General features: G+C 38.6%; 1 protein-coding gene and 1 pseudogene across 1 annotated transcript; both read right to left on the reverse strand.

Moving 5' to 3' along the window:
* Positions 1-63,223: 63,223 nt before the first annotated feature.
* Positions 63,224-121,492, reverse strand: TMEM38B (transmembrane protein 38B). The gene is made up of 6 exons (XM_059411139.1): positions 121,248-121,492; positions 108,343-108,499; positions 95,565-95,749; positions 94,705-94,792; positions 90,541-90,658; positions 63,224-65,257 (listed from the first exon to the last, which is right to left on the reverse strand). Exons 1-6 carry the CDS (start codon positions 121,357-121,359, stop codon positions 65,042-65,044), a joined length of 876 nt encoding a protein of 291 aa, XP_059267122.1. The 5' UTR covers positions 121,360-121,492; the 3' UTR covers positions 63,224-65,041.
* LOC132025061 (protein S100-A10-like) lies at positions 71,644-72,568 on the reverse strand (annotated as a pseudogene).
* Positions 121,493-128,181: the final 6,689 nt, after the last annotated feature.

A 128,181-nucleotide genomic window follows, 5' to 3' on the forward strand; every position in this document is an offset into this window, starting at 1 on the left:
GTACCTTCCATGAAGCCATCTCGCAAGCATTGAGTGAACTCACTGTATGCCAAGGAGTTGTGTTAGGCACTGAGGACCCAAAGATGAACAAAGTCAGGAGCAACAGGTGAAAAAAGTAAAATTGCATATCACACGTGAGAAGAGCCGAGACGTATGCACGGAGCATCATTCGTGGGCTTCTGTGATATTCGGAGTCAGGTGATAGCTCACCTAGAAAGAAAAGGACAAGAGAATTGCTCCAGATGGAGAAGGTGGCACAAGATGTGACCGGAGCTGATATTTTTAGGGGAAATGACAAAGCTGAGCTTCCCAAGTGGCAGTAGGTGCAGATGCAGAGAAAAGTAAACCTGTATAGGTAGAAAGGCTTCTGATCAAGAAAGATTTTGCATGCCAAGCCTAAGATTTTGAACGTTATCCTGAGAGTCAAGGAGAGCAAGGGGGTTTTCAGGCAAGGATCCAGTGGAATTTGTGATTTTCATTTTGATCTATCTGGAGCAGTGAGAGGATGAACCTGAGGAGAAAGGAACACGACAGGAAATTCGAACTGTTTATAATTTAATCTGTCTCACTGAATTCTGACATCACCACCCTGATTACGCATCCTCACCTGACAGATGATCTATTGTGATGTAGATCTGCTTCTGTAACGGAAGGATTCCATGGTGTGATTGAAAGAACATGAGGTCTAGAAGTGGAAACCCCAGGTTAGAATTAAGGCTTCTTTCCTGACCAGCTGTGTTACCCTGAAAAAGCCACTTTACCTCTCTGATTCCTAGCTCTCTTAACTATGGAGAAGGAACACCTGCCTCCCAGAGATGTTGTGAAGATCCTAGACAAGGATGCGAAAGCTCTTGGTAAATCACAGAGCTCTGGGAAAATGCTAAATCCACTATCCTACTCTACTGGGATATACAGGGGTTATCATTGCCCCCAGCATTAGCTTGCCATGGGAGTCCACCCAGATTTGGACCCCAGTTTTGCGCTGTATTGAGAGGGTCTCAATAATATATCTTTAGATAAAATCGTACTACATAAAAGAGAGGACCCATCTTTCTGTTCCAGTATCCCCAAGAAATTGAGGTTGCACTGAACCATACTCTGCCACAAGAGGGAGCTCATCCTTAAGCATCAAAGTCATTTCAAGAGGTCATCAGCTAGAGGCCGCAGAAAGCTGGGGAGGGTTAGTTGCTTGGTTGTGGACCAAGTTGTGGGGGCAGAATTTTAATCATCATTCATCATTAGTCCGTATCTCCGCAGTTAGGCTAGCATTCCATCCCAGGGCCACCATTTCCTCATGTACAAATATGGACAAGCGACTTCATTTCTCTGAACCTGCTTCTTCATCATTCTTATCCAATGGTGTCCAATATTAGACACAGAGTATCCAGCAAGTACCTAGCACAGAACAGGAACTCCATAAATTCCAGAATCCTCTCCTTTTCACATTCTGCTACAAATAACAATCACTGAGAAATACATTTACATGAAATGGAAAGGCAAACAGGAGAGAACAGAGTGGAAAGAAGCACAAAGGGCTGCTGACTGCTCTTAGCGTCAGATGTGGGCATCCCTCCTTCTCACAGCTGTTAAGCGAAGGCATCCGTAGATGTAGATGCCGTTTTATAAGCCCCATGGCTAGACGAGGCAGTCACAAACAGATGGGCAGCTAGAAGTAGCTGCAAAATGAAGCAGGCATATGGACCACAAACTAGGGCTCCGTCTCCTTCTGTTGGAACCATTCCCCTCAACTCCAGAGTCATTACCCTGAGGTGGGAGAGGGAAAATGTTATTTAATTTATTTCATGTCGTCCTACCTTATATTTCTGAAATCACTGTATTAATCATTAATCACTGCCTTATATTTCCAGAGCCTTCTCTTGGTCTTCTAGCAAGTGACTCTGACAAAGTCTGTGCCAAAACCATGCCAACACAACCGGTGGAAAAAGAAGATTTGAGTTAAACAACCAGGTTCCCTTGACCAAATTCCAAATCTCAGATGGGGTGATTTTTCCTCTCTGCATTAACCCCCTTTTTTTTTTTTTTTACTAAACCAACAGAATCAACTAGATCTTTTGATTTCTTTTAGACAAAGGGAGGAGGGAAGTCACATTTGTACAGCACCTATTGTGTGTCACGCTCTGTGTTAGGCACATTCTAACCACTCCCATGTAATGCTCACAGCCCTACAATGGGGAGGTGCTTGACTCTGCTTTACTGATGAGGCACCTGAGGTTCAGAGAGGTTGAGTAACTTGCTGGAGGTACCCAGCAAAGTGTTTGGGAGAGCTAGGTCTAGAGATCTTCCGCGGGAGACGCCGAAGTCTGTTTTTCCAACAGATGCACACCAAATACGATAAAAATCTGAAATCTCCCTCTTTAAAGTGTCTCTATGTGATGTGTCCCCTTTTTAGATCTCAGCCATCTCAATTTCTAAGTCTTTCTTGAGTTTTCCTTGTTCTAATACAGTTTCCATTTAATCCATCCTCAAATGACCTTACCCCCCCCCCTTTTTTAACCTTACCCTCTTTATTCACTATCACAATGCCCCACAAAAAGTAAGAACAGCCTGTTTCACATGTAGGGTGGGAGTGACTTAACTATCTAAGATCACTCAGTTGGCAAGTGAGGCTTCCACTTGCAGAAAAACAACTTTCTCTCATGCAGGCGTTGCCTCTAGACTGAGCTGGAAGGGAACCACAGTCCTCTGACCCTCCAAATACCGAACTCAGGAGCATCATCCTCAGTGCTTTCCTGAGCTCTCCTCTCAATACTGATTCAACATATCTTAGATTAGTCACCTAATCTCGGTCTCCACTGCCACTGCCCTGGGTCAGGCCCCCATAGGCTCTCAAGAGGATCCTTGCAGAAGTCAGCCACCTGCTGTCCAAATCTCCCAAATCCCCTGCCTCCTCAGCCCAGCTCCTTGCTGTCAACAGAGGGCTCTTTTCAAAAAATTAATTCCATGGACCCACATAGCTGATGAAAATGTTACAGTGACACTCCCATCATCTCCCAGAGAAAACCAGAATCCTTGAACCTGCCAACAGCCTCCTTTATGTGCTGACCCTGGCCATCTCTATAATCTCATCAATGCCACCCCGAGACCACACCCTCCCCTACTCCATTGCTTAACACAGTGATGTAGTATTGGGTCTATAGTGCCGTTAGCTACTTATGGGCTGTAGCACTGACAGGAAGCTTCTTGACCCTGGGTGGCTCAGTTAGTTAAGCGTCCAGCTCTTGATTTCAGCTCAGGTCATGATCTCAAGGTCATGATCTCAAGGTAATGAAGTCAGACTCCATGCTCAGCTGGGAGTTTGTTTAAGATTCTCTCTTTCCCACCCCCTCTGCCCCTCCCCCTGCTCATGTTCTTTCTCTCTCTCTCTCTCTCCCTCTCTCTCTCAAATAAATAAATCTTTTAAAAAAGATAGAAGGAACTTGGGTCTCTGAAGGTTTACAGAGTATGCCACTGTTGTGCTTGGTTTGGTTTCCTTGAAGATAAGGATTTCAGTGAATTTATTTCAGAGATGATGCCAGGAAACACCAGGAGGGAGTGGGGGAGTAAAACAGAGAAGAGAAAGGAACAATAAAGTTTGTACATTACGAAGTCATTACCACCATGGGCTGCTGGCCCTCTATCACAATGGGAATCCTGGGAGAATGTAGAACACGACCCAGAGCTATCCTGCACGAGGGGCAAGGATGCTGAGGGATTTGTGCGGTGACACCTGCAGAAATTGTTGGAAATTTTGAGGAAGGGGGCGTTCCTCTGCTGTCACCTTGGGCCCCCCTCACTGCTGGTGGAGAGTGCTCTGGGGGCAGAGAGGGCCCTCAGGGAGGGGTGGGTGCCAGAAGACAGATGAATGGTCCAAGTGCACACAAATGGTGATGGTGCCTGGGATCTGGCCCCTCAATGGTACCGACATGTGTGCAACACTCACCCACCTCTCCATTTCTTCATTCCAGCTTAGACTTTTATGAAAGAGAAAGGGAAAACTTCCATTTCCTTAATTGAGTATTATTTAGTCTCTTAATGCATGTATTTCTGTTAACCAACAACAGTGTGACATTGCTTGCGTGCAGAGCCCTTGTCCGCCACTTCTTAGATGCAAGGGACTGAACCTCTGTGCCCTCAATTTCTTCTTCTGGAAAATGGGTCTACTCATACTTCCTCCGAGGGCTATTTTTGAAGGGTGCCTGGGATGCTTCCTGCAAAGCACCCAGCACACTGCCTGCCACAGGGTGAAACCCTTGTTATGCTTGTTTCATTTCTACGAGCACTTTTCAAAAGCTACTCTTGAATTTGCCTTCCAAGTCGGCAGAGTCTCCTGGACTGGCCCTTACCGTTGTCCCAGAGCAGGGCTACAGAACACTGTTATCAAAGTCTCCCTCTGCTGCCCCAGAGTAAAAATAAAATGGAACCTGAAGCCAGAGCCAAAGATCAAAGCCAAGAAAAGACAGTGGATCTAGGAAGAAAATGACCGGAAATGAGACCAACCCCTGAGGAAAGCCAGGAGAGGAGGGGAGGAGACACCAGATCCCCATGCTTTCAGCAGAGGTTCCCTACTCACTGAGCTTCTCTGGCCCCAGCATCCAGCCAGGCAGCAGGGAACCAGCACCCCATTGGTGTCTGTGAATGAGCGGGGATAGGTCACCCAGGCAGTGGCCTGGCTCGCTTCCCAGCTCTGCTCAGTTAGCAGCACAGAGAAAAGCACCCTGGGAGAGCAGGCACCCTGGGTGTCTGCAGACTCTTCGCCCTCATCTCCTCCTCCCTCCCCATCCCAGCTCCCCCAAGCACAGTCTGGAGCAGAGAACACACCCCAGAGCCAGAAAGCAGCAGCTCCTCCCTTTCAAAGCCCAGTCTGTGGGAACCTGGAATCATTAAGGATTGCAGGGCTGCCCAAGGTAAATATCAGTTGACTCCTGATGGATAGCAAGTGCTCAGTCATTAAGATTAGTTGAAATTGAACCTAGGGGGTTATTGTTTTAACTGTTACTCTCCCCGGGTGCTATCACACATGCAGAACTGGTCGTTAATATTAATTATTCAGTTGGCTTCTATGGAGTACTTCCTTGAGCCAGGCACTCTTACTAGCCAGGGTCTCCGGAAGTAGGAGATGGGGCTCCATGGCTTGGATTAAATCACATCCAGTGGGGGAAGCCACTGAGCAACGAAGTAACTTTACAAGTGTGATCCGGCGGCCATCTTTAAATGTTGACTGATAGGAATTCATCTGACTCTTACTTAATCTGTGGCTGGCTGGGCCCAACTCTCAGGGACTTAACCCGGGACCTGCATTTTTTTAAGTAGGCTTTATTTGTTAGAACAGTTTTAAATTTACAGAAGAATTGAGAAGACAGTACCCTGAGTCCCCACGTACCCTCTGTCCCAGTCTCCTCAATTATCGACATCTTAGGTCTGTAGGGTTCATTCATTAACATTTATGAAACAAGATTGATATTTTTATGTACCAAAGTCCATCGTTTATTCAAATTTCCTTATTTTTTTTACCTAATGCCTCTTTCTGTTCCAGAATCCCATTCAGGACACCACATCACATTTAATGTGGCCATCCCTGGTTGTGACAGTTCCTTGGAGTTTCCTCGTTTCTCGTGACCTTCACAGTTTTGAGGAGTACTGGTCAGATACTTTGTGGGGTGCCCCTTGACCGCATGTTTTTCTCATGACTGGACTGGAGCCATGGGTCTGGGGAGGGCAACCACAGAGGGAAAGGGTCATTTTCATCCCATCACATCAAGGGTACGTACAATCGGCAGGCAGGACTTACCACTGTTCGTACTGACTTCCGTCACTGACTGAGGTAGTGTTTGCCAGTTTTCTCCACTCTAAAGCTAATTTTCTTTTCTTTTAGGAAGGAAGTCACTATGCGGAACCCTACAGTTAAGAAATGGGAAGCTGCCCTCCCATCCTTGAGGGCAGAGTGTCCACAAATGATCTGGAAAACATCTACATGGGAAATTTGTCTCTTCTCCCTATTGATATATTCAATCATTTTTATGTCAGCATGAACTAGTGGCTACTTATTTTATTTTATTTATTTATTTTGGGCTACTTATTTTATACTTCAGGTTATAATCCGACACTGTTGTATTTGGTTACACAAACTGTTCCGGTGTTGGCCATTGATTGGAAGCTCTTCCAGCTGGCCTCTGTGTCCCTTTGACACATGCCCATCTATTTAGGGCTTATTGTTTGTTTCAGAGCATGTCTTCCCTTTCTAGCACATACTTCAGGCCCATGCATTTTTCGTGTTCCAGTCCTAGGATCATCCATTTCATCCAGGAGCCTGGCCCCTTTGATTGAAGAGTGGTTTTAGTGACAAAGTCTCGGGTGTTGGGTGGAGGACCTGCACTTTACGTAACTTCTTCTTTGAATATAATGACAAACTTACAGGAAAGTTACAATAAAGCATTGTGTTTTGTGCCATTTGCTGGGTCATTTGATCTCTTTCTCTCTGTATAGAATCTCCCTAAACCATGTGGAAAATCATGGCTCTCTACCTGTAAATACGTCAGTGTGTATTTGCTAAAAAGAATAAGGATGTCCTTTTACATAACCACAAAGAGCTACTGATTTGTAAATTTAACATAGATGTAGAATTCTTCTTTCTAAACTACCATCCATTTTCCAAGTTTGTCAATGGACCCAACAATATCCCTTATGGATTTTTTTTTTCTTCTAGTACAGAACTCAGCCTAATAGTAGGTATTGCATTTAGTTGTCATATCCCTTTAAGCCCGCCTGTAATCAGGAATAGTTCCCCAGCCTTGCTTTATCTTTCATGACACTGACATTTTGTGAAGACTATCATCTTCTTTTTTTTTTTTAAAGATTTTATTTATTTATTTAAAACACAGAAATCACAAGTAGGCAGAGAAGCAGGCAAAGAGAGAGGAAAAAGCAGGTTCCCTGCCGAGCCAAGAGCCTGATACGGGGCTCAATCCCAGGACCCTGGGATCATGACCTGAGCCGAAGGCAGAGGCTTAACCCACTAAGCCACCCTCAGATGATAGGCGCCCCATCATCTGCTTTTTTAAACAGAAAGTTCCTCATTGGGGATTTGTCCAACTGCCCAGAGTTGAACAAATTATGAAGTTTGAAGGCAGAGTCCCCAGGTCTATCCTCACATCAGATACCAACTACCAATTCAGGGAATTACCCAGACTACCCTCAGGTTCAATAATTCACTAGAAGGGCTCATGGAAGTCACCGAAGGCTGTTTTACTTACAGTTGTGGTTTATTACAGGGAAAGGACACAGCTTAAAATCAGCCAAAGGAATAGCAGTGTCTTGGAGGGTTCCAAGCAGGAATTTTCTGTTTTCCTCTCCCCAGGCAATTAGCACACACTGGCCTCCCAAGAATCAATCAGTGACAACACTCCCAAGCACTGGGTGAAGGAAGCCCACTCAAGCCTTGAAGCGTAGACTGATATTGGAGTTTCATCCCATGGGCATGAATGACTGACTGATGGCCCACGTGGTTGAACACAGTACCCAGGGCAACCTCTGTCACATGACCCAACTTCCCCATTGTCTTCCCAAGGTTGGTCTTTCTGGTGTAACCAGCCTCCACTCTTATCAGTGATGATGCAGCGCTTAGGGCAACAGCCAGATTTCTTTGGGCAAGCCCACATTCTTTATGTGCACCGGTGTTTTTTCCCAAATAGATCCAGCTTATGCCTTCCCAGCTGTAATAGCACGGAAGCACCACTGTGGCCTTCTCAGAGTGCCATATCTAAAGGCACACGCTGTCACCCTGTCCATCACCTCACATCGATGATGTTAATTATAAATATCCAGTCAAGGAATGTCTGTGGGTATGGTCTTCCTCCTCCATATAGAACTTATATTTTCCTTTGCTTCTAATAACCCATCTATTAAAAGGGGGGATACAATTTCAGATCAAGCAAATATCTGGCACCTCATCAAACTCCCCTAGATTTAGTATCTACTGACGTGTCTTGCCTGAACCAGTCTTAATGATGACGGTTGCAGAAGGTTGCTCTGCCATCTCCACATAGCCTTTTTACCAACTAGTCTCTTGCCCGGAAAGCCCTGGCCCATCCCATAGCACAGCACTTTGAATGCTTGCATCCTAGTCAACCTTCTGGACTCAGCTTAGAATCATTTCCTCCAGTCTCCCCTGATCCCACCAACCAGGTTAGAAGCCCCCGTCATGGACCCTCAACCTCCACTCTCCCAGCTCATTTCCACTGTACAATAAGTACCCATTCTCCTGTCTTTCCCTCCACTGAATACTGCAAGCAGTTTAAGGGCAGTGACTGTGTCTTATTCATTCATTCACGCATTCATTCCCAGAACAAAATGCCTGAGCCCTAATGGGCACTAGTAAAATGTGTTTAATTAAATGATAGATATATGCTTGATTATAGTAATAATTAACATTTATCTCATGTTTACTGTGTGCCTGGCATTGTTCCATGTGAAATACACACACACACACACACACACACACACACACACACACACACACTAATTATGCAGATATAATTACTATGTCCATTTTGTAGATGAGAACACGGAGGCACAGAAAAGTTTGGTATCTGAACCAGGATTACACACTTAGCAATTGCTGGAACTAGGGTTTGAATCCAGACCACCTATAAGTTTCATACATTGTATTTCTTGACACAAAAGTATACTGGCAGTAAAGCAAGCTAGTTTTTCTCTCAAAGTCCTCCATGGATAGGTAAGTTCTAGCAGACCGACCCTCATATGCACAGAACTTAAAGCCCCTTCACCATCCGGGCGATGTGCTGTTACTGTTGTCAAGGTACCTGCAAGATGGGCTCCCACAAGTGAGTGGGAAACCCCAAAAAGGAGAAGAAAGGAATAGGGAAGTTCAAATGAGCCTTTAAGTGAAAAGAATAGGAATCTCATACTCTGGTACAGTCTTTAGGACAGGATAGGCCTTCTGACCATCTGGAAAGGTAAAATACTCAAGAAAGTTTATCACAAAGAAAGGGACACGTTTATGAAAGCTGCTATCTTGAACACACTCGTTCATTCCGTACATGTGCTGTGCCCCTATTGCTATTAGCCAGGCATTGTGCAGGTAGAGATGATGAAACACCAAGGAAAGGAACAGACACCATCTTGCCCTTGAGGGACTTACAGCCCCTGGTGGATTATTACCATATACATGCTGTCTCTGAGTCATAGCTGAAGAGAATAATGTCTCCTTGTAAGGATACAGGTTTCAGGATGATCCAGAGGCAAGAGTCCAGCCTGGCCTTCACTCCTACTGGCTATGTGAGCCTAGAAAAGTCATCTCAGCCTATGCCCTCTTTTGAAGATGCTAATAATCCCTTCCTCATGGGCGGTTGAGCCATTCCTTGATTCTACAAACGTTACTGGATATCTGCTAAGGGCAGGAACTGGGGACAGAAATGGGAAGAATACAGTCCCTGGCCTTCTGGTTGTCATCACAGAGGGGGACAGATATATAACATGCTGAGAAATTCCCCAGTCTGTCCCCAGGGCCCATCTGGCACATAACAGGTGTGTGTAATATGTATAAATGGATACATGTAAATTAAAACACCACAAGGCTATGGGGTAAGCGTATGACAGGCCCGGATAGCCATTCATTTACTCCATTTTCCATTTGAAGTCATTCACTGAGCGTGTACTTCGTGCCAGGCACTCTACTAGACCATAGCAATACGGCAATAGACAAAGTAAAGATTCCACAGAACTTGACCCCAACGCAATGTTCACTGTACTAGAGAAAAGAAGCTGGTAAACAAATCAATCGATCAATGCATAACTTCATACCAGGTAGTATGTAGCGCTATGAAGAACAACAGAGCAGAACAAGGCAATGGAGCAGGGCACTTTCAAGCCCGTGCCCGAGCTTGCACCGTGGAAACAGACAATGCAATATCTCAGGGACTTCGCACAACATAGGTTTACTGTTTGCTCACATGAGGTCCGTGGTGGGTGTGGACTGGGAGGCTAGAATGCTTGGCTCCTGCTCTGCCCTCCAGATGCAGCTGAGAAGTCATTTTCTCTGATCTTCCCTGTGTGTCCATCTGGTTTAGAAGCCCCGGCTGTGCACTTGCCCACCGTGCTGCTTAGGGTCTGCCCATCACAGTGCAGCCACCTGTGCAGCAAGGCTGTCAGAGTGGCAGAGTACTGGGAAGCTCGTAGGCCTCAAACAAAGGATAGTGGATCTGGGCTACAGAGGATGAATACGAGTCCGCCAGACCTAAAACGGGTGTTCCAGACAGAAGGCACAACAGGAGCAAGGATGTAATGTGGACAAAACAAGGCGATATGGGTGAAAGTCCTTTATAAAGTAGAAAGGGCTCCATTCACATGAGTTGTTGTTTTTACCCACCTAAGTAAAGAAGAGGTAGCAAAGGTATTAGAGCAAATGGTGAAGAAAAGTGTAGAGTCTGGGAGGTAACTTTGTCAGAAAAAAGAATCTTTATGAAAGATGATAAGAAATCAGTAAGAAAACATTGGCATTAATAACACAGATGCAGCCTTTTTCTGAGAAGCCCTTTTGGCAATCTGCAAAACACTGGCTACAGTTGTAGAATCTGCAAATCCTTCATCAAAGCCATTCTGTTGCTGGTTCTGCTGCCATTGCTACTACGGCCACTTGGGAAACTCCAAGAAGACTCCAAGAAAAATCATGATAGGAGATTACGCATGATACTAGACATTAGCCTGATTAGATACGTATTAGTCAGGGTCCTCCAAAGACACAGAACCTCCCAACGGAGAGATGGATAGATAATGAAGATCGGCTCATGTGATTATGGAAGCCGGGAAAGCTGGTGGTGTAATGCCTGGCAGATCTGAAGGCGTGAAATCCAGGAGCACTGATGGTACAAATTCCAGCCTGAGAGTACAATACAGATGTCCTTCATCAGTCAGGCAGAGATAGGAGCTCCCCCTTCCTCTGCCTTTTTGTCTTATGCAGGGCCCTCACCGGATTGGCTGATGCCCAAACTAGGGAAGGCAATCTGTTTTACCAAGCCCACTGATTTGAATGCGAATTGCATCCAAGACATCCTCACAGAAATTATTGTTTAATCTAGGCACCCCATGGTCTAGCCAAATTAACCCTCACAAGATGCCAGTTGCCAAAGAAAGATATCACCAAGTCGCCCCATCCTTCTGAACCAAAGTTGGCAATCTTGGTCTCAGGAAAACCCGAGAACCCAGGTTGCCCCTCCAGGAACCCATCTCTCCACACATGGAAAACAAAATGGTAAGTAGTTCTTTTTATGGAAGCAATAGAACATGGTGGTTAAGAACACATGGCAGATCTGGTTTTCATTGCATCTCTACCATGTATAGTAAATATATATAGTATATGTTTGTCCTTGGACAACCACATCCCTCTCTCTGCCTTCTCCTTATCTATAAATTAAAAAATGATAATACTATCTTCCTCAGAAAGTTGTGGTGAGAGTTCAAGGAGAGAATGCTTGTAAAACACACCATAAATGTTAGTTCTTGTCTATACATTTAAGTATGAGAAAGGCTTGGTGGAAAGCTTGAGAAGAAAATGTATAATGACAGGGTTAAATTGTAGATATTCACATTGTGACCAGAAGGAGAAAGGAAGAAAGAATTCAACTTTATTAAGCGTTAACCATGTGACAGACACTCTTAAACTCTAAATCTTTTGTCTCATTCACTTCTCACGACCATCTCTGAAGAGTGAATTGGGCACCATTGTCTTCATTTTTCAGAGACTGAGTTTCAGACAAGTTTAGTATCTTGCTCAAGGTCACTTAGTTCCTAAGTGGTAATTTTTTTTTTTTTTATGGCTGCAAAAACCTGTTCTCTTTCCATTACCGGAAAAATGTTTCTGCATGTTACCAATATCCTTGCTATTATTCTCAATACTAATGTTAATCATTAATCTCCCAAAGAGGCACATCTGAAGTCAACTCTCCAGACTCAAGATCAGTTCGTTTTAGGGATAAAGGTGATTCTTGCTAATGGGGTTTTCAAGAGAGTCACAGCACTTACTGCATTATAGCCTGGGGGAAATTCCCTAAACCCTCAGCCTTTCTTTGCTCACCTGCAAAATGGAGAGAACAATGCCTTGCAAAAAGCGCCATGTAAATTAAATGAGATTATACATGGGAAATCGCCTAGCAAAGTGCCCGGCTTTTAACCTACATCTTCAAATCTCTGTAGAGATAGTCTAGCAATCCCTTACTGTCAGAAACCATTGAAGTGATCATCTAACTTTTAATAGCCATGGTTACTTTTGTAGATGTAAGGAAATATTTCTTTGGGCAAATTCTTTTGTGGAATTAAAAAAGCAAGGGAGTTCATCTTTTTTCTAGGTTAAGAATAAACAGGAAGAGGGGCCCCTGGGTGGCTCAGTGGGTTAAGCCGCTGCCTTCGGCTCAGGTCATGATCTCAGGGTCCTGGGATCGAGTCCCGCATCAGGTTCTCTGCTCCGCGGGGAGCCTGCTTCCCCCTCTCTCTCTTTCTGCCTGCCTCTCTGCCTACTTGTGATCTCTCTGTATCAAATGAATAAATAAAATCTTAAAAAAAAAAAGAATAAACAGGAAGAAAGTAGACACTGAAAGAACTTCATAACCCAATATTATAAGTTTCTTATTTTTACCTACCAGGGAATGTATTTCACTTTTGCTGTATATGAGGGGATATGCAAAAAAAATGTACACACTGGATTTGTTAAAATAATCTATACCTTGAGCTTATCAGCTTTTAAAATTGACTTATTATTTGGGGTTAAGATAGGAATCCTAATATCGTATCAAAAATATCTCCCAGAGGTACAAAATCAGTGCATTCCAAGGTTGCCTACTGATTCATTGGCTCTAGGGTGGGGGAAAGAAAGCTGTGCTTTAACAGATCACTCTGGGTTATTCTTAAAACCGGGCAAATCTGGAAAATACAATTCAAACCCACCTTGCAAATTTCAAGATGTTTCACCTCCCCACGAGGCTACTAATTTTGGCCTCAAGTATTTTTGGCCAACCCAACTACCAAATCATTAAACAATCCCCTAATGTGACTGACAATTAACTTTTAATGAAGTACTGCTATAATTAATTTCAGAAAAGAAAGCATTGCTACATATGAAGCCTGTTGGCTCATCTGAGCAGTGAAGAAAGTATTCGGACTGGATTAGAGCAGAGAAGCCCACTTTGAGTAGGGAAGAGAAGGTGCTCCCAAGGATCTCTTTGACCAAGTAATTAAAATGGGGTCCTACCTGACATCCAGGCAGGTGTTTGCACAGGGAGTCTGCTTCTCCCTCTCCCGCAGTCCCTACCCCCAGTCACACTCACTCTTTCTCAAATAAATAAATAAATAGAAAATCTTAAAAAATTAAATTAGGAAGCTGAAAAACATTTACATAATGCCACCGGATTTACAGAGCCCTTTTACAAACATCTTCTCAGTTACTCTTCAGAACAGCTCTGTGAGGTTAAGTTTTCCTCACTTTACAGTCGAGGACATCAGGGCTCAAGCTAATTATCAAATTATCCTTGGACACTGCATTTCCCAGCTTCTAGGTTCCTGGCTCTTTCGACTCTCGGAGCTGCTCTGACAGACAATAATGAACTTGAGGGAAGGGGCTTCCGGGATGGAACAGAATGAAGAAGGCAACCGTTATAAATCAAGCAGAATAAAATATAAGTGGAAGAAAAGGATGAGGACTCTGTCACAGGCGGCAAGAGGGCATTCGAGAGTTCAGAGAGGAATCGTGACCAATGACAGCAAATCAACCTCATAAATTTCCAAAGCTGCACTAGAGTCAAAGCTTGTCAGGGCAGACCCAACACGGAAAGGTCCTCCGCAAGAGAGAGAAGGTTGCCGTAATTCGTCCCCAGGTGCCAGCCGCAAGAGCACGAGTACAGACAACCTGCAGGGTCACGAGAGTCGCGTCATGCTGGACGTGATACCCTAGGCCTAAGACCACACGCATCAGAGACAGACACCCAAGCCCGCGGAGCCCAAAGTTGTTGAGTCTGAGATGGGATGTCTCCTCCAGGGTCTCCACTCCAAGCGCCTGGCCACTGGCCGGATGCAGATGACTTCATCTCTCCCCTGGTCTCGTGACTGGTTTCCCTGCTTCCAGCCTCCTTCTCTCCCTGCGAAGTGCCATTTCAAAAGGCATGCTGAGGGCGCAGCCTCGTGCCTCTAGCAAAAAGACATTCAGCAACTCCCAGGATGCCCGAGATGCGGTAAGTGCCGCAGGTCGTAATTCCAGCACTACAGTCCTACTGCCTGGGTTCAAATCCCAGCTCCCCTCCCACCGGCTGTGGATCCTTAAGAAGTTACTTCTCAACTCTGAGCTTCCCCAGTCGTACCTGCTTCTCAGACTGTACTGAAGCCCTCGGCACAGTGCCTTCCAAGGGGTGTGACCAGAAAACAAGGGCTGTTTTTGCTTATAAAACACCAACCTGAGGAGATATAATTGGAGTGTTGGACAGCTCATCCTTTGCTAGGAATTGTCTGAGTGTAGGACAGACCCCCAGCCATCACAAAATAACTCTTGGTCTCCGAATACTAGATTTCCATTTGTTCGGCCATCGCTAAGAGCCTACTCTGAGCCAGAAACTGTTGTCAGTGCTGGGGAATCTCTCTCTCTTTTTTTTTTTTTTCTATAAAGGTTGTATATATTTAAGGTGTTAAAAGGTCTGTACCAAATTCCACTGTGTTCATGGGGTCTGGGGCCCAAAAGGCATTGCTCTGACACCAGCCAAGTAGCCCATGATTCGACTCCATTCTGTCTACCTGGAGATAGCATCATATCCCGTAGATTATGGGGTCAGTCCTACAAGATTGCCCCCTCCACAAACACACACACACATCAGATGCCAGTCTCCAGCCCACATTGTCACCGGGAGTTTCAACAACCCCCTCCTTGGATTTGATTAATTTGCTAGAGTGGCTCACAGAACTCAGAGAAACATTTCACCTGCTAGATTACCAGTTAATTGTAAAAAGATGTAACTCAGAAAGAGACAGATGGACGAGAGGCACAGGGCAAAGTGTGGGGAAAGCGCAGAGAGTTTTCATGCCCTCTCAGAACACACTACTCTCCCCAACTTTCCATGTATATTCACCATGGATGAATATCCATGGATGGGATATTGGAATATTCCATGGATGAAATATCCATGGATGGAATATTGACTCCATCTCCAGCCCTTCTCCCCTCTCAAGAGAATGGTGGGTGAGGCTGAAAATTTCCAAGCTTCTAATCATGGCTAGGTCCTCCCAGGAACCAGCCCTCATCCAGCAGCCCAGGAGCCCACCCAAACAAACTGACACAGCTATCACCCAGGAAATTATAAGGTGTTCAGGAACTCTGTGCCAGGAACCGAGGACAGAGAGCAATGTGTATTTCCTATTATATCTAACTGGTGTACAATATGATGTTTTGATATACATCTACTTTGTAAAATGATTATTATTACAGCCAGGTAAATTAACCTTACCTCACACAGTTACCTCTTCTGCGCGCATGTGCGCGCGTGTCGAGGTGTGTGTGTGTATGTGTGTAATGAGAAGACTTAAGGTGGACTCTCCTAACAAGCTTTTAGAGTGCAACATAGTATTATTAGCTATAGTCACCACGCTGTAGCTTAGATCTCTAGAACTTACTCATCTTGCATAAACTGGAACTTTGTACCCTTTGACCAACATCTCCCTGTTTTTCCCACACTCCCTCACTCCGGTAAACACCATTCCACTCTATGCTTCTGTGAATTTGACTTTTTCAGATTCCATGTATAAGTGAGATCATGCAGTATTTTCCTTTCTGTGCTTATTTTGCTTAGCATAATGTCCTCTAGTTTCATCCATGTTGTCCAAAATGGCAAGATTACCTTCTCTTTTCAGGACGAGTTACATATATACTACATACATAATAATAGAATTTTTATATATTTTATATAATAATGTAAAACAATATATTAATATATTACATAAAATATATATTATCCTATATACATATATATGTATATTCTCACAATTTCTTTATCCATTCATCCATTGAAAGACATTTAGTATGTTTCCACAGATTGGCTATTGTGAATAATGCTGCAATGAACATGAAGTGTGGTTCCCTTTTCAGAATATTAATTTTATTTCCTTTGAATATATACTCAGAAGTATATAGGATGGTTGGGTCATATGGTAGTTTTACTTTTAATTTTTAGGAAACTCCTTAGTGTATTTCATTATGGCGGTACCAGTTTACATTCCCACCCACAGTGCACAAAGGTACCCCTTTCTCCACATTCTCGCCAACAATTGTATTCTTTTTTTTTTCTTTGTCATACCATCCCAACAGGTATGAGGGGATATCTTATTGTAGTTTTGATTTGCATTGCCCTGATGATGAGAGATATTGAACACCTTCTCAACTACCTGTTGGCTGTTTGCATGTCTTCTATATGCAGAATGCCTACTTAAGTTCTTTGACTATTTTTCAATTCAGTTACTTGTTTTTATACCATTGAGTTGTATGAGTTTCTCATATATTTTGGATCTTAACCCCTTACCAGATGTATGGTTTGCAAATATTTATCCCCAATCCATAGGTTGCCTTTTCATTTTGTTCATCATTTCCTTTGCTGTGCTGAAGCTTTTTAGTATGATATAGTCCAACTTGTTTGTTTTTGTTTCCTGTACTTTTGGTGTCATATAACAAAAATCATTCACGAAGCCAACGTCAAGGAGATTTTCCCCTTTGTTTTCTTCTAGGAGTTTTATGGTTTCATTCTTATGTTTGTCTTTAATGCATTTTGAGTGGATTTTTGTGTTTAGTATAAGGTAATGGTCCAATTTCATTCTTTTGCATGTGTACATCCATTTCTCCTAGTACCACTTACTGGTACTTGAGTATTCTTAGTGCCCTTGCTGAAAACCGACTCTACATGGGTGGGTTTCTATCTTGGCTCTTGATTCTGCTCCACTGATCTGCTAGTACCATTATGCTAGTACCATACTGTTTGGATTATTGTAGTTTCATGATATAATTTGAAATCAGGAAGTATGGTGCCTCCCATTTTGTTCTTCTTTTTCCAAATTCCTTCAGCTACACTGGGCCCTTTGTAGTTCCATATACATTTTAGAATTGAATTTTTCTATTTCTTTGAGAAATACTGGCATTTTGACAGGTATTGCATTGGATATGTAGATGTAGATCACTTTGAGTGGTATGGACATTTTAACAACATTAATTCTTCCAGTTCATGGCACCAATTTTGTATATCTGGGAGACAGATGCTAAATAATTAAAATGCCATCTCTGTCTTCAGAGCTTCCATTCTAATAAAGTGGACTAAGCCCTGCTCCCCAAGAATTTAGACTTTGGTCTGTGCCAGCTGACCTCTTGGAGAACCTCTAGCAGCAGAAGGAACCAGGGTAAGAAAGCAAAGTAGGGTAGTCTGAAGGATGAGGGAAGAATAAAGCCTGGCCCCATGAGGAGCCATCCAAAAGCACAGAGAGAGGCTCCGGAGGTCTAACTGCACGCTGGCCTCCATGCTCATTAGAAACTTTCGTGCTGTTACAATAGCTTCCTCCCTGGGCATCAGATGGGTCCAATACATTGATGTTTATACAGATCCAACCAGAAGAAAAGTCTATGCAGAAATCATCACAGATAGGGACCAGTCTATATATATTACATTAAGGAACATTCAGATAGCCCTGTAGCTGTGTCAAAATGTCACTTCATTTAATCCTCAAAACAATCATACCAAGAAGGAGTTTTCAGAGCCATTTTACAGATGATGCAACAGATTCACAGAAATGCTAAAACTGCCTGGTTTATCAGTGGCAGAGTGACAATGTGAACTCATGCAAATCTGGCTCCAAACCTGAGCTTTTTTATAGTGTATCGTTTTATATTAAGAATAGCGTTTCATCAGTTCTGCTTCAATGGCCAGAGTATTCATGACTCCTCCCCTTCCTCCATCTAGAGTATGTTTACCTGCTTGTCCTCTGCTCCAGGCCCTGTCTCTAGCCATGGAGGCCATAGAGACAAACTGGACGTCAGTCCCCATCACAAAATTTCCAGTCAATAGTGATGTATTAACCATGATAACAACCCTGGAATCTCAGTGGTGTGTTTCTGACTGCTCTCACAGTCCCACGCGGGTCTGTGAGGGTTTTGTTCATGCCAGGATCTGGGATCTGGAACCCTCCATGTGTCCTTCCACCAAATCTCTGTCCTTCACCTCCAGTTGGTTGGGTAAGAGAAAGAGAGCCAAGAATATAGCAGAGAAACTGTAATGCCCAGGTCCAAATGCAGAAAACATCATTTCCAACCACAGATACCTAGGGAGAACAAACGTAGTTGTAACCATCCAGCCAGGCTCTGCTAGAGAAGTAACTGGAAAACAATGTAGCAGGTGTCCTGTTCTCTAAGACTTCAGTTGAGTATGATACAAGTTGAGAGGAGGGCCAGTTCCCTCCAGGCCAGGTGTGCAGGAGAGGAAGAGGTATTATTTCTATCTCAATGGTCAGGTTATAGCCACTAGGAAGAGGTTGGGCTGGACGAGGTCTTCTTGTGTGTCAAGGTGAAGCCCACCTTGCCCAAAGGATTCTGTTCTTTGGCAGAATCTTTCTCCCACAGGCAGGAGCCCCTGCCTTTAGCAGCAAAAGTGAACAGTTCTCCCATCCTTCCCTGTTCATGCTTTCAGTGCCCCGGACCTCAGGTGCAGGCACTGCAGAGTGGAGCTGTTAATCTTCAGGCTGAGAGCGACAGGAAGAAGGTCAGCCTCCTTGGTGCAAAGGTTCCTGACTCTGATTCACAACCGGGACTAAAAATGATAACTCTAATGCCCAATACTTAAAAAATAAGGCTTCGGCCCTCACCTCTAATAAATTATTGAATGCTTCTCTTTTCTCACTCTCAGCCTCCATTTCTCACTCTTATGGTCTCTACTGGATTCCCATCACCTAAGTCTTACATAACATCCTAGAGCGGATACCCCAAGCCTGACTGCCGATATGAGTTATCTAGACTACTTACTAAATATACAGATCATCAGATCTTACTAAATATACAGATCATCCTCATATCATCATTAGCAGAAATGCTAATTCTGGGACAGAGCCCCCCAGTCTGGATTTTCTAAGAAGAGCTTCAGGTAATTCTCACCTTTAGGAAAAGGCTGGGAAAACACTGATCCAACACATATGCCATAGTAAATGATCTCTGAAAGGTTTTTAGCTTGAAAACACAACTTTATACAGTGCTTACCACCTCATTTCTTTTTTAATTTTTTTATAAACATATAATAATAATAATGTTTTTATAAACATATTTTTTTAAAGATTTTATTTATTTGATAGACAGAGGTTATAAGTAGGCGAGAGAGGCAGGCAGAGAGAGGGGGAAGCAGGCTCCCTGCTGAATAGAGAACCCGATTTGGGGCTTGATCCCAGAACCCTGGGATCACGACCTGAGCCAAAGGCAGAGGCTTTACCCCACTGAGCCACCCAGGCGCCCCAAACATATAATGTATTTTTATCCCCAGGTGTACAGGTTTGTGAATCGCCAGGTTTACACATTTCACAGCACTCATCATAGCACATACCCTCCACAATGTCCATAACCCCACCACCCTCTCCAGACCCCCCCTCCCCCCAGCAACCCTCAGTCTGTTTTGTGAGATTGGGTCTTTTATGGCTTGTCTCCCTCCCGATCCCATCTTCTTTCATTTTTCTTTTCCTCCCCCCAAGCCCCCCCACGTTGCATCTCCACTTCCTCATATCAGGGAGATCATACGATAGTTGTCTTTCTCCGACTAACTTATTTTGCTCAGCATAATACCCTCTAGTTCCATTCATGTTGTTGCAAATGGGAAGATTTCATTTCTTTTGATGGCTGCATAGTATTCCACTGTGTATATATACCACATCTTCTTGATCCATTCATCTGTTGATGGACATCTAGGTTTTTTCCATAGTTTGGCTATTGTGGACATTGCTGCTATAAACATTCATGTGCACATGCCCCTTTGGAGCACCACATTTGTACCTTTAGGGTAAATACCCAGTAGTGCAATCACTGGGTCATAGGGTAGCTCTATTTTCAGCTTTTTGAGGAAACTCCACGCTGTTTTCCAGAGTGGTTGCACCAGCTTGCATTCGCCTTACCACCTTGTTTTAAAGTCTTGTTCACCACTGACATTTGTGCATTACTTACCAGTATACAGGTCTCACAGTCCCCAAGGGGGCTAAGTGGAAACTGGAGGCAGAGCAGGTAAGTGATTTGCCCCAACTCCGCCACAAGGCTATGATAACATTGAGACCAAACCCAGACTTCCCACATCAGAGCTGCAGTCTTGCCGCTTCATTATCCTTTCTTCTATTGTTTGATGTGTCTTCATCCTGGGCCCTCTATCTGCTTGTGGCTCTAACCGGGGTGGGAAGGCAGGCCACGCTCACTAAAAAGCCACGAAGCTTCTCTGACATCTCTTAAAGCCTGTGGCAGGGGCGGTGGGGAGGCAAAGATGCGGCTGGCGGGGGGGGGGGGGGGGGGGGGGGGATGTTGGCTGAGGAGCCAGGCTGAATCGGGAAGCAGGCAGTGATGAGGATAGGATTCCTTTCACTGTAGGAAACCATAGCACTAAGGGAGCACCTCAGGAGGGGTCAGGACCTCGACTCCCACTAAACAGGGTGGCTTGGAAATCATGAACGGTCAGGACAGGCAAGGAACCAAGTCCGAAGTGGTCAGCCAAAGTAGTGGTGAGCGCTGACCCCTTGACCACTCTTGGCCTTGGTCTGGTCTCCTCTCCTGCTGGACCGGAGGGGTTCTATTTCCGGTACAACACCCCTTGGGGTTGCTGTCGCTCCCTCCTCCTGAAACACTTTCTCCAGGCACCACATTTCCTAATGACTTTTCTCGGAGCCCCAGGACAAACACCTGCTCCTCTAGGAAGCCCTTGTCGGTAAGTCCCAGGACCCCCGATCGGCACTTCCTTCGAAGTAACTGGCACTGAACCCCTCATGTTAGTGTTCTTTGGGACGTAGACCGAGTCTCATGTGGTTGGGCAGGAGCCCAGACACAACAAGGCAACTCGGCCTTGCATGACCCACCGACATGGCCCAAATGTACCCTTCACACCCATGGCGAGGCCACCCGGCGCTGGGGGCTGGCCAGCACTCACACGGCTTCAGCTCCTTCCTGCTCTCTTGCTCTGAGTCGCATTCTCTTTCTCCTTCTCTCTCTCTTGCTTTCTCTCTTTCTCTCGATTTCTCTTTCCCTTTCTTTTCCTCTCTCCCTATCCCCCACCACCCCTCCCAGATTCAAATGGCCTTCCGGTGGGGGTTGCCTTTCTGCTTCTCTCCCTCTCTCTTTCCCTCTCTCTGTCTCCCTCTCTCCAGCACTCACACTCACTATCATCGGGTGAGGCTCAGGTGAGAGGAGTCACACCTGCTGTTTCCGCACACTTGAACACCACGCTGTTTCCGGTGGCACATGCGTTGCCAGTCACCGGGGCTAGCTTTTGTCAGTGAGCTTGTTTCCTCTTTGTTAGGTGTCTGTGGCCCACCGTGGGCAGCAGGTGTTGTTCTGATCCGCCTGACAACCTTTCTATTCAGTTCCTGCTCTCTGCTGGCGTCCCTCCAGAGCCTAGGGGTTCAGAATGGGCTGGTGGAGACTCGCAGAGCTTGGGTGAGCAGGGCCCACTATGGCCTCAGCTGCAGCTCCTGGAGCTTCTCTGGAGAGTGAGGAAGTCTCCGCTTACAAATCCATAAAGTTCAACTTGAAGTTCAAGTCCCTCCTAGTCTGGGTGATTCCAGCTGGGACATTTTCTCAGTAGAACACCCCCACAGTGTGTCTCTGTAGAATGGGCATGTCCCTGATATCTTCGAATTTTTGTGGAAGCCCAAAGCTGACAGGTTCTGGCTTTCTTAATTCGCCACCCACCTTCCAAGCTTCTAAGAGTCAGAGTAAGTGTGTCTTTGAAGAGAGTTGCCCTTCTGGCAAGAAGTGTCTGACATTCCCGTCAAAGGAAGGAAGGGGGCATGAGAGAGGGTCCTCAGCCCATCTCAGCCCACAGAGAGCTGCCTGTGACTGCAGCATGGAGAGGGGAAGAGGGCTGAGCTCCCCCTCCTCAGAAGGGGAGAGAAGGGTGACGTGGGTTTTCCCATGGATTGAGTGGGACGTCCCCCAGAGCAGCTAAGCGGGGGCCATCTTAAAAGGAGCCCCACGCAGACGGATGGGACAGGCTGAAGAGATGTCAGCAGGAAGAGTCTGGAGGTATTCCTTCTGAGAAAGAGCTGAGGAGGGGTTATTGGCTGCCAGCCAGAGAGGCGTCGCCCAAGCCAGAGATCCCTGGGAGGGCCAGGACTAGGGCTTCAAGGACTCGCAGAGTCTCTCCTTGAGCATTTGGGCATCTGCCACACAGACAGCCTCAAGGCTAATTATGCCAGCAGCTGTCAAATAAGAATTAAGATTTCCCTCTTATTCCTCCTTCGCACTCATCCAGAAGCAGTAGAAAGGGAGCTAGCTGGGAGGCGAGGTAAAAGAACAGACCACGTCTCTCTTCTCCAAGGCAGCAAGCTGAATCCAACCTAATTTCAATCAAATCGAGCTTTTTAATACTCCAAAAATGAGTCTGTTCTGATAGGTGAAAGGGCCAGAATAGCTAGTATCGCTGAGATATTATCTAGGAATAGGAAAGAGTTTCTCAGCAGAGCTGGTTTAAAGAAAAGTGGTTGACCAAAAATAACTAATTAATTTTTGGATTTTATGCTACCAAGTTCAACCCAGACAACTTATAGGTCAGTTATACTTATAATTCAGATACACTCAGATATAAGGCAGACTAGACTCTTCGAGGAGGCGGGAATTCTGAAATGGAAGGAGAAGCCAGAAGGTGAGGCCAAACTGAAGGGATCTAGGGAAGCTAACCCGGCTCAGGAGCAGGCTGGTGTGGACGGGTGTGTGGGTCCCAGCGAAACCTGCAAAGCCTCATCACCCACATACCTGTTCCGGGGGCTGCTGCAGTAACAGGAGCAAAGTGCGAGGCTCGGAGGGCAAACGCTCAGAAGTCAGGAGGCGGCAGACCTGGCTCTCCAGGATCTCAGAAAATGGATGGGGGACCAGGCACATTCCAGCACCCAGGGGGCAGGGGAGTGTCCAGAAGACTGAAGCAGGATACCTGGATTCCAGCTCAGTTCACTGAGTTTCAGGGAGGGACTCCCACCCAGGGTGGAACTGAAGAATTAGATACAGCACAGAGAACTAAGACAGAAGCAAATCCCACAGAGAGGGAGGCAGAAGTGCTCCTTATATGCAGGGACTCCGTTCCATGTGTTTGCTTCCTAGGGAATGTTCCTTTACAGGCCCCCTCTCCTCTCTGCTCAGCCCTTAACTGGGTTAAAACTTCCTCTTTGTTTTCACAGCATTCTGACCTTCCCTCTGTACTGTACTGTTCTATACTGGACTCAAGTATAATTGTCTCCTTTTCTATTCCCCTCACAGGGCCCAAGGAGAGCCTGCCTAGGAGCAGGGATTCAGTAAATGTTTCCTGAGTGAATGTGTTGGTGAATGAACGCATGAGTGAGGGAATGAATGGGTGAATGCAGGAAAGAAAAGCTACATATGTGCCTTGACCAAGTGCTGGTGGCATATACGTCTAACACCTGGTTAGCACCAAATCGATGTTAGCAGGTAGGTTAGGGTGTGGGTAAAAAGAGACTAAGAGGGGAGCCAGGGTGGCTCAGTGGGTTAAGCCTCTACCTTCAGCTCAGGTCATGATCTCAGGGTCCTGGGATCGAGCCCCGCATCAGGCTCTCTGCTCAGCAGAGAGACTGCTTCCCCCTCTCTCTTGGCCTACTTATGATCTCTCTCTGTGTCAAATAAATAAATAAAATCTTTTTTAAAAATTAAAAATAAAGAAATAAAAAAGAAGAGACGAAGGGTGGTGGCCAACTGGTGGGGCCTGGATCTAGGGTAGGTGTTGAATTCTTTTAAAGGACCATAGTGTTAAGGGGAAGGAGTACAAGAGCTTTCTCAATCATGATGTGTTCAGGACTGGAAGAAGGAGGGATCCTATCAGTGGAAGATATCAGGAGATCCAGAGGGAGGTTGCTGAGGAAGGCAGAGCTCTGGGAAACAAGATGGCAGCTGATATCAAGATGGCAGCTCATACTGTGGTCTTTAGAGTGTTTCACAACCGACCCTGAAGTATTTGCAGCATAGGGACCATAAAAACATGAGTCCATCTTCTGTATTAAAAAACTCAAGGGCAACCATTCATCAGCAGTGCCTGACACTGTGGTACTACAACTTGGAGGCGGAGGAATCCCATCCAAGGGGCAACAATGCAGCTCCTACTGAATGCAGTTCCCACCGAATTACAGCTACGGAAGAATAATATCATTTGGTAACATATGTTCAAAACACCTTCCCAATAAAATTCTTTAAATTAAAAGGCAGTGCTTGAATCAGGGTGAGCATTATCAACGTCAATGAGATCCAACGGACTCCAACTACCAGAGGAATGCATCCCAAGCCATAGTACCACGTGCACCCACAGTACCACAAAAAGTAAAGCTGGACAGACAAGGGGAGAATGGTCAGACATCACACCCAACATAATTTCAGATCTCTGAGCCCCATGCCAAGATTCTGCCAAACCTTATGGCATCCAAGAGATGGGAGTTAGATAGAAAAAGCATATGGCTAGGGTGGGAGGGGGTTGAGGAGGAATTGCACAAGAAACAGACTTGCTTTTCCAGAGGTCTGCTTCAGCATCAGACTGTTGAGACAAAAATATGCTGTTTGAAACACACAAAAAAAGTCCTTAGTATTGCCTTTTAATACCAGGAATTGTATCCTGGGGGTGGGCCACATCCAGCCTCCACACACACGGTACAGACATGTGGAGGGGTGCACACAGGAAATGTAATTCTCAGGAATCGAGACCTTTTGGGGTGCTGTCAAAGGCATCTGGCAGAAGTAACTTGATTACTTGATTCAAGACCCACACTACATGTTTTGCAAGTATAATTTTTTTATTATTTCTTAGGGGGTAAAAAAAAAAAAGTACACACATAAAATTAAGTTTTGGCATATTTTTAGTGTTTTTGCCAACTGTTACATGGGGGAGGGGTGTCAGCTTTGGTTCTTTAAATTATGTATAAAAAAACAAGTGGTCATAAGTAATTTGAAGGGAGAAAAAGGAAAAGAAAGCTACACAGAAAGCCAAAAGGCTATTTCCACTGGCTGAGGAAAAGCTGCTCCAGGAATTTCAAAAGTGGATGGATACGTTGCTTAGAGAAAAATGGGTCAAGCAGAGCACACCCAACCAACAGCCTGTCTTCCCGTATTTAATGTGAGATTAGGCCATAAATCTAACAATAGTTAGACACCGTGCCCAAGGGCATTCCTTGGTTCAATAAGATGTGTGACACCAAGCAAGTCACCCTCTCTCAAAATTAATTAAGAGTTTCGGAGGACCTACGATGTCCGCTCCCACGCTAGTTTTCACAATCGTGTCCCTTCAAAAATTCCCATCGCAACCGTGAGAAGGAAGGAATTAATTATTCCCGACTTCCAAGTGAGGAAACTGGAAGAAAGCAAAGATTTAGAACCTTTCCAATGTTACACAGTGTCCTGGAATACCAAAATGGGCCAGGGGATGGAGTCTCTGAACGAGGGAGAAGAATGCCAAAGCAACAGAGGGAAGAGAGGAACCAGAGCAGATCGACAGCAGGGACCTGTGAAGTTCTGCCCTATCTGGCCTCATTATCATTTCATCCACCTGTTGCACTGACTTCCTCCAAGGTCCCTGAAGGCTCCAAAAAGCTTCTGATGCTCAGGAATGCTGATTCAGGATCCCAACACAGGTAGGGAGGACGATGAGGTTGATGAGAATGGTAATGACCGGTGATGAAGAGGACGAGGAACATGATGGCAGTGGTGATAAAGAAAGCAATACCACCCGGGGAGCTAGACACTCTTAGGTACTTTCAATCCTTTCTCTCATCTTATTCTTACTGTAACCTTGTGAGATAGAGATTACCATTATGTTCCCTGTTACAGATGAAGAAGCTGAGGCTTAGAGAGAAATGTGTTCCCCAAAGTAGCAGAGCTAGTAGTTGAAACCAAGGGCAGCCTGACAGATGGCCAAGGCCATGCTCTACACCAGCACACCTGGGGGTCTTCACATAGCCTGTTAGTCACAGGCCCATTATGTACCTAAGACCCCACCTCGCTAAAGTAATTCCTCAGGTTCCATGCAGATATGAAATTCTATGCCCATGACTTGTCATTATTGTTACAAATACATCCGAAGTACGGTTGCCTTCTAAATTTTGGTTCTTTCTGTTGTTGGATAGAAGCTTTTCATTTTGGGAGTCTGAACTTGGAACCCTATCTCTTATTTTCCTGTGGCTTCAGGGCTTGGTAAGGTATTCTTCATTGGGGAAAAAATATGATAACGACTCCATTTTACATGAGTCTGCTTTCTGACTGTACATTCTTTTAACTCTTGAATCCATCTGGAATTCATTTTGATGTATGGTAGTCATCGGATTTTACGTCCACTGGTCTAGCTGACACTATTTCTGACAAAAGCCTCCTTATTGCCTCTTCCTGCAATTACTATCACAAGACAAGTTGTTCCTTTCTCAAAGTTTAAGTTTCCAAATGATTTTTCCAATTATGTGAACTCCTACCAATAGGAGTCTCCCATCTCCCTAAGCTATGTATGGGTAATTCAACATTCAACGTTTTAGCAAATAAATCGGACCAGAAAGAAGGGAGCACACGCTGCCTGAGCGACCGGGATCCCTAGCCGACCCAAGCAAAAAGGAAGACTTCCAAAGGGTTTACTGATTTTTTTAAAAAATCACCTTTATTTGAAATTTTCAAGTAAACTGAGTATACGCTTAAGAAAATCTTTTTTCTTTTTGACCAGAAAAAGATGGCTAAGATGGTGACTTAGAGCAGACATTTGATGTCTCCACTCCCAAATTTCCATGAAAATGGCAAACACAATTAGTCAGCAATCCATTAACAATTTGTAGACTGACCCCAGTGAAGACTACTAACATTGGCATCACCTCAGCAACAGCTAAATTTATTGTCTGGAGGACCAGCACAGTGCTGAGTCTTGGACATGAGATGTCCCAAGTGAAGAAACAGTAAAATCAACCCCCATCTATGAAATAAGAATTCTGCAGGTCAGAAGAAATAGGAGAAATCCTTTTTTTAAAAAATTGCTTTTATGAAATAGATTTACTCCAAAAAGCAGGAGAAGTTTTGAAGCATTTATGGTCACATGCTCAGCAAGATTCAAGAATATATTGAATCTATGAAACTAAAACAGAGTCATGAAAAAGCAACAATTTGACATCAAGAAAGATTGGATGAACATGCAAATAAAACTGGAATTAAAACTGTAATGGAAGCAGACAGATACTGTGGAAAATTGGATTACCACAGTGGAAGAGACACGAGAAATTTAAAACGCTACGCAGGAAAAATAAACATTTTCTAGATGTAAGAAGATATGGAGGTTACGTTGAGGAGGCTCAGTCTATGTATGACCCCAGTGTCCACAATATTCTAATCTTCATAACAGCTTTATTGAGATATAATTTACATACCATGTAATTCACCCATTAAAGTGCACAATTCAGTGGCTTTTAGTACATGCACAGAAACGTGCAACCATTATCACAATCAATTTGAGAATGTTTGCATCACTTCAAAGAGAACTCTGTACGCATTAGCTCCTAAATTCCTCATTCCCCACAAAGCACTACTGTAGGTAACCACTAGAATATTTCCTATCTCAATGAATTTGGCTGTTCAGGACATTTTATATAACGGAATATTATAATAGGTGATCCTCTGTGACTGGCTTCTTCCACATAGCACAATACTTTTAAGATTTATTCATTTAACATGTATCAGTATTCCTTTTTATGACCAAATAATGAACATTTGGGTTGTTTTCACTTTTTGTCCATGATTAATGCTGCTTTGAACGTTCATGCACAAGTTTGTTTGTTTGGCAGGCATATGTTTTCATTTCTCTTGGACATATACCTAGGAGGGGAATTGTCACTGGGTCATATGGTAATTCTATGTTTAAATTTTTGAGTAATTGACAGACCATTTTCCAAAGCAAACTGTACCATTTTACATTCCCACCAGCAGTATGTGAGTGTTCTACTTTCTCCACATCCTTGTCAATACTTGTTATCTGTCCTTTTAATTAGAGCCACCCTAGTGGGTATAAAGCCGTGCCTCATTGTGGTCTTGATTTGCATTTCTCTGATGACTAATGATGTTGAGCATCTTTTCATGTGCTTATTGGCCATTTGTAGATCTTCTGGGGAGAAATATCTATTCAGATCCTGTGCCCATTTTTAATTTTGTTGTCTTTTTATTATTGAATTGTAAGTGCTCCTTAAATATTCCAGACGTAAATCCTTTATCAGATATATGATTTGCAATATTTACTTCCATTCTGTTAATTAATTTTTCATTTTATTGATGGGGCCCTCTAAAAGTTTTTGAAGCACCAATGTTTTTAAGTCCAATTTATCTATATTTTATTTTGGACACCTAGCTTTTATTGCCATATTTAAGAAACCATTGCCAAATCTGAGATAATGAAGATTCATGCCTGTGTTTACTTTAAGAATCCTTAGTGGGAGAAGAATAAATGAAACAAGATGGGATTGGGAGGGAGACAAACCATAAGTGACTCTTAATCTCACAAAACAAACTGAGGGTTGCTGGGGGGAGGGGGGTTGGGAGAGGGGGGTGGGGTTATGGACATTGGGGAGGGTATGTGCTTTGGTGAGTGCTGTGAAGTGTGTAAACCTGGCGATTCACAGACCTGTACCCCTGGGGATACAAATAGATGTATATAAAAAATAAAAAAATTTAAAAAAAAGAAAAGAAAAAGAATCCTTAGTGGGGGGTGACTGGGTAGCTCAGTGGGTTAAAGCCTCTGCCTTCGGCTCAGGTCATGATCCCAGGGTCCTGGGATCGAGCCCCACATCGGGCTCTCTGCTCAGCAGGGAGTCCCCTCCTCTCTCTCTGCCTGCCTCTCTGCCTACTTTGTGATCTCTATCTGTGAAATAAATAAATAAAATCTTTAAAAACAAACAAAAAAAAGAATCCTTAGGGGAAGCCCATTTCCTTTTAGATCATTAATCCATCTTGATTTTCCTATATTGTGTGCAATAGGGGTTCAAGTTCATTCTTTTGCATTTGGATATCCAGTTGTCCCAGCCCCACTTCTGGCCCTGTGAGTCACTGTGTTCTTTAATATCCAAGAGAAATAATTCAAAACCTCAACTCACAAAAGTTCAGCGCCATTACCAATACTTTTAATGATTCTTTTACCGAGAAAGGCGTCATGTTCCATCATCCTTCCTTCTGAATTCTTTTCTATCACAGATGCATGGCTCAGAAGGTAGATGCCCATGAACTGTCCACACTGCAAAAGAAGTCCTGGGAATGCCTTCCAGGTCACTTTCCTCCTGAGAAGAGGGATCCCAAGCAGGTCTATCCCACAAGCATGCCCCGGCCGGAGTCATATGTGTCATATACATAATCTTGCCACTTGATGCAAAGCAGATGGCACCAGGGAGCAGTCACAAGAGTCTGAGGAAGGCCAGAAACTTATAAGATGATGTGATAAAGACACAAGTTAAGAGGTATATTCCATATAAATGGAGGGAAACCGACCCAACCAAACTCTCTATTTTGAGACCTATAATTGCTCCCACTAATGTCATGAGATTAATGGGAGCTCTAGATCACCATAATTGATCACCACCATAGATGATTTGGGTTTACACTAAGTTTTCCAGTAAGTGGGTGTAATATTTTCTCCTCTTTTAGGGATCTCTATGAATATAGTGTTTTATTGTAATAAATTGCTATAAATAATCCTTTCCTTTATGGGACAAACCTTCCTTGGTTCTATTGCCTCATTTTCCACTCACTTTTTCTCTTAAGACGTCAGATTCTCAGGGCACCTGGGTGGCTCAGTGAGTTAATGCCTCTGCTTTCAGCTCAGGTCATGATCCCAGAGTCCTGTGATCGAGCTCGACATCGGGCTCTCTGCTTGGCGGGGAGCCTGCTTCCCTTCCTCTCTCTCTGCCTACTTGGGATCTCTGTCTGTCAAATTAATTAATTAATTTTTAAAAAAGACTTCAGATTCTCAAGGATGGTCTGTGGTTTCCTTTTCATCCATCTCTATTGAGAATATTTACATCATGCTACTTTTTGATTGACTTTAAACTCACCAGGTTCCTTATTCTAGAACCGTACAAATGATCGGGAAATTTTCCAATTCTCATCAGTTGGGGAAGAATTATCCATAATTACCTCTAGCTTGGATTGTGTTTTCCTTTTTTTTTCTTTTTGAGATTTAATAATTTTATTTCAATTTTTAAAAAATTTTTTCAATTTATTTTCAGAAAAACAGTATTCATTATTTTTGCACCACACCCAGTGCTCCATGCAATCCATGTCCTCTATAATACCCACCACCTGGTTCCCCCAACCTCCCACCCCCCGCCACTTCAAACCCCTCAGATTGTTTTTCAGAGTCCATAGTCTCTCGTGATTCACCTCCCCTTCCAATTTACCCCAACTCCCTTCTCCTCTCTAACTCCCCATGTCCTCCATGCTATTTGTTATGCTCCACAAATAAGTGAAACCATATGATAATTGACTCTCTCTGCTTGACTTATTTCACTCAGCATAATCTCTTCCAGTCTCGTCCATGTTGCTACAAAAGTTGGGTATTCGTCCTTTCTCATGGAGGCATAATACTCCATAGTGTATATGGACCACATCTTCCTTATCCATTCGTCCGTTGAAGGGCATCTTGGTTCTCTCCATAGTTTGGTGACCGTGGCCATTGCTGCCATAAACATTGGGGTACAGATGGCCCTTCTTTTCACGACATCTGTATCCTTGGGGTAAATACCCAGGAGTACAATTGCAGAGTCATAGGGAAGCTCTATTTTTAATTTCTTGAGGAATCTCCACACTGTTTAAAATGTTGAAATTTGTTATTCTCTTGTCTTCCTATATTTCCAATGGTTTTTGCTATGTATATTTTGATGCAATTCCTCAACACATACATTTGCATTACCATTAAATCTCCACTCTCAGTGTTTCTCGGTGACTGGCAACATCAGCCCCACCTGGAAATTTGTTAGCGGTGCAAATCCTCATGCCCCACCACTCCCCCACCAGACTTAATGAACCAGAAACTCTGTGCATGGGGCCCAGAAATCTGTTTGTTGACAGACCCTCCAAGTGATTCTGATGTACCAGTTAGAGAACCACTGATCTATACCAGCACTTCTAGCAGCATAAAATGATTCTAAAATGAGTTATCAGTGATTCCTATAACCATTCTCTTTTTTGTTTCTGTTTCCCCAATAGACCTTTGCCTTTCATTTTATAGTTGAACATAGTAAACCACTGAATTTTATGATCAAACTGCAGAAAGTTTAACTTTTTTTTAATAGGAAATTTTAAACAACATATATTTATTCTCAGACTGGTTATGCTCATCTTTCTAATGTCATTTTATGCTGTTTTTCATTTCTTTGATATTCTTTTCTGTTCCAGTTTTCTTTATAGGGTAATCTTTGTTTCACTCTTCTATAAAAATTTGGAGTTCTGGAGTAATGAATTCCATGGAAAACTTTCAAAAGCACTCTTAAATCTATATTTATCAAATACAGAGACTGTAAGTTTTACTGTAATCTATTGAAAATATGAAAATTAGCACTTACATTTTCTCTTGTCTCAATTCCTTCCATTCTGCTTTTATTTTGAATTCAGATAATATTATTTTCTCTTTAAATATATATATATATAATGTATAATTTCTTTACACATATTCTTTTGCCTTCTATCACCAATACTTAAATTTATTATCTGTGTGTTTAACATATTCAATGCACACTATAGTGTATCACATCTCAAGGATCTGGGGACACCTTGTGAACAATTTGTTGAGCAATATTATGTGGGTGAGATATTTCTCCAGATACCAACCACCTCCGACAGTATCTTCTTATTCCGTTCACATAGGAACCATAGCCTTCTCCACTAAGCATCGCTACATTGTTTCCAGGCATTCCATGTCGCCAAGAATTCTATCAATCTGCTTTTTGCTCATTTGTCAGAAACAGGTGTTTTTTGTTTTTTGTTTTTTGTTTTTTGTTTTTTTACCTTCTTTTCAGGATGCTTGCAGGGTTCTCTCTTTTTCTTTGAAATCCAATTTTTAAAAAACTTTAAAGGATTTTTTTTAAATCAGAAATCCCACTTTTATGTTTTTCTTACATTTATTGCTTCCACTCCATTTGTTCTGGATTCTTTTTCTAGGATGCATATTAATCATGAAGCTAATTTCTGCTTTCTGTTGCTTACAGTTGCCATCCTTTTTGATTTTGCTTTAATATCTCGGTCCTTTTCCTCTGCATTCTGAGAACACCTAAAATTTGTCTTCTACTCACTTAATATTTTTTTTAATAGTATCCAGTCTCCACTCTGATTCCTATGTAGATTCTATTTCAGCTACTATATTTGCTCTGTGTATCCTTTTATTTTCTTATTCCCTTCCTTTTCCAAGAGCCACCCAGTCAGTTTAATAGAAACAAGTATCTTTGCATGTCTTTTTTGAAATTGACATATTTTTAAAGATTATTTTTTAATTTTTTATTTATCTGACAGACAGAGATCACAAGTAGGCAGAGAGGCAGGCAGAGGGAGAGGAGGAAGCAGGCTCCCCGCTGACCTGAGAGCCTGATGCGGGGCTCAATCCCAGGACCCTGGAATCATGACCCGAGCCGAAAGCAGAGGCTTTAACGCACTGAGCCACCCAAGCACCCCAGTTGACATATTTTTAAATGTGTTTCTTATAGGAAATATACCTAGAGGAAAGTGAATTTGCTTAGTCACAGTATATTACCATGCTTCTCTTGGGCAACAGAAATTTCCCATAAACTTTAATTTGATTTTGTTTCATTGAAGGAAGGATACACTCATTTTATGAAGGAGAGATAGACTCATCTAAGACTGAGGCATTACCAAGAAAGAATTGTTTCCGGACTAATCAGAGTTTGGGTGAGGGAGTAGTAGAGAAGAGTGCCCTCCAACCCCTTCACATCCCCAAGTTCAGAGGCAAAGGGGAGAAAAGTTGCAACAGGTTGTAAATGCAGAGATTAAATGACCCTGAAAGGAGCAGGACCACCTGTGGGAATCTCTCAACATCTATAGGAACCAAAGGCAGGAAAAAGCCTCCTGCTGTGCCTTCCTTGAACACATTCCTAATCCCACAATATTTTAGAGGCAGAAGAAAACTAAAGCCCAGAGAAACCAAGCTCTCCTCCCAACTGTGACATGGTTAAGCTGTTTAACATGGTTTACTCTTAAATCCAGGTGCCTGACCTACAAACACAAGCCATTGCATAGGACCAGACAGGCTGTACAAAGCAGCATCTAGAGAACTCCATTCACAGCTTTAATAATCCTTCTAAAGTTTTCTTCTTTTCCCTGAATTATCTGTATATCCTCTGAAGTCAGTTGTGTTAGTTCATTTTCATTTTCTCTTTCTTATTCTCTTCAAGAGTTTAGTGATCACTAGTTATCCAGTCCCTCATGAATATATCATTTGCAAATACCTTCTCCCATTCGGTAGGGACGGCCTTTTTATTTTGTTGATTATTTTCTTCACTGTGCAAATGTTTTTTATCTTGGTGTAGTCCCAACAGTTTATTTTTGTTCTTGTTTCCTTGGCCTGAGGAGATATACCTTAAAAAATGTTGCTATGGGGGCGCCTAAGTGGCTCAGTGGGTTAAAGCCTCTGCCTTCGGCTCAGGTCATGATCCCAGGGTCCTGGGATCAAGCCCCACATCGGGCTCTCTGCTCTGCAGGGAGCCTGCTTCCTCCTCTCTTCTCTGCCTGCCTCTCTGCCTACCTGTGATCTCTGTCTGTCAAATAAATAAATAAAATCTTAAAAAAAAAAATGTTGCTATGATCAGTATCTAAGAAACTATTGCCTATGCTTTTTTTCTAGGATTTTTATGATTTCAGGTCTCACACCTAGGTCTTTAATCCATTTTCAGTTTATTTCTGTGTGTGGTGTAAGAAAGTGGTCCAGTTTCATTCTTTTGCATGCAGCTGACCTGTGTTCCCAGCAACATTTTTTTGTCTTTTCCCCATTGTATAGTCTTGTCTCCTTTGTCCGTTTGTCAGAGATTGATTGACCATGTGAGTGTAGGTTTGTTTCTGGCTCTCTCTTCTGTTATACTGATCCTATAAGTCTATTCTTTGCCAGTACCATACTGTTTTGATTATTATAGCTTTATGGTATCTCTTAAAATCTGGGATTGTGTCACCTGCTGCTTTGTTCTTCTTTCTCAAGATTGCTTTAGCTGTCTGGGGTCTTTTCTGGTTCCATACAAATTTTAGGATTGTTTGTTCTAGTTCTGTGAAATCATGTTGATACTTCTAAGGGTGAAAAGGGTTGAAATGCTTGTGTTCAGTCTGCTCTTGGGCTGAAAGCTAGATAGAAATTTTCCGACAATTAAAATAAAGGTTGAAAGCAGCTGAGAATATTAAGAATATTGTTTTTTTTTAATTTTTTATTTTTTATAAACATATATTTTTATCCCCAGGGGTACAAAGAATATTGTTTTAAGAAACTTTCCTTAAGTGCCCTAAAATGTTCTTATTCTAAAATTTAAAAATTTATATGTGTATGTTCTAATTTTGAATAGTTTATAAAAATTCTATGTGATATATTCTACAAGTTTTATAAAATTTTTAAACATTTTATTTTTAAGCAATTTCAACATCCAACATTGGGCTCAAACCCACAACCCTGAGACCAAGAATTGTATGCTCCACTGACTGAGCCAGCCAGGCACTGCAAACTCTATAAATTTTATAATTTATATTTACATACACTTTATCTAATTATGGTTTATATTTTACATATGCTTTAAAACTATATTTTTAAAGAGTACTATGTATTTTTTTAATAATGATTAAAGGATATTCTAAGAGGGTGTTGGGAAAATAGAAGAACAGTGGTTTAAAACTCTGTCCCTACGGCGCCTTGGTGGCTCAGTAAGTTAAGGGTCTGACCCCTGACTCTTGATTCTGGCTCAGGTCATGATCTCGGGGTTGTGAGATTGAGCCCTTCCTCTCCCTGCATTGGGCTCCATGCTGGGTGTGGAACCTGCTTAAGATTCTCTGACTCCTCTGCTCCCCTCCTCCCCCCCCCATCCCCAGCTGCTCTCTCACTTAAAAAAACAAAACAAACGAAACACCTCTATCCCCCAAATTCTGTAACTATGTATGGCAACAGATGTTCACTAGACTTATTGTAGTGATCATTTTGCAATATATACAAATATTGAGTCATTATGTTGTACACTGATGTAAATATAATGCCGTAGGTCATTATACCCCAATAAGATAAATAAAATCAAAAATATAATAATAAAATAAAACTATGTCCCATGAAGATCTGAGGTTTGGCAGAGGTGGCGCAAGAATAAAAGAGGAGGCTGAAGGGACAGATTCCCAGTGTCCTTGCCATTTTTATCTCTCTTGTATATTTGGGATTTTGTATAAGATTTCATCTGGAAAATGATCACCATTGCCTTAAAAAATGAAACACACTGTATTACACACTTTATATTTGGTTTGCTCAGGTATGCTGTGATTTATAAATAAGCTTTGTTTTTTATTTAACAATCACTGAAGAGTTGTCTGCCTTTAACAATCAGAATTTATTTGATCTCACGGAATAGCGCCTTCCTAGATTGCATCACGGGTTTCTCCTGCCACCTGGTGGCAACATATGTCTATTGCAGGGGCAATTTCTAAACCTAGCTGGTACATGCTCAAGTTGCAAATACAACTCACAAAACAATGATGTGTAGTGGGGTTTTTGGCTTTGTTTTTTTAATTTGAGTATAGTTGACACACAATGTTAATTAGTTTCAGGTGTACAACACAGTGATTCATCTTCTCTTATTCCCCTGACATATTCATTCCATAAGTGGAAGCTTGTATCTCTCCTTCCCCTTCACACTTAGCTCATCCTCCAACCAACAGCTCCTTCCCTTTGGCAACTATCAGTTTGTTCTCTATAGGTCTGATTCTGCTTTTTGTTTTTTATGTATTCATTTGTTTTGTTTTTCAGATTCCACATACAAGTAAAATTATATAGTATTTTTTTTCAATCTGACTTATTTCTCTTAACATAATGCCTCTATGTCCATCCACCTTGCGAATAGCAAGATCTCATCCTTTTTATGACTTTGTAATATTCCACTGTGCATGTCTGTGTGTCCATGTGTCACATCTTCTTTATCCATTTATCGATACAGAGTCACTTAGATGCTTCTATATCTTGGCTATTGTAAATAATGCTGCAATAAACACAGAGATGAATATATTTTTAAAAATCAGTGGTTTTGTTTTCTTTTGGTAAATTCCCAGTAGTGGAATATTGTGTCCTATAGTATTTTTATTTTTAAGCGTGGGGGGAACCACCACACTAATCTCCACTGTAGCTGTGCCAATTTACATTACCAACAACAGTACACAAGAGTTCCTTTTCCTCTACATCATTACCAATACTTATTTCTTGTCTTTTTCATTCCAGCCATTCTCACAGATGTGAGGTGATATCTCATTGTGGTTTGGATTTGCATTTCCTTGATGACTAGTGATGCTGAACTTCTTTTCATGTGTCTGTTGGCCATCTATGCAGAGGGTTTTGTTTTGTTGTTTTGTTTTGACATCCCTTGTAAGTTACAAGAGAACTCTAGATCCGTTATCTCATTTTATCTTCCCACCAGCTTTGACAGGTGAATATTCATATTCTCTCCATTTTCCATAGAAGAAAAAAACAGCTTAAAAGCTAAGGAACTTACCTTAGGGATAATTTAAAAATTATGGGAGTGGGTCTCAACCCCAAAGTTGTAACAGTTAAAAGAAAATGATGTGACTATCTAAAGAGTCTTAAATCTAGACAGGTATGTGGACTGAAAGTACAGAATTGATAGCTATCAGAAAAGAGATAGTAGTTGAAGTTAGAGACGGATAGACTTGGAGCCAGGAAAACGACACAAATGGATTCCAACGCACAAACTAAGATGGCATGGCTTAGTAATGGCAGGTAAAAGAAACATAAGGAAGCTCATCCTATTGGCAGTCTAAAGTCATAATCTGAAGGAAAAAGAGGAGGAGGGAGAGAAGACATAACAGATCTACTCTATACAGTCCAGATCAAACCTAAACTTCAGGTCCCTATTTGCTACAAGAGTCATAGATATGACATAAAAAATAATAAAGTATGGCTATTCAGAGCCTCATTCCCTCCTTACCACTCATTCCCCAAAGGATTCTTTCTTGCCCAATTATCCAATCAGTCCCTAGACATTTCTGTGAATAGTGGGGTATTTAAGAAGAAAGATAATACAAGAAGAGGGAGAGGATATCAGGATTTAAAACAGAAAAGGAGAGAACTAAGGACAAAAGAAAAAGAACTGACACAGAGATGAAAATAGACCTTACAAGCTGGGTTTAGAAGAGACTATTTTGGACTCTGGGACGGGAGAAAAATGAGACTTTGTAATAGCTGCCTTGTATGAGAGAATTAGTCAAGAGGAAGAACAGAACTGGGCACAGCCTCAGATGGGTCATCAGGTAGAGGTGAGCGGTCACAGAAAAAGAGATTAGAGTACAGAGCAATGTACAGATTAGAGTACAGAGTCCTAGCAGATGACAAGAGGTGAGAAAGGGCCACAGGTCAAAACTCCGGAGAAGGAGCCCAAGACCAGCATGATTTTGGCATCACCATGTCTGTCCCATCCATGATTAACCTACCAAGACAGAAACCAGATCCTTAGTACAGATGGGTCCTGACCAGTAAATGCCAGAGAGAAAGGGCTGCATGCCAATGAATAAAGAAGAGAAAGAAAAGATTGAAAAATACCTTCTGGCATACTCCGGTGAAAAAGAGAGAACTTTGCCCACTCGAAAGTCCACTGTGCCATTTTCTAACCGGTAACTTTGGAAAATTTCTCCCCTCTCTGGGCTTCCACACCATCCTCTAGATAGTGAGTGGATACTGACCTCTAGGTGACTGGGTAATTTCTGGGTGCTTTTCTGGCTCTGACGGTCTGCCTCAGTGCCCCAGCCTCCCCTTTGGTTGCAGACACCCTACCTGTCTCCCCAGAGACAGAGCAGGTGGGACTGAAGGACACATATCTTCTTGTACTGCTGTGGCTCTTGCCAAGGGGAGTTCTGGACCTCCAACCCCCAACCCAGCCTGCAGCTTTCTCACCACCGTGCCCCTCACAGTTGCTTCCCACCAACCTTTGGGGCACAGCCTCCAGCCACCCTACCCTGTCTCATACAGCAGGCACCAACCACATTCAGCATCCGCCTTGCTCGGCTATGGGCCTCTGCCCCTGCTCAGTCCGCTGCCCATACAGAACATGTATGGCAACCGCCAGACGCTTGTTGTTTATGTTTGTCAATAGATTCCATCTATGATGGAAAGTTCCGCTTCTCAGTAGATTCTATGACGGAAACATGCAAGTTCCTCCCTCCTCTTGTTCCTTAGACTCTCCCAGAAATCTGGAGCTGGACGGGCTTCTGATGATTAACTATCTGACTTCCGTTTCAGACTGTCATCTCTGTGAGGACTAAGGAAATATTCATTAAGCCATTTATTAAACGATTTATTAAATTAAATAAGTAATGAATAAATAGGGGCATGTGGGTGGCTCGGTGGGGTAAGACTCTGCCTTCAGCTCAGGTCATGATCTCAGGGTCCTGGGATCGAGCCCCACATCGGGTTCTGTGCTCAGCAGGGAGCCTGCTTCCCTTCCTCTGTCTCTGCCTGCCTCTCTGCCTACTTGTGATCTCTGTCTGTCAAATAAATAAATAAAATCTTAATAAATAAACAAATAAATACTGGATGAATGGATGCATAATGCTTATAAATCCACACACATCTCGTGAGCAGGCCTTTGTGCTCACCTACCATGCTCTGCCTCACTCCCTAGGCTATGGTCATAAGGTCTCCTTGCTGTTCCACAAGTATGTCCTGGCACCAAATCTTCTGAGATTTTGCCTCAGATATCTGGCCTGGCTCATGCCTTGCACACCTAAAAGCTTTGCTCCATGTCCCTCTCTCACGGAGGCCTTGCCAGGCCCCAATATTTAAGATTTTCAACATGTTTCCCCCCCACCCACCCTTGAAGCTCCCTATCTCTCTCTCCTCTTTATTTTTTTTAATAGCGTTTACCTCTTCACACTATATGACATAATTTACTTATTTTATTTACTTTCTTCCTCTTCCAATAAGCTCTATGAATAAAGGGCTTGGGTCTGTCTTATTCACTGCTATCTGCCCGGTAGTTGGCGGTGAGTATTTGTTGAATGAAATCCCTGGTTCTCCGGGAGCTGGATTCCAGCATGGTGTCTCACTCAAGTAAATGAATTCAACAGCCAAAAATAATGCAAACCTTTTATTGTGCTCTTAAAATCTGCTGAAAGAGGTGATACCCATAACCCAAAGTGAGCCTTCTCAAGATTGTCTTTTCATCCTTTTGCATTTCTTAGATGCCGGCAGCTGCTTCCTCCAAAACGTCACTTCCATGTCTCTTCCTGAACTTGCCCCAAGTGCCTTGTCCATGAGGGTTCTGCGCTTTTCCTTCCTCACAAGCCACCCCCACCCAGCCTCACCAGACGTCACTTCTGCTTCCACCGTCACTGAGCCACCGCAGATGAGACCCCCCCCTCATGTACCACGGAGGGAAACGGGCCAAATCCCCCAAGAAGCAAGGCTCTCTCACTCTGAGTGCTCTTAATTTTAAGAAAGGGGTTTTGGGTAGGGATTTTGTCCATTTGTTACAAACGTGGCCTCAGAGAGCAAAGAGGTCAAGGGTCCCAGTAGTTTCCCAAAGAGTCATTATATGTGCTCGTTAGTTGAGGCACATGTGTTCATGGTCATTTACCTGTGACCACTTGGGGAGGCGTTAGAGACATCCCTTCCCCGTAGTTTGAGAACCTTGACCTTTCTGCAGAGGAGAGGCTGAAGGACTGGAGCATATGGGTGACTCAAGAAGAGAAACTGGATCTCACCCTGACAGTCTTGCCCCCACACTCATGTACTCAGCTCTGAAAGGGAGAGCTCACTGCTAGAGAAGCATGTTCCAGGGAGCAGTCAGGCTACAAAGCTGTCGCTTCCAAGCATCTGATCCTCTCAGCTGGTGGCCAAGACTCTGGAGTTACAATAGGTGTTTACATGGAGAAAAACTCTAGGGTGACAAGACCTTAGAGGTCCTGCCCTTGAGTCAAGGGAACTAGAGAGCAGAGACCAGAATTACCATCTGAGCCATCGCTGGAAGGAGAGAGAAAAGCCACGCAACCCGGATCTCCCCTAGGAGCAAGTGTTATGCAGCAAAGGAGACCTGGGGAGTAGTGAGTAGATATGAGGAAGTGGTGTTGCAACATGGGGGCTTAAGTGGGTACGAGAAGAATAAATGAAAGAAGATGGGATTGGGAGGGAGACAAACCATAAGTGACTCTTAATCTCACAAAACAAACTGAGGGTTGCTGGGGGGAGGGGGTTTGGGAGAAGGGGGTGGTATTATGGACATTGGGGAGGGTATGTGCTTTGGTGAGTGCTGTGAAGTGTGTAAACCTGGTGATTCACAGACCTGTACCACTGGGGATAAAAATACATGTTTATAAAAAATAAAAAATTATATTAAAATAAAAAAAATTAAAAAAAAAATTAAAAAAAAAAAAAAGACTATCTGAGGACATGGAGCAGCCAGAAAATTCCTTCACTCAACAAATGTTTACTAAGTGTCTGCTACTGTCAGGTGGTCTTCCTCTTGGAGTTGACACCCCAGTCAAATAGGCAAACCTCTATTTGGGACAAGCCACAACCTCAGACGGTCCACAGCAGCCACTGTTGGCTCCTCCATACACACTCGATCCCTATCTGTGGTTCACTCTTACGAACTTCAGGGAGCACAGTTTGTTTGTACTAGATATACATTTTAACCCCTAAAAAAGTTTAATAACCACACCAAAATCTTAGTGCCTTGAAAAATAATTTTTTTAAAAAATGCCCATGCTGATTTTATTACTGGTATTTCCTAGAGCTCTTGTCAGCCTGCTCAGGATTCCAGGATTCCACAGAGCACAATTTAAAGTCTTTGTCCTCAGTCACGCTGACCTTCCAAAAAAGAGGTGGGCACACTCTCTATCCCCCAGGCAGCAGTAGCAGTGAGATATATCAAAGTAGAGTGAGCCAGGCTTCATTACTGGAGCTCTGAGGCTCGAACTGGGCTCCCAGAGGGTCCATGTGGACTTGTAAATAGATGCAGTAAAAGAGTAAATAATGAATTTGTGCGATTGGAAGGAAAAGCTCCCGAGCAGGGCTGGTGATGCAGAGACAACCATTTAAACGAGAGTGCCTGGGCATGCATTTCACCCAGCGGATGTAATGGCTTCATATACATTCATGAGCTTTGGTCTCCCAACTCTGCCTCTTTTTCAATCACAATCATAAAAGACAAAGGAAAAGTGAGAGGGAAGAGAAAGATAGATAAACTTCAAGGGTCCGAATTGCACACACAACCCATAGTTTGTAAATTGCTTGGAGACCTTTGGAGGGAGAATCAAGGAAATGGAAAGTAGAACATACAGGAATATTACTGTTTAGGGGAAAGTCCCTGCTCTGGGCATAAAAATCTTGTCTGGAGAATGGTTGAGAAGCACAATACTGACTAAACTTTGAGATTGCTTTGTATAAAGGACGTGCCTTGTTCTTTACTCTGCATTCTTCTGCCTGTCTCCTGGGGCCACCTCCAAGGTCATTTCCTTGTGGAAACTCCAAGGCTCTATGACTTTAGTTATATTGAAACCAAGAGCCCGGGAGTCCTGGCTATGTTTGTTGGCCTCTGCCACCTGTCACCCCTCCCAGGTGGATCCTCGGAGAGCCGAACCTGCCACAAAAATCATGCAGTCTCACAGCTCAGATACCAGTCAGAGTTTGTGTTTAAACACCAGCTCAGCCACTTTCTGTGTAATCTGCACCCCCTTCCAGGAAGGATTTAAAGTCATCTGCAAAAAAGGCTTTTCAGTTGTGTGCATTCGGGCATGTGTTGCCTAATAATTTGAATAGGGGAGCAGATATTGTTTCTAGAAATAAACATAAACACACCAACACACACACAGATTGAGGGAATCTGTTGCCAGTAACTTGAGGTCAAGCTATTGTTGCATGCTGGGGTCTTGTGTCCTCAAAGGCAAGGGCACATTGCTAACTTCTGCTGGGAGGAATGCAGCAGTGCAGCCCAAAAGAATGAAAGAAAGATCACAGGCCAGCTTCCGTTTCCCACACCAGCCTGTGTTTAGACCAAAGGCAGCGGAGAGCCAAGCAGCCAGCTCAGCTGGGTCATGGGGCTCTGCTGCCCCTTCCCTGTGAGTGAGACTGACCCCAGGCCCCAGCAAGCTGTTAGGGGGCTCCACACTGCCAGAGGAGCAGCTCTTCAGAAGGATGAGAGACGAAGGTCGTACCCATTTGTGTTTAGCCCTGGCCTCGCGGTGGCTCTGAGAATCCTTGGCCCAGGGCCAGCTTGGATAATTACATTTCACCTGCCCAAACCCTTCCCTGGTTTCCCCTGAGAGATGTATTCCTCTTCCACAGCTGCCGTGATCCAGAACATAAATACTCTCTCCAAGGCAGTATTCTGTGCCTGGGCAGCTGAGGTTTTGTTCCTTAAAAGGAAAAGTCTCTGTAGCAATGCACTTCTTTTCATTCCTTCCTTGGATCAGCAAACATTTATTAAGCAACTACTTAATAAGCCCTAAGCACTATACTGAGTGCTGGCGTGCCAAGAGGAATAAGAGATTACATTTGGGGGCCCTTAAGGTCACGCTCTAGTAGGAAAACCATCCATAGGAGTAGTCGATGCTTTTGAAAATGGAGTCGGACTGGTGAAATGAAAAAAGAGAGATTCTGACTCTGAGAAGAGCAAGGAAGGTTCCTGGACCAGGGATGTTGAAGCTGAACTTTTAAAGAGAATCTCAATGAGCAAATAAGGAAGAACAGGCAAGGCAGGGGACGAATACATATGCAGAACAAGAGGGCGTGAAGAGCTTGGAGATGACAGAACAGGTTAGGTGGCTGGAGTATATGATATATGGTATGAGAGTCACGGGCAGGAAGGAGAGGCTGGAAATGTAATCTCTGGTTCGGCTGTGAGGAAACTGGAGTACCATGATAAGGAACTTAATCTAGAGCCTCTGAAGGTTTTTAAGACCTGGAATAAGATCATGCTTTAGTACAGTCCCTCTCTGGAGAGAAGAATTGGGACACTAAAGAAAAAGCGTTGAGAAAGGACAAAAATGTGGCGCTGTCCTCCTCAAACCAATGAGAAATAATGGGAGTTGGATGAAGGCAGGGGTGGTGGGAGACAGCGGCAGACAACAAACTCTCGGGAAGGGAAATCAACAGGTTCTCAGAGCCAGGCCGCATGACAAGTGAGAGGACACAAGAAGAGTGGGGCAGATGGATGGCAGGATTAAGCAAGATGCCACGGGAGGCCGAGAAGGGGCAGGAAGGGTTCAGGTGGAGATCACAGGAGGCAGCTAGAAGTGTAGGCCCGGGCTCATTAACATCCACAGGTTCTCTGCAATGACTGCGGGCTGAATTTTATCCACTGATGTACCTCTGGTGGCTTATGCCATTGGTCCCCAAGTCTGAACTGAAGTATCCCTAGAGGCCTTGTTAAAACACAGATTGCTGGGCCCCACTTCCAGATTTTCAGATTGAGTAGGTCCAGTTTACCTAACCCAAGAATTTATATTTCTAGCAAGTTCCCTGTGATGCTGACATGACAGACCTGGGGCCCACACTTTGAGAATATCTGCTCTAGACTTTTGGGGGGCTATTCTTCTACCTGGTCTGGTATTTCCTCTGAGAGGGTAACTAAAAGAGTTAATGCAGGTGAAGATAATCAAAGATTTCTCTTTTACCAGCAGAATTTCAAGGATTCTAACCATTAAGAACAAGTGTTTAGATTTGGTGGCTGCTTAATCTCCCATTTTTTCTTACTCAAATGATAGGTTTAAAAAAAAAAAAAAAAACTCAGCCTATAATAATAGGTAACCTATTTTTTGAGGGCCTACTCTACGCCAGCCTTCATGATAAGCACTTCCTATGCATTGTCTCATTTAGCTCTATCAATAACTCTACGGAGGTGAGGACAATTATAATCCCCATTTCTCAACTGAGGAAACTGAGGCACTGAGTGGTTAAAATTAGCCCAAGGTCAAGTTGCCATTATATGGTAGACTTACTTGGGTCTCTGCTCAAATACTATCATAGATAGATAGATAGATAGTCTCCTTTACTATCCCATATTTTGTTCCATGTAATAGGCTAGCTTACTCCCAGGCTAGAATCTTCCATATCCTGTCATTAACCTACAGTGGTTTCCTGAGTCTGTTTTCAAAAATCTTCCAGCATAGAGCTGGCAACCATGATGTAGGGTAATAATCATCTTTCAGCTTCTTAATAACCCTTGTGCTTTGAAAAATCAAGAGAATGGAAGGGTCAAGTGGAAGGCAACGCCCTGTCGTGCTATGAATGTGTTTGAGGACTTTCTGTGAAAATGCCTGGGGGATACATAGGCATTCTTAGCATATTACAGTGTAAGAGCCTCACAACATCTGTTCCAACAACATCTCTAGACAGTACATGCAGTATCAATCCTTAAAAGACAATTTTCAGAAAGCCCTAAACAATTGTTAAGAATTTTTTTTGGCTACCTCCAAAGAAGAAAGCGAACAAAGCAAGTAATTCATGCAAGTTTTCCATAAAGAATCTATTGGTTATTTAAAATCTAGTAGTTATTTAGCCTCTAGGTTACATGCCTAAACTGAGACAGAATGTGTCCTATGAGATCAGAGGACATCAGAAATTCTGACCTGTGTCCCAGCATTATTCGAATGTAAATTCCTAAAAGCTAGGGAGTATGAATATGGCTGATTAAAGAAGCCACAAGTAGCAGGTTGACTCTTTGAAGGAAAGGAAGCTCTCTGAAGAGCACAGATGGCACCCACCTGTGAAAAGACAATGTTAGAAGAAAGTTTCAGGAGGACCATCCTCAAACTATCAGAGAGCTTTATGCCTGGCCCACACACTCTCAGGCCCTCCAGCAGGGGTGACCTGGGATTAAGTCTTGTAGTTAAGGGCAAAGAATTTTCAAGGCAAACCATCACATGAAAGCCTTCTCCCAAATCTCTGTCCATACTACTGGGCTTCAATATCACCACTAGGGCTTGGACTTAAAATCTTATTTCTTGGCTCAGGTCCTAGAAACCCTTTTTGGAACCCCTTTCCCCAGGATCTAGCATAATTTGACATTTCCACCAACACAACCATCTCCACACCTGCAGCTAGATAATGTCTTACTTTACATTGGCCAGAATAGTTGAAAGAGAATGCTGCCTTCTGCCTGAATTACAGCAAATTCTTGTCTTTAGCTTCTGCTGTCCTGTTCCAGACACCACATCCCTATCCCCTGGATATAGGAGCTATATATCTGACATTGCTAGTCCTCACCAATTGATTTCCTCTTCTTCCTGGGCTCATAGCCCAGTTTCTCTTGCAGTGAGAAGTGGCCATATGATTCAGTTCTACCGAATGGAAATGAGAAATGATATTCCAGGTCTGGCCCAAATAAACCTTGAATGTGCCTCTTCCCCCTTCCGGTGGCTGGGTATTAATTTCTAGGGCAACCTTGGGAGCCATGTTTTAAAGATGGCAGAGTTTATTAAGCTGGATCTCTGAATGCCTGTGCAGAAGATAGTTCCACACCACCTGGAGGTCTTAGCTCATGTGAGTGAAAATAAACTTGAGTGTATGTGAACCATTTTATATTCTGGGGACTTCAGTTATTGCAGTTGGCCTATCCAACTAATACAAGTGGATCAAGTACCAATCCACTAATACCCTTTAGAGAATCCTCCACAAGAACCTTCCTCATTGATGAGTTAACCTCTCTGGCCATGTGCTCAGTCCCAATTTGCTGGTTTTCCCTACCCTGTATGGCTGAGATCCCAGCATCTTATCTATCAATCCCATCTAAGGAAGCACATGTGGTACCTTATGGGCTCAAGGATGGAAAAAGCTAGATTTATGGCAAGGAAATAGGGGAGTGTGCATATACATGCACAGCCCTGAGTCTGTTTCTCCCAATTTACTCCTCCAGAGATGGTTTGACTGGTATCCCTCAGCAAGGAAGAATCTAAGTATGTAACTTCGGTGTCCCTCTGTGAAAGCTGAGAGGATCCAAAAGAATGTCAATTTATCACTGACTTCCCTTACTTTCCTGGAATAGGTTCTTTTAATTGGTTCTTGTGATAGTAGATGTGAAAAGTGCTTTCTTTAGGGTAATTGGGAACTCCTGAAACCAGATAAAACTTCAGTTAATCCAGTTTAAGAACACTGTTAGCAGTATTCTGAGTTCCTATCTAATAAAATGTTTATGAGAGGCTAAGAACTTCGGCCCCTAAACCAGCACAGGGAAGAGACGAGGCACACAAAACATGGGGAACATGGTAAAACCAGTGAATTATTGTGAGCATGGGTCCATGGCTGCACTTCATTTGCTGTGAGGGGGAATTCCTTGATCAGAAGCAATGCCATACAGGATATTATAATGGTAGACAGACAGACAGACAGATAGATTCTGTAAGCCCAAGAATGACAGCTTTGGCAGAGGCATTGTGTATAGGCAAATCAAATCTGTGTCCAAAGTGTCTATTCCAGTAAGAACAAAGCAATTCCTCTTCCATGTTAGAAGCAATCCAATGTAATCATAATGGTACCATATTGAGGACTCAGTGTTGGTCTCTATTGCTGGTAGATTGGGCATCAGCAGTGGCTGTAGACAGGTTGACCTTGGTGAGTAGATATCCATTTGTTCACAGTAGATTCATAACCTCCATGTAAGTTGAGTCTTTTTTTGCAAAAAGAAATTATTGGAATTTTGATAGCATTTCACTGAATCTGTAGATTGCTTTGGAGTATACTGCCATCTTAACAATATTGTCTTCTAATGCATGAACATGGGAGAGATTTCCATTTATTTAGTTCTCCTTTCATTTCTTTCAACAGTGTTTTGTACTTTCTCGAATTTGCTGAAACTTGTTTTGTGGCCTAACATATGATCTGTCCTGGAGAATATTACATGTGCGCTTGAAAACAATATGTATTCTGCTGCTGTCAGATGGAATATCCTGTATGTCTGTTAGGCCCATTTGGTCTATAATGTTGTTCAGACCCACTGTTTCCTTACTGATTTTCTGTCTGGATCATCTATGCATTGTTGAAAGTGGAAGACTGAAGTCCCCTACTATTATTGTATTGTTGTCTATTTCTCTCTTCAGATCTATTAACATTTGCTTAATGTATTTAGGTGCTCCAATGTTGAGAGCATATGTATTTACAATTGTTATATCTTTTTGATACATTGACCTCTTTATCATTATATGATGATCTTCTTTCTCATTACTGTTTTTGGCTTAAAGTCTATTTTGTCTAGCCTTGCTCTCTCTTGGTTTCAACTTACATGAAATATCTTTCTCTATCTCTTCTAGCCTATGCACATCCTTAACATTTAAGTGAGTCTCCCATAGAAAGGATATAGTTAGATCTTGTTTTTTTAAATCCATCTAGCCATTCCATGACTTTTCACTGGAGAATATAATCCATTTGTATTTAGAATAATTATTGATAGTTAAAGGCTTATTAATGACATATTATATTCTGGCTGTTTTGTAATTCCCTTATTCCTTTCTTCTCTTGTTGCCTTCCTTTGTGATTTTTCTTACTGGAATGCTTTGATTCTCCTCTCTTCATCTTTATCTCTTTATCTGAGGGTTTTTGCTTTGTGGTTACCATAAGTTTACATAAAATATTTTATAGATAAAACAGCCTATTTTTGCTGATAATAACTTACCTTTAATCACCTACAAAAAATGCTACCATTTTACTTCTCACCTTTTATGTTATCAATGTCACAATTTACCTCTTTTTATATTGTGTATTCATAACAAATTATTCTAACTAGTTATTTTTAATACTATTGTTCTTTTAACATCCACACTAGAGTTAAGTGATTAATATATCATAATATTACAGTATCAGAGTACTCTGATTTTGACTACATACTTATCTTTACAAATCCTTCACTCACTTTTCAAAAAAACTGAAGGGGAAGGAACAATTCCTAACTCATTCTATGAGGTCAGGATTACCTAATACCAAAGCTAGACCACAACACTACGGGGGGTGGGGAGGGCGGGGGGGGACCAATAACAGACCAATATCTCTTAGGAACTCTGATGCAAAAAACCTTAACAAAACACTCCCAAACCAAATTCAACAGCATATTAAAATGATTATACAGCATGACCAACTTAGATTTGTTCTCAGAATGCGAAGATGGCCCAACATATGAAAACTGATCAACTTAAAACAATGAATACTGTTAATGCTGAAAAGAAATAATTTTTAAAAAATTGATCAATTTAATACACATTAACAGAAAGAAGGGAGAAAAGCAACATAATTCTGTCAATAGAATGAGGAAAAGCATTTGATAAAATTCAACACCATTTTTTAAAAAAATTATTTGATTAAAGAAAGAGAGTGAGCACTAACGCACACGTGAGCAGGAGGGAAGCAGAGGGAAAGAGAGAGGGACAGTGGGGGTTCAGAGAGGGGCAAACAGACTCTGTGCTGAGATCCCAGGGTCCTGGACCCTGAGATCATGCCTGAACCGAAATCAAGAGTTGGATGCTTAACTGACTGAGCTACCTTGGCACCCCTAACATCTTTTCATGAAAAAAAATTCAATAAACTAGAATTAGAAGGAAACTATATCAAGAAAATAAAAGCCATATATAAAACCCACAGAGATCATGCTCCATGGTGGAAGACTAAAAGCTTTTCCTCAAAGATCAGGAATAAGACAAAGATACCCACTTCTATTCAACATAGTACTGGAAATTCTAGCAAAACCAATTAGGCAAGAAAAATAAATAAAAGGCATTCAAACTGGAAAGAAGGAAGTAAAATTATCTCTCTTCTCAGGTGATCTTCAACGTAGAAAAACATTAAATACTGCGCACACACACAAAAAAGTTAAAAATAATAAATGAATTCATATAAGTAGCAGAATACAAAGTAAACACACAAGAATCAAATAGTATTTCTATACATTAACAATGAATACTCTGAAAAAGAAATTACAAAAACAATTCCATTTACAATAGCATGAAAAAGAGTAAAATACTTAGGAACTAACCATGAAGTTGAAAGACTTCACAATATAAACTATAATATATTGCTGAAAGACATGTAAGAAGGCATAAATAAATAGAAACAGATCTCATGTTCATGGATTGGAAGTCTGGCTATGGTTAAGATGGCAACACTACCCAAAATTATCTAAAGACTAAATGCAATCCCTATCAAAATCCCAATGGCGGGGCGCCTGGGTGGCTCAGTGTGTTAAAGCCTCTGCTTCAGCTCAGGTCATGAACCCAAAGTCCTGGGATCGAGCCCCACATCGGGCTCTCTGCTCCACAGGGAGCCTGCTTCCCCCTTTCTCTCTGCCTGCCTCTCTGCCTACTTGTGATCTCTCTCTCTGTCAAAAAAATCTCAATGGCTTTTTTGCAGAAAAATCCATCCTAATGTTTATATAGAAGCTCAAGCAACACCAAACAGCCAAAAGAATCTTGAAAAAGAAAAAACCCGGGACACACAATTTGTAACTTCAAAATTTCATACAAAGCTACACTAATCAAAAGAGCAGTATTCATTAATAATAGTTTTTTTAAAAGAATAAGAACATATGACCCTCAGGACTCCTGGGTGGCACAGTCAGTTAGGCATCTGCCTTCAGCTCAGGTCATAATCTCAGGTTCCTGTGATTGAGATTCACATTGTGCTCCCTGCTCAGTGAGGAGTATGCTTCTCCCTCTCCCTCTCACCCCTCCTGCTTGTGCTCACTCCCTCTCTCTAAAATAAAAATAAAATCTTTAAAGGAATCATGTGATCCTCTCAGCAGATTTAGAAAAAGCATTTCACAAAGTACAGCATCATTTCTTGATAAAAACCCTCAATAAAGTAGGGATAGAAGGAACATAGCTTAAGATCATAAAGGTCATACATGAAAATCCCACAGCTAATATCATTCTCCACAGAGAAAAACTGAGAGCTTTTCCCCTAAGGTCAAGAATACAACAGGGATGCCCACTCTCACCACTACTGTTCAACATAGCACTGGAAGTTCTAGCCTCAGCAATCAGACAACAAAAAGAAATAAAAGGCAGCCAAATCAGCAAGGAAGAAGTCAAACTTTCACTCACTGCAGATGACATGATACTCTATGTAGAAAACCCAAAAGACTCCACCAAAAAAAAATGCTAGAATACATGAATTCAGCAAAGTCACAGCATACAAAATCCCATACAGAAATCAGTTGCATTTCTATACACCAACAATGAAGCAGTAAAAAACAAAATCAAGGAATCGATCCCATTTACAATTGCACCAAAACCCATAATATACCTAGGAATAAACCTAACCAAAAAGGTAAAAGATCTGTACTCTGGAAACTATTGATCACTTATAAAAGAAACTGAAGACACAAAGAAATGGAAAAGCTTCTAAATGGATTGGAAGAATACTGTTAAAATGTCTATACAACCCAAAGCATTCTACACATTCAATGCAATCTCTATCAAAATACCACCAGCATTTTTCACAAAGCTAGAACAAACAATTCTAAAATTTGAACAGAACCAGAAAAGACCCTAACTGGCCAAAGTAATGTCAAAAAACAAAAGCAAAGTGGGAGGCATCAAAATTCCAGACTCAAGCTCTATTACAAAACTATAATCATCACAACAGTATGTACTAGCACAAAAATAGACACATAGATCGATGGAACAGAACAGAGAACCCAGAAATGGACAACAAAGCTAGAAAGACTATCCAATGGAAAAGAAACAGTTTCTTCAATAAATGGTGTTAGGAAAACTGGACAGCAACATGCAGAAGAATGAAACTGGACCACTTTCTTATACCATACGCAAAAATAAATTCAAAATAGATGAAAGACCTAAATGTAAAACGGGAAACCATCAAAATCCTAGAGGAGAACAAAGGCAGTAACCTCTCTGACCTCAGGTGGAGCAGCTTATTACTAGGCACATCTCTGGAGGCAAGGGAAACAAAAGCAGAAATGAACTACTGGGACTTCATCAAGAAAAAAATCTTCTGCACAGCAAAGGAAGACCATTAACAACACTAAAAGGACCTATGGAATGGAAGAAGATATTTGCAAATGACATATCAGATAAAAGGTTAGTATCCAAAACCTATAAAGAGCCTATGAAACTCAATACCCAAAAAACAAATAATCCAGTTAAGAAATGGGCAGAAGATATGAACAGGCACTTTTCCAAAGACATCCAAATGGCTAACAGACACATGAAAAGATGCTCAACATCACTCCTTATCAGGACAATACAAATCAAAACCATGATGAGATACTACCTCACACCTGTCAGAATGACTAAAATTATCAACACAGAAAACAACAGATGCTGGCAAGGATTTTAGAACAGTATGGAATTTCCTCAAGTTAAAAATAGAACTACCCTACAACCCAGCAATTGCACTACTATGTATTTACCCAAAGGATACAAAAATAAAGATGCAAAGGGAGTACATGCACCCTTATGTTCACAGCAGCATTAATCAACTATTGGCTATTGTTATAGCCAAACTATGGAAAGAGCCCAAACGTCCATTGACAGACGAATGGATAAAGAAAAGGTGGTATAAATATACATACACAAAGAAATTTTACTCACCCATCAAAAAGAATGAAATCCTGCCATTTGCAATGACAGGACAGAACTAGTGTGTATTATACTAAGTGAAATATGTCAGAGAAAGACAAATACCATAAGATTTCACTCACATGTCGAATTTAAGAAAAAAAACAGATGAACATAGGGGAAGGGAAGGAAAAAACTGAAGTAAAATAAAAACAGAGGTAAACCAGAAGAGACTATTAACTATAGAGAACAAACTAAGGGTTGTGGGAGGGGGTAGGCGGGGCATGGACTAAATGGATGATGGTTATTAAGGAGGGCACTTGTGATGAGCACTGGGTGTTGTATGTAAGTGAAGAATCACTAAACTTTACTCCTGGAACTAATACTACACTATATGTTAACTAACTTGAATTTAAATAAAACCTTGGGGAAATAAAAAATAATAATAATAAATAAATACCTCTAAGCACATTTTTTAAAGATTTATTTATCTGAGGGACACCTGGGTGGCTCATTGGGTTGAGCCTCTGCCTTCAGCTCAGGTCATGGTGTCAGGATCCTGGGATCGAGCCCCACATCAGGCTTTCTGCTCAATGAGGAGCCTGCTTCCAGCTCTCTCTCTGCCTGCCTCTCTGCCTACTTGTGATCGCTCTCTCTGTCAAATAAATAAATAAAAATTTAAAAAAAAAAAGATTTATTTATTTGAGAGGAAGACAGAGAGATGGGGAGACAGAGACAGCACAGGAGGGAGGAGCAGAGAGAGTCATAAGCAGACTCTGTGCTAAGCACAGAGCCCAATACAGGACTCGATCACATAACCCTGAGATCATGACCTGGGCTGAAACCAAGAGTTAGATGCCTAAGCAACTGCACCACTCAGTCACCCCACTGTAAGTATTAAAAACAAAACAAAACAAAAAACTTTGCCTACCTCCCCCCACCAAAAAACAACAACAACAACAACAACAAAAAACTACGGTACTGGCATAAAGACAAACATACAGATCAATTGGACAGAACAGAGAGCCCCAAAATAAAACTTCACATACATTTTTGGCAAGGGTGCTAAGACATTAAATGGGAAAAGGACAATCTTTTCAACAAATGACACTGGGAAACTTATATGGCCACATGCAAAAGAAAAAAGTTATACCCTTTCCTAACACTATGTACTCAAAATAGATCAAAGACCTAAATATAACACTTAAAACTGTACCATTCTTAGAAGAAAACAGAGGGCAAAAACTTCGTGACACGGATTTGGCAAAGATTTCTTAGATATGATACCAAAGGCAAAGGCAACAAAAGAAAAAAGAAACAAATTGGGCTTTGTGATTATTTTAAAACTCTGTGCATCAAAGACAACAGCAACAGAGTGGGATAAAATATTTGCAAGTCATATATCAAATAAATGATTAATATCCAGAATATAGAGAAAACTCCTAAAACTCAATGAAGAAAAAATAATTTAATGGACAAAGGACTTGAATAGGTATTTCTCCAAAGAAGGTATTCAAATGGTCATGTGATATATGCACATAATGGAGTGTTATTTAGCCTTAAAAAGGACAGGAATTTTAAAATATGCTGCAACATGAATGAATCTGGAGGACATTACACTAAGTAAAAATAAACCAGTCACAAAAAGATACATACATACATACTGTACAATCATACATACTGTATGATTCCACCCATTATGGTAGAGTAGTCAAATCCATAGAGTCATAAAGTAGACCAGTTGCCAGAGGCTGGGGAAGAGGGAAATAAGGAGTTACTGCTTAATGGATATGGAGTTTTGATTGTGTAAGGTTAAAAGTTATGGATATGGATGGTGGTGACAGTTGTACAACATTTTAGATAGATTGCTTAATGGATATGGAGTTTTGATTGTGTAAGGTTAAAAGTTATGGATATGGATGGTGGTGACAGTTGTACAACATTTTAGATAGATTTAATACCTCTGAACAGTATAATTAAAAATGGTTAAACTGATAAATATCTCACTTATTTTACACAGTAAAAAAAAAATGAGAGTGTTCCAGTTTCTAGTTCCACATGTAAGGAGCATGGAAGTCACCATTCCATTCTGTCCTAACAACAAGTAAAAGCTGAACAGACTGAAAAATTAATGCTTCTTGGATCCATAAGAAAGGAGAAAACAAAGAATAAAATACTGTCCCCAAGATTGCAGAAATAAACAGGCAAATAGAGGGAGTCTCCGTTTACCAGAGTAACTGCCAAAAAATCAGTGCTAGGTAAAAAACCTGAACCGTAATTGATGAATTGCTGAAGGCTCAGTGTGGAAACAACTCTGAGAGTTAACATCTTCGGGGGACCCAGTCATAAGGGGGCTCCCACAATATTGTGAGATTTACCTGCAGAAGCTCAACTAGATTCCCACAGTATATATAGGAGAAAAATCTCCTTGAGCTTCCAGCAGGAGAAAGGAACCATTCTGAAATAAGTCAGAGAACTCTGTTCTTAACAAGACCTGCCCTAAGGAGTATCTAGTTAATCAGAGCCTAAACTGCTGGGGTATTATCAGAGCCTAATGGATCTGGAGAAGGGAAATACCTAACATCAGCCCATGCTAGCCATTCTGTCTCATTTACAGGGACAGAAAAAAACCTGAAACACTTGTGATGGTCACAGTCCAGAGGCACAGGCTCACTGAAAGGTGGAAACCTAATAACAAGACTATAAAATGCCTCACCTCTCCCCACACCTCACCATCATTATTACTAAACGGCTATTTCTAGCAGTTTCTTCCTCCTGATACATCACGTCTGACTCTCAAGAAAAAATGAGAAGGCACACCAAAAGTCAAAACACAATTTGAAGAGACAGAGCAAGCATCAAAAACGGACATGGAAGGGATGTTGGAATTCTAGGCCAGAATTTAAAATAATTGTGATTAATTATGTTGAGGGCTATTATATTGGATAGACAGCAGGCAAGAACAGGTGGACAAGCAATGCCAGCAGAAAGATGGAAATCATAAATGAGAACAAGAAGAAATGCTAGGGATCAAAAACACAGAAATGAAGAATGCCTCTGATGAGCTTTCTTAGTAGAATAGGCATGAAGGAGGAAAGAATCTCTGGGCTAGAGATATCCCTGGGAACCAAAAAGCAAAATGAATAAGGACTGAAAAAAGGAACAGAATATTCAAATGCTATGGGAATACCACAAAAGTATAACATACATGTATGCAAATACCAGGAGAAGAGAGAGGGAGAGAAACAAGAAAAATTTGAAATGATAATGACTGAGAATGTCCCCCCAAGTCAATGTCGGACACCAAACCAGAGATCCAGGAAGGTCAGAGAACACCAAACCATATAAATAACACCCCCCCCAAAGAACCAAACTACAACTAAGCATATCATTTTCAAATTACAGAAAATCAAAGACAAAGAATCCTGAAAGAAATGAAAGTGGAAGAAAAACACCTTACCTGTAAGAGGAACAAAGAATAAGAATTATATCCAAGCAAAAAGTGAATGGAATGAAATATTTAAATGCTAAGAGAAGAAAACCCACCAACCTGGACTTCTCCACCCTGCAAAATTATTTTTCAAAAGTGAGAGAGAAAAAATGTCTCAGATGAATAAATATTGAGGCAATCTGTTGCCAGATTTGCTTTGCAAGAAAAGGTAAAAAGAACTTCTTTAGAGAGAAACAAAGAAAATAGGTCAGGACTCAGATCTCCATGAAGAAATGAAGAGCATTCAAGAAAGAATAAGTGAAAGGGGCACCTGGGTGTCTCAGCTGGCTGAGTAACCAACACTTGGTTTCTGCTCAGAATGTGATCTCAGGGTGATTAGATTGAGCCCCACATCAAGCTCCACATTGGACTCCATGCTGGGGGTGAAGGATTCTCTCTCTCTCTTAAAAAAAAAAAAAAAGGGGGGGGAAGTAAAATAAAAATACTAATAATTTTTTTAAATCCCAATTTTAAAACTCTCAAAAGACTCAAGCAAGTTATTTTTGTGGAAGTTGACAATCTCAAAATGGATACAGAAGCAAAGGGAGCCAAGGACAGACAAGAAAACTTTGAAGAAGGTAAAGATCAAAGTGGGAAGATTTATTCTACTGGATATTAAGACTTACCCAGCTACTGTAGTTAACATAATCAATATATAGTATACATTATAGTATACATGCAATATAGCATAATGATAGACAAAGAGAACAATGCAACAGAGTCCTGAACATTTTAATGCATGTATGTCCAGTTTATGATAATACTTTTTAATAAACGGTGCATAAATTAGATATCCATATAAAGAAAGAATAAAAGGAAAACTGATCCCAAGCTCACACCATACAAAAATAATAAATTCTAGGTGGAAATTTTAGAATCTTTTAGATAAAAGATACAATAATACAGCTTCAAGAAGATAATATAGGAGAATATCTTCATGACTGTGGGATAGGGAAAGATTTCTTAAATAAGACAAAAAAGATCATAAATCAATTATAATGAGAATTTTGTTAAACTGAACATTAAAATGAGTAACTTCTATTCGTGGTACTCAACTTAAGAGTGAAAATGAAAGCTGACAGAATAGAAGAATTTATTTGTAATGCATCAAACTGCCAAAGAGCTCATACACACACACACACACACACACACACACACACACACTACCCTGTACACAAATGAAAGGACAAACAACCCAACTGAAAACAATGGGCAAGTAACTAGAACAGACAGTTCACAAAAGAGGATATCCAAATGGCAAATAAACTTGTCTGAAACATGTTCAACTTCACTAGATTTTTAACTAGTTTTTTTTTTAACTTATTTAAAACACAAACTTTTAAAATCTTATTTGTTTTTAAGATTTTACTTATCTGAGAGAGAAAGAGAAAGATCAACAAGCAGAGGGGCAGAGAAGAGTGAGAAGCGGGCAGCAGGCTCCCCTACTATTTGTTGGGGAAGGAGCCCCAACATTTCCCAAAAGTTGAGCAGGAAGTCCAACTCGGGACTTGATTCCAGGACCCTGGGATCACAACCTGGGCTGAAGGTAGACACTTAACCAACTAAGCCATCCAGGCACCCGAAATACAAATTTTAATACATGAGATACTATTCTAACTTCACCAGAATTATTAAATGTAAAAGATGGAGAATACATAGTATTGGTAAGAAGTGGGGGAATTAGAACTCTCAAACACTGCTCATAGGAGTGCAAATTAAGCCAACTATTTTGTAAAGCTTTTGGGAACTATCTGTAAAAATTGAATATGTTCATATTCCAGGCCCCTAGCACTTTCACTCCTAAGAACATACAGAACAAAAGTATAGATATATGTGCCTCAAAAGATATGCAAAGGAATATTTTCACAGCAGCAATATTTGCAATAGCTCCGAACTAAAGACAATTTAAATTCCTACCAACACAATAGACTCAATACAAATTGAAGTATAGTCATACAATGGAATACTAGCAATGAAACTTAGTGAACCACAAGCTACACAAAGTAACAGATGAATCTGACAAACATATGCAGAAGTCAGACACACTAGGAAAATTCTGGTGTAATTCCATTCATATAAATTCAAGGAGTTAAAACATCTGATATTTAGAAGTCAGGATACTGGTTACCAATGAGAAGGGAAAAGTGGTGATTAGAAAAGAAAACAAAGATATTAATAGTGTTTCATTTATTGACCTGGGATTTAGTTACATGGGTATGTTCTCTTTACGATAATTTAACAAGATAAACACAATTTGTACACTTTTCTGAATGTTATACATCGATCAAAATTTTTAAATGCAAATCTGATAAGTGTCCCTTTGAAGAAATGTTCCTGTTTCTAATGGAGATTACTTGTCTTGCCAGTTTCCTCTCATCCTTGCCTGAATTGTACTCATTTGTCACCTTTAGGTAGTAGGGTGCTTTCTGAGGGGAGTGTCCTGTCAGAACTGAAATATGTGTTTTAATTTCTCTTCCACGGTAAGATGTCAACAGTCTTTGCTACAGTCAAAGACTAAAAGTCACCTTGAAGCAGATCCTCCCTTTCCTGCAAAGAATCTCTTGAGTGGGTTCCTATCCTAAGAGAAAGGCTTAGCAAGACTATTAACAAAACTAACAGTATCTGAATGGCTTTAAGTATGATCTCTTGTGGAGGCAGTCAGTGAAGAAGTAGGAATAAGGGCTCTAGGTTTGTGTACTGCAAGGTAGTGTTTCTAAGGGGTCTATTAGGATATTAAGACCCAGGATAATTATCCTTTAAATAACTGCTCTGAAAGAACTTTACCTCAGCAGCTTTAATAACTGCTAGATCAGAATTTAGCCACTCTGCTACCTTATTTCAGACCTAATATTTGGGGATAACTATGCCAGCACAGAAGTCACTCGCCCTCCCTGAAGCCTTTCCAACGAGTGTCTTATCTTCCTAGGAAATGCTCAACTTTGTTCCTGCTGCCCACAGCTTTTACACATTTATCAACTGCTTCATCTATCACCTACTGACTCAAATCACTACTGCTTGAGGAGCAACCATCAGCTCAATCTGTGCCATTCCCACCGTCCTGGGGTAGCCTAGAATCCCATGGATTTGGCTCAGAGTGGGACCAGAAAGTTTTAAAGCTTTAAAGATGCTGGACAGTTTGGCTTAAGTCTCCTTTAAGAAGAGCAACATTAAATAACATTAATGGGGCCTGGGTGGCTCAGTGGGTTAAGCCGCTGCCTTCGGCTCAGGTCATGATCTCAGGGTCCTGGGATCGAGTCCCGCATCGGGCTCTCTGCTCAGCGGGGAGCCTGCTTCCTCCTCTCTCTCTCTCTCTGCCTGCCTCTCTGCCTACTTGTGATCTCTCTGTCAAATAAATAAATAAAATCTTTAAAAATATTAATTAATTAATTAATTAATTATTTAATAACATTAATAATATTGTTCAAGATAAAGAGTCAGGACCAAACCTGAAGCCACTTGAATGCACACAGAATAAAAAACTAGAGGGAGAGAGAAGGGAATTTTTTTTAAAGACTATATTCAAATGGATTTAATTACCACAAAATTTATCATAATACATAATCTGCAAACATAGAGAAGAATAAGGTAAGCTTTTGAGGACACCTATCCAACTGAGAATATTGAAAGATCAGACAGAATGTGAATGTGGTAATTGACATTGTGGAGCAACAGAGATTTAAATGAATGAGTAAAAATGCCATACAGAGGGACTCAGCTTCTTCATAGTAATATTACATCACCACAGCATCATAACAATAAAACATGGTAAGTGTAATGAGAACAGACTTCTTAAGTTCAAGTTTTACTGACTTGTGAGACTCAAATATTACACATGGGAAATGAATGACTAGGGCACATTATTTGCCCTGCAAACTGTGTAGAACTCTGGTCTTAACTATAAATTAACTAGACTCTTCTCTGTGAAATAATATTTTAGAAACATTTTCACATATATTATTTTCAAGATATTGTTTTTAGGTAAGCAGTCATGGCAAAGACTGCTATTTGCCCTCTAACATGAACTTCTCTCTCTTCCTCAGTAAGGTAACCCTCAAAATGTCAGGCTGCTCAAAACAAAGACTGTAACATGTTAATGTTTCATTAATTTTTGTCAATCACAGTTTATTACAAAACACATGCATATTTCCTTAGGTTTAGGTCTTATATAATTCTTCCCTGCTGCATACTTGTATTTTTTAAGCCAATCATTTCCCAAACATAACTATTAGACCTTTGGGTTTTTCCTGTCATTATGGGCTTTCATGACATCTAATGTCCCTTGCAAATTTAATTAAGATACTATGTACTTCCTCTCACAGCTAAGATGTCAAAATATAAAAATGCTATTTATAAACCACAAACAGAATCATTTAATTTTGTATTATTCTCAAGGGAGGTTTCAGTCTATAGTCTATTTTTATTGATTAGAATGGATTTATAAGTCATGATAAAATGTTTATAAAAAATACAAATGTCCATTATCAACCTTATTCTTTACTAATATAATAATTCTACAGGAGTAAAAATACATATGAAGTTATTAAATTTGTCAGGCAGAAGGGCCTCCAATTCTCTGCCTTCCTAACAAAACGACTGTTTGCTGATAATAATCCCACCAAATGAATTGACTTTTTCTTGATCCCAATTAAATCTTAAATATCTTTATTAAACATGGAAGTAATACTTATCTTCAGTTAAGCATACTACATAAATGTACTGTGATGCATCAGCTAACAGTCTGCCACGTAAATTAACCTAAGGCCTACTGATTTTCATACCAGATCACTGGTTCACATTCTGTCCGCAAATATGCCCTAAGATTATATATTCCAATATGGACCACTGCTTTCCAAACAATCCTGTACCTACACTGAGCTAAGAGATTTATTTCACTTTTAAAATATTTTCTATTATCAGGGCACCTGGGTGGCTCAGTGGATTAAAACCTCTGCCTTAGGCTCAGGTCATGATCCCAGGGTCCTGGGATTGAGCCCCACATCGGTTCTCTGCTCAGCGGGGAGCCTGCTTCCTCCCCTCTCTGCCTGCCTCTCTGCCTACCTGTGATCTCTGTCTGTCAAATAAATAAATAAAATCTTTTAAAAATTTTTTCTATTATCACAATCTAATTCACCATCTCTTCTATATTTTGAGGATTGTGATGAAACAAGGTCAAGCCTGCCCACAGTCCCTAAACAGACACCTAGAGAAAAGCACTAAATTCCTAAAATATATGACCTATAACACAAGCACAAAGAAGTGACCACACATATGAGGTGTACAATGATTTTCAAGAAGCAGAACTAAAAATTAGGCCTGGGTGCCTTGCTGAAAAACAAAATTATGACTTAACATAATAGCATAAAGTATTTCTCTTCTAAGTGTTTCCTAGAATAAAAGCTAGGTATTATTTTATTTGGAGTTCCTCAGGCAAATATAATTCATAACCTAGAGGTAGGCAAAAGTTTAAGACACAGAAAACAGTAACTGTAAAATAAAATATTGAGAAATTAGACCGCTGCAATATTAAAAACCTCTGTTCATTAAAAGACATCAGTATAAAAATGAGTAGGTAAGCCACAGACCAGAAAGGAAATATGTGCAAAATAGGTATTTGACAAAAGATCAATATCCACAATACATAAAAACCCCTACAACTTAATAATAAAAATATAAACCCAATAAAGTATGGACAGAAGATTTGAACAGACGCTTCACAGGATGAAATAAACAAATGGCCAATGAGCGCACACAAGAAAGTGCTCTATATCATCAATCACCAGGGAAATACATATTTCAAACATAAAAAACCGTAAACCACCCATTGGAAATGGGCAAATTAACATGTTTAACAACTCTAACCTTTGGTAAGCATGTAGAACACTGGAACTCTCATACAAAGTTATGGAGTATAAAATCATACAACCACTTTGTTAAAAAGGTCTACCAGTTTTCTTTTCTTTTCTTTTCTTTTTTGGTTAAGATTTATTTATTTATTTGACAGGCAGAGATCATAAGGAGGCAGAGAGGCAGGCAGAGAGAGAGAGGGAAGCAGGCTCTCTGCTGAGCACAGAACCTGATGCAGGACTTGATCCCAGATTCTTGAGATCATGACTTGAGCCGAAGGCAGCGGCTTAACCCACTGAGCCACCCAGGCGCCCTACCAGTTTTCTTAATAAAACTAAACATAGTTCTATTCCTAGATATTTGCCCAAAAGAAATAAAAACATATACTCATCAAAAGACTTATACAAAAATGGTCATAGTAGCTTATTCAGAACATCACAAACCAGAAATAGACCACCAAAAGGATAAACAAAATGTGGTATAAGAAATTAAAAAGGGATGAACTACTGATAAATGCAACAAGATGAATGAATCTCAAAAACATTATGCTGAGTATGATAGCAGTCTTATGAAAAAGAGAATATATTGCCTGATTGGATTCTACTCTATTCAGAATAGTTTGGGGGGGCAGGTTTAACTGGAAGGGATCTTCCCAAGGTGCTGATAATGTTCTATATTTTGATAGAAGTTTGATTAGAATGGATTTGTAAACTATTTAAGTGTATACTTACAATTTGTACACTTCACTGTATGCAAATTTTACTCAAGAGAAAAAAAATGCAAAAATAAAAACAAATTAAAAATATTAAAAACCACAAGAGTAAAATCATACTTAAGAAAAACAAATTCAAAAATTTTTAGGAAAAAATACATAATCTAACTCAAGTATGTAAAGAAACCGAATGACCCTCATACTTACCCAGATATCTGCCTGGCCTGCTCCCTCATGTGTTCTTCAGGTCTCTGCTAACAGAAAGGCCTTCTCTAACAATGCTATTTCAGCCAACACCCCCAAGTCCCTGACTTTCTATTCTGTGTCCTCCTTAATATCTATTCATAACGTTTCGTATCACCACAGGAACACACTTGTTTATTGTGAGACTCTTCACCAGTGGAATGTAAACTCTAAGAGAACAGTGGGGAGAAGGAAAGTATTCTTGAACACATTATTCCATTTCCAACATATCACTCAACTGCAATCCATTTGAGCTTTGAGGTAGATTTAAATGAAGTGTCTGGCCTCAAAGAAATGGAAAAGAAATACAGTAGAGGAGGAATATCTCCCTTCTTCTCTCATATCCACTTTTGGTCTCTGCCTAAAGGGAGGCTGGAATTCCCACTGAAATCCACCTACTCTACATATCTCAGCCCTCTCCTACCCTTACTCTCTCAGCGAAGAAGAGTGACTAATCTGATAAATCAAAGTTTGATATTAATTTGGCCACATTTCACTAGAAGGTGAAACCACTGAGCTAAGCCAGCCCATGTTCTTACCAGCATCTTGTCTCCTGTTACTTAAAGAGAACTACCAGGTCTTGACTTTCTCACTGCTCCCTAGGACTGGCCATATGAAACAGGCCCATAGGCCTCACACATGCTACATGTTGGGAAAGAATTTGCTTTTGCAAACCTAGTGAACTCTCTAGTCTAGGTAACATGAGTAGATTTGGAGTGGGAGGTTTCAAGTCTAAGCCATGTTCTCCAGTAGCTTTTTTCTAAGAACCTTGAATTGAAGGTTCCAGAATGCACATCTAAATTAATAGTTTGTGCCAATATTCCATTTAGACAGTATTCAATGGATATATGCTGTATATCAGTTAAAATGCCAGAGGAATTCTGAACTCCTAACTCAAGAAAAATATAAAACAAAAAAATAAAAATAATGTAATACTCCATTGGTGCTAAATAACTTATTTTAATAAATTTGTCTTTAATACAAGTGTAAAACAACACTCCTACCATTTCAACTATAGTTAAACCCACACTTCAAAGCTAATTCAATAATTAGTACCATGTTAATTCTGAAAAGTTTTTAACTACCAGAGTATCAAATATAATACAAAACCCAAATATTTAATGCTTTCTGATACAATACTGAAAATAAACTTCTTAGCATCCCAAGGCTATCAAAGGTCCTCCCCCTAAAAAATATTTTTGATTTAACAAGTAAAAGAATAGTACCCTGATGGTGTTTATATTAAAAAACATTTTTTAAAAAATTTCTAACTTCAGTGTGATTTAAGTACTTCTATGCCATTCCCAAATGACTTATGTACATACTAACTCTTTGCAGGTAGAGTCATTGTCTTGGCTGGAAAAAAAAACATGTTTTTCGCAGTGTTTTAAAATTGTAACTAGATTTTTAAGCTATGAAATAAAGCAAGACAGTTTAACATTTAACATTACTTAGGACCCTTTCTTCTTCTTCTTCTTTTTTTTTTTGCCAGTAAGGACAGACTTAACATCATTCTTCATATGAGGTTTTAGTTTATGTTTCTTCTTGGTTAGCTGGTTAATATCAAATGCTCAAGGACAATTCTCATTAGAACTGAGCATTTCCACATAAGGGTAATTAGTTTTAATTTAAAATAAAATAATATACGTACATGTAGATTAAAATATAACAAACATATGCAAATTAGTAAGAAGACACCCAACTAGAAAACTGAAAAGTACCCATTAGAAAGGAGACATAGACCTGTACCCCTGGGGATAAAAATATATGTTTATAAAAAATAAAAAATTAAAAAAAAAAAAAAAAAAGAAAGGAGACATAAGGGAAAAGTTTTAAACTGAAATGCTGAATCATTAAAGATACTACCATCGATGTATCCAGGCCAGCTAAGAAAAGAAAAAAGTTAAGAATATGTAAAATGCTGGCAATAATTTCTTTCACAGTTAAAATGAATGTGTTTTAAGAGAGAAAAAAATAGGCTCCTAAAATGAAAGTTGCAAAGCAAAACATGGGCTTAGTAATTTATTAAAAATTGTACCCCTGATTTTCTCTGGAGAAAAAGGAACACTATAAACAAGGGCATGACATAGACTTCAGATTGAGACTCATACCAGTACTCTGTTCTTGCTGAAAAATACTACTGTTTAAAAAATTAAATAAATTTCAAATATTTTCCACTTTATATGGGCTAAAAAATACAATGTTTATATCTGAAATAAAAACTAGTCATTTATTTTCATTCCTAATATAAAGTGGTTTAGGTAAGGTTTACTTTTCCCAGTTCTCAAAGTTAAATAGAAATTGTATTCCATATCTAGGAATTATAATAGTAATATTAAGTGTAAATTTAATTTTGCTGAACTAAAGCTCAGATAGATTCAATTAAAAATGTGTATGAAGATACCTAAATAAAACAAAGGCTTTAATTTTTACTATTTTGCAATGATAGTAAGTTTACTTTTTCTAACATTAGGGAAAAAATCTAGTCCCCTTTATCAATATAAAACTATTAAAATAATCACAACAGAATCTTTTATATATAACTTAGGAAAACAATTTCACATGATATACTCATAACACTCACGAATTACAATCCAGAAAGAGACAATCTCCCTCAAACAGAAAGAAGTTCTTTCTTTTTGTCACCTCCATTCCTTATATATAATCTTTATTTCACATCATTTACATAGAAATTTTATCACAATCAGACAGGTAGGTAAGAAAAAAAATTTCTGCCTTTAGAGCTCATAAAATAAATTTACTCAGTCTTCTTAGTATGTTTCTTTTTAACAGTATCTGAAGCATCAGCTATAGGTTTTGAGGTCGATGAGCCAGTACCATTAAAAGATGATTTTGTTTCACTTTTCTTTTCACATGATGAAAATTGCTGCTGCCAGCCAAACAGCATCCGACTCACTGTATCCTCGAAAGAAGCAAAAGGCACAGTACCATTCTCTGTAATCATCATGGTTATCTGGAAAAAAAAAGTTCAATTTTGAATTGAAATACAAATGTTTTCTACTTCTCAAAACTGAGAAGAGAATGTAAATTTAAAAAGAGAGAAAGATTAAAAACACATTCTTATTTTTTACTCTTTAAAAAAAATTTTATTGTGTATAATTGACATAGTTCCAGGTGTAAAACATGATTCAATATTTGTATATATTGCAAAGTGATCACCACAATAGGTCACCATACAGTTACATATTTTTTGTGTGATGAGAACTTTTAGCAGCTTTCAAATATGTAATATACCATTATTAACTATAGTCACTAGGCTGCACACTACATCCCCATGACTTACAACCAGACATTTGTACTTTTTGAGTCCCTTAATCCATTTCACTTCCCCAACCCTCTGCCTCCAATAGATTGGCAGCCACCAATCTATTTCTTATATTTAGTTTTGTCTTGTTTGTTCATTTGTTTTTTTAGATTTCACATATAAGTGAAATCATGTAGTATTTGCTTTTCTCTAATTTCACTTAGCTTACTGTCCTCAAGATCCATCCATGTTGTTGCAAATGGCAAGATTTCATTCTTTTTATTGCTGAATATTCCATTGTATAGATATGTATATATACACACACACACACACATATAAATTACATCTTCTTCATCCATCAACTGACAGGTTGTTTCTATTATCCTGGCTGATATAAATAATGCTGCAATGAACATGGGGGGTGCATCCATCTTTTTGAATTAGTGTCTTCATTTTCTTCAAATATCCATAATGGAACTGCTAGATCATATGGTAGTTCTATTAATTTTTTTTAAGATTTTATTTATTTATTTGACAGATAGAGATCACAAGTAGGCAGAGAGGCAGGCAGAGAGAAAGGAGGAAGCAGGATCCCTGCTGAGCAGAGAGCCCGATGTGGGGCTCGATCCCAGGACCTGGGATCATGACCCGAGCCGAAGGCAGAGGCTTTAACCCACTGAGCCACCAGGCGCCCGTTCTATTAATTTTTTTTTAGAAACTTCCATACTGTTTCACACAGCAGTTGCACCAACTTAACACTCTCACTCACAGTGCACAAGGGTTCCCTTTTTTTCCACATCGTCATCAACATTGCTACTTCTTGTCTTTTTGATAACAGCCATTCTGACAGGTGTGAGGTGATGTCTCTTTGTGATTTTGATTTGCATTTCCTCATTATCAGTGATGGTGAGCATTTTTTCACATACCTATTGGCCATCTGTATGTCTTTGGAAAAATATCCACTCAGAGCTATCCATTTTTTAATGGGATTGTTTGTTCTTTTGCTATTCAGTTGTATAAGTTCTTTATGTATTCTGGATATTAACCACTTATCAGATATATCATTTGCTAATATTTTGTCCCATTCAATAGGTTGCCCTTTCATATTGCTAACAGTTTCCTTTCCTTTGCAGTACAGTTATTTTTTTTTCTTAATTTGCTGTGCAGTTTTTTTTTTAGCTTAATGTAGTTCCACTTGTTTATTTTTGCTTTTGATATCTTTGCTTTAGGCATCAGATCCAAGAAATAGCCAAGACTGATGTCAAGGAGCTTACCACCTATACTTTCTTCTAGGAGTTTTATGGTTTTGGTTCTTCAATCCATTTTGAGTTAATTTTTGTGTATGATGTAAGACAGTAGTCCAATTTCATCTCTTTGTATGTAGCTCTCCAGTTTTCCCAGCACCATTTATTGAAGAAACCATCCTTCCTCCATGATGTATTCTTGACCCATTTGTCACAAATTAATTGACTATATATGCATGGACTTATTTCTTAGAGAAAATACATTCTTTAATCTTTTGGAGAAACAAACTCAGCTAGATTCTAGAAAATCTCTGTTCTCTACAGAGACTTGGTTATACTTAACCAAAGCAAAAGAATATGACTCATCAATAATAATAATACAAGGTACCATATTTTGGGGTGCCAAATGAGCAGTATAACCACAAAAATACATTTAGCATTCAAAGGAAACAGGAAGATAAAATAACATCTACAGTCTATACAAAACAACCAATAACAGCAACCACTACTATGCTCTTAACATGTGCCAGAACTTTGATAAGTGTTCTATATGATCTATCCTCTTTAAACTTAACCCAACAATTATTCTACTATTACTCTCAGCATAGAGATGTGGACCAAGGCTGATAGGTTCAGTAAATTGTCCAAAGTCATAGAACTAATAAGCAGTAAAGCAGTTTGGAACACCCAGATTTTGAGCTCAGTCACTACATACAATGCATTCTATCATCATCTAAGGTCACAGACTTTCAGTAAATTGCAGAATACTACCCTTAGGAGGGAGAGTAGAAAGTCTCTAGTCATCCAATTTTTCCCACATGTATATACAAAGCATGAAGACATAAAAGGATGGAACATAAAGTGCTACCAATTTTTTTTTTCTAACAACTTTATTTATTTATTTGACAGAGAGAGAAAGATCACAAGTAGGCAGAGAGGCAGGCAGAGAGAGAGGAGGAAGCAGGCTCCCCTCCAGCAGAGAGCCCAATGTGGGCCTCGATCCCAGAACCCTGAGACCATGACCTAAGCTGAAGGCAGAGGCTTAACCCACTGAGCCACCTAGGCGCCCAGTGCGACCAATTCTTTATCTGGCAAAATGCACAGTGTTTAGAGATGTTCAGATTTACTCAAAAAATTAGACGGGTACCAAAATGGATCTGAGGGGAGAAGGTTAAAGACTAGAATGGTTCCGAAAAGCCCAAGAATTTCCAAAAGACAATTCCTCCAGCAGATCTAAGATAATGAACCAAATTAGAAATTTTTGGAATCAAATCTCCACAAGAGGACCCTACCGAATCCATTTGGTGAGGAAAATGGAATCAAGAACAAAGTTCTTACTGGGGCCCCTGGGTTGCTCAGTCATTAAGCATCTGCCTTCCGCTCAGGTCAAGATCCCAGGGTACTGGGATCTAGCCACACATTGGGCTCTCTGCTCAGTGGCAAGCCTGCTTCTTCCTCTCTCACTCCCCCTGCTTATGTTCCCTCTTTCACTGTGTCTCTCTCAAATAAATAAATAAATAAAAAGAATAAAGTTCTTACTAACTGCAATACTGTCTAGTAGTGAGGAATTGGGAGACAGGTGTCCATCAAGAACACGTAAGTGAAATGTATACTGTGCAACTGTTAAAAGAAATACATAGAAAAGTAATACAGAAAAATTCTTAAAAATACTGTTAGGTGAAAATGAGACAAAGAACAAGAGCTATAATGTACTATCATTTAGATAAATTAAAAATGCACAACACACAACATTGTGAATGTACAAAATGTCACAGAATTGTATACTATGAATAGTTCATTTTGTTTTGTAACTTTGCTCTCAATAAAAACAAAATAACAAACTTTTTAAAAGATGCATGCTCATGGGGCCCAAGCCAGCCATCACTTTAAAAAATGCCTTATATCAAACAAACCCAGTCTCTCACCAAAATCAATATAAAAAACAAATACACAAAACAACCATTAAAAGGCAGTGGAGAATAACAAATCAGGTCAAACCTAATAGGGCTATGATTCCCCCTAAGAGAAAGTTAATTGAGTAAGGTGAGGTCCACATTCAACCTTTTTTCTTTTAAATGATATGTGTCAATTCACAGCAAACCCAAGTCCAAAATGGGCTAAGGAGACAAAGGCCGCAGTGTGAGAAGGCCAAAGCATCTGAGACTTGAGGGCAATACAGCTCAAAGAGAAGAGAACCACAAAAAAGCCCAAAGATCCACACATAACTTGCCCTGGAGAAGTTCACCAATCCTAAACTATGCAAACACGGAAAGATTTCAAAAACCCAGCAGATAGCAACATATGGAAGCCTTAAAGTAGATCAGACACTTCAGCAGCCAACTTAAGGTTGGAGTTCAAGACCAGCCAAAGTGGAACTGCCTTGAGATATACCTCAAGTTTAAACTGAGACCCCAAAAGGGTCACAATCTAGAAGGGCAAACCCAAAACAGAACAGCTTGAACAAAACCTAAAAGCAACTACTGACAGGATTAAAATAATCTGCTTGTTCATTATACCTGGCTGCCAGAAAAAGACTGAATATAGTCCCTGAAAGCCCTTACACAGTAGTCAGAGGCTGGTCAGAGACAGAGTAAACCAGTAATTACAGAACATAAAAGAATAAATGCAGGGATGGAGATCTTGTCACAAATATTTAAGTATGAGATACAGATTGGAAGTCATTTCCAGATAAGTAAAAGGTAAAGGCATGAATATGAATGTGGTCACCTGGAGAGAGAAAGAAGAGTCTAAATACGGGATGCCTGGGTGGCTCAGGCTCAGTCGTTAAGCATCTGCCTTCCGCTCAGGTCATGATCCCAGGATCCTGAGACTGAGCCCAGCATGGGTTCCTTGCTCAACAGGAAACCTGCTTCTCCCTCTCCTACTCCCCCTGCCTATGTTCCCTCTGTGTGTGTGTCTCTCTCTCTCTGCCAAATACATAAATAAAATCTTAAAAAAAAAAAGGAGTCCAAATATCATCTACAAATTTATGTCATTATTGGGTAAGATCTAAGAAGAACTTCTTTATATTAAATTATTCTTTAGAATGGTTACAATAAGGTGTACTAGCAAGATTACCTTGGTCATAGCTTGACTTCATGGACTGCCAATAACAAATAAAAAAATTCTAAAAACCACTGTCCACTGTCAGGAAAACAGCAAAGTCTTTTTACAAACACTAAAAGAGAAGACTGCCAGGATCTAAAGTATTTCCTGAGAACATGAACTACGGTATTTTTCAAAGTCGAGTGTTTTAATAGAATCTCCACTCCCAGTAGACTCATCACTCAGCTGAGAAGAATTGCTGGCATCAGAAATTACTGCTGAGATAGACTTATGAGGTTCAAGGACAAACTTCTGTGAATTCAGCCTCTTATCAGGTCTTGATTCAGCAAGGTGACACAAATATAATGGTAACAAATGGAATGAACCTTTATTCTTTTACAAATAAAATATAAAACTGTCTCCTTATTTAGCAAACTATTAACAGAAAAAGCATAATCCCTAAATTAAATAGCATTTGATTTCCCAGTCTATTGCTTAAAAAGGGAAAGAAGGAAAAGAAAGTAGAAACCCTAAAGACAATCTCATATATACAACATATCCTAAAATATAAACTAATTCAAGTTAAAAAAAAAACTATTAAAAGCTCTTCCACATTCTTTATGTAATATCTCATGTTACAGAATTTCAAAGATGCCCAGAAAACTGTGACATACAATCTAAGTTCTTTAAGGGCACAAACAGTACTTAATGTACTTCTAGATCCTCTACAGAGCCTAGCACAGAGTACAATGAATAAACCTAATTTCTACCTCACATGAACTGAATGAATCTATATAAGCAAAATTTGCACTATTACTCTCTCTCCACCCAGAACATACTTCTTCTTGTCTCTGAGTCCCCAGATCCAATTATTTGCAGGGAAACTCCTATGTCTACTCCATTAAGCCCTTGAACAACCTCCAATAATAAAAGTCTCCTTGCCCTTGAATGAACTCCCAATGGCAAGTGGCATATTCAACCATGTTTTCTGGTCATCTATGCTTTCTTCATTGGTGATGTCATTCACTTAGGCATCAGTAATTATTACCCTGATGATGTCAAATAAATTAACAATTTAAGATTTCAATTTTTGTAAATGTCCTTTTCAATAAACTGGGTAAATAAATTGTTCATTTCTGGTAGTACAATCTTAGATAAGTATGGAAGAATTCAATACAGAGAGACCTCTAAAAGAAGCTTTTGACCATTTATCAGTCACTCAAATATATATTTGAAATCTACTTGGGGCACCTGGGTGGCTCAGTGGGTTAAGCCTCTGTCTTCAGCTCAGGTCATGATCTTAGGGTCCTGGGATGGAGCCCTGCATTGGTCTCTTTGCTCAGCACGGAGCCTGCTTCCTCCTCCTCTCTCTGCCTACCTTTCTGCCTACTTGTGATCTCTGTCTGTCAAATAAATAGATAAATTAATTTTAAAAAATAATTTAAATAAATAAATAAATAAAATCTACTAAAATACTAAACAAACTGCCAGGAATACAGTGATAAATGAAACAAATGTGATCCCTATCCTCAAAGTTTAAAAGTACAATGTAGGGGCGCCTGAGTGGCTCAGTGGGTTAAGCCTCTGCCTTTGGCTCAGGTCATGATCTCAGGGCCCTAGGATCAAGACCCGCATCCAGTTCTCTGCTTGGCAGGGAGGCTGCTTTCCTTCTCTCTTTCTGACTGCCTCTCTGCCCACTTGTGATCTGTCAAATACATAAATAAAATCTTTTAAAAAAATAAAAGTAGAGTGTGTATGTCTCATATTTCTCTTCATAATATCTTAAGGATAGAGTCTGGGTCTTATTCCAAGTTGATATGCCCATATGTATCCCTCAAAGGGCCTAATAACACTGTCCCTCATTCATGTTTTCATTAACATACTATCTGAATACACCTCTCAACAGCATTCAGCACAACTCACTAGAGTCTATTCTTCCTAAAACTGTATCTTGGTTTTTTCCCCTTGTCTAACAACTTCTTTCCGGTTTCCCATTCTGATTCTTCCTTCTCTAAGTATTAAAGAATCTCATAGCTCTGTCCTCATTCCTGTCTTACTCTGTTTCTCCTTGTAATATAACTGCCTTCTTTTTTTTTTTTTTTTTTTTTTTTTTGAGGAACTAAAAAAAGGAATTTGTTTATTGAGGGCAAGAGGATGCAAACAATATAAAAATCAAAACTCAAAAGCTTATCTGACTTTTCTTTCTCTGATTCTCAAATGGGGGTTGGATTTTATTTGTAAATTTTCTGAGGGTCTCCAACTGCCAATGGAATCCTTTATACAGAGGGAAGCTGTGTGACAGATTCCTTAAGAGACCCTTCGGAAGAACTCTCATTGGGCAGGAGTGGTGCTAATATTGCCTATTTCTTTCCCTTCTGCTTCATGTGTACTACAAAATAGTCATTGCATGCAATGGTGAGCCCTGCGATTAGCGAGAAGAAGCTCTGGAAGCCCACTTTGCCATCTCAGCACTGGTCGAGGTCCTTCATTATTTTGTCCATGGCCATAGGGTCTTTCTGATTTTCCAAAAATCCAGGGAACTCCTTTTCCATGAGTACTTGCAGGTCCTCCTTTGTTAAGTAGCCTTTATCACCAGCAAACTTGTGAAATGTGAACATCATGGTTTCCATGGCATGTTCCATTTGAGACGGCATTTTGGTGAGGTCTGTTGAAACCTTGGCCCGAGGCGCAGCAGGGACGATTGGCTGGGTGGGACGCGCGGCCAGTCTATAACTGCCTTCTTAATTTATAAATTAAATACAATCTCAATTTAAAAAATGCCAACAAGTTTTTTATAGAGTTAAGACAAATTACTATTTTTTAAAGATTTATTTATTTATTTATTTGACAGGCAAAGATCACAAGTAGGCAGAGAGGCAGGCAGAGAGAGAGGAGGAAGCAGGCTCCCCGCTGAGCAGAGAATCCGATGTGGGGCTCGATCCCAGGACCCTGGGATCATGACCTGAGCTGAAGGCAGAGGCCCCAACCCACTAAGTCACCCAGGCATCCCAAGACAAATTGCTATTAAAGTTCATACTGATATGCAAAAATAGCTGGAAAAAAGTTGAAGAGAAAAACAAACATGAAAGAATATCCAAAAACACTGAAAGCAAAAAATTCCAAAAGTACGTGATTCTCCATAGCATTATAGATAGAACACAGAGCCAGACTTTTTAAATTTGCCAGCCAGATAAATGAGAAATGATATCTGAGTGTTATTTTAATTAATTTCTCAAATGATGAGTGTTGCGTATCTTTTCACATGTTTGAAAGATATCATATCTTCTCTATGTGAATTGTCTGTTGACAGCTTCCTTTTAATCCTTCTATCAGGTTTTTGGCCATGTATCCCTTAATTTTTAAGAAGTTGTTATTATTACATAGATAAGCCTCTGTGATATATGTCACAAGTACTTCCATCACAATTTGACAGCTGTATTTTTTACTTTGTCCATGGTACTTTCTTCCATGCAACTTTTTCAAAAAGTGTTGGAGTCAAACTTATCAACCTTTTGTTTATAGAAAAAGAATAAAGAAAGCCCAGAGTAAGTAAAAGGAAGGACATACTATAGACCTGAAATTGTGAAATATCAAACAGAAAACAATGACACCAAAGACTGGGTCTTTCCAACAAACAATGAAATTGATGAACACTTAGTAGGACTGATCTAAAAAGAAGATACAAATGACCAATACCAGGAACTAAAGCAAGGACATTACTACAAATTCTACGGACATTAAAAGGGTAACAAAGAAGTGCCAGGAAAATTTCATGCCAATAAAATAAAAAATTTAAGCAAAATGGCAAATTCCTTGAAAAATACAACTTACCAAGTGAACACAAGTAGAATAGAAAATAGTCTTATATCAAACACTGAACCAAGAAACAGTATCAAACCTACATAAATGCTTTCAGAGAATAGACAACTGAACACTTCTCAACTTATTTAATAAGCCAAGTGTTACGCTGATATAAAAATCAGACAAAGAAATTACAAAGAAAACTGCAAACCAATATCCTTCATGAACACACTGGAAAAAAGTCTTTTCAAAGTATCAGCAAATTGAATCTAGCAATATATAAAATGGATACATCATAGCTAAATGGGGTTTTTCACAGAAATGAAAGGTTGATACAACATTTTTAAAAATCAATGTAATCTAATATATTAACAGAATACAGGAGAAAAAACCATATAATCACCTCAACCGATCCAGAACAAAGCATTTAACAAAATTCCAAACCAATTCGTGATAAAAATTCTCACCAAATTAGTAATATAAAGGAATTTCCTCAACCTGATGAAGTATATTGATAAGAATTTACAGCTCACATCAATATTAACGTATGATGAATGTCTTCCCACTAAGGTTAGGAACAAGACAAAGATGTTTACTCTCACTAACCATTTCCATTCACCATTGTACTGGAGGTTCTAGCCAGGACAATAAGACAATAAAAAGAAATAAACAGTATCAATTAAAAAGGAAAAAGTAAAAAATTATACACAAGATTGCATTTGTAGAAAATACTAAGAAATCAACACAAAATATACCAGAATTAATGTGTAAATTTAGAAAGGTCACAGGATACAAGAAAAACAAGAATCAATCATAAATCTATATATAAACAATGTAAACTGTAAAATTGAACATTTTTAAATTACTATTTATAAAGGCATCCAAAAATATTAACTACTTCAGGATAAGTTTAACAAAATATATGTAAAACAATGAAAACACAAAAATTTAAGAAGACCTAAATAAACAGAGAAATATATCATATTGATAGACTGGCAGGTTCAGTATTTTTAAGATACTATTTTTCCCAAATGGATCTATAAACACAACACAAGTTCAGTCACAATCCTAGAAGCCTTGTCGGGTTTTTTTTTGTATAAAGTGACATGCTAATCGTAACACTTAGATGAAAATGTAAAACACCTAAAATATCCAAAGAAATCTTGAGAAAGAATAAATTTGAAGTACTTACACTATTTGATTTAAGACTTATTATAAAATTATAGTTATATAAGATAATTTGGTATTGGTTAAAGATAGACATTAAATCAGAGTATAGTATAGTATACAGAAGTATACTATAGAGTATAGTATACAGAGTATAGTATACAGAATATAGTCCAGAAAGAGACCCACACATAAAAGGGCAACTGATATTCAACAAAGGTGCCAAGATAATTCAATGAGGGAAAAGAGAGTCTTTACAACAAATAGTCCTGGAACAAACTCGTGTTCACATGGAAAAAATAAATCTGATCCTTATCTTAAACTAATCATAAAACTTAATTTGAAATGGATCACACACCTAAATATAAGGGCAAAACTGTATGAAGAAAATACAGGTGAAAAATCCTCACAACCCTGGGGTAGGTATGGAAGAATTACTTACATAGTATACAAAAAAGCAGGGCCATAAAAGGAAAATTTCCTAACTTGAACTTCATCAAAATTAAAAACCTCTTTTCTAAAGACAATCTTAATGAAATGAAAAAGAAAGCTACCAACTAGGAGGAAAAAATTTGCAATTCATGTATGTCATAAAGGATTGGCATCCTAAATATACAGAGAACTGTTACAATTCAATAAGAAGACAAATCATCCAAATTTCAAAAATGCGCAAAGACTAAACAAACACTGGTTAACAATAATAATATAAATGGCCAATAAGCACAAGAAAAGATGCTCAAATTTCTACTAGAGAACTGTAAAAAAAACAAAAACAAAAAAACCTACAGGGAGATACCACCACATATATTGGAAACAGCTAAAGACTGACAGTAACCAATATTGGCAAGGATGTAGAACAACTGGAACTCTCATACACTGCTGGTAGTAATGCTTGATGGGTACAACCATTTTGGAAAACAGTGTGTCAGTTTCTTTAAACATATGCTTTCATATGACCCAGTAATTCCACTCCTAGTTATTTATCCAAGAGAAATGAAAATACATGTCCACATGAAGTACATGTGTTCATAGCAACTTTATTCATAATAACCTTATTGGAAAAATAAAAAACTAGAAACAATCCAAAATCTGTCAATAGATAACTGGATAAACAAACTGAGGTGTATAATGCTACTCAGCAATACAAAGGAATATCCAACAATATCCAAATCCCAAAAATATTACGCTGAATACGGGCACCTGGGTGGTTCAGTTGGTTAAAAGGCCAACTCTTGATTTTGGCTAGGTCATAATCTCATGGTCCTGGGATCAAGCCCCATGTTGGGCTCCCCACTAAGTGGGGAGTCTGCCTGTCCCTCTGCCCCTCTTCCCTACTTGAGTTTGTGCTCTCTCTCTCAAATAAAATCTTAAAAAAACATATTATGCCCAACAAAAGAAGCCAGACACAAAAGATACACAGTTTATGATTCCGTTTATATGAAACTTGAAAAAAAGATTAATCTATAGTGACAGAAACAAGGTAAGTGGTACCCTGGAGCTACAAGCAATAGTTGGGATTTACTGGAGTAATACACAAGGACCTTTCTGAAGTAACGGACATACTCTGTATCTTGATTGTGATGATTACACATGTACATAAATTTGTCAAACTCATCAAAATGTAATCTTAGAATGAGTATTTTTTATTGTATGAAAATCTAGTAAGTTAGGTTTTTAAAATTTTTTTTAAAGAGCTTGTTCCTAAGTTTTCGATAAATGTAACAGCCCTTTGAAGTCATCCTTTGTATTTCTGGAAAACATACTGTCAATCAGTCAGATTAATTTTCTCTCTAAGATCCTTTAGCCCCATTTTTTTCATATTTGACACCTTGAATAAAAGACCACATATAATAAGGATGAGAAATCAGAGTACACAAAAGAATGAGTTGGTGGCTTGGGTATTAGACGGATCTGAAAGAAAAAAAATGCTACTTTGCTAAAACATTTTCTAACAGAGATACTGATGAAGTTGGGCTCTGTACCACACACTGGGAGACCTATTGCTGTAGGTTATACGGAGTAAAGGAATGAACAGGTCACAAGATATGTGACTCCTCAGCTTTGTCAGATATTGGCAAACTGCTCTCCCAAGCTACTTCTATTTATACTCTCTCCAAATCCCTTTAAAATAGTTTTTATGCTTTGTCTTCAATTCCTCTTATTCACTTCAGTCTATTATAATCACTTTTCTATTCTCTACTAGTCCACTGAAACAGCTTTAACCAAGGTCACCAAATACCTCTTCATTTCAAAATCCAACAGCCTCTTTTCAGTTTTAATCACTCTTAACCACTCAAGTCTCCCTGTGTTTTATTTCACAATAACACTATTTCACCATAACTCCTTATACCAAGGAGCCAAAAGATAATCCATGCCTCTCAAACTTTTCTCTAATCATCTCTTGTGAAATAAAAAGTGAACCTGCCAGGGCTCAAAACAAAGGCATGCCAAATATAAAACGTCGGATTTTATCTCATCTTTAAAAATGTGACTTTTGGGGGCACCTGGGCAGCTCAGTAGGTTAAAGTCTCTGCCTTCGGCTCAGGTCATGATCTCAGGGTCCTGGGATTGAGCCCCGCATCGGGCTCTCTGCTCAGCGGGAAGCCTGCTTCCCCCTCTCTCTCTGCCTACTTGTGATCTCTATCTGTCAAACAGATAAAAAATCTTTAAAAAAAAAAATGTGACTTTTGAATTCTAGCCCATAATATATTCCTGTTTAACTTAAAAATGTTTATAATAATTAACACTGAGATCAACCAGTGGTACATAATATATCACATTTATAATATGACTGTGTACAGTTTCTGCCCCAAAAAGCCATAGATCCCTTAGAATATGTATAACTCTAGCTTAAGAAACATAAATGACTTGCTCAAAATTGTGAAACCTGGATTTCACATGCTCATTCCAAAGCCCATGTGATTTTCCCTACATCAACAGTCTTAATTGGCATCTATTTCTTTAATCTGAGACTTGATTTTAACAAACATTAATGACTTGTGAAAGCTGGCAAAGTAGAACTGAGTTCTCCTTGAATGAAATGAGGACCCTACAAGGGCTGAATATCATTGAATATTCAGTTTGCTTGGGCTATGGAAGAAAGGAAAGGAAGGTAAGAGAGAGGGAAAGAGACAAGAAGAGGAGGAGGAAGAAGTTTAACACATTTCTCTCAGGAAGAAAGAAAATTAATAGATCAGACTGGAAAATATTAGTTGCTATATATTTGAAACATAATGAACAAGCATATGTATAGATATATGCAGGCTCCTTATACCTCCAAAATAAAGAATATACTTACTTTTCATATATACAAATAATTATAAAATCTCATCAATATTGAAAGGAAATGAAGTCTCAACAAACACAAGAATAACAGACAGACCCACATACACCATCTATAATGCAGTTAAAGAAAATTTTTTAAAAGTTTAAAAGATTTTTTTTAATTTCTGAAATTTTAAAATACACTCTTAAACATTTTTGGTGAAAGAAGAAATTCTAATTGTAAGTTAAGAGGAATTTAAACTGGGGTGCCTGAGTGACACAGTCAGTTAAATGTCTGTAAGTTTTGGCTCAGGTCATGATCTCAGGGTCTTGGAATTGAGCCCTGCATCAGGCTCCTTCCTCAGCAAGGAATCTGCTGAAGTATATCTTACCCTCTCCCTCTACCTCTCCCCATACTTGCTTGCATGCTTGCTTGCTTGCTCTCGGATAAATGGATAAATCTTAAAAAAAAAGGAATTTAAACTGAATGACAGTAAAAGCACATATGTGAAAACGTGTGATGTGAGACACAGCAATGTAAAACAGTATGAATGAGAGGAACAACAAAACCAAAAATTGGTCCTCTGAAAAGATTGACAATACACAAAAACCTTTGACAAGACGGATCAAATAGATCCTTAATGACAGAATAATTGGTTCTAGACTCCAGGCATAAAAACCATAAATCTGACCAAAAAAAGAGGTAAGTACTTTTACGATCTGACAACAGAGAGTATAAGACTGATCATGAAAAGAGAGTAACTGATGAAGTGATCCATACATGTACCTCACTTCTGCCTCAGGACAGTTTTCAAGCAGAAAGCTTGAAGTGAAATTGACGTGGCAGAGACTGAACTCAGTGAAGCTAAACAGACTTGGATCTGCAGGGCCATGTATCAAACGGGAGGAAAATGGGTAAGCACGGTGCGCGGGTGCAGAAGAGACTTCAGATATCTGTATGGGATGGTGCCACAAGTTCTTGGCTTAGGGCTAGCCTGCATATGTCAAGAGAGAAACTTCCTGGGGCCTATCACAGATTGGCTGCTAGTGGGTTGAGATATCAAAAGATACACCACAGATTGAGCAATGGTAGGGGAAATTTACTTTCTGTTTCTCTTACAGAACACACAATTTAAATACTTGTATTATAGCTTTCTATGTGTTTGTTTTACTTTTGTGGAGTTATTCTCTTTGAAAAGAGAAATCAAATTTATTAGCATCTCTCTATGCCAAAACACTAGATTATTATCCAAAACAGACTGCACATTTCCTGACTATACAAACAATACAGGAAAAGAACAAAGCAAAGAAAAATAATTAATTACTGCCAAATCTTTCCCTATATATTCTATCAATTCATCTTTTTATATCTAAGAAATGAAAAACTACAGTAGCTACTCAGAAACAAATGAAAAGCCATTTAAAAATCAATATAAATATAAATGGAATTTAGGCAAAAATATGGGTTAAAATGCATTCTATTTAGAAATTGGTGGATAATTAGGAAAATGCTGGGAAATATAATTATGAGACAAGTTCAATACTGTATGTTATTATCACACTGCAATATGGTATTTAAGTTTAGGTTTTATATTAAAGAACTCTATGTCCAGCAATTATTGTAACAAAAACTCATTTTTATTGAACAAATGAAGCCTTCAACAAAAACTAATGCTTGTAATTAAAAAGTTCAAGATATGGGCACCAGGGTGGCTCAGTGGGTTAAGCCGCTGCCTTCGGCTCAGGTCATGATCTCAGGGTCCTGGGATCGAGTCCCGCATCGGGCTCTCTGCTCAGCAGGGAGCCTGCTTCCTCCTCTCTCTCTCTGCCTGCCTCTCTGCCTACTTGTGATCTCTCTCTGTCAAATAAATAAATAAAATCTTAAAAAAAATAAAATAAAAAAAAATTAAAAGTTCAAGATAATGGTTTACTAATTAGCCCATAATACACGTTCATTTTCTTTAAAGTTAGAAAATCTCAGAAACTATACAGTTCCCAACACTCTTTCAGGATGAAAACACTCAACATGTGAGGAATAGAAGGGAACTAACTTCCTCAATCTGATAAAGGGCATCAGTGAAAGACCCACAGTTAATATCATACTTAATAATGAAAGACTAAATGGCAACTGAGGGTTGCCAGGGGGAGAGGAGGGTGGTGGGGTTATGGACATTGGGGTGGGTATGTGCTATGGTGAGTGCTGTGAAGTATGTAAACCTGGCAATTCACAGACCTGTACCCCTGGGGCTAATAATACATTATATGTTTATAAAAAATTTTAAAATTATATAAAAAAAAGAAAGACTAAATGGCTTCACCTTAAGATCCAGGAAAAAGACAAGGATGGTCATTCTATTTCTACTAAACACTGTATTAGATTGTCTAGCCAGGGAAACTACACAAGAAAATTAGACAGAAAACATGCAGATTGGAAAGAAAGAAGCACTGGCTCCTAGGTGGTTCAGTCAGTTAAGCAGCCAACTCTTGACTTTGGTTCGGATCCTGGAATCAAGCCCTGCGTCTGGGTCTGTGCTCAACTGCAAGCCTGCCTGAGGATTCTCTCTCTCCTACTCCTTCTGCCTCTCTCCCACTCCTCTGCCTCTCTCCCTGCCTCAAATAAATAAATCTTAAAAAAAAAAAAAAAGAAGTAATACCTTCTCTATCTGAGGTTAACATGATCTTAAATATATAAAATCCTAAAGAATCCACACCAAAAAACCCCACAAAACCTATTAGGGCTAACAAACAAATTTATCTGCAAGATTACAAAATACAAGATCAAAATCAATTTTATTTCTACACATTTACAATGTACAACCTGGAAAACTAAAAAGCAATTACATTTACTACTGCATTAAAAACAACAGGAAGAAATTTAACAAAAGGAGTGTGAGTACAACTCATACACTGAAAACATTTTGAAAAAATATTTTAAAAGACCTAATAAAAAGGGGAAGGAGTCAAGATGGCAGAGAAGTAGGAGTCTAAGATGACATCAAGTAGGAGGAGATCAGCTAGATAGGTATCAAACCATTCCAAACACCTACAAATCCAACAGGAGATGGAAGAGAAGAAGAGCAGCAATTCTAGAAGCAGAAAATCGACCACTTTTTGAAAGGTAGGGCCTGAGGAGAAGTGAATCCGAAGCAACGGGAAGATAAGACTGTGGGGGGAGGGGCCAGCTCCTGGCAGGTGGCAGAACAACGGAGCACAAAATCAGAACTTTTAGAAGTCTGCTCCACTGAGGGACATCACTCCAGAGGCTAAGCAGGGGTGGAGCTCTCGCAGGGACAGTGTGGTCTTAGTCCCGAAGGATCAAAGACGGCTCGGGGGTGTCTGAGTATAACAGAGCTTACAGGTATTTGAGCAGGGAAGCCGGCTAGAGACAGAGCAGAGGAGTGAGCTCTTAGCTCGGGGTTACCTTAAACTGTGATCCGTGGCACAGTCAAGCCACTGCTCTTTGAGCAGGGACCCCACAAGTGGTAGATCTGGGGAGACACCCCTGAAGAGCTGCATGGATCTACTGGGTTTGGGGACTCCAAACGAGGCTGTGTGCCAGAGACAGAAACGCTCCATCACAGGCCCGGTGAGCTCAGAGCGTAGGTGGAGACCAGGGAGATGAGAGTGATTGAGTGCTTTTCTCTGAGGGTGCACTGAGGAGTGGGGCCCCGAGCTTTAGACTCCTCTGAGCCAGAGATTGGGCGGACGCCATTTTCATTTCCATCCTCCAGAGCACTACAGAAACCGTTCAAGGAACAAAAGCTCCCGAGCGAACCAGAGTAGATTACTTAGCCCAAGGGCAGTGTAATTCCGCTTCAGGCAAAGACACTTGAGATTCACTATAATATGCCCCTCCCCCAGGAGATCAGCAAGAACATCCAACCAAGATCAAGTTCACTGATCAAGGAGAACAGTGGAATGCCAGAAAAGGGGAAAGCAAAGCATGGAATTCATGGCTTTCTCCCCATGATTCTTCAGTTTTGCAAAGTTAATTAAATTAAAAAAATTTTTTTTCTTATTCTAATTTTTTTAACTTTTACTCTTTCCTCTTTTAATGTTTTTTTATCTAGTTTATCTTAACAACACCTTTCTTAAAAAAAATCTTTTTGAAACTTTATTATTATAGTCATATTTTATCCTTCATTGTATCTAACTTTATCTTTTGTATATACATAAGGTTTTTTCTTCTAAAAAATTTTGTAATACATATTCTTCTAATAGATCAAAATACACCCTAAATCTAGCACAGGGTTTGCTCTAGTCTCCAGCCTGAGCAAATTCTCTCCACTTTCTTTTTCTTTCTTTTTCACAACCAACTTATCTTATCAACTCCTTTTTTAGAATTTTTTTAAAATTTTCATCCTTACCATCATATTCCATCCCTTAATCATGTTTAACCTTATTTGTGTGTGTGTGTATATATATATATATATATATATATATAATTTTTTTTCTTTCTTTAAAATTTTGGGAGGTAGTTTCTTCTAAGAGACCAAAAAACTCCCAAAATCAAGTGGGTCACTCTGTTCTAATCACCAGTCTAACATATATATTTTCTCTTTTCTTTCTCATTTTTTTTAAATTTCTTTTTTTAACTTCTTTTTACCCCCTTTCTTCTCCCCACAATTTGGTGTCTCTTCTGATTTGGTTAACACACATTTTTCAGGGTCTTGGTTATCCGTTTAGTATTTTATTCTCTCATTCATATATTCTTATCTGGGTAAAATGACAAGGCAGAAAAACTCACCACAAAAAAAAGAAAGAACAAGAGGCAGTACCAAAGGCTAGGGACCTAATCAATATGGACATTGTAACATGTCAGATCTAGAGTTCAGAATGATGATTCTCAAGGTGCTAGCTAGGCTCAAAAAAGGCATAGAAGATATTAGAGAAACTCTGTCTAGGGAAATAAAAGCCCTTTCTGGAAAAATAAAAGAACTAAAATCTAACCAAGCTGAAATCAAAAAAGCCATTAATGAGATGCAATATAAAATGGAGGCTCTTACTCTAGGATAAATGAGCAGAAGAGAGAACTAGCGATATAGAAGACCAAATGACAGAGAATAAAGAAGCTGAGCAAAAGAGAAACAAACAACTACTGGACCACAAGGGGAGAATTTGAGAAAGAAGTGATACCGTAAGACAAAACAATATTAGAATAATTGGGATTCCAGAAGAAGAAGAAAGAGAGAGGGTATATTGGAGCAAATTATTGTAGATAATTTCCCTAATATGGCAAAGGGAACAAGCATCACAATCCAGGAGGCACAGAGAACCCCCCTCAAAATCAGTAAGAATAGGTCCACACCCCATCATCTAATAATAAAACTTACAAGTCTTAGTGACAAAGAGAAAATCCTGAAAGCAGCTCAGGACAACAAGTCTGTAACAAAAAATGGTAAAAATATTAGATTGACAGCAGACTTATCCAGAGACCTGGAAGTCCAGAAAGAATTGGCATGATATATTCAGAGCACTAAATGAGAAAAACATGCAGCCAAGAATACCATATCTAGCTAGATCATCACTGAAAATAGAAGGAGAGATAAAAAGTTTTCAGGACAAATTAAAACATTTTAATTTTTAAAAAACACCATTTTAATAAACACCAAAGCAATTCTACAGGAAATATTGAAAGGGGCCCTCTAAGCAAAGAGAGAGCCTAAATGGTACATAGACCCGAAAGGAACAGAGAAAATATACAGTAAGAGTCACCTTACAGGTAATAAAATCACACTAAATTTATATCTTTCTATAGTTACTCCGAATATAAGTGGGCTAAATGCCCCAGTCAAAAGACAGCGTATAAGATCAGATTTAAAAAAAAAAACAAGAGGAAAATATATAGCAATACAAGCCTTTCTCAAGAAACAAGAAAAGTCTCAAATACACAACCTAATCCTACCACTAAAGGAGCTAGAGAAAGAACAACAAAGAAAGCCTAAACCCAGCAGGAGAAGAGAAATAATAAAGATCAGAGCAGAAATCAATGAAATAGAAACCAAAAAAACAATAGAACAAATCAACGAAACAAGGAGTTGGCTCTTTGAAAGAATTAATAAGACTGATAAACCCCTGGCCAGACTTGTCAAAAAGAAAAGAGAAAGGACCCAAATAAATAAAATCATAGATGAAAGAGGGGAAATTACAACCAACACCAAAGAAATACAAACCATTTAAGAACATATTATGAGCAACTATTCGCCAGCAAATTTGACAATCTGGAAGAAAAGGATGCATTCCTAGAGACACAGAAACTACCACAACTGAACCAGGATGAAATTGAAAACCAGTACCATAACAAGTAAGGAGATTTATTTTTTTTTTTTAAGATTTTATTTATTTATTTGACAGACAGAGATCACAAGTAGGCAGAGAGGCAGGCAGAGAGAGAGAGAGAGAGGGAAGCAGGCTTCCTGCGGAGCAGAGAGCCCGATGCAGGGCTCGATCCCATGACCCTGAGATCATGACCCGAGCCGAAGGCAGCAGCCCAAACCACTGAGCCACCCAGGTGCCCCATAAGTAAGGAGATTTAAACAGTCATCAAAAATCTCCCAACAAACAAGCGCCCAGGGCCAAACGGCTTCCAAGGGGAATTCTATCAAATATTTAAAGAAGAATTAATAACTGTTCTTCTGAAACTGTTCCAAAAAATAGAAATGGAAGGTCAACTTCCAAACTCATTTTGAGGCCAGCATTACCTTGATCCCAAACCAGACAAAGACCCCTTCAAAAAAAAGAGATTTACAGACCAATTTTCTTGATGAACACAGGTGCAAAAACTGTCACCAAAATACTAGCCAATAGGATCCAACAATACATTATAAGGATTATTCACCACGACCAAGTGGGATTTATTCCTGGGCTGCAAGGTTGGTTCAACATCCGCAAATCAATGTGATATAATACATTAATAAAAGAAAGAACAAGAACCATATGATACTCCAATAGATGCTGAAAAAGCATTTGACAAAGTACAGCATCCCTTCCTGATCAAAACTCTTCAAAGTGTAGGGATAGAGAGCACATACCTCAATATCATCAAAGCCATCTATGAAAAACCCACCGCAAATAACAGTCTCAATGGAGAAAAACTGAGAGCTTTTCCACTAAGGTCAGGAACACGGCAGGGATGTCCATCATCATCACTGCTATTCAACATAGTACTAGAAGTCCTAGCCTCGGTAATCAGACAACAAAAAGAAATTAAAGGCATCCAAATTGGCAAAGAAGAAGTCAGACTATCACTCTTTTCAGATGATATGATACTTTATGTGGAAAACCCAAAAGGTTCTACTCCAAATCTGTTAAAACTTCTACAGGAATTCAGTAAAGTGTCAGGATATAAAATCAATGCACAGAAATCAATTGCATTTCTATACACCAACAGCAAGACAGAAGAAGGAGATGGCAGTCAATGCCATTTACAATTGCACCCAAAACCATAAGATACCTAGGAATAAACCTAACCAAAGAGGCTAAGAATCGGTACTCAGAAAACTATAAAGTACTCATGAAAGAAACTGAGGAAGACACAAAGAAATGGGAAAATGTTCCACACTCATGGATTGGAAGAACAACTATTATGAAAATGTCTATGCTACCTAAAGCAATCTACACATTTAATGCAATCCCTATCAAAATCCCATCCATTTTTTTTTTCAAAGAAATGGAACAACTAATCCTAAAATTTATATGGAACCGGAAAAGACCTTGAATAGCCAGAGGAATGTTGAAAAAGAAAGCTGAAGTTGGTGGCACTACAATTCCAGACTTCAAGCTCTATTACAAAGCTGTCATCATCAAGACAGTATGGTACTGGCACAAAAACAGACACATAGATCAGTGGAACAGAATAGAGAGCCCAGAAATGGACCCGCAACTCTATGGTCAACTAATCTTTGATAAACCAGGAAACAATGTCCAATGGAAAAAAGACAGCCTCTTCAACAAACAGTGTTGGGAAAATTGGACAGCCACATGCAGAGGAATGAAACTAGACCATTTCCTTACACCACACACAAAAATAGACTCAAAATGGAAGAAAGATCTCAATGTGAGAAAGGAATCCATCAAAATCTTTGAGGAGAACACAGGTGGCATCTGACCTCAGCCGCAGCAAATTCTTCCTAGAAACATTGCCAAAGGCAAGGGAAGCAAGGACAAAAATGAACTATTGGGACATCATCCAGATCAAAAGCTTTTGCACAGCAAAGGAAACAAGTCAACAAAACCAAAAGCCAACTGACAGAATAGGAGAAGATATTCACAAATGATGTATCAGATAAAGGGCTAGTATCCAAAATCTATAAAGAACTTATCAAACTCAACACCCAAAGAACAAATAATCCAATCAAGAAATGGGCAGAGGGGGTGGCGCCTGGGTGGCTCAGTGGGTTAAAGCCTCTGCCTTCGGCTCAGGTCATGATCCCAGTGTCCTGGGATCGAGCCCCGCATCGGGCTCTCTGCTCAGCGGGGAGCCTGCTTCCTCCTTTCTCTGCCTGCCTCTCTGCCTACTTGTGATCTCTGTCTGTCAAATAAATAAATAAAATCTTTTTTAAAAAAAAGAAAAGAAAAAGAAACGGGCAGAGGACATGAACAGTCATTTCTGCAAAGAAGACATCCAGATGGCCAACAGACACATGAAAAAATGCTCCAGATCACTCGGCATCAAGGAAATACAAATCAAAACCACAATGAGATACCACCTCACACCAGTCAGAATGACTAAAATTAACAAGTCAGGAAACGACAGATGCTGGTGAGGATGCAGAAAAAGGGGAACCCTCCTACACTGTTGGTGGGAATGAAAGCTGATGCAGCCACTCTGGAAAACAGCATGGAGGTTACCCTATGACCCAGCAATCTCACTACTGGGTATTTTACCCTAAAGATACAAAGGTAGTGATTCGAAGGGGCACATGCACCTGAATGTTTATAGCAGCAATGTCCACAGCAGCCAAACTATGGAAAGAACCTAGATGTCCATCAACAGATGAATGGATAAAGAAGATGTGGCATATATATGATATATGATATATGATATATGAATATATATATATATATATGTATATGTATATGTATATATAATGGAAAACTATGCAGCCATCAAAAGAAATGAAATCTTGCCATTTGTGACCTGGATGGAACTAGCAGGTATTATGCTGAGCAAAATAAATCAATCATAGAAAGGCAATTATCATATAATCTCCCTGATATGAGGAAGTTAAGAGGCAAAGTAGGGTTTTGGGGGGGTAAGGAAGGAAAAAATGAAACAAGATGGGATCAGGAGGGAGACAAACCATAAGAGACTCTTAATCTCACAAAACAAACCGAGGGTTGCCGGGGGGCAGGTATAGGGAGAGAGTGGTTGGGTTATGGACATTGGGGAAGGTATGTGCTATGGCAAGTGCTGTGAAGTGTGTAAACCTGGTGATTCACAAACCTGTACTCCTGGGGCTAACATTATATGTTAATTAAAAATAAAAAATTTTTAAAAAAAGACCAAACCAGGAAGACAAACCAGGAAACAATGAACTGAACCAGACATCTGTGTTGACAGATTGATAGCCTTAACAGTGTTAGGGTGATAATACTCCCAAACTTCCTTGCAGATTCAATGCAATCTCTAAGAAAATAAGAGCTGGCCTCGTTTGCAGAAATTATGACATTAAACCTAAAATTTATATGGAGATCCAAGTGACCCAGAATGGTCAAAACAATCCTTAGGAAGAATAAATTCAGAGGATTCACACTTCTCAATTTCAAAACTAAGTATGAAGCTAAATGAATTAAGACAGTATGGTATGAGTAGAATGGTGAGCAAATAGATGAAGGGAAGAAAAGTGAGGGAGAAAAAAATCCAGAAAATACCCTCACATTTACAGCTGATTTTCAGCAAGGGTGCCAAGACAATTCAATGAGGGAAAGAATAGTCCTTTCAACACATAATACTAGGATGACAAGATATCCGCAGAACCTGAATTTGAATGTAATGAATATGCATGTAAAATAATGAATTAATGAATATGTATATTAAAATACATATCCACAGAATGTAAAAGAATGAAGTTGAATTGAGTCCTTCCTCATACCATACTCAAAAATTAACTCAAAATAGATCACAGAGCTAAATATTAGAGATAAAGCTTTAAAACTCACAGAAGAAAACATAGAGGTAATCTTTTTAACTTTAAATTTAGCAATAGTTTCTTAGATATGACAGCAAAAGCATAGACAACAAAAGAGAAAATAGGTAAACTGGACTTCATCAAAATTTTGGGAATCAGTGCTTCTAAAACATGACCAAGGAAGTGAAAGACAATCCAAAGAATGGGAAAAAACATCTGCAAATCAGAAATCTAGTAAGGGTCTAGGATGCAAAATATATGAGGAATTCTTACAACTCAACATTAAAAAGACAAATGGAAACAATTGAAAATGGGCAAGTAATCTGAAGAGACATTTTTCCAAAGAAGATCTACAAGGAACCTTATGAAAAGATGCTCAACATCATCAGTCCTCAGGGAAATGTAAGTCAAAATCACAATGAGATGCTCCTTCACCCCCACTAGAATGGCTCTAATAAAAAAGACAAGAGTTGATGATGGTATACGAAATGAGAATTTTCATACACTACTGGTAGGAATGTAAAACGATGAAAACACCATGGAAAACAGTCTGTTAGTTCCCCAAAGGCTAAAAACAGAATTATGATTATCTAGTCCATTTCTATATCACATACCCAAAAGAAATGAAATACATATCCACATTAAAAAAGTGCAATAATGCTCATGGCTCATTATTCCTACTAACCAAAATATAAAACAACCCAAATATCCATCAAATGATGGATAAACAATATGTGGTATATCCATATGATGGATAATTACTTGGCAATAAAAAAGGAGTAACATACTGATACATACTATACCATGGATGAACCTCAAAAACATTACACAGAATGAAAGAAACATGTCACAAAGCCACGTATTTATGATACCAACTACATGAAATCTTAGAACAGGAAAATTTATAAACAAAAACACTAGAGGGATGCCTGGGTGGCTCAGTTGGTTGGACGGCTGCCTTCGGCTCAGGTCATGGTCTCGGAGTCCGGGATCGAGTCCCGCATCGGGCTCCCAGCTCCATGGGGAGTCTGCTTCTCCCTCTGACCTTCTCGCTCATGCTCTCTCACTGTCTCTCTCTCAAATAAATAAATAAAATATTTAAAAACAAAAACAAAAACAAAAACAAAAACAAAACAAAACAAAACACTAGAGAGTAGAATACTGGTTGCCCACAGTTGGGGGGCTGAGGGAAAATGTGGGACTGTTAATGGGCATGATGGGTTTTTTTGGAATGCTGAAAATGTTTTAATACTGATTATGATGACAGCTGCACAATTCTGTGACTACACAAAAACAAAACATTGAAATGTACACTTAAATGGATGAATTTTATGGTATGTAACATATATCTCAATAAGCTGTTACAAAAAATACACACAGCTCAAAATGTGAGGACTGGAAAAGAAGGACACATATGAGAGAAACTGCCTCAGATATTTGCAGTACTTAAAATACAGCCACAGATCACCTCCACTGCAGAAACTACTGGAACAAAAGGAAATGACCGCTCTAACAACTTGACTCTAAGATATAAATTTATATAATACATAATGTTTTCCTTTTAAGAATTCCATGGGTAAATTTTTAACCAAAAATACCTATAGAATTCCTCTACACTTAAATAATAATCTTATTTTAAAACCAACCATCTACTTTTGAATAGCAAACAATACTAATAATGGTAAGAATAACAATAATCAGAATTAGCCTCATGATGCGAATAAAATTCGTAAGATATGTCACAGTGATAGAAGGATATGCACCATCTCCAATCTTCTCAACAATCATACAATGAAGATGAGGAAATCAGGATTCAGAGACATTAAGTGACTTGCCTTATTCAGCAAAGCTAGGATTTGAACTTAAGATTACCTGTCTCCAAAACCTGTGATCTTACACCACACTATCTTCTATCTTCAAGATGGAATAAAGCTTCCAACGAGGCAGTAATAATACAAGAAACTAAGCACAAGTATGTCCTACTATAAAATTTTGTAATGTTAAAGCTTAAAGGTACCTCAGAGAACATCTACCCCAAGTACCTAATTTTACAAATGAGACAATGCTATCTGCAGTCTCTGATCAGCTAGAGCTATTTCCACTACTCTCTGGTGTCCAATATACTATTAGACTATCTGCAAATCTTTCTTGATAGCCTGGCATGAGTCAAACAAGAGCTGTGTTTCAGAAGCTCATGGATGCACTGAATAAATAAGCCGAAATTTACCTTTTTAGACTGTAATAGTATTTAAAAATGTATGTTCCTGTTACTTGCAAAGTATGCAGAATTCTGGTCATACAGAATTTAGAATACTGATTTAAAGCTACTTTGAATTCTTACCTTTGTGGCCACAAGAAACATGGTATAAAGGAACATAAGGTTATGCCTTGATACCGCCAGATGCTTCGTGTGCTGGAAAGTGAAGATAACTGACCCCAGTAGGGTTACCTTCGCAGGGCTGAAAATAAAACACATTGTAAGTCAGTAAGTAACAAACATGATCCATCTCTATATTTCTTTGAGAAATATAGAGATGGATTGAGAAATATAGAGATGGATCATGTTCAGATCACTCTGGAAAATATTAATTTAATGAGTTATTAACAGACAAAAATGAGTTACATAAATATACTTATAAAATTTTAGAAGTGCTAAGCTATATAAAGTATAATTTCACTCTGATAAAATACCAGAGATCTTAGAATGTTCATACATATATGATGACTCTCTGATAAGAGTTCATTTCTATATACAGTATTTCTGAAACACATTTGACCTTATAATAATTTTTCACAAAGATTTGAAAGTCCCATGTTTCACAGTATGACTTGAAAAAAGATTAGTCATTATCATACACAACAAGCTCCTTCAGTTAGGTGGGAAAAGAAAAAGAAAGCCCTGATTTATAATATTTTCACATTTCCATGGTATAAATACTCCCATCACAGTAAATTTCAGGCTGCTATGCAGAGTGAAAGAAAAGACAGATACAATCAGCTCTCATATAACAGTATAAGCCAGATCTAGCACATTACTTTGCTAATTCCAGCACAGAATATTAGTGTTCGCTAGTATCTTAGTAAATTAATACTGAAATTTTAATGTCTATAGTTAATCTAAAAAAAACATAACTTTCATATTATACATTTGCCACACATTTAAAGTATATCTTAGCAACAGATCATTATCTAGCTTTGTGCTTACAACTAGAAAAGATAAATGATAAACTTTTAGAATGCCACTTTGTAAAATATGACCAAATTTCATTTCATGAAAAATTACCTATTTATTTATTATAAGCTGAGGACTGAGTTCAAAACAGGATTAGCTTTGGGCAATGGGTATAGACCTTATGTAACAGCTGACTGGGCAGCACATATGTTTTAGAACAGTGGTTTCTAAAATTTTTCACTGTGCATCTCTATTGGTACAAAAAAAGTGTTTTAAGACACTAATATGTGTTTATCAATTAATTTACAAGTTATATATATGTACAACTGTATTATAAAAATGTACACCAAATTGACATTTTTAAAGGATGAGATTGGGGCGCCTGGGTGGATCAGTGGGTTAAGCCTCTGCCTTCAGCTCAGGTCATGATCTCAGGGTCCTGGGATTGAGCCGGGCATCGGGCTCTCTGCTTGGCGGGGAGCCTGCTTCTCCCTCTCACTCTGCCTGCCTCTCTGCCTACTTGTGATCTCTCTCTCTCTGTCAAATAAATAAAATCTTTAAAAAAAAAAAAAAAAGGATGAGATTAAGAGAAAAAGAAATTAGGCTTATCTTAATGTCATTTTGCTATTCTTTGTTTCTAAGTTTGGGTTCTGTACCACAGTGCCTCATCATGGGTTCCTCTTAGCACACTCACATTCCATTTTGGACTGCATTCCCTTAGAGCATAAATTCAGAGGCACTGAATCTGAAAAGCAAGGATTCTGCAGACAATAAAATGGTACAGGGAGTTGGAGAAGGACTGAGATTTAGGAAAATGTCCATGAGACTGGTTTGGAAGATCAGGATGCATTTAGAAAATATTCTTATGTTAGTTTCTGATGAAACTAGAAAATGAGCTTATCTGCATCCAAAATATAATAGTAGAATAGGTATATGGTAATAGAGACATTTCCATTCCAAAAGGGAGAAAATGAAAGGTAAGGAGGGAAAAAAGAGATCACTAGTCCTATGCAATTTCAAAGTCCAGCAGGGCAAATTCCATTAGGTTTCAAAGTTCCAAGGCCTAGGAATAATCCCCTGTGAAATTAGGCTCCATACTCTTGAGTCCACAGCTCCTATCTCTACACTCGTGGCTCTGGCCTCTGCACCTGGACTCTAACCTAGGAGCCTGGCCTCAGACCTCAGGCCCATGGTTCCCAGCCAAAATTAATTTTTCCTTTTCTTTGAAGGGTAACACACGTTTGCAACTGAGCAGTTTTATCAGCCTGTTTCCTGCCTATAAATTTTTGGGAGTCTGACAGCCTCCTTTTATTTCACCTTATTTCTGTCCCTTTTAGTGAAAGCTAGCAGTGTTTCTACTGATAGAACATTTTCAAATACCTTGTGAGTCTCCAGCATATGACACAGGGATCCATGATATTAGTTAAGATGGTCCCTCATGTATCTTTTCTGGATAATCTCAGGTGTATTCCTGGCTTGTGCTGTGATGGCTGAATGCATCCATGAGTCACACACTTAATTTCTTTAACACTAGCAAAAGTTTTCCAGCCGCACCCTTTAATCTTTACCTTTAGAGTAAGACTTAGAAAGTCTCCACAACAGACTTTACTAAAAATGAATCTCCTAATTTAATCATCTTTTGCAATCTGGATAGGCTGAGTTCTTTCCAAATCGTCATCTTGTTTTCTTTGTTCAGCAGTTATTCCCTAAATTCAACTTTTCCTCTCTTACTTTACTAAAAGCAGCAAGGAAAAACCAGTCCAAACCTTTAACACTGCTTTGAAATCTCTTCAGCTAAATACCCAAGTTCACTGCTCACAATTATGCTTTCCATGTAACTGTAGCAAACAACTCAACTAAGTTTTCTCCCACTATTAACTATATCACATCTCCTCCAATTTCCAATATCATGCTCCTCACTTTCTTCTGAGCCCCCACCTTTAATATTCATAATTCTACCAACATTGTGTTTATGACAATATATGTATTCTCTAAGACCATATGGACTTTCTCTACTATGCAAAAGTATTTGGTAATATATAAATGGAAATTTATATATACACGCATACACAAAATACCATAACAAACCAGTGATCAATCTCGTCTGACCAGCTGATAATTCTTTCATTCATCTAGTATTTATTGAGTATCTACTACGTGGTATATTTATTCAAGAATACAGTGCATATTCCCTGGCTTGTTCAAGGATACAAGCAAAAGAAAGAATAGTAAGAAATGAAGTCAAAGCAAATAGGGTATGGAAGAAAGGCAGATCTTGGGAGGATTTTACAGGCCAGCTGGGCAGTCATTCCCAAGGTTTTGAACAAAGGAGAAACAATTTGATTTTGGTTGTAAGAGCCCAAGAAATGTTTTACAAAAAACATTTCAAGGCATATGCTCAAAATGAGAAAAATTTCCCTTGAATCTCATTAATGCCTTACTTATAACTTATCAAAGCCTTATTTGTTCTATTTCTAAACTACCTCATTCACACTTTAAGGGGTACTTTCCTTCTAAGTTAAATTTCCTAGAATTTATTGGTCCACAGAAACATATACGTCATCACAGACTGCTTCTAAACTTCATTTTTAATCTATTCTAATGAGCTTACTTTTAAATGGAGTCTTTCCTTACCTTGCTTACTATGACTACTATTCCCTAAGTAATTTCCTTCTTGAGCTGTGGAAATAGTAATTACATCTCTCTATTTCATTTTCAGGAGCATCAGGGATACATCTGTGAACTTACTTACGAATGAGTAAGTATCTTTAGATAACATTTAATGATCAGATTCTCTTAAATGGATGCAAAAGGTAGTCTCTGCACCCTAAAATTATAGAGTGGCTTACTTTCTCTAATCTTATTTTTATGTGTGATTAAGCTCAACTCTCATTTTTAAAGCAACAATGTCTTATGATAACGAACTGATTTGTTCCCATAAGCTTAACATTTTACTACTATGTGCATTTGAAATCTGAGTAATGTAGTCATTAATGAAAATGTCAAGAGCCTGCAACTGATTCATTTCCATCCCGTGAAGTGTGTTCCTATGTAGTTTTTTCTCCATAAATACACAGTGTTCCCACGATTCTATAAAAATCCAAGAGTTCTGGTTTGATTTTATTTTCTAAGGGGAGGAACCCACAAAGAAAAGAATCAATATTTATTTTAAAAACTACATTTGAGAAAGAGCAGACTTTTTGAAAGAGTAAGTTTCCTGATTCTCCTCCCATTATCATGACTATTTTTTTAAACTCCATTGCATCCATATTTAGAAATGTGGTAAGATCTAAGGATAAAAAGCTGGTCTCAGTATAGATTATACCAACTCACTAGGACATCTTCAGCCATTCATCAGCTTCTGGTTTCCAACCTCCTTTTACCAACTGTTCAAAATTCGTGATAATGCTACCACCTGCACCTAAAAATAAAACAAGAATATTTAGCCAAATTTTATGGAGGAAATATTTGAAACAACCCAAGAAAATCCCAATATAATTTTGAGGAGGAAGAAAATAGTTTTCTTGTATACTTATGGTATTGAAACAATTGTAATACCTCCCTTCGGTCAGTGTTGCCAACTGTCTATTGTATCACAATTAAGGTTAAAATTAAGGTTAAGGAGCCTCAAGAACAGAGATGTTCCTAAAGGTTTATTTCAGGCCTGAAAACTAAAATTTTCTGCTTTATCATTTCATTCCCTGATACTAGTTTTAGATGCAGTATAATACAATAAAAGATTAGGGAAATTTATTCAATTTCTACACGATACAGAGTAAAGATGAACCCATAATCAATAATATTTACTACTTCTAGTTATTTGGGATGAAAAAAATTACAAAAAAAAAGCAAATTTTAATATAATCCTTTTACATAATTTCTTAAGTGAACTTATTTTATTTATGGTGGCACTATACCTTAATTAACTATGACTCTCTCTGGTTCTGAGATACTAATCAAATCAATCAGAAGAATTTTATATTGTAAGGTAGTCAGGCTCAAAAAAATGGCTGATAACTAGTGCTAGTGAAAGTGCTAGTTATGAATTAACTTTACTAGCCAAGAGAAGACTTCTTTCTTCCAAAAATACTGTTACTAAAGTATGTGATCCTCATTAATTTTACTAGACAATCCTTCAGTAGCAGTAATATATCAGTAACAGAATATTTACAAACACATAATGTTAATATTACCTCGAGCCCATCCAATAGCTATCATGACTATCCAGCCATTTTTGTAATAGCTATTAGCATGTGTGACTCCACCTACTATTTTCCAAGTTCTGGTCACTTCCTTCATTCCCGCAGCCAAGAGTTGAACAGGTAGGAAAGAATAGCCCTGGGAAACTAGGTCACATGGGCAAAAAAATATAATATACCTGAAATTAAAATTTAAATATTTTAATATATAAAGTATAAATATTTATAATAAAATTAGGTTAATAAATATTGTATAAATGTTAAATATATTAAGTATAATGTGCATTAATATATAGATATAAATTATTTAATGAATATTTAACATACACTCAAATTAGTTGAGTAAGTTAGATTTTTAAATCATTAAATCACTGGACACGGTGGCGCACGCCTGTAGTCCCAGCTGCTCGGGAGGCTGAGGCAGGAGGATCACTTGAGCCCAGGAGTTCTGGGCTGTAGTGCGCTATGCCGATCGGGTGTTCGCACTAAGTTTGGCATCAATATGGTGACCTCCCGGGAGCAGGGGACCACCAGGTTGCCTAAGAAGGGGTGAACCGGCCCAGGTCAGAAACGGAGCAGGTCAAAACTCCCGTGCTGATCAGTAAACCATTAAATCACAAGAACACCTATATAAAAAAATTAAAACCCAGCATATTGGCAATAACAATTTGGCAAAGCACGACGAACTGAATTCTCCATATAAACCAAGAATTTGACTTCAAGAAAACCATAGACTGGGTAGTCAATTTTTCTAAACCACAAGAGACATACATAATAATCTGCCCAAACAACAGGATCAAAGGGGAATTTCATCTTGATTGGACTTCTGAATATTCTATATATGCAGAAAATATTTACTGAGTTTCTAATCTGTGCCTATACTCTTTTAGAAGGTAAGTGCTGAATCCACTCACTAAATAAAGCAAATGTATAATCACTTCTAGGATAGAGGCTTCTCTAACTGGAGTGTGTTTGTCCTCTGGGAAAAGGAATTAGAGAAGAGCCCTTAGCAGCTGAGAAGGGCTGCATTTCAACCCTTTCAAACATCTTTACCTGTGCCCTTTTGTGCAGCACATAAACTAGGGCCTATACACAGAACGGTGATAACTCTCAAGGAGACAGATTTGTGTTGAGGAAAAATATTTTTACATACAGGTAAAAGAATATGAAAAATGTTCTCTAAATTGTGATACTAGTTTAAAAACAATTCACTCCCCAGGTAAATTATATTTTGAAACTTAATTTTTTCTCTAAGCACGTGTTCAAACAGTATACCAACTGCATTAACTGGAAAACACACTAGTTTTTTTTTCTCCCATTTGTAAAATACTCTGGCAAACAATTTCATGCTTAAAGCAGAATATAATCTTCTAATGGAGTGATACAGAATACACCACATGGAAGAAGTATTATATGTTTTCTAAAAGAACTGCAACTCATGATTCATAAAGTCAGAATTCCCAAGAGTATTCATAGAATATGAAATTTATTTGTTAAAATACTACTTCAAAGATCCAATGCAAGATGCAATGGTTTGTTTAGGCTTATTAAGCACCCTTTCTTCATCTCCACTTACCGATTCCTTCCTATTTTTCAAGGTCCCCCTCAAATACTACCATTATGTCGACATTGGGAGTTTCATTTTAATATTTTCAGTTCAGACTAAATTCTGATGACTCTACAACTAAAACAATCAGTTCTTCTGCCACAACAGATCTATTTACATATTTTTCTCTAGAACATATAAAGACTGTAAAGTTCATAATAAATTATAATAGTCCTTAGATGGCAGTAATCATTCATTTTGCTATCCCCTCATCTAAAACTCAGCATGAGGATAAGTAGCTCTGAATTAAGCAATATTAGCAGTTAATCAGGAGACAAAATATATCAAATCAAAGAATCAGTTGATAATTAAAGAGTCTGAGAGAAAGGAATAAATTATCTGACAGTAATAAAAGGCATTTTGAAAACTCGTATTATTTAAAAATTTTACATGTTCATATATTTTTGAGAGCCCCCTATACACCTTTCTCTTTAAATACAGAATAAGGTAGTCGACTAAGTGTTGGGCGGGGGGGGAAGTTACACTTAAAATAAGCAATTTTTAAAAATATTTTTAAATGTAATAAAAATGCTTTGGTATCTATCATAGATCAGATTAAGGAAGGGGAATTAGGTTTCCCTTTAGCAGTAATGAATGCTCAAAAGTAAAATAGTCAAAGAAACAACAAAAACTTAACAAATACAGCATAATGACTGCATTTTCATTTCCTACACCAAGACAATCTTTAACATTAGTTAAAAACCTAAACTATTGGAACTTTGACTTTTTAAATTCAACTATGTGACAATGTGACATACAGTCTAAAATTTGTTTATTGCTATTTTTAAATAAACAAGCCTTTATCTTATTTAATCAGATATTGCTAAAGTATACCAATAATAAGCTAATATTTTAAACAGAAAACAATTCTCATTTCAAGTGTTAAATAGCCTCAGGGCAATAAAAAAAACAATTGTGTATTGTTCTCAGTAGATTCACAAATAAATATATCAGACCAATGGCTCCCTACAGAGTCATTCTTGCTCTGTAAGTTAGCTTTTTAAAATTTCCTTAATGAACCACTCAACCAACAATCATTAATTAAGCAGTCACCATGTCCCTCCTTTTATAAAGATTATATTTCTCTTCTTAACTAAAATCATCACATCTAAGTCAACTTTAACTTGTAAAGTGTCTCAAGAAAACATATTGGAAAAGAAGAAATGGCAAATATCAGACAAGAAATAGAGAGAGAAGACAAATGATTTCTCATTCATTTTTAAGTCACATAGGTTAAAAGAGAGAAATAAAAAGCAAAGAAAGGTTCAAAATATAGAAGTTAGTCTAAAACAGGACATAAACAAGACACCAGGCCACTGACAAATGAAAGCTAAACCAGTTTAAGGAGGAAAGATGAAAGTAAAATTTAGGTTAATACCAAGAACTGAGCAGAGAGAAGTTTCCCACGGTTAGTCAGAGAACCCTTATTTTCATTCCATTATTAATTCTATTCCTCTGACTCCAAAAGACAGTATTACTTAACTAAGTCAAAGCAGAATGACAAATTAAATATACTTCATATTAGTCCAATATGACAACTTTGCTCTTCCTCCTATTACTCTAATAAATTAATAAGTTTATGTATTTTATGTATGCTTTGAAAAAGACTACTGAAGGATGACAGACCTATAAAGTTATACTTTTTCTTGAACTTTTCCTCAAAGTAATACAGTCTCAAAGTATGCAAATGTGCAGTATTTAATAGTTGATACTTGGAAGTTTAAGGAAACCAAAGTGCAGCATAAAACCCAGTACACAAAAAAATTATAAAATACTAATTTCTCCAGGAACAGTTTTCAAAAAGAAAAATCCTATTAAGGTGTACACTGTCTTCCAAACAATACTATACTATGACACACCAAGCTATTGTTTGCCGCTGCCAGTAGATGGTGCTAATATCCACATGTGAGCACTATGTACTATTATACATAGTGTAATAGTACATAGAGCTATTGTACTAAATAAAGATGGCCTTCCCAATCAGTGCATTCAGAGTCCCATAGTTTAGCTTGCTAGAGTTTTGAAGTACATTCCAAACATAATTTTATCTCTCAAATTACAATCAAATAAAGATTATAAATTTTTTCTCAACATTAAAACCTTAAAAATAGTAAAATACGCTGTGTCTTTGAACAAGTATCATATTTTATATTTAAAGATCTGAGAGGACAGAAATATTATCTGTATTTCCAGAATCCAAAACAACACACTACATAAGAGCCAACTACAGACATTCTAGATTTGAATCCTGGCCCCAACTAGTAGATATGTGCTATCTTAGGCAAGTTACTTAACCCATCTTGCTCAGTTATATCATCTGCTAAATGAAAAAAAAAAAAAAAACCAGTACCTACCTCACACAGTACTTATAAGGTTTAAGGGAGATAATACATATAAAACATTTAAAAAATGTTTAGGACATAGTGAATACTCTATCAGTGGTTGCTATTATTATTGTTTTGTAATCAATAACAATGATCGTCAACAGAATAAATAAAATATAGGTATTAATAAATTACAGAGCATAAGAAAGAAGGTACTACAAGAACTTGCAAAAACACAGCTGAATCTTACTAACATAATTTTGACTGAAAATAACAAGTCCTGGGGTCCCTGGGTAGCTCAGTGCGCCAAGTTCTGCCTTTGGCTCAGGTTGTAATCCTAGGATGCTGGGATCAAGCCCCGCATCAGGCTCCCGGCTCAGGGGGGGAGTCTGCTTCTAACTCTGCCCCTACACCCACGACCCCACTCTTCTCTCTCTCAAATAAATAAAATTTTAAAAAAATAACCCACATCCCAAAAAACCATATACAGTATAATAATCCATTTTAAAATAGGGGCAAAAATAAATAAAACTAAAAACTTATTGTGTAGATATTCATATATATTATTTTACATATATGATTATAGATTATACATGTGAATATATATATGATTACATATAATTATATATGATATATATTATTATGCCTTCTTTTTTTAGAAAGGTAAGAATAAACACAAACAGGAAAGAGGTTATCTGCAGGAAAAGTACAGAGAAGTGGGACAGGGGAAAAGAAAGTTATTGGTAAGGTCCAGTTCTTAGGTTGGATCCAATACAATGGAAGTGTAAATTAGTTAACCACTTTGAGAAATGATTTGGCATTACGAAGCATAGTCTAAAAATCACTTCCTCTGTAACTCTAAATCTACTCTTAAGCAAATAGCAAGAGAAAATCTTGCTCATGTACACCAGTAAGTATACACAAGAATATTCTTAGCAACATTGTTTGCAATAGAAAAATAACTAGAAACAACTCTGCCAACAGAATAATGAATAAATTATGACAATTAATTCTAGTATGCTGGAAGTAAAAAAAAAAAACTACAACCATACACAGTAAGACTGAATCTCAAGAACACAGACTGACCAAAAACAGCAAGTTACAGAAAAATATATACACATGATACTATATATACATTGAAAAACTGTATTGCTTAGGGATATAAACATATGCTAAAACTACACAGATAAGTAAAGGAATGGATAAGCACAAAATTAAGAGTAATGGTTACCTCTGAGAAAGGAAGAAAGGAGACGGGATGGAGCAGGCGGCGGGATGGTGGCATACAAGGGATACAGAAACTAACAGCAAGGCTTTAGGGAAAATGGTGGCAGCTCTGGCTGCACAGACTTTGATCTCTTCAAATCCCAACATAAAAACAGGGCAACTAGAAAGCAAAACCAAATCCCATCCAAAACACTTAAAATTATGTGACAAGGTATCCCTTCAAACCCCAAAAGGCAAAAGGGCAGAGACAGCAAGACCTCTACTTTTTGGAAGGAAGAATGCAACAAAGTGGCAACTAATGAACCTAAGAACAAAACAACTCCAAAATAGCAAATGAGTATTCACTGGCAAGTACAAGAGGCCAATTTGGAAACAATAATAACAGCTGAAACTGGGAGAGACTCTGGCATTCTCCAATACCAGGTGAGACAAAGGGTCCATAGTAAAAAGGTCTAAGGGGTTAAAGCAGTTTAGTCCCCATGAAGTTTCAAAACGGATCCACCTAAGCTGTCTCCCAGAACAAGCCCAATGTGAAGAAAACACTAGTATACAATCAAAACTGAGCAGTACAGAGAAATAGAAGAAATGGAAGGTTCAGGCCAAACTGGATTAAGGGGAAAGAGACACAGAAAAACTGAGAAAGGTGGTCTGGTCCTCATCTTCTGAACACTATAAAAACAACAGAAGCAGGAGTTAGCTCTATGAAGTCATAACATCTTTCCTGAATTCCACCTTACCCTAAAAGTTCAAGAAACCTAATTCAACATAAAAATGACCAAAAGAAAGATCAAGGTCAAATCCCACATAAATTTATTTAAAAGAAAAAAAAAAAAAGCAGAATAAATCCCTACAGACAATGAAAGCATTCGGAAAATGTGTCCACCAAAAAGATCAAAATTCCGACCTACTGTTCAAAATAAGCTAAAGACATTAAGAAAAGTGATACAACATATAAAAGAATATACATCAGAATCAGAAAAACTGAGAACTGAAGATATAATTCTCAGGGGAAAAAAAAATTATTTAAAGGAAAAGAAATCACTTCAGTAATGAAAACCAAACTAGAATGAAAACAAAGAGAAATAAACATAACAATACCTTGAAAGAAATAGAAGGGGAAACATTTTAAATTTTTAAAAAGAGATTTTAAAAGTCACTGAAGAAAGACAAAGAGCCATATAACAACCATACAAGTCTTGAAGAGTACAAATACTAAAATAACTTGTTCTCAATTAAAAACAAACAAACAAAAAGTACCTACTAAAAAGAACGTAACACATACCTAAAAATATTGACCCAGAAGGACCAACATCAAGACTTATTGTATTTACATTAGTAGGCCTTAACAGGAAAAAAAATTATTTTGGCCATCTAGAAGAATATGTGACTTATAAGGGAAAGAAAAGAAAGTGATCACCAAACTTTCTCACAGCAATGCTTTATGACATAAGAAATGCAGTAACATTTTAAAATCCTCAAAGATACAAAGTATGATCCAATTTATTTATACCCAGTAAAACTGACTTTCAAGTACAAAAGACACAAACACCAACATATGGGATCAATGATGCATGTCCTAGAGCATAAGCTTCAAACAACTAAAATTACTAAAGAGACACAGACATAAGGACTGGTGATAAGCATTAAACATACAGTTAACTGTAAAACTAAGACTAAATGAGGATTAGGAAGTGAAAAGTAATAGTGTGTAATGGTTGTAAGGCTATGTAGAATAGCACATCCATTTTAAAAATGGGAAGAGAACGAGAAGTGTATATGCAGAAAAATTAATGTAATCCCATCAGCAGAAGTTTAGTACTGTTACTCAAAGCTACTGTGTATTGTGTGTATACTGAAGAATAAAAGAAATGAGTAATGTGGAATATTCTAATTCTGTTACATCTTGTGCCATCAAGAAAGAAAATTCTTAGTATAGAAGAAAGGATACACACACACACACATACATGCACACGTGCACACACACACCACAAATATATTACATATACATTATATATACACACAGAAAGTTTAATGAAGGCTCTATGGTCTTGAATTTGAATTAGAAATAGAATAATTTTCATCCTTATTATTCCTAATTCTGTCACTGAAAAGACTTAGAAACTATCAATTCAGTAATAACAAACATCTCTAGTGCTCAAATTTTGGTCTTGAAATGCCATTTCTCACTAAGAGAAACCAGAGCTTCTTAGAGAAATGAGTGATTCCAGAAAAAAATTACAAGATGAATCTTAATATTAAGTAGCAAGGAGCTATTAAGTTTGAAGAACCAATCTGAAGAAGCTCCCACCAGCCAAAGATGAAAGAATTTGGTCTTGAATAATGACAACTGCAATTTATTGAAACCTATAAAATATGCTTAAATCCATAAGTTCATAATTACTCAAAAAACAATAAAATAGTCCATGTTTGGAGGATGACAGAGGATCGATTAATTACCATGAAAATTGGTATGTAAAGATAAAGAATCAAGGATTTATCCTGCTGTTCCTATGTTTTCGTACAACTGGATAACCAAATAATAGATTAGTGGGAAGTATTTATTTATACTACTTCATATAATACACAAGAAAAGATAGAATTAGACTATTAACATTTTGTAATTCCCAGTTAATTAATTCAGTCTTTAAATGTAAGAGTGCTAATGTCAACAAAAAAAGAAAGCAAATCAGATATTGTAGGTCTCTTATGGTCTTGCCAAAGGGATCTAACCTAAATCTGATTTGTATTCTGAGTCAAACTACCAATTTTCAGGAATCCTCTGTATCCTCTGTAGGATACAGAAATATAATGATATGCACCATGAGTACACAATCAGTGTGTTCCAGGCTATGGAAAACTCTACATGTCAAATGACTCTGGTTCTTCGAGAGATAAATTATAAGAGAAAAAGGGAATGGAGAGGAAACCTATAAAATGAAAGCAACTTAAGAAACATCAATTTTTTTTAATAGGCATGACTAAAGAATAGTGTCTAGGGATGAACGTTCGGATGATAAAATTATAAAAATATACAAGTAATTACCATTAAAGTGAAGATAATGGTGTGCTACTATAATGCTTATTTAAGGTGACAAAAGCATTGTGACTGGAATGGGACACACAGAAGGGGGTTTTAGAATGAATGGTTAAGTCTTATCTCTAGACTTGGGTAGTGGATTCAAGGTTATACTTCAGAATAATTCATTAGGCAAAACACTTTTTCGTGGGTTTTCTGAATTTCACTTTATAATAAAAAGATTCTTATTCTAAATAATGAAAATGCAGTTTTTATTGTATCACAGTTCTTAACACTTCACATATATTTTATAAATTTTCTTTTGTACCTGTTCAGTATTAATTGAAAATTTTTAAAGAAAAAAATATTGTAATAAATCAATAAATAAAAATAAGACAAAAGATTTGGTCCTAAAAAAAGAAAACTGTTCAAAATGAACATATTATCTAAGGGCACCTGGGTAGCTCAGCTGGTTAAATGTGTCTGCCTTTGGCAGAGGTCATGATCCCAGGATCCTGGGATAGAGCCCCACATCCGGCTCCCTGCTCAGCGGGGAGTCTGTTTCTCCCTCTTCCTCTGACCCTGTGCCTGCTTGTGTGTATGCTCTCTCTCTCTCCACCACCCCCTGAATAAATAAATAAATAAATAAATCTTAAGGAAAAAAAGAAAACTCATCTTGGTTAAGATCACAGTCCAAATGCTAAGTTGAATTCAGGCCCTTCTATTCACCAATTTCCTCAGCCTCAATTTTCTCCTATACAAAAATGGGATAATAAAAGATCTGAGGATAACAAATTATATTTTTATAATATTATTTTTTGTTATTTATAATATTCATATATTATTATTATATTATTAATTCACCATGTAAAAATGCATTTATTTTCCATTTCTAACATACCTTTTAATTTAATCCAAGAAAGCATCCATTTATAGAAAAGCAATTTTATGTCATTTAAGGGATCAAATAATCAAGATCTAGAATTCCTTACTACTCAAGTACAGAAATCCCTTATAACAATGTATAGCAGTCCATTTCTTTAGCAACGTATTTATTGAACATAGAAAAGTACTTATCACACAGTTCACAAAACAAAGTCCCTGTTCTCATAAGCTATTATTCTAGTAGAATGACACAGACCAAGATAAAAAGAAATAAACAGATAACAGATCAGATAGTAATAAGCCTAAGAAGAAAAATAAAGAAGAATGATGTGATACTCATGGGAGAGGAGGTACTATTTCAGTCAAGGAGACCTCTCTGAAAGAAAAATAATTAATTAATTAATTAATTTTAAAAATATATATATGCCTTCTAGGGAAACGGCATTAGAGAATAGACTGCAAGCACAAAATTACTGAGGTAGAAAAATACCCTATGTGTTCAAGAAATGATAAAACTAATGGTGGCTAAAACAGAATGAATAAGAGTACAGTAGAAAGACATTACATCAGAAAGAATGAAAGGAAAGATATTGTAGGGTTTTATAGGCCACTGTAAAGAGTTTTAGATTTTGTTCTTAATCAGATTAAGAAACTACTAAGCATAGGAGTAATATATTCTTATTTTAATTTTTTTTATTTTTTAAGTAGGGTCTATAACCAGCATGGAGCCCCACATAGGGCTTGAACTCATGACCCTGAGATTGAGACCTGAGCTGAGATCAAGAGTTGGACACTTAACCTACTGAGCCACCCAGGCACCCCTCTAACTTATTTTTATTAATCACTTTGTCCATGCAAAAAAGAGTGGTGGTTAGTATACAGGAGCAGAAGTAGAAATGACAGTAAGTGTCAGACTCTGGCTATCCTACCTTTTATATAGTCTCAGCATTATTAAAATTGTAATAAATTAAATTATAAAAATTATAATAAATGCTAAGTTAATATCTTTTTAAAATATGGTTATAAAAATAAAAGTCCTTGAGAAAGGCTTTTAAACATAGCATTATACCCTTGAGGTCCACCCATGTTGTTGTAAATAGCAAGAGGCATTCTTTTTTTTAGCTGAATAATATTCCATTCTACATATATACCATATTTTTTTATACATTTATCTATGGATGGACACAGGTTGCTTCATATCTTGGCTATTATAAATGATGCTACAATAAACACAGAGGTGCATATATCTTTTCAAATTAGGATTTTCATTTTACCCAGTAGTGGAATTACTAGATCAAATAGAAATTCTATTTTTAATTTTTTAAGGAACCCTCATTCTGTTTTCCACAATGGTTGTATCAATTTGCATTCCTAGCAACAGCGCACAAGGGTTCCTTTTTCTCCACATCCAGGCCAACACTTGCTATTTCTTGTGTTTTTCACTTTAGACATTCTGACAGGTGTGAGGTAATATCTCATTGTACCTTTGGTTTGCATTTTCCTGATAATTAGTGAATGGTCCTAAAAAAAGAAATGCTAGATGGTATAATGCTAAATAACATAAGTCAGTCAGAGAAGACAAATACAATGATTTCCCTTACACGTGGAATTTAAGAAGCAAAACAAACAAACAAACAAATAAAAAAAGAGATGAAGGGCCCCTGGGTGGCTCAGTCGTTAAGTGTCTGCCTTTGGCTCAGGTCATGATCCCAGAATCCTGGAATCAAGCCCTACATAGGGCTCCCCAAACAGCAGGAAGTCTGCTTCTCCCTCTCCACTCCACCTGCTGGAGTTCCCTCTCTCGCTGTGTCTCTCTGTGTCAAATAAATAAATAAAATCTTAGGAAGGAAGGAAGGAAGGAGGGAAGGAAGAGAGGGAGGGAGGAAGAAAGGAAGAAAAGAGAGACCAAAACACTCTTAAATACAGAGAACAGGGCGCCTGGGTGGCTCAGTGGGTTAAGCCGCTGCCTTCGGCTCAGGTCATGATCTCAGGGTCCTGGGATCGAGCCCCGCATCGGGCTCTCTGCTCGGCGGGAAGCCTGCTTCCTCCTCTCTCCCTCTCTGCCTGCATCTCTGCCTGCTTGTGATGTCTGTCTGTCAAATAAATAAATAAAATCTTTAAAAAAAAAAATACAGAGAACAAACTGCTGGTTGCCAAAGAGCAGATGGTGATGGATGAAATAGATAAAGGAGTTTAAAAGTACACTTATCATTATGGGCACTGAAATGTATAGAATTCTTGAAACATTATACTGTACACCAAAACTAATATAACATTATATGTTAATTGTAGTTCAAAAAAAGAAAGAAAACACATAACCAATGGAAGACTATGCTTCTATAAAAGGTGGTTAAACAAATCTATGAGAAATAGGGACACCTGCCTGGCTCAGTTGGTAAAGCATGCACTATTGATGTCAGGATCATGAGTTTAATCCAACATTGGGAGTAGAGTTTACTTTAAAAAAAAAAAACAAAACTAATTTATGAGAGATAGTGGCTATTAAATATTAAAGTCCTAAAGTCAAATTTCCTGGTTTTGATCCTAGTTCAATCACTGAACACGTAAATTTTAGCAAAGTTTCTCAATACCTCAATTTTCTCATTTGTCAAATGTGAAAAATAATGGTTATAGTACTCATGATTAAATATGAATATAAAGAATTTAGCTGATATACAGTTAACTCACTAAATATTAGCTATCAAATTTATTATTCTACTTCCACTTATTTCCACTGCCACACATTTCCACTATTACTTTTTCACACAGCCATCGCTATTTATAATACTCCCCTTTAAGACTGGTTACATACCCATTTAAAAATTATCACCAAAAAAATGAACTTTAAGTATTCTTAACATTACATATTTGATATGGTTTTTATTCAAAAGTATAGTTTCTGCTTCAGACATAGCAAAGCACTTTGTATTATAGTTTTCTTTTAGCTTTATGGATCACTCTCCTTAAGGATAACTAAATATTTGAATTTGTAAGAAACCAAAGCAATTCCTGCTAACATTTTTTTCTTCACTTCAAATTAAATTAAAAACAAAATTAGGGGCACCTGGGTGGCTTAGTCGTTAAGCATCTGCCTTCAGGTCAGGTCATGATCCCAGGGTCCTGGGACTGAACCCTGTATCAGGCTCCCTGCTCAGCGGGAAGACTGCTTCTCCCTCTCCCACTCCCCCTGCTTGTGTTCCCTCTCTTGCTGTCTCTCTCTCTCTCTCTGTCAAATAAATAAATAAATAATCTAAAAACAAACACAAAACAAAATCAATGCTACATCCCATAAGGCTCTGAAAAATCCAAAAGAGACTATGACAAGAACAATTATTACATACGAATCATAATCACTTGGACTTTTTGTGTAGTTAGTCACATTCTTATTTTATCCTGCTGTATATCTGTATGTATGAGTTAGTTAGATAAACCGTTTGGGGCCAAATATTTGGTGCCCTTTCACATTTGACAAGCTTCCAACTCAAATACATAAGAAAATGGTAACATACTTGCCTCTGGGACAGAATATAAGTGAAGGGCGAGAAAGAGACAAACTTTGCAGTTAAAAACATTGCCTTAATTTGGGTTCCTTCCTTAGCACATGCATTCACTTTTGGAACATAAAATAGGTTTTAAAGAAAAAAAGATTCATTTATTAATAATTTACAAAACAATTTTTTAAATGTCTCATATTTCACCATAATGGCAGCTTACCAGATTGAAGATGCCAGTAATATATTAGTGTTGTTTGCAAGAAACCTCAACGGAGGCTCTGCAAGCAATACACAGGATAAAATTCCTCCACCAAAGCAATGGAGCATAGCAGTAAACCAGCTTGAAAGAGGATTCTTCCATGCCACTGCCGCAGCTCCTGAAATGGTAAAGTAAAAATGTGGTCTGAGATAACTGTATGCTAAACAAATCCTAAGGTACCAATGGCACTAAAGAAATAAACTTCTTAATTTCATAACTTTCGAAAGCTTACTATTACTCATAGGTGTGGCAATCATGATCATCATAAACTCTACCTATTATTCTTTAAAGCAAGACTGGAAACATTTTAAGACATACATAATTTGGGGCATCTTTAAAATACTCTGTCCGGGCTCTTACTGCCAGTTTCCCAGTAGTACATTATTATAAACAATCTCCCTACCTACTCTCTCCTTTTATTCCCAGCCCTATTTTAAGTACTTCCAGTTGATATGTCAGAGCAAATTTGAAGAAAAATTATCTTAAGCACTTTAAAAAATAAAAGCTGAAATAAATAAACTAAGCTTTTAACGTGACAGGCTAGAAACAGAATCACAAAATAAACCCAGAGGTGAAAGGGTGATGAGGAACAGATATACACACAATCTTAAAATGCTTCCTAACAAGGCACTTATTAATTACAGAGGGAAATAGTAATTTTAGGTGGAGAAACCTTGCAGACATTACTATAAACAAACATCAGGTGACTCTTGTTATGATTCACCAAGAACACATCTTTCTCCTACAGTACTGCTACCAACAATATATAACCTAAACTAACTTAATCAGATACACCCAAACTGAGGGTGCTTCTGGAAAAAAAACCTCGCCTATACTTTAGCAAAGCTAAGTCAAGAAACACAAAAATAAAACAAAGGCTGATGAAATGCTCCAGATTAAATAACATGAAAGAGACAACAACTACATACAGTGCATATTCTAGATCATATCCTGGAGTGGGAAAGAATATTTATAAATGACCTTTTTGGACAACTGATGAACTCTAAATATGGACCCTGGCCTAATAACAGTGTTGTATCACTGTTAAACTTTCTGATTTTAGTAACTGTTTTGTGGTTCGTAAATATTAACACACTTAAGTAATTTGATGTAACTGGGCAAATGCTTCCAATTTACATTCAAGTGGCTCTGAAAAAATAATATGCATAAATAAAAACATTCAGAGAGATGCTAAAGTACAAACTTCTAGTTATAAAATGAATAAATTCTGGGGATCTAATGTACAGCATAGTGACTACAGTTTATTAATACTGTATTGTACACTTAAAATTTGCTAAGACAGTCAATCTCAAGTCACTACCACCAATTTAAAAAAAAGAAAAGTAACCATGTGAGATAATGGGTGTGCTAATTAACTTGAGAATCATTTAACAATCCATATGCATATCAAACCATTAAATTGTACACTTTGAAGATACATAATTTTATCAATTATACCTCAATAAAGCTGGAAAAAATAAATGGGGCAAAATGTAAATGGTTGGTGAATCTGAGTAAAATATATGAGAATTATTTGACCTATTCTGGCAATTCTGTAAGTATGAAATATCAAAGGGAAAGTATAAAAAATAAACTCAGCCAGAAAAATAGAAGCAATTTATAAAAATAAAAGTAGAAACCCATTAAACAGAAGCTAGAATAGGGAAATGAAGATGGGCAACCAAAAAGCCAACCCAAAGTTATTACTGGAAAAGACCAATAAAACAGACCATTGTTCAACAAGTCTAAGAAAGGGGCAGGGGCAGAAACAAAAATAATGCAAAACATCAGAAGGAAAAATAAGGAAATAGTTTTATAGAGTTTTTTAATTATAGGAAAGCAACATGCATTTAATCTAATAAATGTGAAGATACAGTTGAAATGGACAGTATAAATCAGCCAAAATTCCCTTAAGAATAGACAGAAACATGAATCTACATATAACTATGGGGAAAAAAAAAAACTATAGGGCAAAGATCTATCTTAAGAAAGGTGCTAACCTCAATAAATTAATGGAAAACATTTACCAAATATTTTTGGATTACTCATTTTTATTCTATATAACCATTATGGAATATAGCAAAGGAGAAAAACTTAAATCATTCTATGAAACATACTCCCAACATCAAAAATTATAAATAAAGAAAAAAGAGACAGTGAGAGAGGAAGGAGGAAAGGAAAAAGATAGGAAGGGAGGGAGGAAGAAAAGAAAGGAAGAAGATACACTGTAATTCTTAGAAGTATAATAACAAATTGAAATCAGTAGTTTTTTGAAAAGGTAATAAATCATGACCAAGTAGATTTTATCCAAAGAATTAAAAAGGATTCAATATGTAAAAATTCATTTAAATCATTCACCATACTAACAAATTATCATCTCCCCTTTAGAGAGAGTAAAAGACCTAAAAATTCAATGTTCCTGATTTTCAAAAAAATCTAGCAATCTAAGAACAGAAGGAAAAGTACTTACCCTGAATTAAGCTATAAAGGGAAAAACTTTTTTGACTCCACTAAAATTTAAAACCTCTATATGAAAAAAGTCTGGAACAGTGTTTTTCAAATTACATAAGGCAAATTTCAGTAAATCAACAAAAAAAGACAACAAACACAAGAGAAAAATAAGCAAGTCACAAAGTGGGAAATATAAATGATTAATAAACATACCAAAATAAGAAAGTCCTCCCTTAAGTCATCAGTAATCAAGAAAAAACAAAATTTTAAAAGATGTTATATTTCTCACACATCCAATTGGCAAAAAAATTTACAGCTTAATATTCATTAACTTATTAGTCAGCAAAGGTCTGAAGAAATTCATATACTCCTGTGACAGTATTAAAAAGTCATTCTGAAGAATAATTTGGGAGTATAAGTTTATAAATAAAAAATTTTGATTTAAAACTGACTCAGTACCCAAGAAACGTCATACAAGAATATTAAAGCAGTGTGTTTATAATACTGTGAAAAAAATGAAAAAAAAAAATCTAAACAACCATCATTAGAGAACAGTTAAACCATGATCATTTGTGCTATGGAATATTATACAGGAGCAATAAAGAGTATGATAAAGCAGTATCAACATGGGATATTTTTACTCAGCAAAAACAAAGAACCAAATACAATTATGTAGAACAGCAGTATTACAGCATGGAATCATTTACTTTTTTCAATTTTTTTAGAATCATTTATGAGCAAAAATGCAAACACGATACATTTCTCTAGGTACCTGCATACCCATGGAATGCAAAGAATAGGGTTTGCAATACACCAACATGTTAACTGTTACTGTCTCTTGAGGAAGCCTAGGATTTGGGAGGATGCTCAAAGGGGATTTAAATTTATTTAATTATACCGAGCATATTATTTAATCATATTGGGATTCTTTTAAATAAAATGTTCATTTACTAAATGTGTAATTAAACAAAATTTTAACAAATTATGTCACACCCAATCTGTAGAATACAATGCATCTATTTAAAAGAATGTAGCAGCTTTACAAGAACTGATGTGACCAAAAAAATCATATGTGTATACATAATATGTACAGTAAGAAATTATTTACAGGGAAAAAACAGAAAACCAGTTATTCTATCAGAATATTATACAAGTAATAAAATAAGGTCTGCAAGAATTTATAAACAGTTAACTGTTGTTATCGCTTAGGATGTATGTGTAGGATGTATGTGTGAGTTCAGTAGAGTAACATCATCATACTTGTATTAACATGGGAATTCGGAGTGCCTGGGTGGCTCAGTGGGTTGGGCCTCTGCCTTTGGCTTGGGTCATGGTCTCAGGGTCCTGGGATCGAGCCCCACATCAGGCTCTCTGCTGAGCAGAGAGCCTGCTTCCCCCTCTCTCTCTCTCTGCCTGCCTCTCTGCCTACTTGTGCTCTCTCTCTCTGTCAAATAAATAAATAAAATCTTTTTTTAAAAAATGGGAATTCATCTGTGTGTGCTCAGGAAAAAAAGCAAAAGGAGGAGATAAAAGTCAAATAGTGCAACCCATCATTCCATACAACAAAATGTGCCCAAGAGTGAACATGCGTTGGCAGATGTGCATTTTTTGTGGTGTACACATCCTGTCAAGTGAAGTGATGCCAAGGTTTAATGATATGCATCTGGTGATAATTCAAGAAGTGGTGTCCTGTTCCAACTGGAAGAAAAATCAGTTATGAGAAATGTGCTAAAAGACAGGGTATCAATCTTCAGTGTAGCAATTTCCCCTAAACTTTGTTTGATAATACATGATCATGCTCTTTAAAGCCCAAGTCCCACAAAAGATGTCTCTACCTAAATAGTATGACCTACCTAAATATGTGTATAGGCAATACAGCACCACACAGTGATGACTGATTATAACATTGGTCAGTCAGTCTAATAAATGAGTATAATCTTTTCTTTAGGTAATGGTCACTAGCTCCCATACTGCACCATCTTCATATTGAAAAGCTATAGAGAGGGGCACCTGGGTGGCTCAGTCAGTTAAGCATCTGTCAGCCTTGAGCTCAGGTCATGATCCCAGAGTCCTGGATAGAGCCCCACATAAGGCTCCCTGCTCAGTGGGGAGTCTGCTTCTCCCTCTCCCTTTGCCCCTCCCCCCACTTGCCTGCACCTGTCTCTCTCTTTCTCTCTCTAATAAATAAAATCTTTAAAAAGAAAAAAACAATATAGAGTGCTTAAGGGTACAGACTCTAGAGTTTAGCTGCTCAGGTATAAATCCTGGCACCAGAACTTACTTGTTGTGTGAAGGCAACAAGTTAATTGTTTGCTTTCACACATCTTTTTTTTTTTTTTTAAGATTTTATTTATTTATTTGACAGTCAGAGATCACAAGTAGGCAGAGAGGCAGGCAGAGAGAGAAGGGGAAGCAGGCTCCCCACTGAGCAGAGAGCCCGAAGTGGGGCTCGATCCCAGGACCCTGGAACCATGACCCAAGCCGAAGGCAGAGGCTTAACCCACTGAGCCACCCAGGCACCCCCACACATCTTACACACACACACACACACACACACAGAAGAAGCAAAGAAGGGGATTACTTTGAATAAACATACAATTAGAAACACTCACTGGTGTCTGTCCTCTACGTTCCTTAGTATTACTCTAATGCAGATTTAGCATTACCTTCATCCACCTGATACTCACCACTCACTGACAACCAAATTCAAATGTACCCAGGTTTTCCTTTGCAAAACAATCCAAATCAAATTTACTAAATGATTTCATACTAATGATTTGCTCATGTAACATTGATTTCTGATTACATTTGTCAAAATAACTTTCCTTTTTCCTCAACTTGCATATTTTACATATAAGTATTAGCTCCATTTATAAAGTTCTTATTATTAAAATTCTAAGAGACTTTTGTATAGAGTAGGTGCTCTATAAATGTACTGAATGACAGAAAAATATATGTGAAATATTTCAAGAGGTCAAATATTATGATTTCACTATCATGAATTTCCCTTTGTATTGTACAAATCAAAGAGGCAGCTATAATTACATACCAGTTTTGTAACATCTTTGTAGGACCACTAAGCCCTCTTAGCTTAAGTTTCAACTTTCATAAAATGGGAGTAATACATAACTTATAAGGATTAAAATAAAGAAATATACATAAAAACACACTTACTACCTAGTACATGGCAGACGCTTTGTTGACTTACCTACTGAATGGACTGATCATGACCCACAGATAAAGTAGGCAAAATGTGACCTCAGGCTGCTTTTAATCTCTGAGCCCAAAATCTAATTCTTTTGAGTTCTTATTGCAAGGCTGGGACAAAAACAACAAACCACAGCTCTAAAAAAGTACTCATAACCCTAAGAGACTTAAATCAGCAATACTAAGATTTTACTAGAGAAAAAAAGAAAAGAACTGAATTAAAGGGTTTCCCTCGCATCAATCTTTTCTGTCTAATTCTCAAAATTACATCGGCTGGAAAAACTTCCCTAAATCAAACTGGCCTTTCTATAATGCTCTCTTCAGTATGCACACTATGTTAACACATTTTATAGTTATGAGGCAACCCTATGACAAATTTTCTTAGGTGTTATGTTCCTTTGTATATATCATAACAGTACCAGAATTAGTTTACCGTGAAGTTAAACAGTGAAAATACAGAAAGTTAACCAGAAACAGCCTGTGTATCTTTCCAGCATAAAATAATTTTCAATAGGAAAAAACAGTTAGTATGATAGCTTTAATTTTTTTCTCAGTTTTAAAACAAAGATATATTGGGCGCCTGGGTGGCTCAGTGGGTTAAGCCGCTGCCTTCGGCTCAGGTCATGATCTCAGGGTCCTGGGATCGAGTCCCGCATCGGGCTCTCTGCTTGGCAGGGAGCCTGCTTCCCTCTCTCTCTCTCTCTGCCTGCCTCTCCATCTACTTGTGATTTCTCTCTGTCAAATAAATAAATAAAATATTTTTTAAAATAAATAAATAAATAAATAAAACAAAGATATATTCCTTTAGCCTAGGAACAAGCTGTGATAATTAAGATGTGGTTTTTTTTTTTTTAATTTTTAACATGCTGATATTTAAAAGACAAAAAATTCTCTGTCCTACCTTGAGTTAAGATATTTGTGATATGCTAGCAATGGAATTATTTTCCCTAAAACTCTTAGCAAAATTTGTCACACTGAAGCCTTACTCTAATTCAAAGTATATGAGTTTTGAAGCACTCATAACCACCTATGGACTTGAAGATCAAAATAGTTTATTATGAAATGAAAGCTAGAAAATGAAGTCATATTCTACTTCCAGTTTTGGATCAAGTTTGAATCATAGTGGGCCAAGTAAATCCATAGACCCACCTTGTGGTTATTTCCCCAGTTCCTTAATGTATAACTAGAACAAGACATAGTTGCTAACTGACACAAAGCCTATGTTGATCCTCTGATCTATGGAGCAAGGATTAGTAGATGGTAGAAACATTCAAGTAAAATCTCCTAGAGTTTCTTCTCCTCCTTAAGGTATCTTTAAAAAGCAATACCACAGAGATGGGTGCTATAGCCAAAAACATCAAAGCTGAAAAGGTGGTGATACCTTATCACATCCCATTTAACATGCTTATTTGGTCTATATGTAAAGCAGAGGGATCTTGGAAAAAGTGAATTATCATAATTGTAGACAGGTAGTGACTCCAATTGCAGCTCGTGTTCAAGATGAAGTACTTCTACTGAAACAAAGCAACATAACCCCTATAACCTGGTAAGCAAATCCTTTTTCTCCATATTAATTTGCAAGGAACTCCAGAACCTAAATACTGCAGTCTTGCCTTAATTCTATGTCAACTTTCCTGCTCTCCGACAAAGTCCACAGAGATTTTGATCATACTGGGAATCCAAACTACATTACACTGACCCTACACTACACGACACTGATGACGTTATACTGACTGGATCTACGGGCAGGAAGTAGCCAGTACTTTGGATATCCTAACATGACATAACCAAACCAACAGTTTAACCAAAAGTTAAACTCCACTGCTAGGAATCTGTACCTGTCAGAATCCAGTAAGGAAAGAGAAAATACATGGTTATTTTAACAGAGAGAATTTACTCTAAAATCATTAAATATAAAATTGTTAAGTAATTGTTGAAAAGGTAAAAAGTAAATACTATGGTATCACAGAGGTATCAACTACAGAAAGCAGTTTACCATTGCTGGGGAAACAAAGGATGGGCTGAAATTATTTAAATTTAGAAACACGAACAAACATCTCTTTAGAACCAAAACTGAGACTCCTAAGCAGGGAACACTGCTCAGTCATTGTTCTAGTCCAGCCTACTCACTCTACAAATGAAATACTGGGTTGTAAGTTCTTATCCCAAACTACCCAGTTAGTGACAGAGTTTTAACACTGGTCCCCTGATTTTATGAGCTCTTTCTACCAAACCGCATCCCCTGACCAATATTTTATGTCATGTCAATCAAATATTCTTTGACTTATAAATTAAAAACATTTAAGTAAGATTCTCTACAACTAGTAGAAGTAAATTGTGAACTGTCATTTCTCAGACATCCTTTTCCACCCTACACTGGGCAGAATAAACTCAGTTTTTAAAACATCACAGAACAAGGGGCACCTGGGTGGGTCAGTGGGTTAAAACATCACAGAACAAAAGGGGTTTCTGGGGTTTCATGAATGTTCTATTTTTACCCAGATGTTGATTAAATAGATATGCTTATTTTTAAAATTCATTGAGCTATACATTTACAATTTTTGTACTTCTCTGTGTGCTATGTGTGGATTCATAAAGACAGCAAAACTATGCTGTCACCTTACAGAATCAACAGAACTGACAAATTCTTGACATATTAATCCTTTCATTTCCCACAAATTAGAAGGGGGAACAATAATAACTTTATTCCTGGATTTAATTCCTAAAAGCAAAGGAAAAACTCATTGGTGATATGGAAATGAGACAAATCATGGGAGAAAATAACCATGTCAAATGAAAGCTTATTGAGAAACTGCTAAATACTAAGAAACCAGAAACATTAAATGGACTTGCAAAAAGAGAGCAAGGAATATTTGAGAACTTTGGAATTAGCTGAAGAGCTAGCTCATAATTTATTAACCAATGAGACTTAAATACAGTTATTTCATTCCTGTAAGACTATTCCCCATCTGTAAAAGGAGTTCAATATCTATCTTAAAGAGATACGAGGATTAGAATTAAGATACTACAATGTTTTTGCATGTATCTGAAATGAATATCATTATTTTATAGGAAAGTATCATAAAACCTTTTGTGATACTATCAAAAAAAGAAGACTAATAGCACAGCTGAGTTCCTTTAGGGCTACAACAGCATCTTTCATCTTGGTATCCTCAATATCTAATATAGTGCCTGATACACAGTGGAGTTTCAATAAATATTTGCTTAATTGAAGTCCCTATGATTCCAGAGAAGTTAGCAAAATAGTGATGGGAGAATTAAGGGGAAAAGCAGATTTTGTGTGTTAAAATCAAGTAGAAATAACTGTAGATTAAATTTTCAGGAAGTCTTACAGAAAATAGCAACTAGATATGAATATATTATTGAAGAAATGTGTCTAATTTAATCAAGATTTAAGAAGAGAAGGCAGATTAAAAATGTAAGGTAAGAGAAATTAAAGATTAAACTTTCTATTAAATGGTTTCTAATAGCCCTCAAGGCAGCATTTTCCAACTTCCTAATAAAATACCCAGAAAAATGGAACACAAGCAAAACCTATCCTAAAACAAAACTAAAAACTATCAGATGCCACGGTTTAGGAGGAACTAAAGTTAATTATTTACAAACGGAGGTAAATTAAGAAATAAAAAACAGGGGTGCCTGGGTAGCTCAGTTGGTTAAGCATCTGCCTTTGGCTCAGGTCACAATCCCAGAGTCCTGGGATCAACCCCCACATTGGACTCCCTGCTCACCTGGGAGCCTGCTTCTCCCTCTCCTTCTTCCTGCCACTCTGTCTACTTGTACTCTGTCAAATAAATAAATAAAACCTTAAAAAAAGAGAGAGAAATAAAAAACAATCCAATTTATTAAATACCCTGATGTCTTTGCTTGAAGCACAAGTCATGTGGAAAAGGAAATGAGGGAAAAACCATCATCTACCCTTGGATTTGAAGGCCTACAATCTGAACCAAACAAAAAAGGGATGCTGTCCTTATCCATACCACAGAAAGAGTTAACCCACTTTACATCTTGTTTCCACTGGCATTTTTTAAGATCTAGGTAGAGACATATAAGATGTAAACAGTAGGAAAGTGAGGAGTGAGGTACTGGCAATGGCAGAGCACATTCCAAAAGCCAAGAATCTCCAGGAATAACATGCTTGAGAGAATAAAAAGAAGAATCAGGGCGCCTGGGTGGCTCAGTGGGCTAAAGTCTCTGCCTTCAGCTCAGGTCATGATCCCAGGGTCCTGGGATCGAGCCCCACATCGTGCTCTCTGCTCAGCAGGGAGCCTGCTTCCCGCCTGGGCACACCCCCCCACCCCTCTACCCCCGCCCCACCTACTTGTGATCTCTGTCAAATAAATAAGTAAAATCTTAAAAAAAAAAAAAGAAGAAGAAGAAGAAGAATCCTGGTAATACATGGATGAATTGTAGTTTCATTGTACTACTAGTCTAAGTTCTAGAGAATCAGTCAATGGTGGGTAAGAAAATGTTGCCAATTAAGTAAAAATTTACATAAAATATTGCCAAATCAAAATCCCTAATGAGTTAAAGTAATATCTCGAACAAAAATAATACCTCAAATAAGTGGAGCTTATCCCAAGAATGTAAGGATGGTTCATTATTTTTTTTTTTAATTTTAATTTTTATTTATTTATTTTTTTAGAAATCTCTACACCCAACATGGGGCTTGAATTCACAACCCTGAGATGAGGAATCGCATGCTCTTCTGACTGAGGCAGCCACGCACCCTGATTTATCATTTAAAAAAATGTATTACATTACAATTTTTTTTTTTTAAGATTTTGGTTATTTATTTATTTGTCAGAGAGAGAGAGAGAGACAGCAAGCACGCAAGCACACACACAAGCAGGCAGAGTGGCAGGCAGCGGCAGAGAGAGAAGCAGGATCCCTGTTGAGCAAGGAACCCGATGTGGGACTCGATCCCAGCACCCAGGCATCATGACCAGAGCAGAAGGCAGCGGCTTAACTGACTGAGCCACCCAGGCACCCCTATATTACAATTTAAATAGGAAAAACAATATGATCAACTCGGTAAGAAGTGGAAATACAAATTGCTAAGAAACTTAAGCAGTACACACCCAGCAACCAAGACAGATGCAAATGAAAACTATTTTTCTGATCATTAGAATGACAAGATATTTAAGAATGGTAACAGCAGGGAAGGAAAAAAAAAGCAAAAACTGTGGAAGAAACAGGCAGTCTAACACATTTCAGGTAAAAGCTTAAATAATTACAGTCTTTTGTATGAATTTTATCATTTTTACCTGTTTACAAGCACTGCTACTGGAATATAAAATATTTTTCACACCATGTGTAATACTGTTTAAGCATTCAGTTGGTCCAGTGCTTCTCACATTTTTTGGTCTCGGGACTCCTTGTGCTCCTAAAAATTAGTGAACAGATGAACAGTTGCAAGGACTGGGGGAGGGCTGACTATAAAGGGACAGAAGGGAATCGGGGGTGAGTGAGGAAACTATCGTATATCTTGATAATGCTGGTCATCACTTATCTGTATGTGTTCTCCAAAATCATAAACTTTATTATTATTAAACCTTTAAAAAAAATCAGGCCTGAAGAAAAAGTCTTGAAGACACCAAAGAATATTTATTGAGTTACAGGTATCAATATTTAACACATTAGAAACTGAGAAAATTTTAAAGTAGTACTTGATGTTTTCAATTTTAAAATAGTAACTGTACTAAATGTTAACATAAATTATGTATTCTTTGCGAAAAATAACTTTTCCAAAGCAAAAAACATTCAGTGAGAAAAGTCCCACTGTTTATATGCTAGCAAATCCCTTTTAATGTCTGGCTTCAAAGGGAAAACAGCTGGACTCTCATTCTGTTTCTGTATTCAATCTGTTCCCATATCATAGGTCATGTAGCTTCTGGAAAACTCCACTGCACACTTATGAGAAAATTAGTGTAAAAAAGACAACATCTGCATATTACTAGGAAAATAACTGCAACCTGGAAGTGTCCGGAACCCTAAGGGTTCCTGGACCACACTTTGAGAACTTGATTTAGCCTATACAAGAAAATTTCAAATATTGAATATGGCAGGATAATGTACTCCTTTTCAAATCAGGGAAACACTTTCTTATGCAGATTATCTGTCCTGCTTTAATACCATATTCACCTTTCCCAGGTCAAAAGGTCTACCAAACAATGCTTTATTTAGACTGAGCTACAAACACCAATGTAAATGAAAGATATTTCCGAGACCAAACAGTTTAAAAAACAAACAAACAATTGTCAATAAGAGGTACAGCACCTCCTCAAGCCCTCACTCTCTCTGTAGGACCAGGCAGCACGAACAGGGAGAAAGTAGAAGAAGAAAATAAATGCCTGAACTCAAAGAAGAGATCCATTACAACCAAAAGGCAAAGAGAATAACTGCAAAATCAAGCAGCCCAAGAGCACACATACACTGAATGTAAAATACAAGAAAATATAAATATTGCTTCTTGGCCATATACCAAAAAAAAAAAAAAAAAAAAAAAAAACCTCAAAATGCTCTATTCAGACTCTACCCTCAGTCTACACGTACTGAGTCTTGGACGGTGTCGGTCAGACGACGGAAAGGGGGGATCCCGTGTTTTCCAGCCATCACTTTAGCCAGAACGCTAAGCAAGGTGACAGAGCGCTGCGTGAAGAATAGTGGTGTGCCTGCTTGAGGCTTTTTAAGTGTTGATACAACTTTCAGGACCGCAGAACAGTCCAGAACGACTCACTATTCCAAGCGACCGAGTCCCACTTGCGGTCCTCGGGACCTCGGTCCCCAGAGTCCCACTTGCAGTCCCCAGGACCTCGGTCCCCAGGTGACTTTTAAATACTGTACTTTCCAAGGAAGTGGCGGCACCACTGGGAGACGGCGCACATCCTGGGTGGACGCAGGCAGGACCCGGGCTCCCGAATGCCCCAGCGGCTTCCCTGTCCCTTGTCCCTGACGCGGTATCTCGGACCCGAGGTCGTGCCTCCTGGGACGAGTACCGGCGCCACCTCTCTTCCCTGCCTGTTTCCCCACCTGCGCTCGAGGGGTCGGAAGGGTCGCCTCGCGGCGCCCCTCCAGCTCAACTATAGGACTCTGGGACAGAAGCAACTCGGCCGTTCAGGCGGCCCAGGCCGTCCTCTCGGTGAGAGGTACCCTGAGGGGGACCGTCTGCGTCTCCCCGCACTCACCCGGCTGACGCTTCAGCGCCATCACGGACACCAGGTAGTGGGCGATATCAAAAAAGGGGAACATAGACGTGCGAGAAAAGGCAAGGGTCAGCTCGTCCCACGGAGAATCCATCACGACGACGGACCGCAGCAGGCGAAGCAGCCCGGACGACGGGTTCCTGCCGTGCGCGGCGAGAAGTGGGGGAGGGGACCGCCGCGGCCGCGCGCCCTTTCGCGCGGCCTGGAGGAGCCCTGCGCGTGCGCCCTGGGACCCTCGCCGGCGCGCTTTGGGGGCGGGGCCGCGCGTCCCGGGAGTGGGCGGAGCGAGCGGTTCCCTGGTGTTCCGGCGGGAAATACATTACTTATGTTAACATTTAGCACCTTTATTATTTTAAAACGAATACGTGAAGGACTGTTTTAAGTTTTGCTGTTATAACTTCTTGAGAACTGTTTTTGGGTCCTCAAGAATTTTTTTTACGTCAGCTTTAAGGGTTTAATTTACATACAGTTGATTCACCCTTGTTAATATAAAGTTCTATGATTTTGGATAAACCTATGCAGTCCAGAAGGGTAGAGTTTCAGAGTGGGATTAGTTCCTTTAAATTGTTTCACCTAACATTTCTCAAGCAACCATAATGCGCAAGTCACACCGTGAGTCAGTGGAGGTATAAAAAAAAATACAATAATATCCTGCCCTCAATAAGTTTGTGTTTTCCCAAGAGATTAAAAACATTTTTGAGGGCACATGTAATTTGAACAAAGCTGGTGGTGAGAAGTGTAGATGCCATGCTAGGGCAGTTCTAAGAAGAGGGAAGCCTGTTTCAGGGAAGTGAAACGTGAACTGACCTTAAAGGCTAGATGAGAGATAGACTACAAAGCGAGAAATGAGGTTGGAAAAAAAATCTTTGAAAGACATACTATAAACTATATGGTCTGGCTTCAGAATCTAAGCTCTTGATCACTACATTATGCTCAGACAAACCAGAGCCAGAATCCGTTCTCTTCACTGTTACACTAAACTGGGTTTTTTCCTTTTCGGTGGAGGTAGGGTGTAATATGTCACCAACTAGTAAGTTTAGGAATAGATTAATGAGAAGAGACTAAGATAAGGAAAACCAAAGCGTATTCACTGGTCCAAGCAAATGGTTGGAGAGGCTGAGGACAACAGGAGCAGGGACTGATGGGAAACATAAAGTAGAGGCAGAATAAGCCAGATGTCAATTCAACCTGTCAAAGAAGGTTATGCGGACTGGGTGAGGAAGAGGATTATAGTTACCTTCAAAGAAATAGGAAACAAGGAGGAGCAGGTTTAGGTAAGAAAAACACATGTCTAGTTTGGCACACTTTTTAATTTGATGTGTCAACAGGTCATGCTGGCACCAGGAAACTGGAAATACATAATGAGCTGCTAGATAGTTAGAGCCCTATGAGAGTGTGCACTGGCCAAGGGAGACTTAAATTGATTTTTTAAAAGTCTGAAGATTTGTCTGTTTTGATTCATTTGTCAAATGTTCTTTGGGTGTCTGCTGTGGACCAGGCATTTTGCTGGATGTTAGAGGCCCCTTCTTAAACACTAAGTGTTCAAAAGGTGGGAAAATTGTAGTGAATGTCTACATTTTATTACTTATCAAGAAAGAACATGGGGCACCTAGGTGGCTCAGTCAGTTAAGTGTCTGCCTTTGACTAAGGTCATGATCCCAGGGTCCTGGGATCGATCCCCACATGGGGTTCCTGGATCAGCAGGGAGTCACCTTTCCCTCTTCCCCTGCCCCTCTGCCCTGCTGGTGCTCTCTCTCTCTCTCTCCCTCAAATGAATAAATGAAAGATTTGAAAGAAAAGATAAGAAAGGAAAGGAAAAGAGGGGAAGGAAAGGAAAGGAAGGAAGGAAAGAACAGACTTGCTAAAAAAAACTTTTCATATGTGGTTTTCTAAGAAAGTACTTTCCATAGAGAAAGGTCTTTAAATCTCTTGCAGAACTAAAGAAAAAAAAAAAAATACCTGTGATTATTTACACTTCCATGTTTCAGTTGATTCCTTTCATACATTTTATACATTCCTTTATCTTTGGAATTGTAGTATTGTGAATTTAGGGGCAGAACTTGGATATTGTTTCCCAAAAAGTTTTACATTTGACAGTCTTAAATTTCACAAAATATGTTTTGTCCTTAGATTTAAAAAAAATAGTATTTTTGTAGTCATCTTTACAAAATCTGTAACGATACTCTATGCCACTATCATTCTGAGATATGATTAAACCAATTATTAGTACCAATAGGACAACATAAAAAGCATCAGAGTTTTTTTTTTAAAGCACATAAATCAAACATTTTACATACCCAAAGCAAACTAATTCCAACAGAAAGAAATGAATCTCTTCAGGCTCTTCTAGTAATCTAAAACTTGTTTCATTTTAAAAACTGAGAATAGGGTGGCTCAGTGGGTTAAAGCCTCCGCCTTCGGCTCGGGTCATGATCCCGGGGTACTGGGATCAAGCCCCGAGTCAGGCTTTCTGCTCAACGGAGACCCTACTTCCCCTGCTCTCTCTCTCTGCCTACTTGCGATTTCTGTCTGTCAAAAAACAAAAACAAAACTGAGGGGTGCCTAGGTGGCTCAATGGGTTAAAGCCTCTGCCTTCAGCTCAGGTCATGATCCCAGGGTCCGAAGATCGAGACCCGCATCCGGCTCTCTCCTGGGCCCGGAGCCTGCTTCCTTCTCTCTCTCTGCCTGCCTCTCTGCCTACTTGTGACCTCTCTCTCTCTCTGTGTCAGATAAATAAATAAAATCTTAAAAAAAAAAAAAAACTGAGAATAAACTGGGTCTCCATCTGCCTAGAGTCTAAAGAAAAAAAAAGTTTAAATCCAAGGGATATAAAATTACAATCTTACAAAAAGACAAGTTCTATCCAAATTTTAAATATGCTATATTTAAAATTATAATTATATTTGCTTCTGGTCAGTGCTTCAGTTATTTAGTCTAATAAAATAATCTAGAATAGAAGGAAATGAGCAATGAAAGGAAGAAAGGCATTGAATTGGTAACAGAGAAAGGCAAGATTGAGGGAAATTGTGTGTGAAAATTCAAACTTTTCCTGACTTTTGGAAGCAGTTTACAAAGTTAAATGATCACTGCATATTAAAATGAATCTGTTACTATAAAGTATTGCTTATCTATTAGAAAGTAAAGCTGGTCTCACTGTATGAACATCTAGAAGAGTCTTGACTAAAAAGCAAGAAGTTGAGTTCAAAAACATATGAAACTAATTTTTATAAACCAGCTTTCTCAACAACAATACTATTGAGAGTTCTTTCTTGTGGGGACTGTCTTATGCATTATAGGATGTTTAACAGTATTCCTGGCTTCTACCCAATAGATGTCACTAACACACACACACACCAAAAATGTCTCCAGGGGCGCCTGGGTGGCTCAGTCGTAAAGCATCTGCCTTCATCTCAGGTCATGATCCCAGGGTCCTGGGATCGAGCCCTGCATCAGGCTGCCTACTCAGCGGGGCACCAGCTTCTCGGTCTCCCACTGACCCTGTTTGTGTTCTCTCTCTCTCTCTATCTTTCTGTCAAATAAATAAATAAAATCTTAAAGAAAAAAAAGTCTCCGGATATTGCCAGATGTCCCAGTGGAAGGCTGTGGTGAAAATGCCCCTCCTTCAGAACTACTGTTATAAATAAATAAATAAACAAACAAATAAATAAATAAATAATTTTTCCCCCTGTCTGTGCTTCTGTTTGTGCAAACATTACTGTCATGCCACTAATATTAATCATTAAGTTAATTCTAGAACAACTCACATAGCCCTCCTTAGTCTCAGCTTGCTCACCCATCCCTGGGGGTCAAGTTGGCAAAATCCCCAAAACTAGTACCTCAAAATGTAATCCTAGCTATTTCTTCTCTGCAATACTGCTTCCAATCCACTGAGTGGCATGCCTTTCACTTTGGGAAATCAATAACAGTAACTTTTCAAAGACCCATAAAGAGTCCATAGTTAGGAGGTTTCATATTAAAGTGGCTAATAACACTTCTAAACCTTGGTATTCCAGTTAAACATTTTCACTCTGAAGTTATTTTGATAGGTATTTGATAACTCTGCCATATCAAATTATAGTGTAATAGTATATGACATTTACAACAAAATATGCTTAATTTGAATTCAACTTTTTTAATACCCAGCATTATCTGGGAGAATTAACTAAAGAACATCAATTGCCCTCAAAATACCTACAGCATTCAATCAGTTCAATGAGATGCTGGTGCATAAGGTTTAAGTGATAAACCAATTTGAGTATACATTCAACTTTATAGATTCAGTGGATATCTAATAATAGTCCCTTCTGATATGGTGACTTGTAAAATAAGACTTGGTTCACCTATTTCTTACACTGGAAGCTAATTCTTTTCTATAAACATCACATATACCTCTAATATAAACTATCAAATTAAAAATGTTCTCCTCGGTAACAAATGCAAATATACCTAATTAAAAGTCTGGTGTAATTAAAAGGAATATCCCGGGGCACCTGGGTGGCTCAGTGGGTTAAGCTTCTGCCTTCGGCTCAGGTCATGATCTCAGGGTCCTGGGATCAAGCCTAGCATCAAGCTCTGTGCTCAGCGGGGAGCCTGCTTCCCTTTCTCTCTCTGCCTGCCTCTCTGCCTACGTGTGATCTCTGTCTGTCAAATAAATAAATAAAAAACTTTTAAATAAAGAAATAAATAAAATAAAAGGAATATCCCTAGAATTCATCCATGTAAGGACTACCAAAACAGAAGTCACTCACAAGTGCATAGCTGCCTCGTGTCTGTGGTTACCTGCACCCAGTGTTACAACTCATCTCTGTTCAAGATTAACAGGCACTATTAAATAAAAAATGATAACGTTGTAGAAGTTGAATGAACCCTTTAAAAAAATTTCCTTGGATTGCAAGTCATAGAAAACAGTTTGGGGGCAGCTTTAAAAAAATGAGGGATTTACTGAAAAACTACCAGGAATCTCATGAAAGCCAAGGAAGAGTTAAGCCATTTAACCCCAAGAAGAGCAAGAAGCTGGACATTTCTGAGGCCAGCAGCAGCAGGTGTGGGTGGGTAGCTCTCAGTTACTAATGACAGTGTCAGCTTCGTTCCATTTCTGTGTCCCCCTATTCAATACTGCAGAAAAGAGAACCTGCCTGGCCTGAGACAGATATCCTCTCCTGCTTAACTAGCTCTGAAAGGAGGCTGGGTCATATGGACCCAGAGCATCCTTAGGTATCAGAGGCAAGAACAAAGAGAGCTAGGCAACAATCACAAGCGGTGTCTATTACGATCATTTTCTTCAGCCCACTTATTTCAGAGTAGGAAACCTAGGGCTACAGAGAGATCACAAAGGCAGTCAGCGGTAAACCAGGATTTCTTATTATCTTGTTTCAATCTCTCCTAAGTACTGCTCCTCGGCTTTCCCTTGTCCTGCAGACACCAAATATTCCTCCGAAAGTTGTCCTTTAGTAACAGATTCAGCACCCCTACAGCAACGAAAAGGCTACTAGATAAGAACAAGGAAGACTTACTAGGAGTCAGTCAGTGGGTGGACAGTCAGGATTAAAGGAGTTGGTAGTTTCTAGCACAAGCAGTTTGTTGAAGGGCCTGAACCTCATGGAACATAATCAGGAAGTGAATTTATCTTCCTTCAGACAAAACCCCCAACTATCACCCTATATCAGATCTCCCCACCCCATCCTTTAACATTATATCATCAGATCCCACTGCTTCTTATCATTAAAGATACTAAAAAATAAAATTAAATGATAATGTTCAAGTCTACTATGGTTAAATTGTCAGTCTTGCATCTAATTCAGAGCTTCTCGTGTTCCATCAGCTTGGTCTGTGTAGCCCAGAAACTTGGTATGGAAGAAAGGGCCAGAGGTCTTTCACTTTTCCTCATCTTCTGCCCCCTCCATCTTCTGTACCCTCCAAAGTCAAGGTAGAAGGTAGGGAAATTATAGAAAAGAAACAAAGCCCTTCTAGTTAACAAGTGTTGGTTATAGTTTTGGGTTTTGTTTTGGCTATTGATTTTTTTTTTTTTATGACAGGATTCCGGTGCTGACTTATTCATTTGTGGGTTCTGCAGTGATATCACAGACTTCTGCATAGGATGTTTTCCCAACATCTATAGTTATGGCAGACACCACCAGATGGCTAACACAACAGGTATGTCCAACATTACACATTGAAGTAAAACATTAAATATAGCTTTCACAGCCTCTCAGCAAGGGGTGGCCATGTTTTAGAATACTGGCAAATGAAAATGAAGAGGGAGTCTGTTGAAGTGCTTTAAAAACAAAGTGAAGAGGAGTCAAGATGGAGGAGAAGTAGCAGGCTAAGACGATATCAGGTAGCAGGAAATCAGCTAGCTAGCTTATCAAACCATTCCGAACACCTACAAATCCAACAGGAGAGCGAAGAGAAGAAGAGCAGCAATTCTAGAAACAGAAAATCAACCGCTTTCTGAAAGATTACATGCAGTAAAGTTTCTTTCATGCTACTTAGCATATAGTATGTATTTAATAAGCAATAGTTATAATTATTAAAAAAAATGAAGAAGAACATAGGTGGTGGACTGACGCTGCTTGCTCGACCCTAAGACTTACTGTACAACTACAGTAATCAAGACAGTGTGATATTGGTAAAAGAAGAGATGAACAGATCAATGAAAACAATGTGGGTTGTCTTACAAAGGTAACCTATGCCCTTGAGATGGGCCTTCTTTTCTTTCTACCTTGAGCTGGAGCAGCTGTTTTGTGACCATGGGAGAAGGTCAAGAAAATAGCAGATAACTGAAGATATCAGCTATCTCTCTCAAGCTTACTGTTACATGAGAAAAGGTAATCCTTTATCTGTTTAAATAGAGTCTGAATTGGCTTGGGGGAGAGTGATATACCTCCTCCTCACAGAGAGAGGAGTAGAAAAGTAA

This window comes from Mustela nigripes, chromosome 9 (assembly GCF_022355385.1).
Source record: "Mustela nigripes isolate SB6536 chromosome 9, MUSNIG.SB6536, whole genome shotgun sequence".
Lineage (NCBI taxonomy): Eukaryota > Metazoa > Chordata > Mammalia > Carnivora > Mustelidae > Mustela > Mustela nigripes.

Coding starts and splice junctions, on each gene's coding strand:
- TMEM38B (XM_059411139.1), bottom strand. CDS start 121,359: ATGGATTCTCCGTGGGACGAGCTGACCCTTGCCTTTTCTCGCACGTCT. Junction 94,793..95,564: donor AGCTATTGGATGGGCTCGAG/GTAATATTAACA, acceptor TTTTATTTTTAG/GTGCAGGTGGTAGCATTATC. Junction 90,659..94,704: donor GAATGGCTGAAGATGTCCTA/GTGAGTTGGTAT, acceptor TTTTATTTTCAG/CCCTGCGAAGGTAACCCTAC.